The sequence below is a fragment of the Papilio machaon genome, chromosome 8 (assembly GCF_912999745.1).
Source record: "Papilio machaon chromosome 8, ilPapMach1.1, whole genome shotgun sequence".
Classification (NCBI taxonomy): Eukaryota; Metazoa; Arthropoda; class Insecta; order Lepidoptera; family Papilionidae; genus Papilio; species Papilio machaon.
The window spans coordinates 821945-966123 of NC_059993.1; the positions used below are offsets into that span (position 1 = coordinate 821945).

At 33.4% G+C, this 144179-nt stretch overlaps 2 protein-coding genes and 1 non-coding gene across 4 annotated transcripts in view; 2 read left to right on the forward strand and 1 right to left on the reverse strand.

The window, feature by feature from the left end:
* Positions 1 to 9570: 9570 nt before the first annotated feature.
* LOC106707765 lies at positions 9571 to 68118 on the forward strand. The gene is made up of 5 exons (XM_045679039.1): positions 9571 to 10797; positions 12430 to 13843; positions 62273 to 62809; positions 62934 to 63084; positions 68103 to 68118. The coding sequence occupies exons 1-5, from the start codon at positions 9679 to 9681 to the stop codon at positions 68116 to 68118; spliced, it is 3237 nt and encodes a 1078-aa protein (XP_045534995.1). The 5' UTR covers positions 9571 to 9678.
* A 5335-nt stretch (positions 68119 to 73453) lies between these two features.
* Trnah-gug lies at positions 73454 to 73525 on the reverse strand. Its single transcript has one exon. It is a non-coding gene; the product is annotated as a tRNA-His (tRNA).
* A 21431-nt stretch (positions 73526 to 94956) lies between these two features.
* The window catches only part of LOC106716195 (centaurin-gamma-1A), a 55407-nt gene continuing 6184 nt past the window's right edge, over positions 94957 to 144179 (forward strand). Inside the window, exons 1-8 of one of the 2 annotated variants that reach the window (XM_045678978.1) lie at positions 94957 to 95555; positions 122045 to 122191; positions 122997 to 123082; positions 138681 to 138822; positions 138938 to 139072; positions 139784 to 139908; positions 142926 to 143453; positions 143780 to 143945. In XM_045678978.1, coding sequence (XP_045534934.1) covers positions 95399 to 95555; positions 122045 to 122191; positions 122997 to 123082; positions 138681 to 138822; positions 138938 to 139072; positions 139784 to 139908; positions 142926 to 143453; positions 143780 to 143945 — 1486 coding nt within the window. In that variant the 5' untranslated portion in view covers positions 94957 to 95398. Of the gene's footprint in view, positions 95556 to 122044; positions 122192 to 122996; positions 123083 to 138680; positions 138823 to 138937; positions 139073 to 139295; positions 139658 to 139783; positions 139909 to 142925; positions 143454 to 143779; positions 143946 to 144179 lie in introns of those variants that run through there. The other variant, XM_045678979.1, reaches the window with a different exon arrangement.

A 144179-nucleotide genomic window follows, 5' to 3' on the forward strand; every position in this document is an offset into this window, starting at 1 on the left:
ATCAAGAGATCATTAACAATCATTAAAATTTTGTTTAATGCATGTTGTCCCGCATTGTACCTGCTTTTGAATTGAATTCGCACAATAAACATTTTACTACTTCATTACTAATATGCTAAATGGTCGGATGTTAAGCGGCTCATATATAATCAGGTATATTGTAAAGTGCTGTATTGCTGAAATAACTCTGTTAATATACTAAGCTAGTAATATGTAAATCTTGTAAGCTTTACATATTACTAGCTTTAGTTACTACTTTCTTCTGCCATTTAGATGATATTTACTGTATAGTTGAAAAATATTTTCTTCTTAAATCTTAAAGAAATTTAAATTCCGATATTCAAAATTGAACTAAATTGTCAAACGAGAAATAAAAAGATTTAGCAATTTTATTGCAAAATTATTTTATAAGAATCAAGAGCAATTTCGCATAATCTGATCATGATGTCAAAAGACTGGCTAAACATTCGATATTAAAAATGGCGGCATTTTTATGTTCTCGTGAAAAGGGAACCCAGGGAACTCGATCTACTCAATTACGCGTTAAATGTAACTTGCGAGCGCCGAAATGCAGTGTAGGGGACGTTCCCCCTCTTACGTTTATACGGTCCAGAGGGAAATTTTATGATCTTCAATGCGCCAGGAATATATTAAATGTTTCTTTTAGAGGTACTTGAGATCTTTATCATGTATAAGTTTCATAGAAATAAAAATAGTTGTGCGTTACTAAAGTTAGGAGCCAAACGAGAAACATCCTTTACTAGCTATTAATAAATAAAATAATTACTAATACTACAAGACATATATTCTTCACCTATCAAAGTCTTTAACTAAAGAACCTAATAGATTCACTCATAAAATAGATTACTAAATTTAGCAGGTGGTAAGGGGATATAATTGAAGAGGTAATAAACGTAGCGTAGACGCTAATGGCAGTCCATTAGTAGAGGACGTGCGGCCAGTAATGGCGAGGTGGACCACGCTAACAGCCTAGATAATATAAATTATGAAAATGTATACGAAGACATATGCCGTACGTATTATGTTAAGATGTAATGTATAATTGTTTTCCATCAGTGGTAGAGACCGTATCAGTATTACCACGACCACACAGAAGACCGGCATGAAATAGAAATATTTCCGCATTTTAACTGACAAATTTGGATGCAGAAGGACAAATTGTAGTCAGTTTTCTCATCCTGTTCTAACAAGGAAAGAAGAGGAAGTGTATGTAATGGGGAGAGGACGTTTAGGAAGATGAAATCTCTATCTGTACGTCCTCTTCACTGTCCATTAAAGGTAGCCAGCGGTCACTTCGCTAATTTAGCCAATTTAAGTGGCTACTTGGTCGATAGCCTTCTTCTAAGATACAAAAATATATCTATCCTTTGTATTAGTATACATACTCAGTATATCTGTGTAATAGTGAAATTTAAAATTTCCAATAGAGGTTGGATTCACTTTATGAAATGAACAATTAAATTTACTGTGGTCACGACAATATCGTATTGTTTGTATTTGTGGCTTTTGTTTGTGAACATGGGAATTGAAGTCAATTTATTTGATTAATTAATTAAGTTAATTTATTTAACGTCCAAAAATGATAAAATTTCTAGTGATTTTTAAAAGTAAATCAAAATTAACTACAACAAATTTGAATGTAACAAATGAAAAACACTTTAAATTTACGAAAAACAAAGTATTAAATACAAAATAAAATAATAAAATACCAGTTGTAAATAGTGTTTCAAAACAGGTATGAACAAATTTTAACGCTTCAATTTTCCAAATGTGTAGAAACTTTTGCAGTAACGTACATTGATACGCCGACAAACAAAAACAACAAAGGTTTGTTTGAGTTGGTATTAGCATGCAAATGTGTCAGAATTTACTTTGGGAGACGTTTTTACAAAACACTGAGAAAATATGGTTTTATATTTCATTGGAATCCAACGTTTACCTCAATTTGTTTATAATAATTGTAGTACGCTATTATAACGGAGGAGTTACAATTGTCTTGTAGGAATAAATAGAAATAAGATTACGTACATTTGACTCTAGGGTAATAAATATTGACAGTGTAATGACTATTGTATGTGTAGAGTATTACTTAATTCTCTCACCGTCGTTTATTAATGTTTACTTAATCAGTCCCACACTTCATATATTTATCATACATACACTAAATCTATACTGAGGTACTAAAGAGTTTAATACTTCATATCAACTGATGATTACTGGTTACTTATAAAAGTTTATTAAGAAGATATTATTTTTAAAATTCCAATGAGTAGATGTCGCTCTCTTCTGTAGTATTTATGGTCTGATTGACGTAGTTATTTGTTAGGTCAGCTCCGAATAAAGTGATATTAAAAAAACCTAGGCAGTTTTCCTTCGGTAGCTTCCTCAGTATGTTAAAGGTAATCATCATAGAGGTTGATGTGATTCATCAAACTCCATAGCAAATAATTTATCATAAATTACGTTAGTAAAGCTATAAGAGTTCTTGAATTGGATCATTGTGGATGCTGTATAGTAGTGTTCCATTACGCTTTCAAGTTACGTCGATTGCGAACCCGCGCTGAGAGTTACTCGATGAATAAAGGACATTATTGGCTTATCGACAAACATCACCTTATACAGAATAGTTTGTATGTAAAAATAAACAGTATTAAGTTTTGTAATCAGTAACCGTCATACGTATTGCGGTAATTTCCGTCCATTGTTTCTTGTTGAAATTAACTGCATATTAACAATAATGTGCAGGTTTTAAATATATGTTAAGTTATCAAATAAACTAACGCTTTAATACTTATATTATATCTATTACGACTTACTGTTAGTTTCTGAGACTAAAATCTCTGTATAAAATAAACTGATTGTATTTCTTTTTAGCCGACTTCAAAAAGAAGGAGGTTATCAATTCGACTGTATTTTTTTTTTATGTGTGTTACCGCGAAACTCCGCCCCTGGTGGTCCGATTTTGATGAAAAATATTTTAATCGAAAGGAAGTGCTTGCAGGTGGGTCCCATTTTTTTGTTTTTTTTTTAAATAACTAGAAGACTAGTAGATTTTGAATATAGCTTCAAAATTTGTTGCGAAAATTAGGGACATTTTTGCTTTCAGCGCTTACGTAGGCTAAACTATAGGACCTACATAAAAATGATGTATGGCGAATTGTAGCTCTTTAAATGTGTTAAATAAAAGTCAGCGATAGCATATATCTATCTTTTATAGTTTTCTCACAATAACCATTTTTTTCTTCAGAAACATCAATTAAATTCATGCCCTATTTCCGACACTATTATTCGAGTTCAGTATTAACCCTTATGTAAATAAACATGTTCATTATCAAGAGAATTTAATGTAGATTATATTTGCAATTGAAACTATATCATTCTGTCTAATAGTTAAGGAGATATCGTAAGAATAAAATTACGCGGAAACGAAAAATGCTACACGAAAAGCACAATTTTGCTTTCTGGGCTTACGTAGGTCAAACTATATGACTTACATAAAAATAAGTATGGAGTAATTATAGATCCTTAAATTTGCTAAATAAAAGTCTTCGGTGGCATATATCTATCATCTATGGATGTCTCACAAAAACCATGTTATTGTGAACAAACTTCGATTAAAATGCACACGAAAAACAGCGTCGTAAGCTTACGGCGCTATTATATTACATTCGATATGAATCCTTATCCAAATAAATATGTTTGATGGCTAGAGTATTAAATGCAAATTACATTAGCCTTTAAACTATGTAATTCTGATCAATAGTTTGGGAGATATTAAATAATTAAAAACTACGCGCATTCGAAAAATGCTAGTGCGGCGCGCGGCTGGACAAAATTAAAGGCACGCTGCGATGAATTAGTTCGTTAATTTTCAATTTGTATACCGATTTTGATAATTATTTCATTGTTTAAAGGATAAGTGGTTATCTGCTGCATTCTAAATTAGTTTTTGAATTGAAGTACACACATATCAAATAGGAAAGTCCTTTTCTTTATTTGTCTTATTTATGTCTTTATACGAGTATTAAGAAAAGTATTGTATTAAGAAAATTTGTAATTGAACTTCAAATTCACTAAAAATTGTGAAATAAAACAAAAATTTTAAGAAAAAAAATAGCCGACTTCAAAAAAAAACAATCTCAAACAAAATGCACTCAAAAGTAACCTAAAAAAACCAATTTCAAACAAAATGCACTCAAAAGTAACCTAAAAAAACCAATTTCAAACAAAATACACTCAAAAGTAACATAAAAAAACAATTTTAAACAAAATGCATTCAAAAGTACCATAAAAACAATCTCAAACAAAATGCACTAAAAAGAAACAAAATAATGACATGAAAACTTCTTTCTTTCTTTCTTCTCTCTTTCAAAAACCCTCTAAACTCTAAAGAAAGTTCTCTTCTTTGTTGTAACATGTCTATATTGTATAATTATTGTTATTTTGGAGTCGGTTTCGGCCTAAGTAGGGACATAAACGTAAGTATGTCTCATACATCTCAAATATAAAATGTATAATATTATATTTACTTCGGCCGACACCGACTGCAAAATAACAATAATTATACAATATAGACATGTTACAACAAAGAAGAGAACTTTCTTTAGAGTTTAGAGGGTTTTTGAAAGAGAGAAGAAAGAAAGAAAGAAGTTTTCATGTCATTATTTTGTTTCTTTTTAGTGCATTTTGTTTGAGATTGTTTTTATGGTACTTTTGAATGCATTTTGTTTAAAATTGTTTTTTTTTATGTTACTTTTGAGTGTATTTTGTTTGAAATTGGTTTTTTTAGGTTACTTTTGAGTGCATTTTGTTTGAAATTGGTTTTTTGTCAGAAATATGTTTTATACGAGGATTTTTGTCTCAGAAACCAACGACTATTAAAACAAATTATCAAACGCGTTTATAACGCTCTTGAATTATCAGTTTATGTTTTCCATTGTATTAGTAAATCATTGATTATGTTGGTGTCAATTGGGGACGCGTGCGGGCATTCAATTACAAAAGCAATTATAACTCAGTATACCTAGGCGTCTGTCGTTGACGTGCTCATTCGCTGCGTGTTTTGATGTGAACTAACCATTATCGAAGGGTCCGTTCACACAGACCAAGTCGGATAGCAAAGCAGATTTTTATCGCGAATAAAATTGAGCTTTATTCGTTTGAAACAAGGTTTAATTTTACTTTACACGTCCTTTTTACGCTTGCACTATTGAGGTAAAGATGTGTAAAATACAAATAAACCTTGTTTCCTACGTATAAAGCTCAATATTATTTGTGACCTAAATCTGTTCTACTCTCAGCCCAGGTCTGTGTCGGACCCTAACTGAATAGAGACAGTTATAGGCATACAGATGCAAAAATATATCTGAGTTTTTGAACAAACATTATGCTCTTTTATTACTAATAACCTGTTTATAATTTTTATAGTTAACTGCTGTCATCCGTGACTTCTTCCGCGGGGAATTTAAAAAAAAAACTTAAATAGTAGCCTATGTATTCTTCCAGACTATCTTCTACGTCTACATCGAGCGGATAACAATATGCAATAATAATTTTTGGCATCGTAATTTCAATGTATAGATAGCATTTAATAGTTTCTTTTATTCCGTATGCTGAACTGTTTTGACATGGGCATACTATTTTTGATGTCTTTATTTATTCAGTAGTCACAAATAACACATTTGCAGGCTCTTACGTATACTCCTTTTCATACGAAATAATTTTCCATCCTTCCATTTCGACCGTTTTGCATAAATATTAAACAGAACTTTAAATATAGTACTTTATCGTATGTTTTGTTACATTATTTTAAGCTAATTAATTAAGTGCTAAAGGGTAAACCTTCACATTGAAAGGTTACCTAGGAGCGGTGCGGTTCACCTGTCTGCGGCAATGTGGTCCCGCCTTTAAACTGCCTGCACTCGTATAATGAATCCGCCGCATTTAGTGTACAAAATGTCCTGTCGTAAAGGTTTATTATAATGAGAGCATGTGTTTAGGGGCTTAATGTTAATTACTTAGTATATCGGTTTATGTGAGCCTCGGATTTGTAATGTCTACTCCAACAATCAATGTACATCGTTAAAACGTTAATACAATTATCCGTTCGTTGTGCGTATACTCGTATATGACCCATACGAGGAACAGTTACATCGCTTAAGGTTTTTCATAAGAGATCTGTTTTCGTCAGATATAGTCACTTGATTCGCTATAAAATGAATATTTTTTCGTATTCTTTAATTGAAATCTTGATGCTATAGGTTACTAATATTATAAATGCGAATGTTTGGATGTATGTATATTCAGAACGGCTCAACGGATCTTGATGAAATTTGGCATAGACGTTGAGCCATAGTCTGGAAAAACACGTGGGCTACTAATAAAGTTTTTTTTTAATTAAGCGCGGAGTCGCGGGCGACTGCTAGTAAAATATAAACAAGTAAGACAATGTTTTTGCAGGAGTATCTGGGATACAGAAATAATAATAATTTAAATTACCTGACTGCTGCATCTGACAGGCCCCTAAAGTAAAGGGCACCCTATTACAGCAAGTTTACAAAGAAGGGGTCGAACTTACATAAATTAACATTAAATCAAAGTAAAATTAATACCAGTAATTATTATTTTATTGTTACATTAAATCTCTTTTAAATTATATTCAACCAATTTTGGCATATTTATAGCATGCAAGTATTTTTTTCGTCATAGAAGTTTTAATTTCATTGTAGAGTGAAAACTGGGCATTCTCAGAAACACACATATTTAAATTCTTTTAAAGTAATTTAAAGATATGAAAAATATATGGTGATTTCATGTACATTTAGTATTTTTATTCAAATCGCAAAATGAGAAAAGTTTGAAAACGGACTTTCTTTTCAGACAAGTTAATGGAATCCACTTTTTTTTATCTTCTAAGTATATTTCAATTAAAATTAAAAAGAAAAAAGCAGTGCTTTCAATAAAAGCAAAATCTTTTAAGCTATGAACTTATTTCAGAAGCGTCAAAACAAAGAGAGAATTAATGTATCGAAAAGGAAATCGCGAGTTAACAGCGCCATCTGTCGAGCACGCCAATTGTTTTCCTTGCCTAAGTTATTTGCACTCAAACTAAAACCGCTTTGTTCCTAGTTTAGTTCTCTTGTATACTCTTCAAAATTGATCCACACTACACTGCTAGTCGTGACTAGAATTGAATAACAAGCAAGGCTTAACTTTAATGACATCTGCTACTCTTTAGCGATTACATTGAAATGTACTATTTGTATTATAAAGCTAAAATTATTAGGGGTATTCCAGATTGTATACTAAATAGGAATTAGAATAGTTTCATACATACATAGTTTCAACTTCATAATTTTAAAGAAAAACTCGTGAAAAACAAGGTTTTATTATGTTATTGTTAATTAAAAAATCTTAAAAATAGAATAAAAATAGAACGTCAAGACGGTTAAAAACTTGAGCCCAACCTCGATAAGATTGTGTCGTTTCATTACGAAGTTTCTATGTCCACTTTTCAGCTTCATCATCAGATCAACACTGTGTCATCTTAATATTGCATTGTAACACGATTTACACATGTATACAAAATTTCAGCTCAATCAGTAACCGATAAGTGGATCAAATTTAATTTGCAAGATTTCATGACAAACATCGAAACAGGTGGAACTAAATAAAAGCTTGTAAAAAAAAATATTTGACAAGTCTTTAAATACTTGAACGATCATATCTTACATAAAGGTTAAACGAACTTAACAGTTAAGTCAAGCAAAACTACTGTAAACATTTTTAAATCAAACTCGCCCACAGAGTTTTAGCGAGAGTCTAGCTGAGGCTGTTCAAATACTTGGCCAAGTAATCACATTACGCCAGAGACGGGACCGGAGATTGCCTCGACACGATGTTTGCTGAGTGATCGTCGTACAAATGTTATTGTGTGTGAATTACATTTCATTTGTTTATAAATATTCGAGCACAACTTGTAAAGACGCCTTTAATATATACAGTAAAATATGTACATTACAAATACACCTAGTTAAGGCTCTAGTTTATTTACGCTATAAATATGTAAGATGATTCTAACACAATACAATGGTATTTTTTGCAAGCTGAGAGCTATACTCGACCAGTCATGATATCATACCGTGTTAGGATATTCCATGCTAAACAGAGCAAAGCCAAACCACAATATTTCTAGCTTAGCCATGCCAAAAATTGTTATTATTCCCTTAGAATCGCCAAAGACATCTTTAAACTTTCAAAATTATTAAATGTAATTTCTATAACACAATGAAATTGATAATTCTGAATAGAATATTGTATTCGTATCTAAGTGTAAGTCGTACAAGGACTAAGTCTTGCGGGAACACTAGAGTCTGGCTAATGGAGAAGCGATTACGCGAGCAAAGCCTTTGATACTGTTCGCTGCTCCGTTGTTGGTCTTAGGAAACTAGTCGGCGACTGAATAAATATTACTAAGCGTTTATAGACTGAAGTTACTCGTTTTTGGTGTTCATCAAAATCTTAGTCTAGGTTTTAAACTTCTTGTTTGCTACAAATAATGCAGTTTGAACAGCAACGGCAATGAACAGGCGGCGCAATGCTTGTGACGTTAAGGTAATAGGATTAGTTTTGTGATTTACTGCTTTTCGTTTTAAACTTTATAATTAAAGGAATGAAAGAACATTTCTATTAACTTTTTCCGTATTTGTATCAAAATTTTAAGTTTTAAATGCATTGTTAATAAATCATAATTTTGTCGAATAACCTTACCTAATCTAATTCACAGAAAACTAATTGTTTATTAAAAGCATTTTAACTTCAAAACTACCATTTCAAAGAAATCTACATAAATAGGTATACTGCAAATGTAGCATTTTTTTAATATTTCTTTTGTTTTGTACTTCTATTGTTTCTTATTTCGTGAAAATCGATGTAAACGCTACGTACGACTATGTACGAAAGTACCTTTGTGTTCGAGGATAGCGTGAAAATGACGAATTTGCGGGTGCACATGAGTACAATAGACTCTGAGTTTGAGACACAATGGACATGTGGTGCACAAAACCGTTGCAGCGTTTAGTGACCATTGGTCATTGCGGCAAAACGAATCTAACATCACAATATGCTTCAAATTATACTTGGATTCTGTCATAAATTTTGCTAAGTTAAGATTATTTTACAGTCATATAATTAATGTAACCTTTATATAAATATCTTTTAAATTTGCTATTAAATCAAACAAGGGTAACAAATGTATAAAAAAATGCTGAAGTTTTTGAATACCTGAATGTAGTTCCATTTATTTGAATAGTAAGAAGTTTTGTTTGTAAAATCAGGTCATATCTTAAATAGCAACGTTGTATGCACATCATGAATTCAGAGGCCGGCTCACAACAGTGAGGGACCTTTTCATTAAGCGGTCTTTATACCTATGCCCCGTCGGGAATCCACTAATGATTCTCTTTTTCTTTGGATAATGCTATTTGAAAGGGATTGGTGCTATCACAGTAGACGGTTCGTTATATATCGCAGTGGAAAATTGATGTGTACACACTGGTTGTCATGACAACCATTCAATAAACAAGATGTAAATAGTAAAAAGTGTCTCTTATTTACGCTTCAGAAATAAACATATAACTGGCGACGAGGATAAAAATTATGTCTTTCTTGGGAAGTATACCAAGTTTTGACTACAAAACTACCGAGTGGTCAATTTTCAAGTCAAGATTGTCGCAATTTTTAAAGATAAATAAGATTGAAGATGGTGACAAAGGCGGAGTTCTCCTTACACACGTAACGGACGAAACTTATCGGTTGATTCGGAACCTATCTTACCCGCAAGAGGTCGAATCACTAAGTTATTCTGAACTCGTTTTATTACTCGACGGGCATTTCAAGCCGAAGGTATGTACATTTGCCGATAAGGCGAATTTTTACGAAGCGACAAGAAGTCCAGGCGAATCATTAGGAGACTGGGCGGCGCGACTAAGAGGTCTCGCAAGCTATTGCGACTTCGGCGCCGCTCTGGAAACGGTATTAAGAGATCGTTTCGTCCTCGGTCTGGGCTCGGGGCCCGAACGCGACAGGCTGTTCGAACAGAGCCCGACCGCATTGACGCTCACACGGGCTATTGAACTGGCGGAGCAGGCTGCGTGCGCGAGGCAAGCGAAACTAAGGTGCAGCAGCGAAGCAATGCTCACCAAAGAAGAGCCTATATATCAACTAGGACAACAAGATCACTGCAGACGGAGCGGTAACGGCCGTCGGGTCGGCGCTAGTACGTCGGGGTCATGCGGCGCAGCACCGCGCCGTGATCTGCGATGGGAAACTTCTTGCTGTGCGGTGTGCGGGATGAAAAGTCATCATAGCGATAAGTGTCGGTACAGACATTACACTTGTCAAAAATGCGGGAAGAAGGGTCATCTAAAGAAAGTTTGTGGTAATGACAGAAACAGAGGGTTTTATCATGTCGACTCGGATTATGACGGGCAGGGAACGGAGAATGAGGAGTGCCAGAGCTTCCAGAACTTTAATATGAGGTATGTTACTGATAAACCTTATATGATTGATGTAATGGTCGGTGATCAGGAATTGACAATGGAACTCGATTCAGGTTCTGGTAGATCTGTAATTTCGGATTTTTTATATCGTAGTAAATTTGTAAACTATTCTCTAGAAAGAAGTACACTAAGAATGTGCTTATACGATGGCCGTAAAATTTGCCCGTTAGGTTATTTCAATGCTGTGGTAACATATAACAATTTACAAAAAGTTATAAGAATTTTTGTCGTTAAAAATGGAGGTCCACCGATACTAGGTAGGGATTTTATGTCTGTTTTTCATCTTAGTATAACCTGTGACTTAAAACATTTTGACAACGATACAGAATTATGTAAATTATTAGAAAAGTATCCAGACTTATGGTGCGATGAACTGGGTGCCTTTAATAAGTTTAAGATAAAATTACAACTTAAAGAAAATTCAATTCCAAAGTTTTTTAAGCCACGGACTGTGCCTTTTGCCCTAAAGGACAAAGTCGAACAGGAATTAAATCGGTTAGTAAAAACAGGTGTTCTCGTGCCCATCGATCGTTCACAATATGCTACTCCTATAGTGCCCGTGCTAAAGAGCGACGGCCGTGTTAAAATTGCAGGCGATTTCTCTGTTACACTTAATAAAGATCTCGTTATAGAAAAATACCCTATGCCTCGTATCGAAGAGGTTTTTGCTAAGATAGGTGGAGGCGATAGATATAGCAAAATTGATTTAAAAAATGCGTATAATCAATTTGTGTTAGACGATTCGTCTCAGGAATTAACAACAATTAATACACACAAGGGGTTGTTTAAATACACTAGGCTTGTGTACGGTTTATCCAACGCGCCTGCTATTTTTCAAAAGAGCATGGAGACCTTGCTATCGGGAATAGACGGAGTCAGCATTTGGCTCGATGATGTTTGTATAACGGGACCCGATAAAAGATCTCACTTAAAACGTTTAAGCGAAGTGCTCGGTAGGCTAAGTAGCGCAGGTTTACGCCTTCAAAAGGAAAAGTGCGAGTTTTTTCAAACGAGTGTGAAGTATCTGGGGTACGTCATAAGCAAGGAAGGCTTGCAAACTAGTCCAGATAAAGTTAAGGCTATTCTCAACGCACCGGATCCTACTAACGTTACAGAAGTTAAAAGATTTTTAGGCTTAGTGAATTACTACAGGAATTTCATTCCAAACGCATCGTCATTAATGAGCCCTTTACACGAATTGCTTCGTAAAGATGTTAAATGGCAGTGGGGTGATCGACAGCGGCGCTGTATTGCGGCTGTGAGACAGGAGCTGGCGTCGGAACGCGTGCTGGCTCATTTCGAGCCCGCCGCACAGCTAGTACTATCGGTGGACGCGAGCCCCGCCGGCTTGGGCGCCGTTCTTGCGCAGCGCACATCGCGAGGTGAGGAACGTCCCATCGCGTATGCATCCCGGTCACTCACGGCAAGTGAACGTAATTACAGCCAGATACAAAAGGAAGCAACGGCTATTATTTTTGGGGTAAAACGTTTTCATCAGTATCTGTATGGTCGGGACGATCCGTTTATTTTAAAAACCGACCACAGACCCTTGGTGTCTATTTTTAATAGCGCGACGGGTATACCAGTGACTACGGCTCTTAGACTTCAAAGATACGCGATAATTTTATCGGCTTACAATTATAAGGTACAGTACGTATCGAGTGACAACAACACCGCCGCGGATTATTTTTCACGCGCACCGCTACCATGTAAAGACGCCGAGTCCGGCACCGAACGGAATATAGACGCCTACTATGCAATCAATTTTCTAGATGAATCTACCCCGGCCGTCTCCGCGGGTGACATCGGCAAAATGACGGCACGCGATGCGACTCTTCAGACAGTCATTAGATATATGATGATTGGATGGCCGCGTAAGGTTAATTGTGAAGCGATTTTGCCGTACTTTCTTTGCAAGTCTGACCTGCAGTTTGAGAACGGATGTTTATTTAGAGGACATCGAATAGTTATACCGACTGATTTGCGGAATAAAATGTTAAGTGAATTGCACGACTCGCATTTAGGAATTATTAAAAGTAAAAACAACGCTCGTAGTCGGATGTGGTGGCCCGGTATCGACCGGGACATTGAACGTTGGATCGGGTCTTGCGAGGCATGCGCTAGCGTACGCGCCGCACCGCCACGCGCGCCACCCGCGCCCTGGCCCGCCGACGCGGCGCCATGGCAACGAGTGCATATAGACTATATGACCGTAGGATCAAGGGTATACTTGGTGGTGGTGGATTCGCACAGTAAATGGTTAGATTGTTTGTATATGAATAATGGAACTTCATCTTCGGCTCTAATTGCGAAATTAAAATACCTCTTTTCAAATTTTGGTATTCCTAACGTTTTAGTGTCCGATAATGATGTTAAAATAAATTCAACTGAGTTTAAAACATTTTGCAATGCTAATGGTATTAAACATATGACGTCGCCCATATATCATCCGCCGAGTAATGGCCAGGCGGAAACCTCGGTACGAACGTGTAAAAAAATGTTAAGATGCATTATGAAGGAAAATATTCCTGTTCATAAAATTGATGAAATTTTATTGGGCTACCTATTTAACTATAGAAACACTGTACATTGTACCACCGGTGAAACACCTGCCAAGTTAATGTTCGGTAGAAACTTGCGATCTCGATTAGACTTAGTGTTACCTTGCAATAAAAATTACAATGGTAGTGAGCAGACGCCCATTTCAAGAAGTTTTGAAATCGGAAATAAGGTTTGGATCCGTTGGTATAGTGGACGCAATGATGCGTGGCGATTAGGTACGATAAAGAATAAAATAGGCCATAGAATGTACGAAATTAAGATGAAAGATTTAGATCTAACTTGTATTAGGCACGTTGATCAGATCAGGAGGTATACCGGGTGTGATCTGAACTCCGGGATGAGCACACAGTGCTATCAAGACTACGGTCCGCCGGTGTTAGTGACTGCAGGCGATCATTTTACCCCACCACGACAACATTCGTTGCCAGCTGAGGCTGATCCACCAAGCGTGCCGACCGATCATCAACAAGCACCGCCAGGGTTGAGTGTTAGCGGCGGTACCGTAGGAGAGAGTGAGGCTAGAGTTGATGAACAGCAGGTTGTAGAGGAAAGGGATTTTCGAGTAAGTGATCGGCCGGAGCAGCAGGTTGCAGCTGTCGGGTCATCTAACCTGCCTTGTGTTGTTGAAGGGCGGGCGCGGGAGATAAATACTGTGGAGGCGGGCGCTGAGGTCGCGCCTGTGGAAGGGCCCACTCAACTCTGTGCACGCCCGAAGCGAAAGCCACGTATAGATTATAAGAAGTATTTTTAATGTTATTTGTTTTTGGGTTTCTTTGTAAGTTTTGTTATTTTTTATTATTTGTTAATTTGTTTGTAATAGTGTGGAGGAGTGATGTGTACACACTGGTTGTCATGACAACCATTCAATAAACAAGATGTAAATAGTAAAAAGTGTCTCTTATTTACGCTTCAGAAATAAACATATAAAAAATACATTTAACTTTAGAGAACTCATATAATATCCACAGTTGAAGTATTACAATATTATTCTTATACAACTAGCTGTCACCCGCGATTCCGTCCGCATCGTATTAAAAAAAACATAATAAGTGTCCTATTTGTTCTTCCAGACTTTGATCTACATTTACAAATTTCATCCAGATTCGTTGCGCCGTTCCGGAGATAGCTTCACACAAACATCCATCCATCCATCCATCAAAACATTCACATTTATAATATTAGTAAGATAAATCTTAATAAAACAAAAAAAAAACAGTCGAATATTTTCCATCTAAATTGACATTTATCGTAGCTACTAAAACACTTTAACTTTTCTTCCTTATTTCATTATGACTTTCCGAGATGTAATTGAAGAAAAACACTCGCTACGCGACGTTTTTCTAAATTAGTTCTAGCTCACTTATACGACTGTACCTGGTTATCGAATCCACCTGAATTATATTATGAAGAGGAAAGTTTTTTTAAGTATCGAGTAAACTTGAAAACTACGGAACCTTTCATTTTTTAAATAAAATTTTTCACCTGTAAGATGTCTAAGAGGCACCTATTGGCACAGAAATAGGAACTTAAATTTACATATTTTAACAATCCTTATTAACACTAACGAATAAACAATTATGTGTGTCTTTAGAAGATTTAATTCTCTAGTTTTCTCAAAGCTGGTCTGTCCAAATGCTTACGAACAGAGCGCCTGTCTCTACAAGACCACGAGTTCAGCGAGATGTCGACATCGTGTCATGTGCCGCTGACATGTGGCTTTTAGATGACAGGCATTGTTAAATTATACACATAATAAAGTGTTTAATTTAAAATATATTGAGTTAATTTCGATTTTGACATTTTTTCCACAATCTACAAAAAAATGAAACAATTTTAAAATACATCAAATTTTATTACGCATCCCTTACATAAATAAAAAATACCAGAACTTTTACTAGGATATAATAAAGTCGGAATGCTTTAACATGATGAATAAATAATTTCAATACTCGCATAACAGTGGGCGTGCGGGGGGTGTGCGGGGCGCAGGGGAGACGATATAAATCGCACAAATGGAATACGTAATGCGGACCCGCTGTGGAAGCGGATTTGTTTTTGCAAGCGCCAGGTAATTTGATCAAACCTACCTACACGCCTCATTGCATTCAAACAAATATATTTTGTTTCTAGCCGCGACTTTGTCCGCGCGAAAATAAAAAATAAAACTTACTTAATAGCTAACGTATTTTTCAGACTTTATTCTACATCTGTGTCAAATTTCGTCAAAATCCGTTAAGCTGTTCCGGAGATACCTTCTAACAAACATCCATCATCCATCCGTCCATCCATCCATCCATCCATTCATCCATCCATTCATCCATCCATTCATCCATCCATTCATCCATCCATCCATCCATCCATCCATCCATCCATCCATCCATCCATCCATCCATTCATCCATCCATTTATCCATCCATCCATCCATTCGCCTAAACTTTCGCATTTATAATATTATGCACTATTTAACTCTGCGTACGGCCGTAAGTTATAAAATGTTTGATTTCCAATTTCTAAGCAATTTTTTTTTTTCTATTGTTGAATTTGCCACACTCAGATTGAAGTTCGTCACTAATTGTGTTCCTTAGTATAGATTTAGTACAAGAAATCGATACTTAAGGTCTAATTAAGTAACTACTAAACTATGTGATTTAATTTTTACTGCCACGGGCTCAGGTGTTCAAGTAAAAACTTTATGTATTTCAAATCCCTCTGTGCACTCTCGTAACTAAAAGCTAGCGACAAATTAACTGGCATCAGATATAGCAGGGAGAAAACGCGTTCATTCCCGCGGGACTTACCCGACCGATGTGCTGCATACAGTTGTTTCGGTCTTTTCATCTTAGGTAACTTTTGCAATTTTACAATTAGAGCTCTACAATTAAAAGTTTTGTTGTTTTTCTAGAAAACTAGTAAGTATTTGAACTCAAAGACTTAATTTACAATTTAAAAAGTAATCAACAAAGTATTTGACATAGGAACGATTGTCTGTTTTATATTCACAACACTTGCTGACTCAACTAGAGTCAGACGTGTTTAATTAGCGCCATCTAACAGTACATTTGCGCAATCTACGGTTAATTTGCATTCAAATTATTTTACAGACTCGGAGCTGTTAATACGCGAACACCCTGTCCCCCAACCCAGGGTTAATTTGTCGCAGAAATAACTAATTATCCGTCAGACGTCATAGTAAATGATCTTGCACTGAGCACATTGACCTATCAATTTGCAAATCTAACTATCGTGCAATTTAATATTTCAAGTAAATACAATAAAATGTAATATGAATACTACTAAAAATTAAATCAAAGTAACACGAACAAAAATGTATCAAAAATGTGATAGTCAGTCGTCTCGTTTTTAGGTTTATTAATTAAGTTATATTCATTTATCTTAATAAAGACTTTAATACGTTTAGAACCAAGTGTGTGATCAGACGATGTTCGTTGCTTTCTTGTATCAACAAATAACATAAAATTATCTTTTGCTAAGATATAGTAATTTATCCTTAGTACTCATAGTCGCGTTTGCATTTTTATAAATATCCTACATTTCTCTTTTCATTATTTTTTACATGAAGCATCCTGATATTAATATCGGAAAGCTGAATGCGAGCTAATATCAGAGAGCCATTCATCCGCTCCGCATCTCACTCAAATGTCCTACGCTCTACCAACCTTTTTTGTTCGAAATAAAAGTTTTGATGCTTTTCTATAAAGTATGAGGCAACTGTGGGCCTAGTGCGAATATTTCTGATATTGGGTATCGTATCGTTATCAACAAAATTAGTATAAAAATGTATGCAGCGCCCGTAAAGTACACAAAACACACTAATTTTGACGTTTACGATACGAAGGCGATCATCACTAATATTCGTGCTAGGCTCCTGACTATTATGAAATATTATCTATACCCAAATATGTAAAATGCTTGTATGGAAACTAAAAGAATTGCTGATTAAAGGTTAAATATTTTTGATTATTTTCGTTTTATTTCTTAGAGCATAAAATGAAACGAGTTTTTTTTTCAAATACGGTTACAAGCCTTTGTTGTAAATTATTTAAAATTAATGCGATATCTTAATGTTCTAATACAATAAAATTCAATCATAATGTCAGTATTAACGGTCATGCTAACATTAATTCCATTCTACGGAACCAATCTACTTTATATTTCAACAGCATTTTATTGGCTTAGCAAATTACAGTCCGATAGCGGACGGGCTTGTTTACATTTCATTTCGTGAAATGAGAGTTTAAATAGATTTTTTTTTATGTTTACGAGGAAAAATTAAGGAGAAATTGTTTAATTTGATTTTTTACAACTTTTTTTTTTTTAACAATGGGTATGACAAATAAATTACTATCTCTGTTATTTTCAAAGAGAGTAAGAGGGAGAACAATGTTTTTAAGTACCTAAAAGTGTAGCAACAGATTCCCACGAAATAGACCAACTACATGGAAATTATCATATGGAATATTTCACGAATGAAATATGATATATCAAATATGGCTTCATTCAAGTGGAGAGTTTTGATGATACCATCGTAACTTGTCAGTGGTTGCCCAGTGGTTTGTGATACTTGACACCAAACTACCGGGCACTGAGAACACATTTTGTCTTCGAATTCTTAGTACCTCTTAAATAAAAACGCAAAGAATTTTCAACTCTTTCTATCCTTCTGTCGTTAAAACAAGTGAAAGACGAGATAGTCTTTTGGTAAATCTCTAAATTTTTGTTTCTGGTTGTATCTTTTCTACTTATTTCGGGTACACTTCAGCGATGATATGATAGAGTCTGATAGAGTCCTAATTTCTTTCTTCCCTTCCACAGTCTTTTGTTCCAAAACAAAATGTTATACCAGTTTTTATGAGATTAATATTATGTAAATTACTCTTTTGATTATGTATTTTTTTCTATAAACATAACGCTTTTTCATAACAAAACAGCAAGACAGAAAAATATATTTTGAAATTCTTTTCGAAACAAATAGATGGCATAGATATCCAACATAGTCTGGAAGAACACATAGGCTACTAATTTTTTTTTTAATCCGCGCGGATTGAATCGCTGGCGACGGCTAGTCTTTCATAAAATAGAGGTTTTTTATTTGTTTCGGCAATGAAAACTCACATACCTTTTTAAGTCATGTACCAATCTAATTTAGATTCTCTTTGGTTAACAATTTTCTTTTCACTGGCTGGAATTCGTAATTAAAAATAGTTACCCTTTAAAAATGGAACAGTACTTTATTTAAATGTTGTGCAAAGCGAAGAGCACTTAGTACAGTTCATCAGTTTTACAGTATAAATAAAAGGATGCGCCGAGTGCTTTTTGATGATGTATGCGTACCTTGCAAAAATCAACAGTATTTTATAAGCCATGTTTTGATACCCTGGTAACTAGACAGGTTGGTGCCCTTACTTATTCTTGATTGCAACTATTTGTATGAAGAAAATTATCTAGATTTTATTAAATATATTTGCTGGTTATAGTAATTTTTGCTTATTTAAGACTAAGTCATTGAACTCCAAACTAACCCAACCAAAAGTTATATAGGTAAAAAACAGCATATTTTGTCCCTTGTTAACCCTAATTGTTAAGATATAAAATTAAAAAGTTAAAAGTCTAATTATTCACAGCAAACTGTAAGATAATTCATATTAACATTCAATAAGCCAAATTGATCTACATCCGCAGAGCTTTTAAACTTAAGTTAGAATTCACAAATACGCTCTTCTGCGACTGTCGACAACTTTAATGCTTTTGTGGAGATAAACTAAAACTGTCCAAAAAATATATAGTCGGGAAAGCAATCGTTTTTCTATCCAAATAATGAGGCAAATAATATACAAGAAAGACTTTTAATGTTATTTGTAATTTTACCTAATACAATTGTACATTGTATCCTAAGTAAGGTTGGCGTCAGGCAGCCGGCCAGCCGTAAAAAATTAAGCCAAATCTTTAAGTTTTATTAAACCTTGTGTGCGGACCCCACGTTAGTGGGAAAAGGCCAAGGAGATGATGATGACAATTGTAAATTATCCCGCTCATTCGCTCTGAAAAAAATAGAGATTACAAGTATGTTTTCTTCAAGGAGTTTTTAATAGAAAGAATATTTAACTAAGTACTCCACAAATATGTAGAACGAATATTTTATTTATACTCTACTACCTTCCAATTTTTTCTTAAAGGAATATACATTTTCATGTAATTCAAATCTCCGTTTAATATCAGAAAGTAATATTGGAGTGAAGGGTTGGAGTAGGATTCAATCATAACGCTATCCGACCAATTTGTGACACTAAATACAATATGTTGTTTACGTCTCATTTAACAATATTGTTTTATGTTGGTTAATTATTTATTCCTTGGCTTAGATTCCTTAAAGGCCGGCAACGCATCTGCGATTCTTCTGGCGTTGCGGATGTCCATGGGCGTCGGATCAAATAATTCTCGGTCCGTTGCTCGTTTGCCCCCTTCTCCTATAAAAAAAAAAAAAAAGATTAAGAAGTTATTAATTCCCTTGGCTACAATAGACTAATTACGATCATACCGGAATATGTTACGCAAGTGTAGCCGTTTTATATAAGTAAATAATATCTTATGTGGGTTTGAACAAATTAATCTTCAGATTACACTTTGGCAGCCAAATCTTGCATGAATTTGTTTGTTAAAATTGTATTAGTTTAGAATGTTATATAAACCTAATGATCAATTAAAATAGATCACTAGCTGTTGCCCGCGACTCCGTCCGCGCGCAGTTACAAAAAACTTATTAGGGGTATGAAAAAAAGATGTTGGCCGATTTTCAGACCTACTAAATATGCTCACAAAATTTCATGAGAATCGGTCAAGCCTTTTCCGAGGAGTTTAACCACAAACACCGCGACACGAGAATTTTATATATAAGATTAGGTTTATAGTTCACTATTTGACAATTAAATTTATCTTCCTAAACTCTATTAAAAAGTAAAAATTATACCTGAATAAAATTCCAAATAAAGAAAGTTTCATACAATGCAACTGCTAAAGTTTTAATTGAATACTGAACTTGTGACCTGGATATCTCTGTGCAATATCGAATGACTGTTCCAGACGCTTGGTGTTTGCTACAAACATCCACAATCATCAAACACGTCTCAAATACCGAACACAAACAGGCATCCCCACATTTGTTGAATAGTTAGATTTGTGTAGTAATACTACAGCGTCCATCACAAGCACAAACACCAAACACCAAACAAAAACAGGCAAACACCGAACAAAAACTTCATTCAGTTCATGTTTGTTGTTTGGTGTTTGTCGTTGTTTGCCAAGCGTGCGTAGCGAGTTGAAGATATTGGTACACAAATAAATGCCAAACGCTAACCTTTTGTTTTCTAATGTCGATTGTACCGACCTAGTTTAAAGCGTAAATAGGCCATAACTGTTTAATCTTTTCACTACAAGACTAGTATTTGATAACTTAACTACAAAGAAAATAAAATTACAAAACGCCTGAGATGTTCTGGATGCCTTAATAATTCCTTTCTTATAAGGAAAGAATTGGAAGGGCGAGGATTCTTTTTCTGTACGTCCCCTTCTCTGCGGTCAATTAGAGGTAGGCAACGCATTTAAAATTGCTGATATCTATGGGCAGCGGACGCTTTATTTCGGGGAATTCAGGTGGCCGAAGTTCGTTCGCCACCTTATGATATTAAAAAAGATTTGATCCAAACTCTCAATAAAATTGCCGTTAATTAAGCTTAATTAAACGTTCCTTTTTCAGATTCTTATGTTACACTTCCCACTGATTTTTTTTTTGTTTTCAGGTATAATTTTCACCTACAAATGCCATTTCTCGTGAGTAAATTAATGAAAAAAAACTCTTATTTTTACTTCTTGTACATGAAAATAAATTAAAACCAGTCCTTAATAATAAATTAATACTCAGTAATTCAATACTCAAAAATTTTATTTCTATAAATAGAACACGTCTAAATTTTACTTATATCTATTCTATTTTCTACTTTAAGATTAACATAATAAAGATAATTTTTCCTAGGCAAGCATAAAACCAACCAATGAAATCGAGCAAAGATGTCGCCTTATGCGTAAGTGATGTAAACTGCTCCTCTCTCTGTCCCCTCACAACCATTAGCGTTGTACAGGTAAATACTAAAGCTATAAACTAGCCTTTGATTACATTTGTCGTCCGCTGAATCAATTAGATTTCGAACCGTACTTCCATTCAGTCTAGATGAATAAAGTTCTAAACAGTATGACACTATAATTGTAATTTAACACTGTCTTCGGAAACTTACAAAATATTTTTAGCACTAAAGTTCGCCTGTTAAAAAAATCTTAATTAGTAGTCTATGTGTTCTTTCAGACTGTGTTCTATATCTATACCAAATTTCATCGAGATCCATGAAGCCGTTTTGGAGATTCATTCTATCAAACATCCATCTAAACATTCGCATTTATCATTTTAGTAAGATAACTACTACTGATGCTAACTACCACTACCAATACTAACTACCTAGATACTACCTAGATAACTACCAATGATAACTTTCCCAAACAATATAAAATAAGTTTTATTGCCTTATATTGGACTCTAACATGAAGAAGATAAATAAATTAAAAAGTAATAGGTTGGCAACTAAGTGATTGCGGATATTTTATAAAAAATCAAAGACTATTTTTTCATGGAACTAAATAACTTTATTTTGTAATGTATTACCCATTTTCATCAATGACCTTTTGACACCTTTCAGGCAGCATCATAATCCCACGTTCATAAAACTTCTGGTTTTTATTAGCAAAAAACTGAATTAGGTACGATTTGACTTCATCATCACTTTTGAAATTTTAACCATTCCAGGAGTTTTGTAAAGATCGAAACAAAAAGTAATCCGATGGTGCAAGGTCAGGACTATATGGTGGATGTGACAAAACATCCCAACCAAGCTCCAATAATTTTTGCCGAGTAACCAAAGATGTGTGTGGCCTTGCATTGTCATGATGGAATACAACACTTTTTCGATTTGCCAAGACGGGCCGCTTTTCTTCAACTGCATTGTTTAATTTCGTTAGTTGTTCAATGTAGAGGAACCCATGTATCGATTTTTTGAACATAGCCAAGTTGTTTTAAGTGATTTTCAATGCATGTATGTGATATATGATGCTTCTCTGCAATCTCACGTGTTGAACTGTGACGATCCGAATCGATTATTGCTTTGATTAGGGCGTCATCAACTTCAACTGGACGATCAGCACTTTATCATCTTTGAGTGAAAAATCACCAGAACGAAATTTGGCAAGTCAATTTTAACACTGCCGTTCTTTTAAGGCTTCGTCACCATAAACAGCACATAACTTTTTGTGAGCTTGCAATTCGTTTTTCCCCTTGCGGAAATAAAAAAGCAAAATATGACTAAATGTTCCTGTTGATTTTCCATTTTTCAATGAAGACCAAGCGAAAACTACGCAACCGATCAAAAAACTTTTTTTACTGATTGACTTTGCCAACTATTAAATAACAAAATTTGTTTTACATTTGTACTACGTCTACAAACCTAAAAATTCAACTTAAGCCATGTATGAGTGAAATCCGCAATTACTTAGTTGCCAACCCAATATTTAAATAAAGATTCGGTTTTAAATAATTTACCTAATAACGGATTATTTAACAGACAATTAAAAGACCTTGGACTAACGGAAAACTATAAAGTAACTAATGTGGGTTAATATTTTAGTACCAAATAGCAGTCGCGTGCCACAAGCGATCCCAAATTACTCGGAATAATCGAACTCTACTGAATACATTTTCTAGTTCGGTTTTGTTGGAATAATTCCATTGTTCTAAAAACCGTATTGGTTTTACGCACGATATTTATTTTTAGTATACAGTACAATAACTAAATTATTGTATTGTATATATTATTGTAACACAATACAATACAACACAATCTTTGTTATCACATTTGATGACCACTATTGAATAAAAGTTCTCTAATAAACCGTAATGTCAGTGGGGAAAATTTAACAATTTTATCTAAGGTTGGTACTCATAAATTTATAGTCATCTCTATTTTTGCAAATAGAGTGGGAGAGGTGACACTATATTTTGAGAAGTGTTTCGACATTGTGAATCCATTGATAATAATCACTATTCTCAAGGTTCGTTCACCTAATGTTCATTTGTAAACCACACGTAGTAACACTGTCATGTAAGTAACAAACTCGCATTAATATTAACAATCCGCTAACATTCCGGTCCGGACCCTCGTCACATCACTAATAAGTACCAACTTTGCTTATTATAACGCGGGAACATCACTCATTATGATTATAAACATTTACACCCTTATGTTAACTGTATAACCAAATTTTAAACTGTTTGAATTTAGTGATGGAAAATATGGGAGGGATTATGGATAAAAAGGAAAAGTTAGAGATAATTGCAATTAAGATTGATAGTACCAAAAACCAATCAAGTAGCATTCATATTATAATGTAAAAAATTAACAAAAAATATAGACCATAGTGCACAGATTCGTGTCGGGCTTTATATCCTCTTGCAACTTAATGCTTGACCATTTTGTAAATTAAAAAAAAAGAGATGTCCTCCTAAATGTCACACTGTGACACTGGCTGGTTTCTTTAGTACTTTACTAGTTATTTTTTCCTCTCCAATCGTTAACTATATCGGGGCAACAACCTTCGAACCTTGACTCATATAGCTGACATATCGATGTGAACGGACGCGTATACATCCCCGCTATAAATGTTGCAAGGCTTAGCTGCATGTGATCCAATTACTAACACCCACTGACAAGGCTCTCTAGCGAAAATAAATTTAAACTATCGTACGAATCTGATCTTGTGCATATTATTTGGTTAATTTGTGCTTATTTACATACATTGACCCTTGTAGAGAGAACCCTATTATTGGAAATATAAAGTTTTCTTACACTAAGCTTTTGTTGGTTATGACTGCGCCAGTTGATTATTTAATAAAATCATAGTTGGTTGAAGTGGTTTATATTTATGATTATTTTGCAATTAAAAGTTTAATTTTGTGGACCAAAGTTTAATTTATCTAGGAGCGATGTAAGTCCGTAAAGTTTATTCAAGTTGGCAGCAAACAACATAGCTCGTTTTCAGACTCACGTCTGTCTCCAGCTTCAGACTTAGTTTGTCCTCTAAAGCCTTTGATTTCTTATATCTCACTTCATACTTACACTGTTTAAACAGTTTTATTTTAATCAAACTAATATTATAAATGCGAATGTTTAGATGGACAGACGTATGGATGTTTGTTTGAAGGTATCTCCGGAATGGCCCCACGGATCTTTATGAAATTTTGCACTTTCCTCGATTTTTTGGCAATTTGGAATTTTTTTAATTCCACGCAAACGGAATCACGGGCTACAGCTAGTCACATATATATTTTTTAAATTCTATTCTACACATTTATAATCTCAATATACATTATTCTGATAACATACATCTTAATTGTAAACACTTTGAAGTCTTAACCTGTTAAGAGAGGCGAGGGACTAATATTGTACAATCCAGAGTACAGTAGGGAACATAAACTAAGCAGTAACTTGTGTTATGAATGTATAACAGACGCTTTGCAATGCAAATGGAGTCGCGCGAGTGTCGGTTAAAGGGTTTACTATTCAATGCTCAATTAACACTCGCTTCTAGCGGATTTAATTTACTCTCATACATACCTACTAACAGAACTGTAATATAATACAACCGGCACTCCTGTTTTTATCATCATCATCAGCTCACTATACGTCCCCACTGAGGGGCTCGGAGCTTAGCCCAAGTTAGAGGTGATTAGGCCATAGTCAACCACGCTGGCCCAGTGCGGGTTGGTTGACTTCACACATATCATTGAATTTCTTCTCAGATATGTGCAGGTTGCATCACGATGTTTTCCTGCACCGTAAGAACGTCGGATAAATGTACATATTTAAATTGAAAATACATTGGTACATGGTAGGATTCGAGCCAAGGTCCTGCAGATTGCAAGTCAAGTGCTTAACCCCTGAGCCACTAACGCAAATAGATTTTTTTTATAGTTGGTGTCAAACAAAAAGTGTTTGAAATAGGTTTCCAATACTAACAGAAAGCAATATCCACCAATCCAAAAGCAAGCCACCGTTGGTGATTTTCCTAGACCAATTAGAAACGTTACAACATTGAATTTATGTATTCTACGATTGTGTTCTGTTTTACCTAAAATATATTTAAAAACCCATCTACATTTTCGTAGTAAATATAAAAGCTTCGAAATATAATCAAAACATATGAATGAAGCCAAAATTGTTTCGGTATAATAAAAATAAACTAGACACAGGCATGGAATCGTAAAACCTGATCCAAATGTAACAAGGGTGGACAACCTCAGTATGACGGAAGGATAAATATTACCCAAGCGCTCCCTTGCCTGTACAAATCTTTTAGTTACGACACGAAATTTGCGGCGAAATGTACATGTATTTGGTTAGAAAATTTTATTATCTACTCGTCTTTTACGATCGCAGTAGGTAGGCTTTTTTACTGTCATTTTTGAATTAATTTAAATGTTTATGTATTGTAAAACAACTGCTACAAAATCACTACGAGAACCTGAATAGAAATTATGACAGTTTATGGTTGTTCAAGATAAGATGACACGAAGAGAACGGCTAAACTCATCACAGCACAGATCCTTAATATTTGTACGTACACCATCCAGTTATAATTTAAATAATTCTTATATAATACTAGGTTATGCTCGCGACTCCGTCCGCGCGGAATGAAAAAAAAATTAGTAGCCTATGTGTTCTTCCAGACTATGTTCTACATTTTTTTCCAAATTTCATCAAGATCCTCTCAGTCGTTCCGCATATACTTTCAAACAAACATCCATCCTTCTAAACATTCGCATTTATAATATTAATAAGATTATTTAGTAATATATTATTAAAAAAAATTGTCGTTATGGTTTGCTACGAAGGAAAAAGTATGTATTTGTTAATCTTCAAAGTATTAGTTCTTTTCTAACAGCTATAAATTCACTTCAAACTGCCAATAAAGTGTTGTACTTTAAACTTTTAAAATTTGTTTCATATTTCATAACGTAACAAACAGCATGATTTTACAACGAACGTGGTGAAATTTTTCACCTATTAAGTACACATATACGCCAATCTCAATGCAATGAAGTATTTATAAACATTTTACAAGTTAATTAATATAGAAAACAAATAATTATTTCTCATTTTAGTATTCAGTTTAATTTAAAATTGTATCTATATATATAAAAGAAAGTTGTGTTAGTTACACCATATATAACTCAAGAACGGCTGAATCGATTTGACTGAAAATTGGTGGGCAGGTAGCTTAGAACCAGGAAACGGACATAGGAAAATTTTTACCCCGTTTTCTATTTTTTATTCCGCGCGGACGGAGTCGCGGGTAAAAGCTAGTCTTAAAATAAAATTACTGAGTTTCTACTGTACTAACGAAGGTTAACTAGGTACCTAACTAGATTAAATGCATTCGTGGTCGTCGTTCCAACGTATGAATGACTGTGACCTTGGATAGTTATAATTATGCCAATCTATTTTCCGTTACCATTTAACCTTAGTTTAAGATTACTTTATAGAAATTTATTTAGCCGTCTACGGCCAAAACTAATCTGACCGTTTAGATCGATCTGAAGAATGCTTATAATTTTATTACGAGAGGGAAAACAAATGGGTCGATCTTAAGATACGTAGATCGGTTAAATTTCAAGCAAAAAAAAAGTAAAAACTCAACTTACAATACCTCGATTTATTGTTTTTTGCCGAAAGTCTATTTTGGACTATTAGCCTATCTTCTAACTGTACATATTACGTTATTACTGTTTTAGTTTGCTAGTTATAGGCTCGACTAGATACACTTGACAGATTGGAATGTGTTAGGTAAGTTTTAATGACAAGTTCTTACATTTTTACTATCATTTGTAGGTATAGCAAGCCTCACGATGTTCATGATTGCTGTTGTAGATCTAGACCAAGGTACGAATAGTAATAGCCTATAAGAAATATACGAGTACGACGTCTCTTTTTAGACTGTTTTTTTTACATTAATCGTTATATATTCAGATTTTTTGTGAATGACCTTCACTGTTTATATTAAAGAGGCATTTACTGTTACATCGCGCTTAAGGTGAGACACTTAAACCCCGACAGATACTCAGGATAGAGAGTAAGGACTTATTTATTTTCGACTCATCATTCTTGCTCACTCTATACAATAATACATCTATGGTCTATGCGCGTAGAGCGTCATTACCTACACAAAAATATCTTCAAGCTCTGCTGACGCTTTGCTGAATGGAGTTCCTTTTTTGCAATCGGAGGGGAAATCTTCGAAAGATACCCTAACTTATGTGGGGTTTGACCCACTAAAATCGCCTCGGTGACCAGCCTAAAGTGCAATTTTAAGAGGGTTCCGGGATCTCTGAGGAACGCACCGGAAAAGTACCAAAGGAGTACCTTACTAGGTACCTACATTACTGAAGTCTGTCGGTGTAAAAAATCTAAACACCACTAAAATAACAAACAATTCACTATAAATACGCTTACAATAGCCAATAACACGCTTATTAACACTAACAAGCCTCATACACAGGAGTATGATAATAAAGGTTATACGTACTTCGTTTGACTTGCCATTTAAGTTGTATTGTATGGACCGGACCTATTGTTCTTGAAATACGTCAGAAATTATGGACTTAAACTTTACCCAGAAGGGGCGAATTCGCGCCGATTCTCTGGCGCATATTATGCCCGACCATTGCATCTAGAAGGCGTGTACCAACGCGCGAGGAATTGAGTACGAATTAAGTCAGTACGAAAAATCGGAAAGCTTGAGTTATTACTTTAATTTTATAATAATATATTTTTGTTCGAATTTTCAGTATTGGAAACCCGAGATAAATCTATTTTTACTATGAGACAGGATTTATTGAAAGGTAGTGTGCAATAAATAAGGCTTTATCCTTTGAGCAGTCTACTTTAAAATGAATTCTCACGCACTACTTCCTAATCGTCACAGCACATTTATAAATAACTTATAAGGCTTTGAGAACTTCCTACATTATGAAAAACAAGAGAAAAACATCGTATATAACAATATATAGTGGGTCTAGCACGTCATTGTCAATTATGTTAAAATTAGTATGAGATATTTGGTGTACTTTACGCCCGATAGGGGGCGCTGCAAAAATATTAATACAAATTTTATTGATGACGATACGATGGCGATTGACACAAATATTCATGCTAGTCCTAACAGTACTTTTACCATCAGTATAGGGTACGTTTTTCAAACTGGAAGACATAAGAAGTTTTATTTTTAAAACCTTACAGAACATTTTATTTTACCCCTTTTTACATCTTTCCAGCATAGAATACTAAAATAAATAATTAAAGATACATTTGGCATCATTTTATTGGAATTCCAGTATATTTGGGGGTCCAATAAATTCGTAATAGGAGTAAAGGTGTCAACAATAAACATTCATTGAAACTCGTTGCAAATTAAAGTGCGTGGCAGGAAGCTAACGGCTTAGGGCACCGCACCGATGCGTTCACAATACTGACCGTACACGTAAAGCTCGTGCTTTGAATATTAAAAGCTTTATCACCCAGCATACTTATATTACTAATTGTATAATAACTTATTCCACTGATTTGTATTCTTACAGATTTCTTCTTTGATCTTGTATTATTTTTTTTCAATAAAATATCGTTGTCGATGCTTAATAAAAGAAAGATATAAAAATAACAAACATTAAAGCTACTACTACTAGACTAAACTATAGGTATTTGTTTTAAATGTGGCAAGTTTACCATATTTATGTAAGTGTAATTGAGGAGCGTCGGAACTAAAACCGATGATACATTTTTAATTTTTTTTATGTTGCCAATTGGTTGTGAACCATTAAGTTGGTCATATTTTTACAATTTTCCACAAAAAAAAAAACAACAATGTGATTTATCGGTTTTTGTTCCGACACTCGTTAATAGTAAATTGTTTTTCAATACTGTTTCTTTTAAAATTGCTTTAAAATATGTGTCGAGCACAGAGTATGTTACACATGTTAAATCTCACGAAATATTGATTAATGACTCAAGCGTATAAAGTATACTGTATTCATAAAACTAAAATATACATAATTAAAAATGAAAGTGATACTGGTTCCCATGACGGCCGTTAGCGACAACACTTTCACTGAATGCCAGCTTAGAAAAACCGTGAATAACAATTGAAAATCAAAATATCGCAGTTGTGTTAAAGCTGGTTTCCTCGACGGCCAACGAACACGCACTAGAGACCTGTCCGATGAATTGACAATTACATAGGTACATTAGTGATGTCTGCATTGCTGCGGACGACTAGTGAGTACGCTACTACTGTTTTCACCATTCGTTCCATGGGTCGGTCTACTTCTATAGAATCGGGTACCATGGAAATCTACCTTTAAATAACCTTGGTTACTTACCGGTAATGAACCATGTAATTGCAATTGGAGAAGAATAGCGCTTTTTTGCTCAACATTGTCAGGCTTTAGTTGGCATTAACTACCTAAAGTGACAATGTACCAAACTATACTTAAGATTATTGCCTAAAAACAGATGCACATCAATTGACATTAATAATAATTATAAAACTGATGTGATACTAGATGTTTGTTGCATGCTGACGTGGGAATAACCTTACTAAAAATACGAGTAAGACAACAACAGTAATCAAAGGAAATTAAAATTCTTTAGGTACTTAATACAAAGCAACGAAACTACTTTAAAACTAATTGCTTTATATGACAAAGCTACCCGTTGGTTTTTGATACCAAAATCTCTGTATAAAACATATCGTCATCCCTGTCATAATCTTTGACAAAACAGAGATAACATTTTCAACTGAGATTTTAGTCTCAGAAACCCACGGTAAGTACGTATGTGTAGTTTAAACAATGACTAACAGCCAAATATGTTCATCCTACACGTAATTATCCCGCCACATCCCACGGGACGATTAGATCACTCGATAATGACTCAAACGAGAAGATCAGACTGGAGTGGGCAGCGACGGAAATCAATTCTACGTTAATTTTGCAATAACACACACGTTGGATTCTATTTTAAAATAATCGACTGCAATCAATATCTTTATACAGCCCTTTAGTATAAATATATTATACTAAATATACACTAAGAATTTCTCTTAACGAGCACTTAACGATTCTGAGTACGCTTTTAAATCACACTGTAAAATATCATTGACGTTACGATTGTTTTAAAAACATATTGTTGTCTCTGTATATTTGTTTATCAAACTAGTTTATGACCGCTACTTCGTTCGGAAAAAAAACATAATTAGTTTCGTTGCCTTTGTGTTCTTTGATACTATATTCTGCATTTATAATACGTTAAGTCGTTCTGAACTTACCTTCTAACAAACATGCATTCAAATTTTCGCATTTATTATATTAATAATATTATTTTGAGTATCTTTCAACATTATTATAATAATTCAGACACAAATTGTGTTCGGCAGGAACAATTAACTGCTTTAGTTTGGACAGCGATCATTAATCTTCATTTGTGAACAATAACTTACAAACTTCATATATTTAGTTGCCCAAAGTATTCCGAACATACAAAGCAATGCTTTCTAACTGTTTATTTTAAATACAGCAATGAAGACGTTGCTTGGCCTAAAAATTACTGATAGGGGTATATATTTATTTAAATTTGATGTTGGACCGTTTGTAGGATTTGTGTTAATTACTAGAAATGTATCTGACGATAACTGGTTTTAATTAAATTATTTAAATAGCCAGCATTCGACCACTTGACATAACTAAGGCTCTACGTACACAAGGCAACGTTAATCTTCGAAACAAAAAAATTTTAGTTGCTAAGCGACTTACGAAATATAATGTCAGAGGTTCATACACAGGCACGCGTCGCAGACATTTTTTTCTTTATTTATTTTTTATAAGAGAAGGGGGAAAACGAGCAGCGGGAACACCAAGGTGTTCATCGACGCCCATGGACATCTGCAATACCAGAGGAATCGCAGATGCGTCGCCGGCCTTTATTTGACCAAACCAGTTCCTCTGTTTGTCAAGATTGTTTTAAGAAAATTCGCTGCAATTTTCAAGATAGCGGAGCAAATCTGTACAGTTGCATTTAGTCGCTATGTCTCTACTGACCGAATTGACAAGTCGCGTCAAAGATTCAACGTTGTATGTACGGAGTGCAACGCGATACTCGAGACGCGGATTCAATATTAGTTTTAAAGATTTACACTGATTTGTGTACGAAGGGACTAAAGTAAAGAAGTGGCCGTTTCTCTAAACATCTACAAGTAGAAAATATTCAGTTTTAATCGTTTTTTAAATGTTTTCTTCCGATGAACTAATTTTTTCATCAGATTTATGTGTATTTATGGATAATAAATGCAAAATATTTAAATTAATGCAAAGAACATTTAAAAGTATACATATCAGTAGCTCCGTTTGTAAAGCATTAAGTAAAAGCTGAATGATTAACATACACGACTTTATTATGAAAGAACACGCTAACTTGTGCGCTGTTTACAAATTTTATGATTATAGTTCTATGCATACTTAATGTTGCTCGCAATGTCTGACAAGACTCAGCTCAAAACACAATTTTAAATTGATCATAAAGGGTAGACATGCGTTTGCAACTAATGAAGAGCCGCTATTAAGTTTGAATCTTTTAATACTACGGCTGTCAATTATTAGTCTTACATGTTGTATATTTCACATCGTTTTCAGGTTGAAGTCGTTGTTGTGATACAAGACAATATTTTTGACGTCTCTTAGGACTGTGGATTGAAGTCGTTTTTTTCGTAATGTTTATCCTTATCGCGCGTTGTGAAAGGGGGCTAGACGGAAATAATTCTTACGAAAAGTTGTCACGACACTTTTTGCTACATCACCATGGCAACGACGTGACAATATATAACGAAAATTCATAGAAATAAAATGTACTTCTTGTGAAGACTTAAGTTTTTTATGCATAGAATAAACATTAGTTCCTTCACTAATTAATTGAAAGGAACTTCGTTCCATCCGGGTGTCCCTTGACACCTCTCAAGTTTTTTAGTTTTGTATACGCTTGTTTATTAAGCATGTGAAATAATAAAATCCGAAACATTTTATTTTTATATATAACATTTAATTCCCACTCAATATCATAAAACAAATTGGTCTTGGCTAAGTCGCGTGGGAGTTTTGTTCATCAATAACCCACACAGAACATATATTGCGATTTAATACGATCGTGAATAAAACATTGCACAATACAATTACTAAGGCATGCTCGGTATTAACGAAAGTGTCAGAAAACGTATCATACACAATGCCTTGGTTCCCATGGATATTGTTCAACGTAAGTTAAACATCTTGGAAAAAGTAAGAAAGTGAAATTAAAAGTAGAGAAATGTTATTGTATTGTTTGAATACGCTCCAGTTCCATAGTTTGTTGGTAACATTTAAAATTAAAAGATATCCCCAAGACCGACACGTTTCGATTATCAAAAATTATTGAAATACTGTCAACAAACAAAAAAGACAACAAAAAAGTTCCCAAAATTAAAAAAGCAGTCTATAATATGCTCGCTTGCATCAGCTACCTTCCCATTAAAATCCTGTCAAAATTGATCCAGCCTTTTTGGAGATTACCCGGAACAAAAACGGCCTTGCTCACATATATACATACAGACAAGAAAATAAAAACATGGTTTTTGTTACCAGCAGTGCAAATAAATCATATTTTTTTCGATATTACATACAGATACTGTAATTTTATTAATATAAATCTGGATTCTAATATAACCATAAAATATTGTCGTCTCGTCCACTCTCTTAAAAAGTGAGAGATAAGTACCTACTGTACGTAAAAGAAAATTTATACATTTACCGAGGCTTCGACAAACTCGTTAGCAAGGGGTTAACTCAGTACTATGTTGACAGTTCGTTTGTATGTGTTGGTATGTACGTATGTAGTACATGTATATAATGTGTTAATTGCTCATGCAAGTCACTTGCCACTTGATTAACAATTGTTGAAAGGACATTAACATATGTATATGGCAAGTATTATATATAGGAATAACATACTTTATGTAGTTAGATGATTAAAGGTGGCACTTGATTCACTTAAATGGCGAAACGACCACTGCCAATAGATATCCGTAATTTTAGATGCGTTGCCCACCTTTAATCAACGAAGAAGCGGACGCACTGAAAAAGAATATTTCCCCTTACTATTCGTCCCCTCCTACGACAAATCCCTATTTCATTCCCATCATTTCCTGATAAGAAAAGGGTGGGAAGGGAACGTAGACTAAAATTAGGTTTCCACCACGCACACATCAGACTAAACGCGGATTTGCTTCCACTTTACGTCTGTCTTCACTGTGAAAATATTATTCTACATTATGTATCACAAATATAATTTTGCTTGATGAATGTATCATCAGTTGGTAGCGGACGCGGGGAACTAAAAAGGATACAACATCCCGTCTGCAATAGATTATTTTGCAACTCGATTTGGCGCGATTACTCATTTAAATCGCTTCATTATGTTATTGCAGTGAAAAAAATATTAACTATCACTTTATTTAAATTTTTTGATCGACTTGATTCTTGTGAAACGTTGCATAAACTTCTCATTGCAATTACGTCATAAAAATAATAAAAATTATTAACGCGTTAAGCGGATTTGTAAGATAGATTGTATTATGTTTCCCATACAAGTAATGACTCCACAACGAAATAGACTCAGTTCTATGAAGTTTACGCTTTTGTTCTACGAAGACGAAGTCGAGGTAACAGTTTACTATATTCATACGACATTATACACATGCACGGAGATGAAAACCGATTTAAATATAACAAACGGAAGCTGCGACCATCTGGAACATTCACAGGGCGCCAAAGGACATGTTTAACACGTGCACTGCTCACTTATAAAAGAGTATATACGGTTAAATCAGATACACGCAAAAATGTTATTAATGTACTTGTCTTAAGATTTATTTTCGCATGTTTATTTTGTTTAAGTTTTATGATTGTGCATTTTCAGTTTTTAAATTGAAAAGAGTATTAATAACTAAATTTTATATAATCTTATGAAGCTTGTTCCTTTTTAAAAGAATTAATACATAGATAGTTAAATATTTAAACCTGATTATATAATAAAATACATTTAGTTTTATAATTAGCTCTTAAACAAGTTAATTAATACTAGATAATTAATATGTAGGATCGTTTTGTCTAAATATTGTATTGAATAATTACCTCTATTGTAGAGTTTGCGGCAATTTGTGTGGGCAATTAGGCTGTGTACACACGGGCATGTCGGCATTGCAATCTCTCTAATTGCCGATAATGTGCAGCGCTAATCTCCACAGGTACGATAGGCTCACTACATACATTTGTAGAGTTAATTATCAACTATATAGACTAGCAATACATGCTTTGACACACTACAGTTAATTTCAGTATTACAAGTTATAATATAATGATATAAAATAGTCAGTGATTACCCTTATGAGGTTATCTAGTGTAAGAACTTACGAGTGAGATATGTACAAAATATGCGATAAAAAAGACAATTGTCAAAAGACAAAAAAAAAATTAAAGCGAAGAAGGCGTAGAATCTGAAATCACAGGAAAAAGGTCTGTATGAGTAATCTATGAAAGGTAATTCAAAATATACATATTCGAGATAATGTATTTAGGGCCAAAATATCTCTGAATCAAATTTTATTGTATACAAAATCCTCTTCTATCATTCAAATAACTCTTACCCGATACTTGTAAGGAACAATAGAGGTTCCTGCTTCAATACCGGTGTACCAAACAATGCGTCCTGTAAAAGGAAAACGCAGCTAATTGCATTCAATGCGTGTATGAAGCATATAGAGACCAACAAACTAAACCCTATTGTTAATCATTTTTACGTAGACATATGGTTTGGTATTGGATTTATTATGCGTCAATTACTCACTGATTTGTTGTATTCATTTGAACATGCGGTTTATATTTAGAAAAAGATTGAACATGCAAAATATAGTAGAAAAATCTTGGTTACGCTGATATCTTCCATAAATTTACTTTGAAAGAGGATAATACTGGCAAAATACAAACTTGTAATTCTACTGAAAAAAAAAAAAACTTATTTCTGTCCCTTTTTTTTGATAAAATTTGACACAGATGTAGAACATAGTCTGGAAAAACGCATAGGTTACTTATAATATCTTATTTTTTTAACTCAACGCGAACGCAGCCGCGGGCGACTGCTGGTGTATCATATTAATTACATGCTAGGCAGATCCTACTTAGTTTGAAATTGCATCAGTTATTTTAGTAAAGGGACAGTTATCTGACGTTTGAAAGCCAGAAGTGCGATCTGGCGCCTGTTAGAACATGTCCGCCTACTACGCCGAGTGGGTAGTTGTTTAATTGCTATTAAATCATGATTTATGGATCTAGTGACATATCTGTAAACTGGACTGTACCGGATTGAACTAGATTCTATAAGTATCGCTGGCTTAATTTAAACGCAAGTTTACACTGTCAAAACATAAAAAAGAAAATATTTTTGTTAATAGGACAAATACGCACGAGTCTATAGTGATAAATTCCGCTCTTTTTGTATCTTTTTTTTTTAAATAGAACAATGGACGTACCAGAGAAAAAAAAACTTGAGAGGTGTTAAGAGACACCCGGATGGAACGAAGTTCCTTTCGATTAATTAGTGAAGGAACCAATGTTTATTCTATGAATAAAAAACAAGTCTTCACAAGAAGTACATTTTATTTCTATGAATTTTCGTTATATATTGTCACGTCGTTGCCATGGTGAAGTAGCGCTCATTCGTCGTTAACATACTTACTATAGCAAAAAGTGTCGTGACAACTTTTCGTAAGAATTTTTTCCGTCTAGCCCCCTTTCACAACGCGCGATTAAGAACTTCGTTCCAACATTAGAATAAATAGATGCTAATGAACAAAGCAATTTTTACTAAATTAAATAATGAGCTTGTTTTACATCTTTGTAATAAGAATTTGGATCATTAAGAAAATAAATTTAATGTTTATTTTTATCAGGATAATGATATTTAATTTATATAAGTGACTTCTAAAAGTGACGTTAAATTCAAAGATTCTCAGATAAACAATGGTATTGTCATAAAAGCTTTGTTCAACTGAATGAGATTGGTATTGAACGTTCTTTGATGTTGTTCAAAAGAATTTTGTCAATGCTAAAGTAAGCGTAAATAATTTTGTCAAAGTATTTTTACGGTGATTAAATTGATCGTAACATGTCGCAGATTTTGCGATTTTTAAAGACGAAACTCTGTTGGTTTTATATCTATTTTACCTGTTAGAAAATAGTAATATTTTCTAACAAAAAAAAAAAAGGTCAAAACTTGCTTCGATCATGTCAATCTAAAAAGGAATTGCTATGGTATTCATATAAATGCATTCCATACCTCGAATTGTAGGAGAAATTGATTATAGGGTCGAGACTCACGAATGGAACAAGACGAACGGACAGACGGACAATGCAAGAACTACTAAAGTAACAAGGAAATATCAAATATAGCGAAATATAGATAGTAATCTATATATATAAAAGAAAGTCGTGTTAGTTACACTATTTATAACTCAAGAACGGCTGAATCGATTTGACTGAAAATTGGTGGGCAGATAGCTTAGAACCAGGCAACGGACGTAGGATAATTTTTACCCCGTTTTTATTTTTTATTCCGTGCGGACGGAGTCGCGGGTAAAAGCTAGTTTTGTATATTTGTGATGTTTTCTTTTCCAAACTGTTAGTTAAGTTCCGAGACAATTATTCGTTCTAACTACGACATTATCTTAATATAATTAAATAATAACCAGTGTATGTTCTTAGCGAACGGACTTGAAACATGTCCTTTGACCATGTAACATTGCTTCAAGGTCACTAAAAGGACAATTCTCGAAGATAGATAATTTCATTTTATAATTTAATGGAATTGCCAACTAAGTTATTTGGCATGTATTTAAATGATAAGAAGTTTAGTATCTTAGCTAATAGCAGAACAGTCTCGAACTTATCACAGAGCGAACTTTACAAGGACAATAAAGTAGTTAAAACCCGCTTTCTACAAAGCAGAAGAGCCGCGCGACTCAGATTCAGCGTGACGTTATATTTAGAGCAGACACGAGTGGGTAAGGTACTTAAAATTGTGACTCGCGACCAGAGTCGCAAGGCTAGTCGCGCTAGTGTATGAGGCCTTTAATTTGCAGGCGCAGTTGAGTCAAGCGCTCGGTATTCAGGCTACTTACAACAAATTATCTAATTGGAGACGAGCCAGATTAGATTCGCTCGAACTAACATGTGACGTAACATTTTAAATGGTCTGTTATAATAAACTTAATTGGTTAAATAGAGAAGATCGTTAACATTCCTATTGTCCAAGACTCATAGACTTTGCAAATTACACATGTAGAGATATTAAATTGGAAAAACTTTTGCTTGTTATAGTGAGAATCCATTCTCTTAGATATTGTCATCTCTGTTAAGATTTGCGATTCCTCTGGTATTGCAGATGTCCATGGGCGTCGATGAACACCTTGGTGTTCCCGCTGCTCGTTTGCCCCCTTTTCTTATAAAAAAAAAAAAAAAATTTTTCAACTATGAAAACCTTAACAGAGTTGTGTGAGATAAATAAATATATATATAGACCGAATTGTCAGTGAGCGTGACTGTACACGTAGGTACATTTCTGCTGCAGTTCACGATGTGTGAAATTGCCCGTCCCGTTGTGACGGGACATTGTTCATAACGGTACGCTCTGTGAAAAGGTCGAATAAAAGGTTTTTTTTTTTCAAAATCAAGTGTCATTTCAAAAATAATTGCTATAGACCGACAAAGTTGTCTAACCCGTTGGGCAGAAGTCATAACAAATAATGACAGCTCACAAGCGCCCCCTGTCAATGTCATAAAAGTGTCACATCCTTGTCGTACTGTAGCTGTCATGTTTGTTTCTTTTATGCCATTCTCCATGCCTATAAGTTTTATATACTTTCTGACAGAATAACCTCGACAGCAGCGCCATCCTTACTTGCTCAGATAATCTTGTTCCAACAAAGTCTAAAAACACTAAATAAACTATAGAGGATTGGAGGGTATGATTTTGCGGGCATGTACATAAGTATGTTATTACATATGTGGATTTGTTAATCAACATGTTTGTCAAAATGTTCACATATTAAAACAACATGTTATATTAACAGTAATTAGCTCTCTTGTACGTTTGGACGTTGATGTTTTTCCAATAATTAAACCTACACGCGTTGGAATTACTGTAATATTCCACCAATCAATCAGCTGGGTAACATTTGTGTATTTACAAAAACGTATTCACATTAAGTAATTAAAATTAATTCCGTAATAAAATCGTGTCGAATGTGCTACGGCATTAATTTTAATTCCATTAGTTGTCAGTGTAATACATATCAAATTTCACTTAAGCACTGAGGAACTAAACTTAAATTTGGTTGGTTCAATTTGACAAACATTAAAGGTAACTTTACTGAATCTTACTAATATTATAAATGCGAATGTTTAGATGGATGGATCTTTTAAGAAGGTATGCAAAACGGCACAACGGATCTAAATGACATTTGGCATAGATATAGAACACAGTCTAGAAGAACACATAGGCTATCTATAAAGTTTTTTTTAACGGAGTCGCGGGCGACAGCTAGTTATTTAATAAATTGTATCTTGCTTATTCTTATTCAATTTTCAAAACTCAGTTCGGAAAGAAAGACATGAAACGAATTATACGAATACAGTAAAAAATGCGGAACTATACAATATTATATTTTTAATATCTACTTTATCGCTTAGAAAATAAAGTTTATTTTTCAACAAAGAGTAAACAGTACAAAGGTTTTCTTTAAATATTTCAATTGTTACCCATGTTTGAGACGTCGCTCGGGGCGTAAGTAATGCGAAATGCTTGGAAGGGTAGAATATCCTTTACCGTTATCACTCGTAAATGTTGCTCAGGTAAATGGAAATCTAAGATGCGAGACGTACGTGTTCACAAATTTGTCTTACTTTCTATACTTAGGGGGTGATAATCGAATAAACACGTTATCTAAGTTGTGAGCACAGATTTTTTGTTGTTTGACTTTCGTTAAATTTCGACTACCCGACTAATTTTAAAGTCTATGGTTTTTTAAATTTTAATTCAATTAATCGATGGCTACAAAGTTAAAAATCATAACTCGTTATTTAGTCTGTAAAACTTACGATTATGTTCTTAGTTACACCATCGAGATGTGGTAAACGCTAAGTGATTTTAAACTACTCAAGTTTTTTCGAAAACACTGAACAAAAATCACAATAATAATACAAATATTCCACTAAAATTTCCAAGAAACCACAATTTATATAACTAATTACATCAAACGCTAATCTTACTAATATTATAAATGCGAATGTTTAGATGGATGGATGTTTGTTTGAAGGTATCTACTGAACAGGTCAACACGGATCTTGATGAAATTTGGCACATGTATATGACATAGTCTGGTAGAACACATAGGTTACTTATTACATTTTTTTAAATCGACGCGGACGGAATCGTGCGCAATAGCTAATACACTATATAGCTTAAAAATTCTGAATGTTAGTAACAAAGGATTGCTAATTAATACCTAGGGGAGGTAAGATTCAATTTCATTGTTACTAGTCAATTATTGCGAACATTGCGTCTCTACAAAACCTTTTTGTTGCTATGCCAGACGCAGACCATTTGAAAAACAAAAGAATCGCTGTCGTTTTTTTTTTTGTTCGTGAAAAGTATTTTTGTGATTTATCTTTGCAGTTTTCTTTTATACTAAGCTATTGAAATTGTTAAATTCTTTGCTTAACAGGTAATTATTTGTAGATAGCTCCGTAAATTCTAGTCTTTCTGTTTATATGCTGAAACATAATAGATGTTCCTGTAGCTCAAAGTCTTTTATGTAATATTTAATTTTAACCAATGTTGAAGATTTCAATTACTTCACCTGCGTAAATAAAAATAAAGTATCAAATAAACCGCTACGAAATTAAATGTAATAACAGTAAAAAGGTCGTGGCAATTATTTAACCGTGTTCGGTTAACGTGCCGTGACGTGTGAGCACTTGGAAACAGACGCCACGACTGCACGGACTTTAAAATTTAACTTTATGCCTAAATAAAACTTAAGCGGGAAAACTTTTTTATTGCGCTCTACCACGGTCCATAAAGTATTTAATTTTAAATAATAATTCTTATGATAAAATCAAAAATAAAATATTAAACGCTTCTTTATCCCTTTATTATTCTAAAATTAGTAAAGACAAAAAAAAAGCGGCACGTAACATATCTTGCATAACCTCTTTCAAATCAGGACAAATTAATGTCGTTATTCACTTTGTTACAATTCAACGTGAACGGTATTATTCAATAAAAATGAATCTTTTGAAGTAATGTTCAAGTCCTCAGATTCCACAAGCGCAGTATTCGCTCAATTAACGTCATCGGCAGAGCGGCATTGTTCAACAAGCATGCTCTACAATTGTACTGCAATAAAACAGTATTGTTACATACTGGTTTTCTTTTTACTTTATGCTGTGTTGAACTTTTATATTATCCGCTTTTATGATTCAAAAATATGCTTCGATAAAAAACCAACATATTATGTTCGTCGTCGAATTTCTGAAATCCGTTAAAAATTAATGTTATTGTTGTCACAGACCATTCATTGGTCTAAAATTAAATTAGATGTTTGGCGGGCTGCAGACAAAAAAAAATATTTTTTGGTCAAAAAAACGGATTCTTAAATATCAAATTTTTATCCAACAGATATATAGTCAATTGCTTTAACCAATAATTTCAAGTTTAATATATTTTACAACTTTTAACATATGTGAATTTGTAATATACTATGTTATGTGCTTTATACCACGTGAATTACAGACTAAAAACATTTTTAAACATTCCAAGCACCTCACCACTAGCTGAGTTAATTCATTTTAATTTAGATGAATGTCGAGCTCTCCAAGCATGCATTACTCAGGTTTTGCCCGCGGGAGCTGTTTGCTACCGGACCTGAAGTTCATGAATAGGGACACAATTCTACTTCGCTTCTGTTTCGAAATGTAATGAAAGCGTCGTATAGCTTTATAAGTCGACAACCGCTTTTAGAATGATACAGTAGCGGCATTACCATAAGTCCAGGTGCGACCGTCCAGGGCGCCGGGCATAAGGTGACGCTGCATGCGCCAGATTTGGATATAAAGGGGTTCCTGCGGTGCCCCCTTTGATACCATATCTTTAGAAGATTTCCCCTGAATACCAAAAAAAGCTGGCGCCGCAAAAATCTCGCCCAGGGCGCCGTAAATGCTAAAACCTGCCCTGGAATGATGTGACATTAACATTTTTTGTTTAATAAAAATGTTCAAAATTTTACTAAATTAAATTTATTTATTGCCAATCTAACGATATATAAAAGACAATAATATGATAAACAATCGGTCGTAGAAAAACCAGCAATTTTTTTTGATACATTCTTCGAATTTTTTAACAGTTTTAATAATGAAAATTTCTAACATCGCTGAAAAATGTTTTCTAATTTTGTGCCAAATGTCCTTCAATCGTAAAATATATTTATGTGCACTCGTAAACATTGTGGTCTTTGTATTCATACTTCGCGGCTGAAGTGTCAGAATTTAATGGAAGCTTTGACACAGCGACAAATTTTTATTTGTTTATTTTTTTTTATGTGCCACAATCTTACTTTTGAAGCTAATGTAATTATAAGAGGTGCTTTTTGGCTATCTGCCAATCCTACATACGTATAGTTTATTTAAAATTTATTTTTGTGTAAAAATCTCGTTGATGTCACCACTATGTGACATTTGTCCTCGGCGGTATTTCCAAACCAGTACGACTTAGGGTCTTTCAAGAAGCGAGCGTATCACCATCTCAAAGGCCGGCAACGCATTTGCGATTCCTCTGGTATTGCAGATGTCCATGGGCGTCGATGAACACCTTGGTGTTCCCGCTGCTCGTTTGCCCCCTTTTCTTATATAAAAAAAAAATTAAATATTTAGCTTCGACTCGATTTGAAATTATTTCATACAAATAAATAAACTTTTGTCTATGTGTCTATGGTACTAGCGTAAAAGCATAGTTTGAAGCGTCACTTAAATTGATCGTCAGTCCCACGCTCTAGATCCCTTTGGGCCGAGACTAAATTTAAAAACAACATTAATACAGAGTGAGGCCGAACAATTCGTATTAGTTATGCCTGGCCTGATGTCCCTTGTCAACAAACAGTAAATACAAAAGAGCTTATTTACACGTTGCTTGTCATTCAAAATTAAATCTTGCTGCAACTATGTTAAGGTCTAAAATAATTTATATTATTTAAGAGATACACTCAATACTACTGTATTAATTTTACTATGTTACACTGCGGATGTTAATACAAAAAATTACATAAAAATTTAGAAGAATTGCGTAAGATCAATTAGATTTACGTCTACAAATATTTAAACAAAAAGCTTAACTAACTGCGCTTCATCCTTTATCAAATTCATTTTTAATCCTCAGTTTTTCCCAAAAAAAATTTACAATTTTATAATTTTTTATATATCTGCAATTAATAATTTCCATTTGAAATTGCTCCACGAAGTCATCTAAAGTTAGCAGACTATGTTACAGATGCTAATTCAAGTTTAATTTCTCTGTTTGCAGATCACTTTGCATCCATGAATACTAACTAGTACTTCTAATCTTATAATTTTCATCTCGTCACTTGTGATAAATCTTATATATAAAATTCTCATGTCACGGGGTTCGAACTTGAACTCCTCCGGACCTAAACGGCTTGACCGATTCTCATGAATTTTGTGAGCATATTCAGTAGGTTTGAGAATCAGCCAACATCTATTTTTCATACCCCCCCCATTTTTTTTTTTAACTGCGCGCGGACGGAGTCGCGGGCGACAGCTAGTAGATTATATTAGTTTAAACAATTCAATTTCTTTACAACAGATGAAAATGAAAAAATGAAAATGAAAATCTTTATTTTTGCACACTAAGTTTACAATATTCAATGTTGCCTTGGCTCCTTAACTAGTGAAAACTGTATTTAAGGAGCAAAGGACTTCCCTTATGTGAAATTACATTGTTCTTAGTGAAAATTATAGATTTAATTAATTCAAACAATAATTTAGAATAAACAATCAAAAATCTCTATTTTCCTTTCCCATGTTTATTGTTATTATTACTAATTTTGTTGCGTGGGTGTTTAAGTGTGTGTGTATGCATAAGTGTGTTTCTGAATGTGGCTGGTGTGTATGTGTGTGTGTATGTGTGTGTGTGTGTGTGCGTGTGTGTGTGTGTGTGTGTGCGTGCGTGTGTGTGTGCGTGCGAGTGTGTGTGTATGCTGTGTGGGTGTATTGCGTGTGATATATCTATAAGTGCATGTTGCTGTAATAATCTAGACATGAAATTGAAACAAATTTTCACAGGTATTGTAATCCATATCGTTCAACCATTCCTTAGTAATTTTTCCTAAATGGTATGCTTTCAGGTTTCTAATATTGAATTTTTTATCTAGAATATTATATAAGTAGGGAGCAAGGAAATTAAAATGTTTTGTAGCAAGTGTACTTTTAACAGCTGGCAAATTAAATCTATGAATTCTCTTGCTTTTTGTAGTTGTTTTACTAGTTTTATTGTTATGGAGAGCCTTGACGCACTCAAATATGAATGTTTTGCGAATACTCAATATCTTATGTTTCCTGTAAAGGTCGTCAGTGGGATGTTTGAGAGGCAGTTTGAACATAACCTTAAGAAGAGCTCGTTGGGCACGTTCTGCTTCTAGAATATAAGTTTTCGAAGCACCACCCCAAGAGCATACGCAGTAGTTAATTAGACACTGGCAAAGAGCTTTGTAAGTTTTAGTTAGAAGATCATAGTCGGCAACCGCTCGTAGTTTTCTGAATATAAAAATAAGTCTTCTGATACGCTTAGCCACTGTATTTACATGATGTTTCCAGTTAAGATTTTCATCTAGCGTGACACCAAGATACTTAAATGTGCTTGTGCGTTCAATTTTTGAGCATACACAATCCTGACTTGGAGATGGCTGTCTGTTACAAGGAGCTTCGTGTATTGTGATAGAAAAGTTGTTTGGTGGTTTTGATCGCGATGTTTTATAAAATGGTACATATTTAGTTTTCGAGGTGTTGAGAGTGAGTAGGTTTTTTTCTAGCCAGCCTGTAACAGTAGCCAGACCCTTTTCTGCAGCATCCTGAACAGTTTCCCATGAACTATCATGAAAAAGAATGACGGTGTCATCTGCAAACATTAGTAAGTCCGCTTTTTGGAGGCTCATTCCACATAAATCATTTATATAAATAAGGAACAGGGTAGGCCCGAGTGTACTGCCTTGCGGGATACCGTAGGAAGCACTAGCGGAGTCGCTGATCACAGATCCGACTCTTACTTTCTGTTTTCTATTTGACAGATAGTCACTGAACCATGATAAGACTGTTCCTCTTATTCCATAGTTTTCAAGCTTCGCCAGTAGGACCTTCACAGAAACAGTGTCAAACGCTTTCTGGAGATCTAAAAAGACTCCTATACATTTGTCTCCATTTTCCAGATAGTCAGTAATTTTTTGAGTTATTAGGAGGACAGCATCATTGGTTGATCGGCTTTTCCTAAAGCCAAATTGATTATTTGCTAGGAAGTTGTTTCTCTCCATGTAGGATATTAGTCTTTTGTTTACCACCTTCTCCATAATTTTTGATAGTGTAGACAACAAGGATATAGGCCGATAGTTGGATGGATTTAGCTTGTCGCCTGTTTTATGTATTGGGACTATCACTGATTCTTTAAATGTTTCTGGAAATTGTCCGGTTTGAAAGCTAATATTTATTAGATGTGATATAGGTTTGCAGAGGATCTGATTGTATTTCTTAAGAAATGCTGATGTAATTTTGTCCCATCCCGGGGATGAGCGTAATTTTAGTTTATCGATAATGAGTCGTATTTCTTCTGTGTCGGTTAAAAACAGTGACATTGATTTTAAAGGGTTCCCTGTCTTGGCTTCTTTGGCTAGTGATATTTCTGTTTTGTCTAAAATGTTTAAAGTTTTATCTGCCAATATTTTGCCAACGTTAGCAAAGTAAGAATTAACTATATTCAATGACTCTTTTGCCGTTTTTTCAATATTAAGTAAATCCAATGTAGTATTCTTAGGTTGTTGCATGTCACATACTTCTTTAATTATTTTCCATAATTCCTTACTATTTTTACTATTCGTTTTTAATTCTTCTTCATAGTATTTGTTTTTAAGATGTTTTGTTATGTTATTGCAAATGTTTCTATAATGTTTATAATATTTACTTGCTTCTTCATCATTTGGCGATTTTTTTAGTTGTTTATGTAGTTTGTCCCTTTTTCTTAACGATTTTATGACACTGGGAGAGATCCATGGCTTTAGTGGCTTATTTCTTTTAGATATCTTAATAGTTCTAGAATTAGATTTAATGATATTATGTAAAATATTAGTTAAATTATCTGCCGCTTCATTTGCATTGTTTATTAAAAAGTAATGATCCCAACATATTTTATTTAAATCTTCCGTTATTTTTTCATAATCCATTATAATTCTTTCGTAACTATTTTGTGTTTTATGTATTTTAGTTTTATTTACATATAAAAGAATTGGTGAGTGGTCTGTAAATTCATCGAACACAGCTGTTTTGACTATATTTTGATCGAAACCTTTTAATATAAAATGATCTAAACAAGAGTTTTTTCTGGTCGGCTTATCTATACACTGTTTGTACCCTAAGGAAGCTAGCATATTTAGATAGTCTGAGCTTGGGCCCTTTATTCTATTCGGCATTATATCTAAATTGATGTCGCCAGTAAGAATGACTGTGTTAGTTGTAATTACTTTTAGAATATCGTATAAGGAATCAATATACATTTTCGGGTTATGGAAACTTGGTGGCCTATACGAACAAACAACGGTAGCTTCATTACCAATTTTGAGCAGTAAGAAATTACCCTCACGCGCATTCGGTTCATAAATAGTACTGTTTAAATTATTCTTAGCATACACAATCACTCCATCATTTTGGTTAAACATATTCTTAGTCCTATATCCTGTGTAATTTTCAATATTTGGCGGTATGGTATTTTCATCTAGCCAACACTCTGTGAGGACTATAACATCTATTTCAATTTTCAGTTGCGATATAAATACAAGAAACTGGTCAAAATTATGATTAACACTTCTTATATTTACGGTCAGTATGCATAGAGAATTTGGTTCTCGCCGTTTGCATCGCAGAATGGTAGTGCATAGCGAGGGATCGGTTATTCTAATACACTCAGCATCTGACAAATTGTCGAGATCATTTGTTAAAGACTCATCCTGCGTATTGAATTTTATTACTAAAAACGTGTTGTATCCTATTCAGCTGGATAAAAAACTGAGTTCCCAGTTTTTTAAAATACGGTTTAAGTCTATTCAAAATGCTATAGTTAAGCTTCCAGTTACATAATGTGGCAATTTTAGTATTTGAATGTATGCGATAAAAATAAGAAGTAATGTGTGGAGGTCTCATGATTGAGCAGTTGTAGTAAGGTGTGTGATTGAAATGTATTCGTCTGACATAAAAGTGATTTTCTTTGTGTTTAATTTGTGCATGTGTAAGATAGGTGTAAGTATTAAGTGAGAGAATAAATTCATATAATAATACCCGGGAAAAAAAATTGTAAATAGAGATGAATACATTTTTTATACTTATATAATAGTTTTGTAAGATATTTCTAAAGCTTTGTAATAGTCACTTCTGCTGCCTAAGTTTGAAGATATCACCTTCTGAATCAATACGGCAGAGCGGGGACCCTTCTTCCTTTCTTAAGTAGACCTTTCCGTGTGTTGTCCAGCAAAACTTATATTTTTCGTGACCAGCCAATTCTCGTGCTAAGAAGAATAAGCGCTTACTTTTAGAAGATAGGTTTTCTGAGCAGTATATAGGAATCTTAGGCCCTTGTATCCTTAAATGTTCGGTGTTCAGTTTGTTGTTGCTATTTTCTTTGTTGAACTTTTTTATGTGTTGTAATAGGGACTCTTTATTTTTAACTGTACCAAACTCAACAATCACTGTCGGGGTAGAAGTTTTGTTATTGTTTCTAAATATATCTTTCACGTCAGACATTTGTGGCGGTAGTTTGATAGCTTTATAGATGTCGTTCAAGGTATCTAATAAATTTTGTTTGGTCTCACCGTTCCTTTTAGGTAAATTTCTGATTTCCACGCTCGTAGCGCGGCTTTGCTGTTCTAATTTATCAATTTTGTTTTCTAATGAAAGTATATATTTTTTATCTTCTCTTCTTGCTTCCTCCATTTGCTTCATTTTTGTTAATATTTCATCGTATTTATGTGCTGTAAAGTCAACTGATTCCTGCAATTTGACATTTTGTTCTTTTATTTCGCTCACAGTAGACTGCAACTCCTTGAGTATATCCATGATAGTGGTTCTAAAATCATCAAGTTCTGATTGTTCTGCCGATCGGTCTCTTTTTCGTTTAACTCTCTGCATGGTTTTAGTAGTTATAGTTTCAGGATTATGCGTTACACTTATAGACGGGTCGGACTGACTATGTGTCTGCAACGGGTGCACATCTAGTGTGGCAACATTTGGCGATTTAGGTGGCGTCCTCTTGAGTGGCATTATTAGTATTCCTTATATTAAGATCAATCGACGTGAGTGAATATTTTGTTTAATTTTTATTTAGATCAGCCTGTATGCGTGGAATAAGGGCTTGAACTTTTATTGTAAAATGTAAACAAAGGGAATGCCAAATGTGCAGTGATTACTTTTTTCTTAGAAAGTATATTTATCAATAGTAGTATGTGTTTATTGCAAACATTGTAATGTTGACAACTGTTGAACTCGGCGGAATATAAGATTTAGTGCAGGGTATTAGTGAAAACCGTTGATGTTTACTCTCAGTCACATTAATGTTTTCAATTCATAAAAATACAGTTTAAAGATGCTGTATTAATGTAATAGTCACTATATATCGCACTTACTTTTCTTGTATTTTTAGTTCACTTCACTTCAACGTAATTTCACATCAATTAAATTAAATGTTTACACTGGTGTTTGCTTGCAATATTAGAGCTTGACTGACACATCTACTCGTCACTGCACTCGCGCGGGAAGTGATGATAGATAAGAATACAAATGGTGATTTCTTATATATAAATCAATTTTAAAACATACAATATGAAATGCATACTTATTTATTAAGCTAAAATATTCCAAACTTTCGTTCTTCGAACATTAATATAATTAGTAAAGAAAAGCTCCATATTTATAAAAGTTTTATATTAAATAAGTTGTAAATTACAGTCTAATTTGGATAAGCGAGAAACTCGAGTAAGAAAGAAACCTCTATAAGCGAGTAAAATATTGCGGTGAACTCTCGCTCATCCAGGTATCATTATAATCAAATTCTAATAAATATTTTTTTAATATATGTATGCACATATCGTGTTAAAGCTTTTATAAAATCTGTTGATTTAATTAGATTTCTATGAAATTAGATTCATGGCGTCTTTGATTTACTCTTTGTAATTAGCAAGCGAGCAAACTTCAAAGACGTTAGTGCAATAACATCAGTAATTAAACAACCAGCCTTCGCTCGCTCTCACTCGATGCACACAATGGATTTTAGTACGCGGTAAGATGCAAAATCTTACAAATTGTTACACTATGAAACTTTATTAAATAGTTGTAACAAATACCATTGGACTAGATCTAAGAAATAACATTTAATTAACAATCCTTTCATACATCTCTGCGCCTCGGGGGGCGGGGAGGGGGGGGGGGGGTTCGCAGTAGTTATGTAGGGTAGTAGTTCTCTTTCAGATGGGAAGCATGTCCACTAAACCCCTCCTCCTCCAACGCATGGTGACGGGACCACGGGCACGCTTTCGCTTTCGTCCGCGAAATGCAAGTAACCTAACCTAACCTTTATTAGTAGCCTATGTGTTCTTTCAGGCAATGTTCTACATCTATACCAAATTTCAGCGTGATTCATACAGCCATTCTGAAGATACCTCGTAAGAAACATCCATTCATACATACAAACATTCGCATTTGTAATAGTAGTAAGATTTGTGTTTCTATCTATAAAACGTTACCTGCAATTCTAGGATACTTAGTACGTTTACTTTTAGAATCCTTGCAATATCAGTAAGTTGAATGACATGCTCGTCTGAGCGAACTAATATCGCAGGAATTCCATTCAGCCACTCCGCTAACGTTCACTCTTGAGCGCTCACAACGTTTACGTTCAGAAACTTTTCATGTTTAAAAGTTTTTACGTTTATTTTGTTTGTACATAACATCTATTTTGTATATTTTATTAAAATATTTCTCTTTTACATAATATACTGCCCCATCTACTAACTGTGTGACTGTGGTCACTAAGTATAGATTTGTTATACCATTATATATGTACACTAAGCGCTTCCCTTACCGACGTAAGAGGTTTATTTTTCTTGTTTATTATATTTTTTATAAATCATCGATAACAAAAAATATTGAATGACTTTGCTAATCAAATTATCTCTAATAATTCCGAAGACCCATCTTATATTAATTGAATCATCGTTATGAAAATTTCTGAAGCCACAAAATTCGTAAAGAAAAAGTTTCTAGAATAATTCAAATTATCAATTTTATAACAGAAGTCGTAGAAAATATTTTGTGTAAGAAAATCTGGAGCCTTTACAGCGGAATTTGTTAGTAAATTAAACAAGAACTTAAATGGTTTTTTCCAAATTATTTGAATTAAAAATTCTTTCTGGAAAAGAATAAATTCTGATGATATTATATTTTTGTGTGGAATTGTTTAACAATATAAAAAACAACAAACAAGAAATAAAAAAAAAAACAACCAAGTACGAGTCGGATTCGCGCACCGAGGGTTCTGCACAAACTTAAACGCATGCAAGTAAAATTTACAGTTTTTACAATTTTTCCTTTAATTGTGCTATAAGACGTTACTTCGTACTAAATTTTAAGATTCTGAGTTCACTTTAAGTATCTTGATCTTTTGTTCTTTTAATTGCGTTAGCTTAGAAGTTCACCATTAAGAAATTTTAAGTGTTTAAAATTTGCACGAATATGTCTTTAAATAAATAAATTACATAAGCGCGTTTCCTACTCAACTCATGAGGTAAAACTAAGCTTTCAAAACTTTGTAACCGTGGCTGGAGATATTAATCGCTGTCCCCTACCCTACCCGGTCCCCTACCGCTGCGAGCAGACCAGCTGTGCAGATGCTCTCGTGGACATTTTCAATTTTCTCATTCCGGTAACAATGACTTGCACTTAACGTTAGCGTATAGACTATAGACTATTAGAAAAAGGTTTCTATTTTCTTGCGTGAAAATATGTGAAGAGAATGAATGTGAATTTTCGTTTGTAATTTTTTCTTTATTGTTATTTAAAAAAATATATATTTTGATGAAAGGAAAGGAAAAAAAAGTTAGCGTTCACGTTATGAAATCGAACCTCGATTTATAACTATTTATATGGTCTGTAGCAACTTCTTAGTAATATTATAAATACGAACGTTTGGATGGATGGATGGATGTTTGCTTGATTATATCTTCAGAACGTCTCAACGAATCTCGATGTTTAGCATAGATGTAGATCGTAGTCTGAAAGAACACATAGGCTACTTATTATTATTTTTTTAAATCCGCGCGAATGGAGTCGCAGGCGGAAGCTAGTTAAAAATTAAAAAACTAACTCAAAACCAGAATATAGATATTTTTTACACTTTAGGTTTTGCAGGTTATAAATTTGATCGAAGTTTTAAAGGTCAAAATAAGATATTTCTCACGCTTTAAGATATTTATAGGTCTTAACCTCTTAACATTTAGTTACTTAAAGTTAGCACGAACTTAGTTCATTCATATCCTTTGAATAGCGAGGCATTATACTGCTGAAGTGCATGTTAATGGTACGTTGTGTCGTCAAGGGAATATTTTAAAACGCGTTTTACCTAAATAACGTGTGGTTGTAAAAATTATGCTGATGAAGTTTAGACCTAGTTTAGATTAAGGTTACATCTTGTCTTAACGTTTTAACTAAGACTAGACCACGACCTCTCCTAATGTTAATCCTGTCGGAAGATGGAAAGCTGTAGGTTAGTAAATTCGTCACAACTGTCGAAGATCTTAAATTATATTTTAACCACTGACACGGGCAATTTGTTGTAATCCTTTGCTGTATACAATGTCACCGTAGATGTCCACTGTCGTAACACTAAGGCCCTTCGTACACAAGGCTATGTAAATCTTCGAAAACCGGTGATTTTAATCGCTAAGCATTACGTAATATAATATCATAAGCGTCGCCGACATTTTGTTTTGTCGTTCAGTCAGTCGCATGGTCGTGAGAAAAGCTGCTGCGATTTTCAAGATGGCAAATCTACTCAGTTGGTATTTTGTGAATTCCTGTCAGCCATGTATTCGCGATGGCTGTACCGACTAAGACAACACGCGTCGACCATTCAATAGTGTGTGTACGGAGCACGCGCTACGCGTAACTACACAAGTACACTATTTTAATCTCGAAGATTTACATTTAATTGTGTTCAAAAGGCCTTATACAAAAACATGTTGATATCCCTCTCTTTCTGTATGAAAAAACGAAAAAAAAAATGTGTTTTCATTCTTGTTTTTGGTAGCAAAAATTCACTATAAAATAGCATTTTCGTTTAATAAAGAATGAATCTTGCTTTGAGATTGATGTGTGTGATTTATTTTTTAATAACAATAAAATTTATATTAATTGGACAGACGATGTAGCAGAGAAAATGAAAATTTATGAACATATTTCACTATAAAAGCATGGACGCGGCAAGTTTTAATTACTTGGGAAAATTAATTTGTTCGTCTCAACACAGCGCCCGAAAATTGTTCCAAACTGCAGTTGTTTTTTTATTACGAAAACTTTTAAATGTTTGTAAATAAAACCGTAATTGCGTAATTAAAAATGTTTTCTGTATAAAAAGAAACAATAATATTCATTTAAAGTGACAGCACATATTGAAGCCTAAATAAATCTTGCATAGTTAATATTTTTATTTAAATACTAGCTGTAGCCCGCGACTCCGTCTGCGCGGAATTAAAAATAAACTGTATTAGTAGCCTATGTGTTCTTCCACACTATGCTCTACATATATGTCAAATTTCATCAAGATTCGTTAAGCCGTTCCGAAGATACCTTCAAACAAACATCTATCTAAACATTCGCATTTATAATATTAGTAAGATTTATTAATTAATGATATATTTAATATGTTTCAGATGCTTTCATGTCTAAAAATGAAGTACACCTATCTATTTCCAACGTAATATTTACTTTGTCCTAAAAATTTTGACACAAAATAGATCGTCCAATCTCAATTTCGATAAACCTTCAATAACAACAAAGCGAGCGCGCCGAGAAATTGATGGAAATGTGAGAGCATCAGCGTTGAATGAATTGTAAGTAGATTTTTGGACCGTATTACGCAGGGTTGGGACAAGAAATTTTATAAAATATAATTTTCATTGTATATTTAGTTTTTATTCACTTTCCTTGGTTTTTAAACAGCAGATGTTGGGAAGATTTTTGGAACGAAGTTCCTTATCGCGCGTTGTGAAAGGAGGGCTTGACGGAAAAAATTCTTACGAAAAGTTGTCACGACACTTTTTGCAAAGTAACCATGGCAACGACGTGACAATATATAACAAAAATTCATAGAAATAAAATGTACTTCTTGTGAAGACTTAAGTTTTTTATTCATAGAATAAACATTGGTTCCTTCACTAATTAATCGAAAGGAACTTCGTTCCATCCGGGTGTCCCTTGACACCTCTCAAGTTTTTTTATTTTGTTTTTTTTTATTAGGGATTGGTGTTGATGGCCAGAGGCTTAGGGATTGGTACTACCACTGCCACGGAAACGTATACAATCTCCATTATTTAATTGGGATTTTTTTTAAATACCATCGAATTGTTTTAAAATTTAAGCACTGATAACGTAATTAAGTTTATCTTTTCTTGTAATAAGACTTTAATGAATACCCTTAGCACGTAGACAGAACAATTTATCCGGTGGAATAGTTAGACCCTTATGTATAAACATAATACAGGATGATTGCTTTCAACCCCAAGGTAGGTTTGCGCTTAGTCATTCCCAGACGTAGGGGTGGCAGAAGAAAAGATGTCCCTTAATTTGTAAGTAGTGAAGGGGAACTAAATCCCTCTTACAAACTACGCAATGGATGTCAACACCATTTCTTACTTCTGTAACATAAACATGTGTTTTGTCTGTTTTGTATTGTTGTTTGATATTTTCGTTTTGCATAAGCCAAATAAAATGAAAGGCATTTAGTATTGTTTTTATATGGAATTCAAGGATGTTTCCTTCAATAATATGTAAATATTATCCTATACTAGCTTTTACCCGCGACTCCGCGCGGAATAAAAAATAGAAAACGGGGTAAAAATTATCCTATGTCCGTTTCCTGGTTCTAAGCTACCTGCCCACCAATTTTTAGTCAAATCGATTCAGCCGTTCTTGAGTTATAAACAGTGTAACTAACACGACTTTCTTTTATGTATATAGATGTTTGATTAACCTTGGGTTTTTGAGACCAAAATCCCCGTTTAAAACATATTGTTATGTTTTATACAGGGATTTTGGTCTCAGAAACCAACGAGAAGTTAATAGAACAAAACATACATTACTAAAAAGTATCTCAAAACTCCTGAAGGTTTTTCGATATACTTTTTTTTTAAAGTGTGGATGATTTATATTAATTAAATTATTTCCTCATCTATCAACATGCCCTTTTATTTATAAAATAAACCTTAAATATAATATTCGTAATACCTTAAGCCTTAGTTCCACTAAAGACAGTAATTTATAGTAATTTAAGCCCTTTTGCTTACAAGCTTTAGGAGGGTTTCCTAATCTACAATGAGTAATTTAAGGGTCATGTCAAATGCAATATTTTAGAATACACGAAAGTAAACCCTTATTCAGCTTTTTAGAAATAGGTTTTGTTCATGGTTTTACGTATTCTTTTTTCTCTAAATTTGCAGCGCTTTATAACAATCATAGGTACGGCAGAAAAAAACATTGGGATTTAATATATTGGTATGTCAAAACAGTTTATTGTAAACATATTTTAGATGGCACAAATATAAAATTCATTGTATCTAAAAAGTTCTTTATAGCGCCGTTCATTCGAATAAGCTCTCAAAATTCAACTGAATGTCACGATCATTTCTTTTTTATTCGTACGGCGAGCTATTGCATTTTGTATTTGTAAATTTAGTAAATAGAATTGCTAAAAATTTAGGACTTTTCGGTCGAAATATAAAAGAATATTTTTAGAAACTTCATTGTACGTCGAAAATATTGACAATATGTTGAATTTTATTTAGTAGTCGAAAGGAAAATGTTAAATATTTTACTAATATTTAAAATGTGAATGTATGAATGGATGTTTGTTAGAACTTATTTCTAGAACGGCTGAATTTTTCTTGCTCTAATTTGTATAATATAGTCTGGAAGAACACATAGGCTACTAATTAAGTTTTGTCTTTTAATTCCGCGCGGAAAGAGTCGCTGACCACAGCTAGTAGTATGTCATAAACTCCGATCTATTTTACTATATGTACTGTGAATATTTTCTGTCCGACTGTCCGATTCTCCTCTATCCTTTTCTACAATAAAAAGGCAAAATTCTTAGTGGCCAGCATGCCACCTCTTTGGTAGAACGCAAACTCCTTGTCTACCAGAGATGGGATGCACAATTCTTCACTCAACTCTGGTGTGTACTCATTAATATTTTTTTTTTGTTTCAGGTACGATCTAATCGAGAGTATCCCATCATTTCATGAATAAATCTACAAATTCAACTACAACTACACTAAAGGGCGACTTAGCGACTCGAAGGACAGCAGTTGTACTATGCTAGCCACTTATTAAATTATCACTAATACTAATATGATATATGGAGGTTAAAGGTCAAGTCACGTTGGTTAGTTATAGAGCAATATTAAGGAAAATATAGTCACGTTCCTCCAGATAATATAACTATAGGATAGCTTTTCTTTTTCTTATCGCTTCGCTGCTAATGTCTTTGGTTTGACCATGTATAAAGTTTATTTTGAAAAATAGACTAATTTTAGAAATTAGGGATACGATATCGAATTAGTATTTCTTAAGGGTAATGTGGACACTATACATTTGTGTCGTTGAATAGGCAGCTATTTGTGTACTATTTTAATTGTTTGACAAAGCCAAGATCGATGAAAAATTCAATACCAAAATAAAAAAAAATATGTCTACTTCATCAAATATTCACTGGATTGGATTATTTACAGAAAACGATCAGTTAACTACATCATGACATCACTCTGTCAACTCTACTTTTATTATTCATTGTGAGATTGTACTGTACTCACAGAGTGAAACATTTCCCACGTCGTCATAACTACCTACTCATATACGAAGCTTTTCAGCAAACGTAACTAATTTAAAATAATCGATACCTGTTAGCATTGTTTCTGCCGCTAATAGATGGCGCTATGGCGAGACTTTGTTGAATTAAAACGCGATGTTTAAAGTCATGTCTCCCCACATTTATACTTTCCGCAGGCAGTAGATGTTTTTTAGTGTGATGTGGTTGTCCTTTGCGTATTTCGTTGCGGTTGTCGTATTGTTTCCTTTGTATAAAAATTGTTCGTTGCGTTGGTACAAAAAAAATACTTACCATCGATGTAGTGACGCAACTAATTTACATGTATAGAAAAGAATAACCCGATATAAGGGAAAGAATACTACTCATTCAATTTATGTTTAATCGAATAAATGGTGAACACTATATCACGCACGATGTCCCGACAGACAAAGTACACCGATCTCTGCACGCGGTGCTCACAATAAATCTTGTTCGGAAATCCCTCCATATTTCCTATTTGCTTATGCTCTAAGTGATTTATGTTTGAAGAAAAAATATGAATAAAAAGTTGAAACTTTTTTGTATACCCTTTCTTATTACGCCTAATATCACGATAATATGTGAAAGACAAATTTTCAACATTTAAAAATCCGCTATATTTAAACCTGTAATAAAGGGTAAAAACAAACAGGGTCTCGAAGCCTACCCTTAGTAAGAAGTGACTAGGCCATAGTCGACCACGCAGGCCAAGTGCCGGTTGGTTGACTTCACACATATCTTTGAATTTTCGCAGATATGTGCAGTGCATCACGATGTTTTCCTTCAAAGTAAAAACGTCGGTTAGATATATCAACAGAAATATAATTACAGCCCATATATTTTGCATCCCTGATTACATTTATAGATCACCGCTAAATGTGCTCTTCTAACAGTTGCCTAGTTGTGATACAATATTGTAACATGCAGTAGAATATGCTACAAATTATTGTAACATTCAAAGTTGCTCGGCAAAGTTAGTATACAAGCGCATCAATACCTGCGTGTGTATAAAACATTATATCGATTGTGGATTGGCTACTCAGAATCGTCTAGACAGAGCAATAGGATGCTATTTATCTAGAAATTAGAACTTCATAAATTGTTATTGAGATTTGTTCGATTGTGATAAATAACATCAAAAGAAATCTTATTAATATTATAAATGCTAATGTTTAAATAGATGGATGGATGAATGTTTGTTAGAAGGTATCTCCAGAACTGCTAAACAGATCTTGATGAAATTTGCCATAGATGTGGAACATGGTCTGGAAGAAGACTTAGGCTACTAATTAAGTTTTTTCAACTCCGCGCGGACGGAGTCGCGGGCGACAGCTAGGTTAGTATAAATTGCAGTATAACTGTAAACTTTGCGTCCGTTTTGTATAAAACATCCTTAACTCACGTAGCAAAATAAACAAGACGTGCTACAACGTCGTCGCGCACGGCTACACGTCGACGCCGAACACCGACACTACGCCGTCACTATACCGACGCTACGCCGACACTACACCGACACTTTGCGATGCTAATACCGACACGTACCAAACTTTGTTATTGTTCACACAGGCTACATTACAACTGAAGTTGTTTAAACGACCGCATGAAAGATTAAACTGACCAAAAATGTTTATGAATTTCTGTTTTAATTATTTCTAAGTTGCTTTAACTGCACTCAGATTCGTTGAATTTATTTAGTTGTCACTTAGTGGAAGTTTCTTATGCTTAATTTTGTGGGGTAAGTACCTTACCTAAATATGTTGTCAAGTAAGTCTTAAATGCCAATTTTATATTATTGAAATCAATGTTTTTAACACATTATTTCAGCATATAGTGATATTCACCACAATCATATTATGTGTTTATTCGCTGTAGAGTTTTAATAAAAGCTGGCGTTATTATGGCGATGTGCGAACGCAACAGTTGCGAATAGCGTTGCCAGGCGTCCAGATAAAGCCGGACATAGGTAGGCTTTTTGATTGCGTGTCCGACCAAAATAATCGGTTTTCCGGCTTTTGTTAGGCTTTTTACATTTCCCAAACGAAAGAGTACCTATTAATACTGAGACAAAATTCTAAATAATACAGGATGTCCGATCTTTCTACCCAAATGTCCGGCCAAACTGGCTGGTCTGTCCGGCTAGTAGGTTGGTACCTGGCAACCCTAGTTGCGCACAATCGATTGTACCGCAAATATATTGTGCTAACATTTAATGTACTGAATACAAATTGAAACGCTTCATTAGTAAATATATTCATTAATACGGTGATATATTTACCTTTGTGTTCTATTTAATGAGAACACAAGCTCAAAACGAGAAGCACACAGACATTATGATTTGTTTTTAAATAAAGAATTAAAATTAGAAACAAAAAAAAATTAATAAAAAAAACCGACTTCATAAAAAAAGAATCTCAAACAAAATGCACTAAAAAGTAACATACTAATAATGTCATGAAAACCCTCTGAACTCTAAAGAAAGTTCTCTTCTTTTTTGTAACATGTCTATATTGTATAATAATTGTTATTTCGCAATCTACTTATTATAAAAGATTATAAAAAAAAAAAATGGGACCCATCTGCAAGCACTACCTTTTGATTGATTTATTTTTTATCAAAATCAGAGCACCAGGGCCGGAGAATCGCGGTAACTAACACACATAAAAAAAATACAATCAAATTGATAACCTCCTTCTTTTTGAAGTCTGCTAAAAATTAAAAACCTTACAGACACATAGAAAAAAGAATATAATATAAAAAATAAAAATAATTATAGTAAATACAATATTTTTCTATGTGTAAATTTAATATCAGTAAAAAATATTTTCAGCTGATCTGTTCCACGTCTAGTTTTACAAATTTAATTTACTGACATTATGCTAGGACACGTTTGAAATTTTATTTTTATTTTAGAATAGCGTTTGAGTGAATTTATTATTCAACAGACGTGATGATAAACAGCTTCAACTCAGAAAATAATAGTGCAATATTTTTGATAGCGTAGGGTTTAAATGATAATGAAATAAAAAAAGATAAAAAATTAAAAAAAGATAATGAAATAGGTTGTTTTGTAAAGATATGGTCGTATAAATACAAAATTAAATACATAAAGGTTAAAATTATATATATATATATATATATATATATATATATATATATATATATATATATATATATATATATATATATATATATATATTTACCTGTGAATCCATTAGTTGAGTCCCCTCGTGAGAAGGCGTCTGATCTCATAATCCCAACGAATGTGAGCCCGTATTATTAATGATGAAGCATTTAGCGTTAAGAAAATGTGGCAGTAAGGCTTTTCTGTAAACTTAACCTAACTATATTTATAGTCGAATTCAATGAAAATTATGAATTTATTTGATGATACAAACATCATGTTTTTACCGTGGATTTCTGAGACCGAAATCTCCATTAAAACATATTATTATGTCTGTTTTGTCAATGAATGACAAGGATGACGATATATTGTATATAGATATTTTGGTCTCAAAAATCCACGGTTATTAAGTCTGTTATTATAAGCCTTATTAAGGTACGTTTAGATTAGTTTTATACAATTTGTAATTTATATTTAACTAGCTTTTACCCGCGACTCCGTCCGCGCGGAATTAAAAATAGAAAACGGGGTAAAAATTATCCTATGTCCGTTTCCTGGTTCTAAGCTACCTGCCCAACAATTTTCAGTCAAATCGATTCAGCCATTCTTGAGTTATAAATAGTGTAACTAACACGACTTTCTTTTATATATATAAAGATTTATTTGAATTATAATACTGAATACAACAATCCACAACCGTTTGGTTTCATGTCGTTTTATATTATCCATGATATTCAAGAAATACTATTTGTACACAATACTTGTGTTAAAATAGTGTTATGCATATTAAGCAGTAATCAAAGGAAATTCTGAAGAAAAATTCGCGTTGCATTTGAAGGAAAAGGATAAAGGAGAAGCGAAAGAGGAAGGCAAGGAACGTCAAAAGCGACTGTAACGATGGTGTAGTTAAGCGCTCATTAGGACAGGCACTACACGCGAGATGTAAAGCTCATGAAACGTGATAAAGTAGTAGAAAAACGCTGGTTCTAAAAACAACATTTCAAAACTGATTATAACCAGAAAGAATATTTTAGAATACTGACATGAAAGTATTGCAAAGGAAATAGACAACTATAGTCCCTGATAGACTTAATTAAGAGTTACCATGCCCGGCCATAACACTTTTACCGCACTCAGAGTAGTTAAATGGTCACTAAGGGAGACCTTTAAGGGAGAGAGAAAAAATGTCATAAAATTTGTTTATTTCCGTTTTTATGCTTATATTTCAGCTTTATGCGGTTTTTCATTTACACTTTTCATACGAATGACACAATTTCTCGCCCTCCAAGTCATACACTGCTCCGCTACGAAATACAAACTAAATGTAAAATGTTTGATGTAACACATATCTGATATCAAACAGTTCTGATATTCTTGAATTTGTTCCAAGTTTAATAAGTAGTTTATGTTTTATCTCTTAAAAATACTCATAACGTTTTCGGTTTGTCTACCACTCATTCGCACGGGCGCTTTTATAACGCGCGTTAAAAAAGCGTTCAAATAGAACAAATCCATTTCCAAGTATATGTTCTTATAGCAGCGCTTTTAAGACACGACGCGTTGCATTTAGAGCTCTGAATGAAAGCAACAAGAGCGATTTTAAAGCGTTGGTCGCAACGTCGAGTTTTGACGCGGTTTAAAAAACGCCCGTGCTTAGATTTTCATTAAAAAAATCCATATAATGTTAAACTAAACATTCTTAGTATATCGTTAGGGATTATTTCAAAGCTTTTGTATAATATATGACAGATAAAGACAACATTAAATTATTCCAGGTTTAAATAAACAACACTTCTGTTGGCTGGTAAAAAAATAAGTTGAAACTTTATTACGTAACAATGTTCTGTAGCATTCAGTTTTTAATCTATTCATTGTCACGTGCGGGCGTCGGACATCGTTTTGCGGGATTTCCCTTACATATACAAAATGAAGTTTTATTTTTATTCGCTGCCATTCGATTGCGACCACTTATGCTCGATGGTTTTTGATAGAAGTAGATTATTTTGATTGGATTTTTATTTTATAGGGTTTTCGGTTATTAATACTGTTTTTATAAGCAATTTGTTAACTTTGTAAACAACGTTTAACAAAACATTTCGATGGGTACCGGGAATAAAGCCGCAATCGTAAAAATGAAACTGTTCAGGAAAAAATATTTAATGAAATTATGGAATAACTATAAAACCACTGAATATCTTAAAATAAATTATATGTCACCTTGTTCGTTATTTTTTGCCTAAAGTACTGTTGCAGTTACAAGATTGTATATTTTATCCAAATAGGAAAAAATCGGTAAAGATCATATTGCTACAATTTATGTCGAAAGGTTGTTCCCACAATAGTCACTTACAGCTTTGTTCCACGAAAAAAAAAATGAATGTTGATACAGTAATAATATGTTACAGCTTTTTTCAGTGTATTATAGGATACACGATGGATACAGTAACCATAGTTTGTGTTCTTATTCCTTGAACTTGATGAGCGTTTTGTGGACGGTATTCATATTTTACTGTATATTCATCGTTGTATGTTTTTTTTTAATCTTTTATCTTTGCGTGAATATCTTATTTTTATTGACAGTGCTTTTATTATTATTATTTTTTTACTAGAAATATAAGAATGGATCATTTAAAGTGGTAGAAAAAAGAGCATTATGTTATTATTAAACAATCTTTTATTGAATCAAAGCAGCATAATTAAAATGACAAATTCGTGACTTTATAAGACTTTTTTACTTATATTATCCATGAAAATTAAGAATTCCTAATAAAAAAGGTACTTATGCTTAACTTTAAAACTTGTGCTATTTAAATTAAATTATTTTATAAAATGTACCTACTCTAATTATAATAAACTAAGACTAGTTTATTAGGAACTGTAGGAAATAAACTCATCTAAACCAACATTCGTATTATCTTAACATAATAAAAAAATTGGGTACCAAAATATTTAAAGCAAAATCACGTCTAAAGACTTGACTCCTGTAGCGGATCCTGTACCTCAGCAGCTTCGTGGGTTCCACATGCCAAAGATTTATAGAAATCGTGATAATATTGTGGAATATCATGACTGTTACAAAGACTCAGTAGATCAGAGTACAGAGCTTTCGACACAGGAACCGGTTCGTTGTAAGCTCCTTGTAATTCAGGAAGAGTTGCAGATTCAGCTGTAGAATACGTAGAAACAACGTCTAAACGTGTAAATTTCTCTAAAATGTCACCATTATGTTTTACTCGTATTTCGGTGTTAATAAATATATATATTATCAGCGACATTTAAGTATATGTCATTTACTAAGAAAGCCATCGCAACTGCTAAGGCACAGGCACAAGATAAATTATATGAATCCCTGAACAGCCCGCCGGGACAAAAACGCCTGTTCCGTATAGCAAGAGAGAGAGAAAGGAATGCAAGAGATGTAAACCACATCAAGTGTATTAAAGACGATGAAGGAAATGTATTGGCGGATGATAATGATATTAAACAGCGTTGGAAGGATTATTTTGAAAAATTGATGAACGAAGAGAATATTTGGAGCGGAGTGTTGGAAAAAGTGCCGGTTAATATTGGTATGGTGAAAGAGATTAGCGTGGATGAAGTAAAGAAAGCTGTGCAAGGTATGAAGAACGGAAAAGCAGTTGGGCCGGATGGAATACCAGTGGAATTATGGAAGCTCCTAAAGGCGGACGGATTGGTGTGGCTGACTCCATTCTTCAACAAGTTGTTACAGGAAGAGGTGATTCCAGATCAGTGGTGTAGAAGTTCGCTGGTGCCAATTTTTAAAAACAAGGGTGATGTACAAATCTGTAACAACTATAGAGTAAGGAGTGCCTGGGAAATACCTGCAGCTTATTCGTGCTATGTATTGTCGAGCCAATACACACATCCAGTCCGCTGTTGGCGATAGTGACAGGTTTGGTGTCTCGGTAGGCCTACATCAGGGTTCGGCTTTAAGTCCGTATCTCTTCCTCCTGGTAATGGATGCGCTAACATCAGACATACAGGAGGAAGCACCCTGGTGTATGCTTTATGCTGATGACATCGTGCTTGTCGGGGAGGATGAATGCGAGGTGCAGAGCAGGTTGGAAAAATGGCGAGATAAATTGGAGAGAGCTGGTCTTAAAATCAGCAGAACCAAAACTGAACATTTGTTCTGCGATTTTGGTGGTCCGACCAGCTTTTCTCCAAACGCTTTAAATGGTGTTGACCTACCAACCTGCTCCGATTTTAAGTACCTCGGTTCACTCGTCCAATACGATGGTGGTGTTGACCGGGATGTGAAAAGCCGAATAAATGCAGGTTGGATGAAATGGCGACAGGTCACCGGTGTGACTTGTGATCCAAGAATGCCACCCAAGCTTAAGGGACAGATCTACAAGTCAATCGTAAGACCTGTCTTATTGTACGGACCTGAATATTGGGCCACCAAGGTTTCGGATGAAAGAAGATTGCATGTAGCTGAGATGCGTATGCTAAGATGGATGTGTGGTGTGACAAGAAAAGATAAAGTTAAGAATGTGCATATCAGAGGAAGTTTGAAAGTAGCGCCAGTTATCGAGAAATTGAGGAGCAGAAGGTTAGCGTGGTTTGGACATGTTATGCGGAGGGATGATAATCATATAAATAAAAAAGTAATGAGATTGAATGTGGATGGCTATAAAGGTAGAGGAAGACCAAAGAAAGTATGGATGGATTGTGTGAAAGAGGATATGCGTAAGAAGGGGGTAAATTCAGATATGACGTCTGATAGAGATGTATGGAGGAGTAGTACATACTGTGCCGACCCTCCATAGGGATAAGGGCAGGTTGATGATGATGATGATTTAAGTACATGTCATTTGTAAAATATCAGAAAACAAAAATTTTGACACAGGTACATTAATTCGAATCATGAACAGATGACTATAAAATTGTAAAATAATTATTGTAGATTATTATCTTCAGTAATACAAATAAAATAACTACAGTTTGGTAGTCTTGTGCGTGATTTAATATTTGCTGCCATTGAGTAACGACTCAACGATAGTTTAGTAGGTACAGCAATGTTTAGTGCGAATCTGTTAACATCAAAGTAGGTACAGTAATGTATAGTGCGTTTAATGTTTACATGTTTTATTCCCTGGAAGAAAGCCGTAATTACAATTGCTGGTCTAAAATTGAAACAAAAATTTCACTTTCAACATAACCGTATTGTTCCAGTAATATTTTTCTAAACGTTTACCAGGAACAAACAATTAATGTACAAAGTGATTTTTCTATTTTTGTCATTTTTCATCAGAATTAAGTAAAAAAAATATATAAGGTGTATTTAGGTCCGTAGATACCGAATCTGACTTAACCCGAAGACTGTCGCAATATCCATTGCGACATTATTCCAACTACCCATCGATTTTTTCTTTTTTTATCACAGAACCTTTCTCTCAAACTTAAGTTCTTATAAACCTAAATAGTATAAATTATTTGTACGATTTACTACATATATTTTTGAGTAGCGGAACCCACTAATATTAGGGTTCCTTTATAAATCAGATCTCAACACAGTTGAACGAAATCGGCTTAGAATCCTTTGATCGAAGCGATATAATCCGATTACAGTTGGTTAAAGGTACATCTTTAACTTGGCTAACTTAAGTTATGGTAAATCGACTGTACATGATTTGTTTACGACAAGGCTTAAAGAGTTTATGTCATATAAACAAATAATAAGTTGTAAGTTTTATAAAACTTTCAGTTTACAAAATTTACAAAAGGTGGTTAAAGTTACACCGCCATATAATATGTACAAAAATATTTTGATATGCCTCTTGTTTTCTTTAAAAAACACTCATAATGATATGATTTTCAATTATTGTAGGAGTGGCCAACCTTGTTAATAAACATACGGTGGGTTTATGAGAGCAAAATCTTCGTTTGAAACATGTCGTTATTTATGTTTTGTCAAAGGTTATGACATGGATGACGATATGTTTTATGCAGAAACTTAGATCTCAGAAATCCACGGTTAGTGGTTGTTAATGTTAAGGTGTGGGCACGGTCTTGAAATTTTAGACACGCATAAAGCTATTCATGACAGTTGCTAGCTCCCGCGTTCTCGTTTGACCCCACGCCTACGTATAAGGTATGAACAAGCAGTTAGCGACGATTTCTGAGACCAAAATCTCTGTATAAATCGTCAAACCTATCATTATCTTTGACAAAATAGAGATAACAGTAAGTTTTAAGCGAGGATTTTCGTCTAAGAAACCTAAGATGGTAACTAAATCTAGTGACGTCAAATTATAGTAAAAAAAAGCATCTCACAATACATACCATAAGTTCCTATCTGGTATGAATTTGACAATAAAGGCATCGTCGTCTTTATGAAGATAAAATGGGGTTATCCTTTGACTCAAAGTGAATACTCAGTATAAATAACACAAAGGCATTTTTATCATTCGTTTGATATTTTACGAATTCCCAATGTTTGATAATTTAAGATTTGTTTCCTTTATTAAAGGAATTATTCTGGTTATCCTCTGGGATATTAAGAACAAAATCTTAACAATTTTGCTTATTTCTTTTACCAAATTATAAACATTTTAGATTAATATATGTCCATGTTGATTTAATTTTTCAGTCTATTTAAATCTTACAAAAGTTATAAATGCGAATGTATGGATGGATGGATGTTTATTAGAAGGTATCACCAGAAGGGTTCAACGAATCTTCATGAAATTTGGCATTGGTGTAAATCATAGTTTGGAAGAGCACCTATTCTACTTTTTTATTTTTTTTTATATCCGCGCGGACGGAATTGTGGGCGACAGCTAGTGTACAATATAATTCTAAAGCCAGTAAGTTCTCTATTCTTACTTAGAAGGTTGTATCAAAGTTAGTGTTAATAAGTTTGTTGTAATAAACCTAATATACCTAAGGTATTTTGTAAATTAGTTTAACTTTCATGAATCTCTCAACAACTTACATAAACGTACGCTTCCACTTACTATTGTTCAGTTAAGCAATCAGTTTTTTTCAATTTTATTTAATATTTTCCTAATTACTGAGAGTAAAATTTCGTTAGTTGCTATAAGTAACAGAAGGGAGTACAAAGGGAATTCAACTGGCGGGGCATTACCTTTAATCCCCTTTCAGACGTCGCCCCGAAATCTGCCCCATCCCACGTCCCTCCCCCGGGCAGGACGAATGTTTACCTCGTCGGGGAGCGCAATCTCATTGTTTTATTACGACCATACTCTCGAGATGGGACGGTGCCATTTAATAATTTAACAAAAATGAAAACTTGCTTCTATTATAATTTTTTATTCTCATTTATGCTTCAAAGAATATTAGAGCGTTTTTTCATCTATCAAATGGAATAATTTAAGTTATTATAATGTGATAATATTTAAGCTTAAGCTCGCTGATATTAAAGCTTGCCGTACACGAACCGAAATTTGCAGTCGATATTGTTTGAATTGAATTATCTTAAGGAACTACTGCTTCCCATCCTATATGCTTTTTACTATTATTATAAATGCGAATGCTTGGATGGATGGATGGATGTATGTTTGTTTGAAGGTATCTCCGGAACGACTCAAAGGATCTTGATGAAATTTGGCACAGATGTAGAACTACTACGACTAATTAAATTTTGTATTTAATTCCGCACGGACGTAGTCGCGGGCAACAGCTAGTAGACAGAATATTCATTTAAAATACTTACACTAAGGGGCTGTTTGAGTAAGTACAAAATAAATCTAAATGCGGAAACAAGTACATAATTTATAATAATAGTTTTGAAAGACAGAATAAAGATGGCGTTTATTTGCTATCCTTACAAAGTTAACTCGACTATTGTTTACCGTATTACAGTGTTTAAATCCTGACCGTACGCAAAGTTGCATAGTAAAGGCAAACTCAATAAATCTCAGTGCAAGCGCTAACAAGCACTTCATCAATCATTCGCTAACCGATGCTGTGCTGGAATTGAAAATGTACAACTTCTGACGCCGAGTGAATTATATCATGGAAATTCACATGTAATTAAAAACTAAACTAGAGACTAACCACTAACTTTCCTACTTAAGTTTACTATACCATGTTTTTCTAACAAATGGTATACGTAGGTAAAGATAAAAGCTTGCTATTACCGAATTGTATAGAACTAGCTGTCGTCCGCGACTTCGTCCGCGCGAAATTAAAAAAAAAAACATACAAAGTATCTTCTGTGTTCTTCCAGACTATCGTTCTAAATCTGCGGCAAATTTCATCAGGATCTGTTTAGTCGTTCCGGAGATTCCTTTTAACAAACATCAATTTAATCAGGTTTAATCAAGCATACTAATTGCTGTACTCACGGTCGTTTAATTGATACCTCAACAGTCCCTTAGCACAGTTATTTCTCATACTAATTCTATAATACATGTCTCCATTTCAGATCATTGTATAATTCTTATCGTTGGTTTCTGAGATCAAAATACCTATAGAAAACATATTGCAATCTCTGTTTTGTCAAAGATGATGACTATATGTTTTTTACAGGGATTTGGTCTCTTGGAAACCAATGATTAGTGCGTCAGAATTCTTGTCTAACCTATCGTAGGCTTGCAAATATTATTTCACTAGATTATTAGAATTATTTTCAGAACTATCTGGCAACATGTTATAACGTTTTAATACATAATTACCTCGGTGCGTTCCTACAGGCTCGTTGTGTTACGGACCGCGTAAGATTGCCTTACAGAATTACATTTTCATGGACTCGTAGAATTTCGTAATTTCCCAAGCAATTTTCGTTGATAGCATTTTTAGCTTCGGAATACGATTTGGAATCGGATTGGTTTAGTGGAATCGTATTAATACGTATTAAACATATTTTCCAATGCGATGTTTTACGATTACTTGTATTATTTACTTTTATTTTATAACAGCAGTTTCCCGCGATTTTCTCTGCGAGGAATTAAAAAACAATCTTATAATACAAAGGCCTATGTCAACCGGTATCTTCCCAACAGTGAAAGAATTTTTCCAATCAGTTCAGTAGTTTGGAGCCTATTAAATGCAAACAAAAAAACAAATCTTGTAATGTAGTAATGAGTATGTTTTTGTTTTCTTGTGTAGTTTCCTTCACTCCTAACTATTCTAATACTGTTTTATACCATGTGTTGCCATCTAACTATGTTTCTTGTTAAATCACTGAGCTAGATCCTCACTATACAGGCTGCGCCTAGTGCGATTATCCTGGATAATTCACTGTATTTTTGGATGTCAATAAATTATTTTTCATTTTCAATCTTTTCCCTTTATAAAAATAGTATAAATCTGAAGAAAAACCTATCTTATTACAGATACTTGTAATATGTTCTAGGAATTGTATAAAAAAATACAGGTCACATGCCCATGATGGCAATTTAAAAAGCAATCAAGCTAAACTAGCGCCGAGAGCGAAGCGCTGCAGCGATTGATGGTGTATCCCGTATCTCACTCTGCTAAATGACTGTCCTATTGCTCCATAGAGTATTACAGCTGATGGAGCTACTAACAAGAAAAAAAAACTTGAGAGGTGTCAAGGGACACCCGGATGGAACGAAGTTCCTTTCAATTAATTAGTGAAGGAACCAATGTTTATTCTATGAATAAAAAACTTAAGTCTTCACAAGAAGTACAGTTTATTTCTATGAATTTTCGATATATATTGTCACGTCGTTGCCATGGTGAAGTAGCGCTCATTCGTCGTTAACATACTTACTATAGCAAAAAGTGTCGTGACCACTTTTCGTAAGAATTTTTTCCGTCTAGCCCCCTTTCCCAACGCGCGATAAGGAACTTCGTTCAAATATTACTAGCAAAATTACTCTCGCTGTTTACATAAAAATATCAGATTTAATATCAAAATAACACTAATTAGTCATCCATTTTCATCTAAATTATAACCTAAATTACAAAGTTAAAAACTTTTTTTAATAATAGAGGGGCAATTTCATTAAAAATTAAATTTTTCAAGTTTTATGTATTTCTGTTTTCCTTCAACAGGCTTTAAATGGATATTTTTAAACCGAATATTGCGACTAGAATAAAATATTTACATTCTAAGTTCTTAACAATAAATCCTATTAAAATGAAATAATAAAAAGGTAAAAAATACTTTAAAGATAACGCTTCCCTTTAATAGTATAATCTTTCATCGTTATTTACTCTTTCAATATTGTTTTGAAGATATAAAGTTGCGAAAGAAATATCCGATAAAATTTATTGAAGACCGTAACGAACGGACTGATAACGGAATCCATTAAAGCAAAACGAACCCATTTTATAATTATTATAACGATTTATTGAAGAACATATACATAATCATTAATCTCATTTCATTTGCGTCATTATTGTCGTATATTTCAAAGTGTATATGTCGGATGAGCACCGCCCGAAGTGTTTGAGAAACACACAACGTCAGTGGTGGTAGCACCACTGACATCATTTTTAGCATTGCTCATCCTTAAATGAAACGCAGCCTTTGATGAATATCCTTATATTCCTCAGCAGAGTTTTTGCCTCCTTAAAGAGCTCTGAACACTCCGGCGGTCGTACTGAGACTGACTCTGTGCCGCCGGAACATTCTTATTTATACCCTCATGAGACTTGAGTTGTTGTTGACTTGAGTTGACTCATGAGATCTAAAAATTACAATAAATGAAGTTTTAATCAATTAATCGATTGTAAGAACGTATTTACAAGAGTTATTTAATTAATTTCAACAGTGAGATATTTTTATAAGATGGTCACGCCGATACGGCCATGCTGACAGGCGGTGCGCGCTCTGCACCAGCCTCGTAGAAACCTGTTTGTTCACCTGTAATCATTGAAGAGTATTTCTCTGAGTTTCGCTATCTGTAAGCAACTTGTCACTAATCAGTAACCTATTGTTAATCAACAGTGTATGTTGCGAATTAATTACTAAACAAACAATCATGAACGTTATGAGTATGAATGTTCTGAACATTGGTCTCGTAGATTTTTCATAGATGTCTCGGAGGGTCTCGTAGAGTGTCGTAGATTCTCGGAGGGTCTCGTAGAGTGTCGTAGATTCTCGTAGGGTCTCGTAGAGTCTCGTAGAGTCTCGTAGGGTCTCGTAGGGTCTCGTAGGGTCTCGTAGGGTCTCGTAGGGTCTCGTAGGGTCTCGTAGGGTCTCGTAGATATCTCGGAGGGTCTTTATGGTAGTAGTTTAATAGTAATAAAATGTGTACTTACATTTTGATAATCAGCATACGTATTTCTCGAGAGGTTGATGGAAGAGGTTGATTTGAAACAGTATCACCTTCTTGGGTTAATTCATTCTGGGTTGATTCATTCTCCGCCGATACGGTCAACTGTTCTCCCATTTAAAAGTGGTCACCATCCAATCATCTACCCACATTTTGGCGCGTCCTTTCAACAGGCTACACACCTTCATCCGGATGTCTAAATCATTAAGGTTATAAGCTTTGATTACCTGATCTATGTGCTGGCACCACTCTCGTACACCGACGTTTGTATCCGGATCAAACGATGGGAGGTAGATATCATTGATCTTGACTTTTGTTTCTGCGGGTGGAGCGCCGTTCGGACAACTTCTGCATCATCTCCATCATCGCTGAGAATTTTGTTCTACTTCATTAGGCGGCGGATGAGCTACCGAAGTGAATTCGTGGGCTGAAAGCTCTTGTAATCCCACTTCTGATGTCGGATGAGCACCGCCCGAAGTGTTTGAGAAACACACAACGTCAGTGGTGGTAGCACCACTGACATCATTTTTAGCATTGCTCATCCTTAAATGAAACGCAGCCTTTGATGAATATCCTTATATTCCTCAGCAGAGTTTTTGCCTCCTTAAAGAGCTCTGAACACTCCGGCGGTCGTACTGAGACTGACTCTGTGCCGCCGGAACATTCTTATTTATACCCTCATGAGACTTGAGTTGTTGTTGACTTGAGTTGACTCATGAGATCTAAAAATTACAATAAATGAAGTTTTAATCAATTAATCGATTGTAAGAACGTATTTACAAGAGTTATTTAATTAATTTCAACAGTGAGATATTTTTATAAGATGGTCACGCCGATATATATGTATTATTGAAAATTACATTTATAATTAAGACTAGCTTTTACCCGCGACTCCGTCCGCGCGGAATAAAAAATAGAAAACGGGGTAAAAATTATCCTATGTCCGTTTCCTGGTTGTAAGCTACCTGCCCACCAATTTTCAGTCAAATCGATTCAGCCGTTCTTGAGTTATAAATAGTGTAACTAACACAACTCCCTTATATATATGTAGATTTACTTTAACTTTAAGGTAATACAACAAAATAAGACAAGTCTTATCCCAGTGGCATTTGATTTAAAAAAATATCTTGGATTATGTGTTCTTGTGCGACGAAAAGTTCGTTGGCAACCAATTATTTTCGTTAACAAATAACAATTCAGTTCACATTTTGTCTAACTAAATTATTTTAACGTAATATCTCAGCAGAAGTATACAAAGTAAAATGATAGCAATTTAAGTTGTTATAATATAAATTGTTGTACTTCATCAGAAACTGGGAAAGCTTTTACCGGCGGCCACATTCTGCAAATATGTTGCAATAAATCCGCCTCAGTAAAGAGGTTTTAGTGAAATGAAGTCAACCCGCGGTGACTCCTCCCCTTCCCCTGCTGGAGGTTTTTACGACCTGCACGAACATTACCTGGTTATGACGTCATCATCAAAATGAAATATAAAATGACAGCATTAACCAACATACTGTTACTCTCAGAATCGTTTAATAGTTACCTAAACCGTGTCAGGTCATCCTAGACGACACAGTGGTGACTTCGTCACTAGCCATGATGACCCAGTGCGGGTTACTTGACTTCACTAAAATCTTTGAATTTCTTTCATCCATCCATCCAAATTTTTGAATAAACAAAAGACAGAGGCCCTTCGAAATTAACATAGTAATTTAGTTATCACAGTATCAGATAACAATATGTTTTACATTGACTGTTTGGGTAGTGAAAACTCACAGTTATACAAATTATTAAAACAAAACACTACAGCAGCATCAAAAAATCATGGATCTACTGTAGAAAACCATTCAATCGTGCAACGAACATAAAGCATTCGACATTTCATATGAAAGATTGAGACGCGTTCGAAAATATAGCAGAAAAGTTCTCTTCTGCCAATCTGAGCTTTTGACGTTGCATTCATTCGAATATGCTCAACTTTTCACTAGGGATTTATTTTTCCATTTCACGAATAATGCGCGAGATTTTAAAATACTTTCGACTATAGAAGCACACGCTTACAATTCGTCGGTATTTTCTAAAAATGACCTTAAAATCTGTCGTTTTATATATATTTTTATTAACGACGTGAATATAAAAAATGTGAGTATGTTAGCTAGACTTTTTTAGACTTAAATAAGTATTTTTCATTGGCAGAATACTAAGTATACCTTTATATTAATTAATGTTTTTATTTTAAAAATATATAACCTAAAAATTTTACCAACGTTTACTTTACTCCTTTGAAGGTTAATTTAGGTTTTGCAATTTAGATAAGGGTTCTGAAAGTGATCCTAAAATAATATTCTTATTACTTACGTCATTACTATTTCATGACAAGCTTCGTTCGGCCAGTCCTCCCTCCCTTTCCCCCTTTCTCCACAACGGTGCGTAAAATTCAATGCATAATTGATCCCTCTGTCCTTACCTACAAGAATTGCGTGGAGTGCTTGTGTAACGAAAATTACCTACGTCCACAGATAAAAAATTAATGCATTTTTATTATGTCCGACATCTTACTGATTGATGATGGACTGGATTTCTTACACTTTTTTCTTGGATTGACAGTCGAACTTAAATACGTTATTTTTTCGTAAAAGATTTCGCAATTGAGGCTTTTTTATTGTATCATTTCGATTGACAATGACAAAACAAAGTATGGAACTGATTGTATGTGTATTTTTCTAGATTTTAGCAAGGACAAACTTTCCAGATTTCTTTACAAACTATTATTATAACGAGCTCCATCTATTATGTCGACTACTGACTATTATTAGTTTTCGACGAATTGGTGCAAAGCGCCATCTGTGTATAAATGTCAGTAACAACATACGCTTAGTTTGAAACTAAGTACGTGATGTTCTCGCTTGTTCCACTAGATGGCGGTTGTCAGACTTAATTTGATTTTTTAATTCTTATGAATTTAGATTTATCGCATAAGTACTAAGTAGGGGTAGGCTTATAATTAAATAAAAGAAAGTGAATATTAAAAAAAAAAAGTTCTGTGGCATCAAAATAATTTATACAAGCGTTAATATTGATGTAAATAGTATAATTTAGTTTAGTATAATTTTTAAAAAGATAAATAAAAATGATTTGTCAAACAAAATAAGAATAGCAAAATTGATTTTCCAAAAAAAATTAAGCTCCGCCGCGACAGTGTTGGTGCACTGCCGTGACCAGGATTCGAACCTGGGTTACTACGGCCACAACGTAGGGTCCTAACCACTAGACGATCACGGCTATCGGAGCGTTGGAACTTGATTCGAAATACTTGAATAAATTTTACTTAATCCGTTAAAAATCTATTGTATTTTTTAATACATAGTTTTATTTTAACGCAAGTTTCCTCCATCTAAAGACCATAAAACATACTGGTATCTCTGTTATTCACTAAGAAAGATGAAAACATATTTTTGTATGTTTATTTCTGCAGAGGAGACACTAAGATACATTGAGCCGGTTCGTATACATCTTGATGCATTCAAAACGTCTTGTTTATGTCACGCTCTAATCCAATTTCTCATCTAAAGCGAGATAATGAACGGACCGGTTCTGTTGTCGGTTCTTTTGTACTCAACCTTTTCTGTACAGAGAAGTTTCGCACACGTTACATTGATGTAATAATAATTTCGTTTTATGAATTTTATAACATTTTTTATTTAAATAAAAGAGTTAGTTTTTTTAGATTGTATAAAAAAGAGTTGAGGATTGTACAATTTTTCTATTTCCAAATGTTAATGTAAGTTACTCTTCGTTACATTTTGTACCATATTAAAATTACTGATAACAAGAAAGAAAAGAAACATGTAACTATGTTAAATGTAACATTACACGTGATAACTGATGTAAAACCTTTGTTAAAGAAAGAAAGAAAGAAAAAACATTTATTGCCACACAAAAAAAAGAAAATCAAAAAAGAAAAAAACACACACATAAATACAGGCACAAAGTTAACGATGTCTATGATTCGTATTATAAATCCGTAGACTTACTAATGTTACGACCCATTCGGCGAATAGAGTAACATCTTGCAATGGATCCCATAAGAGGTGTAACTTTTTTCTTTTGATGGGTCATATTATTTAGATCATTGGTCTTATGCGTTGGAGGAACAGAGGGGTTTAGTGGGTATGCTTCCCATCCGGAAGAGAATCCCACATAACTACCGCGTCCCTGGCCGCGAGCATGCAAAAAGCATTCCCCCCTGAAAAAAAATATCATTGGTCTTAATCCGGAAGAACTCATTTTGCCTGCAGCGTCTTGGTATTTCAAAAGTCTTTTAACAATACAAAGATATGTGTTGAAATCTTTTACGCGTCACAAAATACGTGTATACAGTTGTGCCTGAAGCAAACCGATAGAAATTATGCAGGATTAGCGCATTCACTTCCTTGTATGCTTTATAATGTTAAACATTGAAGGTAAGAATTCCTTCGGGCAAAGGTAAATCAAATTTTTAATAACGTCATTATGTACCACTGCTTGAGGAATACAAGGTCCCATTTTAATCATTGCTTTTAGTTAAAACTCAAAGGTTTCTATATAAAACTTATCGTAGATTTCTGAAACCAAAATCCTGATTTAAAACATATTATTATCTCTGTTTTGTCAAAGATAACTAAGTGGTCAAAAATTTAAGTTAAACTCAATACCGGTTTAACATTTTCAAATTACTTAAAATACCGTGAATAATGTAAACACGTAAAGTAAACTTTGAAAGTGAAAATAAATGGAATCGTGAGATGGTAATTCATTCTACGGACATCAATTTTGGTAGACAAACATCTTCAGAATCGAGAAGTAAGAACTTACGTAATACGAGTAATCCTTACTAATATTATAAATGCGAAAGTAACTCTGTCTGTCTGTCTGTCTGTCTGTCTGTCTGTCTGTCTGTCTGTCTCGCTTTCACGCAAAAACTACTGAACCGATTTAAATGAAATTTTGTACACAGATATTCTAGAGCCTGAGGATGGACATAGGCTACATTTTAACGCGAAAAAGGGGTTGTAAGGGGTTGAAAGTGGGGGTGAAAGTTTGTATGGAATTATCGTCATTTTTACAGGTAGAAGATTGAAACTTATTTTCAAGGCTAATTTGTAAAAGATAAATATGAAATTAAATTTTTGGAAAAAAATTACCCCCAAGGGTGCTAAATAACAATAGGGGATGAAATTTTGTTTGGCAATATATTCGGTTTTGTTGAATGTTTTCTTTAATATGTTTTGCTATTACCCTTACCAATATTTAGTCTAGAGCCTGAGGAAGGACATAGGGCACATTTTAACGCAAAAAAGGGTTTGCAAGGGGTTGAACGTGGGGGTGAAAGTTTGTATGGAATAATCGTCATTTTTACAGTTGGAAGCTTGAAACTTATTTTTGAGGTTGCTAATTCTATATAAATAAATATGAAATTAAATTTTTGTAAAAAATGTACCCCCAAGGGTGCTAAATAACAATAGGGGATGAAATTTTGATTGGCAATATGCTCGGTTTTGGTGAATGTTTTGTTTAATATGTTTTTCTGTTATCCTTGCCAATATTTAGTCTAGAGCCTGAGGAAAGACGTAGGCTACATGTTAACGCGAAAAGGGGGTTGTAAGGGGTTGAAAGAGGGGGTGGAAAATTGTATGGAAGTATCGCCTTCTTTTACAGTTAGAAGCTTGAAACTTATTTTTGAGGCTGCTAATTTGATATAAAGAAATTAATATTCAATATTTGAAAAAAGTTTACTCTTAAGGGTGCAAAATAACAATTAGGGATGAAATTTTGTTTGGGAATATTTTAGATTTTGTTGAATGTTTTGTTCAATATGTTTTGCTGTTACCGTTACAAATATTTAGTTTAGATCCCGAGAAAGGATAAAGACTACTTTACAACGCGAAAAAGGGTTTGTAAGGGGTTGAAAGTTAGGGTGGAAAGTTGTATGAAAGTATCGTCATTTTTACAGTTAGAAGCTTGAAACTTATTTTTGAGGTTGCTAATTCTATATAAATAAATAGGAAATTAAATTTTTGTAAAAAATTTGCCCCCAAGAGTGCTAAATAACAATAGGGGATGAAAGTTTGTTAGGCAATATGTAAGGTTTTGGTGAATGTTTTGTTTAATATGTTTTGATGTTACCTTTACCAATATTTAGTCTAGAGCCTGAGGAAGTACAAAGCCTACTTTTTAACGCGAAAAAAGGGTTATAAGAGGCTGAAAGTGAGGGTGGAAATTTGTATGGAAGTATCGTCATTTTTACAGTTAGAAGCTTTAAACTTATTTTTTAGGCTGCTGATTTGATATAAATAAATATGACATTTGAAATTTGTAAAAGTTTTACCCTCAAGGTTGCAATGTAACAAAACGGAATAGGGGATGAAAGTTTGTATGGGAAGATGTTTATGTGAATATTTTGTAAGTTTAATATTTTTTGGCATTTTTTATAAGTTTAAGTAAAAAAACAACAACAACATAATTCTCGACCCGTAACCCAGAGGGGTAGGCAGAGACCCAGGACCTACATTTGGCGCGGTCCGGGCACACCTCTTTCTATTTTCTTCTACATACATCAAAGCATAGCACGTTGGTTAAATAAAATAATTAGCTCAAAAAAAATGCTACCCAAAATAGAATTTCACGCGGACGAAGTCGCGGGCACAGCTAGTATGTTAATAAAATGCATGTCGAACATTCTTTAACACTTTCAAATGCAATAAAGACTAATTGGAAACCGAAACAGATTTCGATAAGACTAGCTTGTAAGCTTGTTCTACGCATATATGTACGAATAAGTCTGTAAAAGTAGTTGCAGTATTTCTTCTTAACTTATTAAAATAAAGCATTTTTCATCTTATTGAATGAAAGCTTATAAATTTAACAAAAATGTAAAACTTTTATGATGAGGTTTTTTATTATTATAAACTACACACAAAATATCTTTATCCCCATGAAAATGTTAAAAAAAATTGCCTTCAGACCGTTTCGTGAGTTTATACGAATTACAAAAAAGACCTTACTCAAATATTTATGAAAGCTGTTACATATTTTTCTTCGTCTTTGAATACAATTGAATTAATCCGCCCCTAGTTTATCTTTGCGATTTACTCTGTTTTTTTTTTCAATGCTTACAATTTTATAGTTGCGCTTACAATATCAACCTTAACACAAAAGAATAAAGTATAATTTAAATTGACTGTATATATCAAAGAATGGTGTATAAGGAAACCATAACACTCGTATTTTTTGATAAATTTTGTGGTTTTCAATTGTCTATGCTCTTCAGAATTCAATTGCAAAATATTTCTAATGTGTATTTGGAATGTTACAACAGGGATAAAAATAAAAAATATTGACAAAAATATTTTAACGAATTCTTTATTGTTTAAATATTTGGTTTTCTTATGTTATTTATGACGCCAAGTAATCTAATATTATAAATGCGAATGTTTAGATGGATGTATGTTTGTTTGAAGGTATCTCCAGAACGGCTCAACGGATCTTCATGAAATTTGGCACGGTTATAGAACATTGTCTGGAAAAACGCATAGGCTACTTATAAAGTATTTTTTAATGCCGCGCGAATAGTTGCGGGCGACAGCTAGATCTTTTCATAATGATTTGAAAATCCACTGGTATATTTTACTTCTCTAATAAAATGTCGCTGCATAAACTTAAAAAAAAAACATGCTTATTTTCAAAAAGATGTTAAAGCTAAAAAGTTATAAAAGATATAAATATTGAAATACGATAAACATGTTCACTTTACTTTTAGGTACATGCATTGGATGTTTGTTAGAAGGTATGTCCAGAAGTGCCCTACGGATCTAGATGAAATTTGCCATAGATATAGAACTAGTTCTGAAAGAACCCAAAAGCTATTTTTTAGAGACGGAGTCACAGTCACGAGCGACAGCTAAGTTATAAAATAATGCAGTAAACACATTAACGATGTTATTTATATCGTATAAGCCATCAAAAAAACCTTGTTGCAATTCGATATCGTCGTGCGATCGCTATCAAAGCTGGGATATTACGGTTTCTCTTTCAATTCGCAATGCATTCACTCCGCGAATTTCACCTTGAACATGATTGACAGACGTCAGTTTGTATCAAAACTTATTCTCACATTGTCGAAGATAAGGGTGCGTCCCCAACATTACCCCGGAGTGACTTGTATCGCAACAATTGCGTTAATATCTATGGTGGAAACGTTTATCTAATAATTTAATACCCGTAAAATTTAATAAAATAAGATTTAACTCTTTAAAAGATTAAAAATTACATTTTAGTTTTTATCACTTGACCATAATTCGTTAATAGTGTAGCCCTAGCAGTAGCCCGCGACTTCGTCCGTGCGGAATTAAAAAATCTATATCTATATTATAAAAGAAAGTCGTGTTAGTTACACCATTTATAACTCAAGAACGGCTGAATCGATTTGACTGAAAATTAGTGGGCAGGTAGCTTAGAACCAGGAAACGGACATAGGATAATTTTTACCCCGTTTTCTTTTTTTTTATTCCGCGCGGACGGAGTCGCGGGAAAAAGCTAGTGTATATATATAAAAGAAAGTCGTGTTAGTTACACCATTTATAACTCAAGAACGGCTGAATCGATTTGACTGAAAATTGGTGGGCAGGTAGCTTAGAACCAGGAAACGGACATAGGATAATTTTTACCGCGTTTTCTATTTTTTAATCCGCGCGGACGGAGTCGCGGGTAAAAGCTAGTCTAGTAATAAATGTATGTAGCCTATATCACCCAGAGATAGTTAAGCTTACCCACCATAAAGTAATTTTTCAAATAGATTCAGTAGTTACAGAGTCTAATCAATATAATAGTTGTCGCCCGCAATTCTATCCGCGCGATTAAAAAAAAAAACTTTATTAGTAGCCTATTTGTTCTTCCTGACTATGTTCTACATCTGTGCCAAATTTCATCAAGATCCGTTAAGCAGTTCCAGAGATACCTTCAAACAAACATCCATCCATCTAAACATTCAGATTTATAATATTAGTAAGACTCAACTTTTTATGTTATTGTATGTGGCATGTCGGGTTCAGCTACTACGAGTATGTTATACGATTTTATTCCACGTTAAAAGTATTCCAAGTAGAAGTCTTCTTTCGGTTTGAATTTTTTCTAACAAAGCGGTAGAATTCATAAGAAACGAACGATTGTGTTTCTCATGAATTCTTCCGTTCCGTTTTATTGTTACTTCTAATATTTTTATTACCAACCAGAACCAGTCCGGCAACACGGAAGCGCACTCAGTCTCACGGCGATTATTCCAGTTTTAGTATAAAAATCGTTGCATTTGAGACGTGCACGACTCGAAACATCTGTCAAGTCCAGACGTCCTTTGTTGTATTGCAACTACTATTTTGTTATTTTTAAAATGACTCTTTTTCTTATTAAATTATTTTACACTAGCTCTCGCCCGCGACTCCGTCCGTGCGGAATTAAAAAAAAAACTTTATTAGTAGCCTATGTATTCTTCCAGACTATACTCTACCTCAATACCAAATTTCATCAAGATTCGTTCCGAAGATACCTTCAAGCAAACATCCATCCATCAATACATCTAAACATTCGCATTTATAATATTAGTAAGAAGTAAGACATGGGTGGAAGTTTCTAGTACTGTATGTGTTACAAACTTTCTCTACAACACTCTTAATAATCTTACGTAGAATTAATGTTAATCTATATGTTATTTTATGTTTATATTGTGTTGTCAACATATAAACTTGAGCATTTTGCGAGAATCGTTGTAGATACTATTTCTGAACTATTAGTAATAAAAAAGAGCTTCTTTTTGAAACTCGTTGACATTTTCCTTCTAAAATTTGTTTAAACAAATTATATAATTTTGTATTTTATTCATATTATTAATCCTCGATACAAAAAAACTTTTGCCTTTATTTTAATCTAAGATTTTTCTAAGATGTTTTAAAAAGGGCGAATACTATTTCGTGTATTGAAAAAGTCTTTCATTTGACCGTATTGTACGAAATCGTAGCAATCGCCACCGGACCCATCGTAATTCAATTTGCGTGATTTACGAACTCCAAATAGTCTTGTGGCGATCATAAATTTGTCTAGCGCTTTTGATGTAGCAATGCGGTCAAAAGATTTGTAGACTCTTACTCTATTGTACGAATTCGGACAACGCAAAGCAAGCTCTATGATTTATTTGCTTTCTTTTATTGTTACTTTTCGAGTACATTCTCCATGTCTGAAATTTTATTTGCCTCTTTCAAAGTTATGTAGCAAATTTTTATTACTTAGTATCGTTAAAGGTAAATTTCTAGTTGAGTTATTATATAATCTTTTATTTAGTTTCTCCTGTCCCGATGTTTATCATGCATACATGTGTAAATCACGTGACAATGCAATATTATGATTGCATTGTGCTGATCTGATGATAGAGCTGAAAGATGACCATAAGAACTATGCAATGAAACAATCTCATCGAGTTTTGGGCTCGTTTAAATCGTCTTGACGAGTAATTATTTTTTAATTTTCTGTTTTTTTAATTAACAAGAACATAATGAAAGCTAATTTTCAAAAAGATATTATTCCTTTATTTTTTTTCAACTTATTTAACTTTTCGTCTTCGTTATAGTTATTTTTATTCATTATTCTAAAATGCAATTAAGTATTATTAGGGTTTATATTCTCTGCTTTAACTAAAGTGAGTACATTTTGGTTACATCTTGTAATTTAAAACGCCCTTTTAAATTTGGGTGTGACCCTTTGCAGATATCTTCCAATGGCGTTGGTTTTAACATTACCATTTTCTTCTTGGTTTTTGCACCCCTGTACATTTTGACGGACACATAACGTTGACATGACATCCTCCTCCCTCGACTTACTGGACGCTGGCTGAGGTAGACGGGACAAGCCATCGGCATTGCCATTTTTATCTGTCGATACAAAGACGATGTCGAAGTCGTATGCCGCCAGACGAACAGCATACCTCTGCAGTCGACTAGCCGCCGTTTGTGGTATGCCGTGTTTCGGTCCGAAGATGTATGTGAGTGCCTTGTGATCGCTCCGAAGAGTAAATTTACGTCCAAACAAATATTGATGGTGTCTGCTTACCCCGTAAACTATCGCCAATGCTTCTTTGTCGATCTGGCTGTAGCGCCGCTCCGCATCAGTGAGTGTGCGCGAAGCGCAGCTAACGATTCGCTCGCTGCCGTCGGGCATGCGATGCGCCAGCACGGCGCCCAGACCGTATGCGCTGCTGTCTACGGCGAGTACCAGCGGTAACGTAGGCGAGTAGTGCGCGAGCGCGGGCCCGCTAACCAGCTTCTCTTTAACCGCTTCAAATGCCCGTTCGCAATCCCTATTCCAACACCATTTGCTACCTTTCGCCAATAACTTATACAATGGATTTAACAATGTGCTCATGTTCGGAATGAAGCGCGAATAATAATTAATTAAGCCTAAAGCTGCTCGAAGTTGTGATACATTTTTCGGCACAGGTAAATTTACAATGGCGGATACTTTATTTTTATCTGTATGTACTCCATTTTTATCAATTCTATATCCTAAATATGAAATTTCATCCATAAAAAACTCACATTTTTCAAATTTAATACGTAAACCCGCTTCCTCTAACCGAGACAATACCTCTTTAACATTTTGTAAATGATGCTCTCTGTTGCGCCCGGTGATACATATATCGTCAATAAATGCTACAACACAATCTAATCCGCTTAGAGTTTCCTCAATTAATTTTTGGAACATCTCCGGCAAACATTTTAAACCAAACGGGGCCCTTCGATACACAAAAACACCCATATGTGTTGTTATAGCCGTTAGTGGTTGCGAAGCTTCATCTAACACTACTTGCAGATACGCATTCTTTAAATCCAATTTAGTAAACTGTTCGCCACCACTTAACGCTGCAAACAACTCTTCTGTGCGCGGTAAAGGATAGTGAAAATCTTTTAATAAAGGATTTACTGTAACTTTATAATCTCCACAAATCCTAATTGTTCCATCGCGCTTAATTATAGGTACAATGGGCGTTCCGTAGTCGGACCTATCCACTTTATAAATAATTCCCTCCGCTTGTAAGCGTTCTAACTCGCGCTCGACGGGTGAGCGCAATGCTAACGGCAGTGGACGGGCCTTGCAAAATATCGGCGTTGTATCTTTCAAATGTAATTTAATTTTTGTTTTGAATGTGCCTACCCCGTTACCGAATACGTCAGGAAATTCATTTCGTAAATTTATAAGTAGCGAATCGGCCGGCAGACCTATTTTATTTATATTAATGGCATCTAAATTAAGTTTTCGTAGCCACACACGGCCTAACAGCGGCGGACCGCCGCGCGCGATAACAAACAAAGGTAACTCAGTCGTCCCGCTCCCACTCGTTACTCGCACTGTGACGTAACCGAGCGGAACGATCGCCTCGCCCGTGTACGACTGCAATTTAATATTATGTTTTTCAATAGGTAAATTATAAAAATATTTGTCATAAAAATCTTTTGACACCGCCGAGATTCTGCTGCCCGTATCTATTTCGAAAACCATGTTTATATTTTCTACACGCAATGTACAATGGTAAGGTCCATCCGTAACATTATTACTAACGGATATAATATGATGAAGACAATCACTCGCATCGCTCGCCGAGTCACAACTATCAATATAATTATGAAGTTTCGATCTTCCGCCGTCAGCCCTATAAGCATTTTTTTTACACATTTTGGCCAAGTGACCTATATTGTAACACTTATGACATTTATACGACTTATAGCTACACTTATCTGCCGTGTGGTCGTCCTTGCCGCAGCGCCAGCAACCGGGGCGCCGCGACGGTGTGGCCCCCGTGGCCACGCGATGCAGGCCGCCTGCCTGCTCGAGTCCCGAAGCTCCCGGCGCCGACGCCTGGCCGTCGCCGCCGGCCGCTTCCGCATGCTTCTCAGCTGCTTCCAGCGCAAGCGCCAACTCCACCGCCTTTTTGTAATCCAATGTGGATTCCGCGAACAGACGAGACCGCATCACTTCATTTCGAAGTCCAGAGACGAATTGATCTCTAATATTTTCTTCAAGCGTAGCTCCAAAATTGCAATGCTTCGCTAAGTGCTTTAAATTTTGCAGAAACACGCTTATCGGTTCATTCTCGGTCTGTCGCCTTTGTCTAAACAGGTGCCTTTCGGCTATCTCCGATCTTTTTGGTTCGAGATGATTTCCGACAAGTTCGACCAGAGCTTGGAAAGACTTGGTCTCCGGATGCATGGGCGCACACAGGTCACACATCAGCTCGTACGTGGCCGCTCCGACATGCGTGAGTAGTGTTGCGACGTGTAGATCTTCTCTGATGTCGTTAAGTAAAATGAATTGCTTAACGAGACGAACGTACGCACTCCAGTTGTTACGATCGTTAATATCGTATTCGTGCAACTTTCCGAAAGGCATATTTAACACTATAAACCCGAAATACAAACAAAAAAAAATACTCGTCGCCAGTTGTAATATATGGTGTAAATCAAACGGCGGTTTGCTGGGGACTGATTTATTTTACGAAACCAGAAGGGTAGGTTAATATAACCTACCCACATTTACAATAATACATTACAATTTCGTACATGTTTATTTCTCCGATAAAATTCCTTATCACATGAGAAAAATATTTTTTTCTGTAGTTACTCTTATTTTTTTATTTAACAATTTTGAATCAATTATTAACTGTATTAAAATTATAAAAATTGAACTTGCGTCATAATATTAGGAGGTCCTAATTGTAGATTTAATATGAAAAATTTACTCTCAGAGATAGCTTAATTAACCCTCAAGCGACTAAGTGTCCTGTAGTAGAGTTATGAAGGTCTCACAAAAGAAATTGACATTAACACATTTACATTTCTAATCCTCTTTGTTAAATAATCCTGTGTGAAAACTCATTCTTTATTTGTGCTAATATTTTTTTTTTGTTATATTATTAAAAACCCATCATAGACTGACAGAAACTTTTATGAACAATACCATCTTATTATAGTTACGTCATGTCATGTCAAAAGTACTGATGTTCTTATTATTGTCTAACAATTGCTGTCTAATCTCTTCCTTCAGTCACATGAAGGGTGTCTGTTACCACCAAATTGTAAACTCCGACAGTTTTTAAAATACTAAGGAAATATGAATCGAATTTTAAGCAACTTGTTAATTATTTAATAAATAACTTAATTTGTAAAACTGTGAAGTGATATTTTGATACATTATTCCAGTTTAAAATATTAACTGCAAGCTAAGTTAAAAAATATAAATTTGCGGTTAGCGTAAAAAAATATTTTTTTTTTGTTTGAAATGAATTATTACGCCAAATTATGAAATAACTTATTTACTTACGATGTTAAATATAGGTCGATTAGAAACTGACGAAATGTCCAATTTGACGATAACACGTCTTCCTTTATTCTCGAGTCAAAACACGTCGTTCCCAATTACTGAGAAAGCTTGAATTTATAATGTGCACTGACAATTGCGTATTATTAATTTGGAATTCTACTACCGTGACACTTGTAATGTTATCTCTGTTATTTTCAAAGTCAATGAAAGAGATAACGATATGTTTCATAATAGTGCTGCGACACTCGAAACCCACGGCTGGGGTGTGTTACCTTAGCAACAAGGTGTATTTTTATGCTGTGCAAATAGGATTAGCTTTTAAATACATTTTAATTGGGCCCTTGGTGTGCAACGTGTCTTGACGTGGTTACTACGGTTGTTAGCGTTTTGGATTATTTAAGGGTGCTTTTTCAAGGGCATATTTTTATTGCAGCATTTTATTATTCCCATTTTTTGTAATGATGCTCAATTAGAACCATGTACTATGGTTTAAAAAAATATAGTCAAACAGATCTTTTTGAAGTCGGCTAAAAAGCTAAAGTGTTCTCTAAGTGTTTTTAAATGTAATTCTTATAAAATTCTTTGTGTATTTATTCGTCGCTATTTTTAATGTTTATTTTACTGCAACGTCATTGATAAACTCAACATCTTTTTGTGATCTATTTAAACTAAAATTTTTGCAGTCTCATTTACTTTTAGACATAAATCAAAATGCACTCTTTTCTTAAGTATCATAAAAGAGCTTGGTAGTGCATTTTCGTGCTCTATTTCTTTTTATTTTTAAGAACACATTACGCTCTGGAACAATTTACTGGCAACATTTGGTGACGTCATTAATCTTAGTTTCGCAAGTCATGACGATATCAACTATGGACTAGCTACTAGAATTTATTATTTTGTAGGTACTAAAATTTAAGACTTCGTTCGTTTCCTGAAATATTTCCAGGAATAACAAAATTGGAATTAGATGTTTATTTTCGCAATTAACAGCTCTAGATTTGATCTATGGGAGAGAAAATAACTTAGGTATTAGAGCGAAGCACAGCCTAATGATTATAGTGAAGAAAATTTGTATCATCCATTTGCATTAAAGACAAATTTAAAAAAATCTTGTTTTTTTTTCTAAAACAAAAAATCTACTGATTTTATTTTAGACAATTTGAAATATACATAATACATATATATAGATCTTTTTATCGAACAAGATTTATCCACAAATATTTATGGTCACCCTTCAATCTACGAACACGTCAGCGAAATCGCGACGAATGGAGCAAAAGCGACGTGATTGAGTCTCCATTATTTGTACCGACATGGCTTTCAATGCAAGTCGTCTCTTGTGAAAAACGAGATGATGATGGTGAAGAAATTATGATAAACGAGTAGGTTTTTTTAAAATAATTATAAACGACATCTACACACTCTTGGTCCGTACTTGCACAGTCTTTATTACACATTTTGTTACTCTATTTTGCACTGTCTTTTATTATTTCGCCTATTTAATTTAAAAAAAAAAAAAACTAACGTTAAAATAGTCTATGTCACCCGGGGAGATAGTGTAGCTTCCCAACAGTGTAAGAATTTTTTAAATCGGTTCCATAGTTTCCGAGCCATTGATTCAAATAATTGGTCTTTATAATATTAGTATTTTTTTTTTTCAATTGGCAGCGCGAAGCGAAGCCTTATTTAAAACAATAACTCAATATTTTATATACATAAGAGCGAATGACTCCGCGACTTTAGCTTGTATCTAATTAATTTATGTGCAGTGTGGCCGCACGTTATCTTGCCCTTGACATAGCGAGATATTAGCCGTACACACGGTTCGCTACCAACAAGTGCAGCAATTTAATATTTCTTTTGTTGAAATTTTTGAACAGTTTTTTAATGATTAAACGCAATCACACTCAAATTTATAAGAAAATATTTAATTTATAATGATGTGAACTAGTCACATTTGTAAGATACAGTTGCAACAGAAAAAAAAAACATAGCATTAAATAAGCTTTTTTCTTTGTAAATAAGAAATGCCATTTTAAAATACAATTAAAGATATACTCAAAATAATACTTCACTAATATATGCTAAATTCTCACTAGCTAATATTATATGTACTAAAACAGCTCCAAATAATTAAAATCATATGTGATGGCTAATTATAAAAATTACGCATATAAGTTTATCGTACACACTATACGAGCAAATAGAGTTGCGTGTTAGAATCGGGATTGCGGGGGTGCGGCCAGACTGCCGACAACGCCTCCCTAATTGGACAGGGTGTAGGGGTTCGAAGGTCAACTACTCTTTCTATGGCCAGTGATTTTACTGCGACAAATATTAATAAGTCAATGTAATGTTAAATGACCATAGAGTCGGTAGGATTAATGCCAGAAAAAATAGACCTATCTCTCTGGAGATGTGACTTTGCGACGAATGGGTCGAAATTATATACAATGCTTAACACCTTCAATGCCACCGACTTGCCTGATATTTGTTTGACTTGACATTTTGTTTTTATGTGACGTCCACCTACTAGCAGTTAAAAGCGAGTTAAGTATAAGTATGCGTATAAGTATGCGTTCATAAGAGACATAAAAATCGTAGCGTCACGGAACGTGTTAAGATTTATATACAGCTGTATTGTGTGACAATTTTCTAATAGTTGTCGAGTTGTCTACCAAACTTCAGTAAAGTTAATATTTCCTAACAGACCCTTGAGATTAAAATTACTAAATTACTACCACTTGATTTCTTCATTCGTTCTTTTGAAACTTTTACGTAATTAGAAGTCAACCGTAAAATGGTTTTGTACGAGCATTAAAAAGTATTCTACGTGACTACGATCAAGCCATTTCTATTTCATTTCTAATAAAATAGAAACTATTTCAAATTGTAACTTTCAAAATGTGGAAATACTATTGCACTACACAAAAAGCATCCTTGAAGTAAGTTTCGTTTAAAGGATGGATGGATGTTTGTAAGAAGGTATCTCCGAAACGGCTCAACGGATCTTGATGAAATGTGTCACAGATGTTGAACATAGTCTGAAAGAACATATAGGCTACTTATTATTTTTTTTATAGCGACATGTCGTTGGTACATAAAAAAAAAACAAATGTTTGCTGTACATACATTTACATTTAAAAATATTAAATAGTATAAAGATTTTGGATTACAAATTATTCTATTATGTTAACATCTCCATAACTTAAGTCCTTATATGCGTAAAATATCTTTTAATGTGTTCAAAGGTATATTTACACCTATAAACAAGTACTAAGGGTCTGAGGCGAGATCAGCCAAGCGTAATATGGAGTGTGATGTCCACGCGTGAAACTCACAAACGCATCACATCTCTCTCTACAGTTATCGATTCTGTGTTTTTTTTCACGAAACTTGTGTCTTTATGCTTTAACCCTTACTTTTTTCAACTTTTATTATCTGGAAACGTCGTCTGAGCCAAAGTTTTATCAAAATCTATCTAGGAATTTTTATTTAAAATAGATGACAGTAGAATAAGTACGTAAATTAAACAAAATCTTCGATGTAAATTTGAAGTAGCATCGAAAGAGACAAGAGACGTATATAAACTCTGTCTACCCATGCATTTACTGGGATCAGTTAATAATGTTTTTACATTAAATTTCAAATGAATGTAACACATTTAGTTCCCTACATTTCTCCAAAATCACTGAGTGTAAATGATTAATATCTAAGTTAAATCTGATAAAGCAATCCATCAGATCAATAATAGATTCAGTCTCAGCTGCACTGAGCTTATTTATTCGCACCCCAATCAAAGAGGGAAGCGCCCTCTATACTGCCCCTCCGCAAACAGCACGTGCTACTATAATCGTAATTTGCCACTGGCGAAACACGCGTACAAAAATATATTTTCATCGCTATAATTTTTGTTAAAAAAACAGAGATAGCGATATGTTTTCGTATAGCAGTAGAAAGTCATTGTAACAGAAAATACAACTAACTACTACATGATCAAAACCTTAAACAAGTCAAATTTGCTTGGTAATTTACTTAGAAGGATAAATGCGGCACATTACTCGGTTAGTAGCTTAGTCAAGTAAATTATATTACGCTCGACCGCGACTTCGTTGGCGCAAAATTTAAAAAAGTAAGCCTAAAATATGCTCGTGTTTATGAGCTACCTTCCCGAAACTCCGTCAAAGTCCCGTCAAAATTAGTCCCACCGTTTCAGTGGCTACCCGGAAGAAACGCACCCTTACGAACGGATAGACATAACACGTACGCACGTGTACGAAATATGTGATTTTTTTTCTTGATATAAAATACAGACACTCCAATTTTTTTTTAGTATGTATGGATTCTAACATCTTGTTCTCGAATTCTACGATTGACAGGAGTAGGTCATTCACCTGACAGCGTTACGTTACCCATAACAAAGTGATGAAGTGCAGAATTTTGTATAAGAAGCACGAAGACTGACGTAACAACCTGCTTTAAAACGTTACGTCTTGCGTCTGCGGTAGTTTTTACACACATAAATATAAGAGCATTGGTTACTGTTCAATTGTTTATTTGTTTAAATCTTATGTTCTACTAAAATTACTTATGTCATAGCACATATGTCCTTCTAATATAGACACTATTACATTAACCTTGAAATATGCGATAGGATTCGTGAACAGTAATCTGCCTTTGACGTCATCCATTCACTAGTAAGAGGCAAACACAATGAGCTGACGATCCATATCATTAACCCACACTATTGTCAAAGTAACTGAAGCGCAGTACATACTTATAGGGAATAATTACGTGACTAGCTTGCCTTATACAAAGCGAAATGAACGGCCCCAAATTAGGGCACAAGTCACTCATTTATTGATACCTAATGTGCAACCGTCTACGGTTGTTAGGATAGCAATATTGTAAAGAGCATGCACGCAAATTAATGCGCTTGTTGTAAAGTTACTAAACTACAGCCTCTTCCTCCTACTATTACTACTACTAAAACAAGTAAAGAACTTGCATGAACAATCTGTATTAAACAAATTAGAATCAATAACAAAAATGACTTTTAATTGGTTTTTGAAACCAAAATATATCGTCATCCCTGTAATTATTATTTTATCTTTGACAATATTTTTTAAACGGAGATTTTAGTCTCAGAAATCCACAGTTAATTTTATAGTACGCATCTGTTTTCTACATGATTGTGAATGTAACTAACTTGGGGTAGGCTCTGAGCACCTCAGTGGGGACGTATAGTGAGCTGACGATGATGAAACAAAAACATTTAATATCAACGTATTTATACCAACGTATTATTTTGTTAACAGGTAAATCAACGCGACTTCCTAAACTGCAGAGTCAGGTGACAATGACACCGATAGAGAAAGTGGAAAAATTTCCGTTACAAAACGCGACGCTACTAAATGTCTCTTTATTAAGTTATATAAAGTTTTTGCGATGTTGAGTATAAAATACAATACGCAGTTAAATTTACTTATGTAATTGCACAGTAGAAATCTTAATTGTCACTTTCATCTCGACCGTTTAATTGATAAGGAGAAAATATTGTAATTGTAGTGTTTTACGAAACTCCATTGTTGCCTTTAAATAGGCTCTTAATTTTAATATCTGCTATTTCTGTCCTCTTATTAATAAAATAATATTAGCTAATTCTATGTATACCTACGAAATATAACCTCCAAATATAGTGAAATTCACAAAATAAATTTTTCATTTGTGACCTGAGAGGTATGAAAATTATTTGTTAATTATGAATGGAAGAGATACAAAAAAAACTAATCGACAATCGAAATTGAATGTCAAGTGTTCGTAATCCATAGATACTCGTAAATGACAATTACTACGTCTTTTTGTATTATTCACGTAGGTCGAATGCTTCGTGAGAAATCTCACCGTAATAACTTTAATCAAATTAAAGATCGACAACACGCCCGATCGATTCCGCGCATCACATCAATAAATAAGTCGACATAATCGATTGAGAGTGCTCACTCGTGTCTAACGCAAGGCGGTGATCGTAAATCGCGATCGGTTTTGGCTCGTAAAGAAATCGGGCCCTTCTGTCGTGTCAGGCATTGTGCTGACATATTTATTGGCTTCGAAGATCCCGTTCAATTGTGCAACGTGCAATGGCAACCGAATTGCCTCATACGGTACGTTGCTTATGATCTATTAACAAGTTGGGTCCGAATTATTCCCTTGTGGTAGTCCTGTAGCGTTCTTCGGCTGTTTAAGAATAGGCGAGTAAACTGTTAACTCAGTAACAAACTACGCCAATTGCAACAATGCACTGATAAAATAATTTATATCTAAAGTTAGGATCACATTGTCTGACAGCTATGATAATGGTTCTAATAAAAAAAAATTGTATTCCACGAATAGTTTAAAAAACTCAGATAAGAACTATTTTCGAAGATAGTACGATTTTAGATGCCACAAAAATAGCATCTAAAAGTAGAACTTTCATTCCGAATGTCGCATTAATTCCCGAAATAGGCCTCGAGAGTTATTTCTGCCGTAGCTACGAAATAGGTCACAGCCCTGTTCCGAGGCGGAATCACAATGCATATTGTGTGACTTCACTTGCATACAATATGAATTATTAATCTCTAATTAATTCTACAATTAGTAAAAAATGTTACCATTTCCAAGTAAGTTTCAGATGTATCTAGACAAAAAAATGCGTGAAAATAGACGTCTTTTTTGTTATTAATGCATAAAAGTACATTTTTAGGTTAAGTTTTTTTTTAAATGGCGCTTACTCATACACGATTTGCTCATTGCAATGATGCAAGTGATTAACTGGCTTATAAATTATCGCATATGTATATTTAGAGATGATGTCATTTTATAGAAACATATGCAGTTTTGTTTATTCTTTAGTATAACATTTTATCATCGACTGATCTATACATTTAATGATTAAGATCTTCGGAATTGTTGTATTTAACTCATTAAAAGTTTTCTTAGAGGTTTTCTCATTATATTACTTAATGTTTAATATTATAAATGCGAATGTTTAGATGGATGGATGGATGTTTGTTTGAAAGTATTTCCGGAACAACTTAATAGATTTTGAAGAAGTTTGGAACAGAAGTAAAAGATAGTCTAGAAGAACACATACTTATTAAGTTTTTAATTGCCGCGCGATCAGAGTCGCAAACGACAGCTGGTAGCTTATACATTTAAGTAATTTTATGTACAATTTTAGAAAGAAAAAAACTATTTGGAGTATTGAAAATCTAAAACCAAAATAATTTTAAAGCAGTATAAAAATATATGGTTATGTTTTTCATTGTTTTTTATAGACATAAAATAGGAAACTTAAATAATGATGATAAATTATTTATCACCTAACAATGAATCGTTAATATACTTGTGAAAATATTTAATAGCAACATTTTCAAAGCACAACTTTATAAAATCTTAATGTTGTCGTAAAATGTTTTACAGCGACCATTCATCTAGCGCAGTCATAAAATCTTCTATAGCTTTGTTGGTAATCATCTGACCACTTTTTTATTCGAGTTTGATGGATGTTTAGCTTTAAGTGTTAAAAGAAGTTCATTGTTCACCATTTAATGTACTTCTCTAGCTGGTTAATGATTGTAACTAGTAGGATTCCTCTGTCGAAATACTTTTATTGAAACATATTGCCTTTGTTTTTTTTCCTTTCAAAGAGTGTGACAAAGATGTTAATAGTTTTTTAACATGTCGATTGACAATGGAAATTCTCAGTAAGAACTGATTTCATCGATGCACTTTCTAAGGTATAAGAAGCTAATCTAAGAATTTCCTCTAGTAATAAGTATACTTGAAGATGCAATATTTCTTGACATTATGTACTTCGATTTAAGCTTCTGGTATTTCAAAAGAGACAAAATATCCCATTGCTACTTACCATTGTTTCTCTGTACTTTGCTAAATAATTATAGATGTCTGTGGTTTTCCACAAGGAACTATTCTAGGTCCTATGTTATTAAAGTTATTTGTCATGACCCTTTTATACTTTGATATAATGTAATATCGTAAGGTAATAAATTTGTTAATGCGTTGGTGGACATCGGCGTAGGCAACAGGTACCGACGGCGCCTGGTGATTTGTTTTTGATTTATTAGAGTTGCGTAGGAGAAAGTTGCTGCTTGATGTTTCCGCTCGGACTGTATCTATTGGTACCTTTAGTAATGTGTGTATGGGACAATATTGTTGGGTGGTCCCTATCTTAGTAACACTCTATCTTAGTAACATGTTGTAAATTGTCATGGGTAGGCGTGTTACTTCAAGCAATCGATCTCTGCCTGATATATCTTTATTATTTGGAGCCCTCTTAAATCTAACAACTAGGCATTTACTTAACCTTATAGGAAGTATGATTTACTTAAATGCTCTTTAATTGTCGTGATGTTTTATATTGGTTCAAATTAAATAATGACCAAACTCATTTGACTATTGAATAAATTATACGTTTTTAAGTAAATAATCTTAATACAATACAAATTAAAATACAATATAGGAACAACTAAACGTTGGTTTCTAAGACGAAGATCTCTATATAAAACATATCGCCATCTCTGTCATTATATTTGACAAAATAGAGATAACAATGTGTTTTAAACGGAGATTTTGGTCTCAGAAACCCACGATATCTAATCTAAGTCGTGTATTAAAAGAATAACAAGAGTAGGATAAAATATCGTTGACGTCTTGAGGTTTGTGGACAGAGCGTGGACAACCGGTCCTTTGCCTGCACTAGGTATGGTCGTGGGCGACGACGACAGACCCAAAATAGCCGGGGAGAATTATTATACCATAATTGTCGCGTGGGATTGATTTTATCGGATCATGAAGACGTGTCTGGAGTGTACGAAGAACGTGTTCTTATTTTAAAGTATACATGATTTATACTAGTAATTGTTAATAGTCATTATCATTGGATATAAATGCCTTAAATCAACAACAATGTATTGTTTCTTAATCGAGCGCATTCCAACGGAGTGTTTCTTCTTAATTATGTTTCGTAAATTCTATATTTTTCACAATTGACTTCGTTTATACTGTGAGTGGCATGTTATCGCTCTGTTATTTAAAATTTGTATAGTTAATAGAATAATATCTGAGCAGACTGGATTTAAATTGATGCATAAATACACGGAAATGCTAAGAAGTATACTTCGTTTAATATATCTTGACCCGTGAAGATGGTATTGATTGTATTACCGAGTTCTTTTTTAAGTTTGTATTATGACTGGGAGACGGGTCTCATTTGACTGGTCAGTGTAATGCCAGTCGCAGTATCGTGCTTGAAGTTGCGATCTATGATAAGAATTTGCACGATTCTTGTTATTGTTGTAAAATGTAGCGCTACAGCGCTTTAGGCTTTATATCTGTATAATTCTGCGAATAAAAATAAATAAGGTTATTTCAAAAATTAAATTCCAACTCTCTAATTTCCAGTATTTTTTTTATTACAAATAAGGACTTGTTTGTCCGTCTTGCCTAACATTTTTAATATCTTGTTCTAGACTACATAGTTTAGGTTTCTAGTAGTCGTAAACTTCGTGTTGCAACAGTAGGTACCTACCAACTTATTGCTAAATGCTTAAACATTATAGAGAAAGCGTTAAATATCATACGGCGGACAATTTTGCTAGTCTTATGTAAGGAAATGCTCATGACTTGTCAACTTTTTTGAAGATTAATATATTATATGAAGAAGTATTATCATTTTATTTTTAAAGCAGTTTACGCTTTATCAACCTCAATGAATTAAACCTACATCATTACGTAGCGCAAGTACTGTAATATTATCAATATTTCACGCACCTAATTAACATTGTTGAATTGAACAGATTCAATTCAATGGAACGAAGCAATTACAGCAATTTGTTAGGTTATTAAGCTACAGCGTAGACAGCAACTAAGCACTCCGCACATAAATTAATTTATTAACAGGCAGTGACATGCCGCTCCATCATATGGAATGAATCTTCAGCACGTTTCAGAGATGCGGTTAATTTCAACGTGAAGTTCATACGACTACTTTGGCTGCGAGAAATTTTTAAACTTAGCTTCAGTCGTACATCGTGTTTAAAAGATTTACAAACACTAAGTTGAATTAAGCTGATCATGAATTACTTCATTGTGGAACAATTTTTTAATTACATTGCAGCAAATAATAGGTCAATTATCATTGTGCTAACCTCGTTAGCGATCGTCAATAAAGCGGTAAATCTTCGACCTCGCGGTAATGCTCGCCATCAGAAAATTCTGATAACAGGCTTAGTATCGTTGCGTTGCGCCAGGTGGAGTCACTGCGCCGCACGCGATATCTACGCCAGTTCGCCAGTTCTTCGCCAGACGCGTCCGTGGGTGGATGTGTTGCGAGCGCACGCAGTAACCGAACTTGCTTCGGACCATATCGGCAACTGGAAATTGATCAGTTCCTTGCGAGGTGACAGGATAGCGATCGCGTGTTTAGAATAGTGATGTATCGGAAACAATAGATCTGGTTTTCGACGGCTTGGGAATTGGACACAAAAATGTGCACAGTGTCGCGAATTTTATAGATTCGTGTGACCTTGTGCTGTTGATGTTAAACAGTGTAGTTTCCACAGGTGCGACATTTACTCTTTGTTTCCGAGTGTTATCAGTAGAACTTGTTTTTATTACTTTGGAAAACGTCTTGATGTGGGAATTGTAGTACTTTGTGTTTGGGGACAATGTTCTAATTGGCAAAGGACTGCGACAATGCTAGCTGTGAAGAACTTTTTTATGCCGGAGAAGCGGGTGGACTCCCCCCGTTTCTCCCGCATGCCCGAAGCTCTCATGAGGTCGATCCGGCGACGCTCGCTGAGGGTCAAGAGGACTAAATCACTGGTGCTCGTCAATGAGAAACGGAAGTCCGGTGAGTGGTAGTGTATTGGTTTTCATTTCATTATTTTTACAAATATGGAAAACTCGTTAAAAATACAATCTATTGCGTATTGTTTTGAAATGATTAGATTATTGTTTCAAATTCAAATAATGTTAATTCTAATCGCATGTATAGTCCAGTCATTTAAGCTTAAATTAGGTAAGAATCTCGGAATTCGAGATACCCAGCTGTAAGTCTGTAAATACTTGTATATTGACACCCTAAATGTTGTCTCAAAACCTACATATGGTAGGGTGTAAGCAACTATTAAATTTCAAGGTCAAAGGTCCCAAAAATCGGTTTCTCGCGCTTTCTTTGGAAATATCTCATTTCCTATGGGTTTTTTGCTATTTGTATTTCTTATCAATATTGTAGAATACAAAATTCTCTACAAGTTTTGTTTAAAAAAAAATTTTATACGGTGAATCGTTTTCGAGATAGAGGGCGGAGAGCGCGCGGTCACAGCATCACTTCATCCTCCGGTCGAATACGCGCCACATAGTTGATGAACTATCATTAAATCAATTATTATAAATATTTGTCAAATTAATTAATTACTAACAAATTTGGATGAACTAGCTGCAGCATTTAAGGAAGAAAATTGTTCGGCCCAGAAATTATTACAGAGTGGAAGTCAAACCTTATTGGCAGTCTATAATGTTCCGAAATCTGTGAAAAGTCTCGATCATCTTCGTTACATGCATTACGTCAAGTCAACAAAACTTAATAAACCTGTGCAGCTTTCAAATATTCCACCAACAAGTGCAGCTGCTCATCAACATTTCAACCGTGTATATTATTAAGTTCAAACTTGGTTAGGACATGATTTGGAACCCCAGATATGGGGTTGGGCAATACGAAAAGATTTTCTCGAGCCTATCATGACAATTTTACCACCTGCTCCAGAAGATTTGCTAAATACAATTTTCTGCAACTGCAAGAGTGGTTGTGGTTCGCGATGCGGATGCAAGAAAGCGGGCTTGCAATGCTCTTTAACTTGGTAACTTGGTAATGGGCAAGCTTGTCTCAATGTTCTACGATATCAGAGCGACATTAACGAAGATGGAACCTTTAACCCAGAAATCATGGAAGAACTTGAGACAAATGTCGTTGAAGACGATAATGAAGACCAGTTTGAAATTTACCAGCAGCCAGAAGACGACGATGAAGAGGAAGAAGATGATTAAAATTATAAATTGTAGTTTTTGTACCCTTAATTTATTTTTTTTACTTTCAATAAAAATTAATGTATTCAATGATATTTTTAATAAAAAGATTAATTCATAATTTATTTGTTTTTTTCATCATGTAAGAAGATATTAATATTAAGTAGGCTAAAATTCAAATATAATTCCTATATTTTCATTAACAATTCTGCAATTACATGGGCAGGTAAGTGTTGTTAAATAAATTAATACTGAATAAAAAGTGGATAAGTTAGGAAAAAAATGATAAAGTATAATATAATAGTTGATAAAAAATTGACAAATATTTATAATCATTGATTTAGCGATAGTTCAACAAGTATATGGCGCTTTTCGACCGGAGGCTGAAGTGATGCTGTGACCGCGCGCTCTCCGCCCTCTATCTCGAAAACGATTCACCGTATAAAATTTTTTTTTAAACAAAACTTGTAGAGAATTTTGTATTCTACAATATTGATAAGAAATACAAATAGCAAAAAACCCATAGGAAATGAGATATTTCCAAAGAAAGCGCGAGAAACCGATTTTTGGGACCTTTGACCTTGAAATTTAATGGTTGCTTACACCCTACCATATGTAGGTTTTGAGACAACTTTTAGGGTGTCAATATACAAGTATTTACAGACTTACAGCTGGGTATCTCGAATTCCGAGGTGAACTTACTAAAATGACTGGACTAGTAATGCATTTTTAATAATCTAAAGACGACATAGTTTTAAATTGCGTCAATTCGTCAGGGACTAAGTTCGTTTAAAGTAAATAAGCGGCTACAGTTTCCATTAAATTCAGAAACTATTTAAGTAAATTGACCTGAAACAAAATACATAAATACTGGTTTAACTTAAACCACGTAGGAAAATTTAGAAAGAAAATTCAACGCTAAAGTAAGTTTTCTTCAATTATGTAATCTTCATTAAAAAGTTTAAGTTTAAACCGAAAAATAGTATTACCTATTGAGAAAGTAGGATACGATAATATTGATCCTCTTTCGATCAATGCCTCAGAATAATTACAACAAATTTCTTATCATACGATGTTCTAGTTCATAGTCTGGTGCATTACATTATGACGCAATAATTGTATTACTAAGACTTCATATAATTAAAATTTACTACCATACTTCATACTATTAAAAATTGCTTAGATGTTTGTTACAATAAAATGAAGTGGTTAAAAGGATTTTAAATAAATTTGGTATATATGTAGAACGCTATCTGAAAAAAAAACATAGACTACTTAAAAATTTTTTGTTAATTTCGCGCGAACAAATCGCGGGCAAAAGCTAGTGTTGCTATGTTTAAACCAAGGTACTTTTGCATAATGAATAGTATTATTTTCTAAGCATATATCTTTATAATTCAAATTATTATAATTTAACTAAATTGACAACATTTACAGTGATGTAATTTTATCATTATATATTTTTTTACATTAATCATAGTCTCATTTTAAGCAATTTCCACAAAATCTTAAAGTATTTTATATCTTGACTTTTTTATAAATTTGTGTATTGGTGGAAACCGAATTTATAGTTTGGTAGTTTACGAACATCAAATTGAGAAAGACTTTGTTTTATAAAACGAATTTATATTGAAGTCTTGTTGCCCTATAAAGGAGATGTAAACGAATTACGTCAACGTATAAACACTGTAATGGCAATACCAGTCAATGTTTTTGTATTATAAGATTCAAACATTATACCGGCTCGTTATTTACAAGGTTATGTCTTCGCAAGACCTTGGCCTACTGCATGCATTTACCTCCCTTTTACGCCCCCAAATACGATTTCGCACAGCCGATACTTAAAATTTTGTTTAGTGTAGCGGCTCATCCGAAATTACGAGCCTCCTTAAAGTTTGAATGGCACTATACAGTTTTGGTTTTTGTCGGCCTCCAACTCGTGTCCGAAGTAATTGATTATCGACTTGATAATGATATGAACGAGTTTTATCATTTCGTTCGTTAATTTTATGTTTTACTCTACCAATGAAGAAAAAATCAAATTGTTACGTGTGTATTTTGTATAATCTTGTTCAAAAAGTGGATTAGGTTATTTGATATATTTAAAATGCATAGTATTATTGTAATAAAGAGAAAATGTTTTATTAAATAACAATTAGGTTGTAGAGAAATTCATATAAAAATCCATACTATTACGTCAAAAACGCTAATCATGTGATACGCTTACGCGTAAAGAATGTTCCTTTATTTACATACTAGCTGTCGCCCTCAACTACGTCCATGCGGGATTTAAAAAAAGACTTATTTAGTAGCCTATGTGATCTTCCAGACTATTAGTAAGATTGGTTATACATACGCCAAATATATGCATTGAACGTTTGCTTTTCATATCATATCAGTAATCGCCTATATTAATAAATAGCAAAATTAAATTAGCAAAATAACAAATATATACAAGAAACTTGTCAATAAAGACATTTTATATACATTTTTTTATTATCTATGTCAACGTATTTTATTGAAGTCGCTAGTGAATAAGTTACAAGTGAAAATCGATTAGTTTCATGGAAGCGATTAAATCTCTATTACAAGTGCTAGTTATTAGAAATCTTAGTGATTGATACATAATTCATAGTGTGCTCCTGCAATATACGAGAATTGTTGTTAATATCATTTTTTATTTACAAAAATATTACTAAATAACATTACAAAATATGTATTTGTAGTGTTACAGTTAACAGAGTTTCTTGATAAATTAATTTGAGGTAATATTTACTAGCTATCGCCTGCGACTCAGTCCGCGCGGAATTAAAAAATAACTTGATAAGTAACCTATGTGTCATTCAGACTAAGCTCTACATTTGTGCCAAATTTCATCAAGATCCGTTGAGCTGTTCCAGAGATCAAACAAGCATTCATCCATCCATCTACATTTTCGCATTTATAATGTTAGTAAGATTAAACAGAGATTAAAGGACTAGGAGGACTACTTATTAAATTTATTTCAAGTAGAAAATTCTCGACTGAATTTAAACAAAATTTTCTTTCTCTATTGTCATGTTTTACTACTGACCAATAACTTTTACAACTTTTTGTAATCTGTGGTTACAGCTAACAGTAAAAATTACCTACTTCTTAGTTACCATTGTGTCGTAGAATGTCGTGAATATGTTTGATATCAATTGGCTAATGATATAGTCAACATCAAATAGACCGACAAAATGTGTTTAGATAAATACATACTTGTATACTAATGTGTGTACGTGTCTTACAGATAGTCATAGTTATGTTAATGCGTTCCGATTTACTATTGTTATGTTTAAACAAACATATAATTTGGTATTTGTTCTTGAACACATTATATATTCAACATAGTTATAGTATGAGATAAATAAATACATGCTTAACTATAACATAAATAATTATTTTATATTTTAAATCTGTCATCTAAAGACAACATTCTTATTTTAGGTTATCTGTGGATTTTAGCAGTAACAATTGTCCTACAACTGTCATCGGATAGAGACATTTTGTTCGAAATATTTTTTCACTTATTAAGAACGCATCACTCGTATCTGGATGAAATTTTCCACGGATACAGAACATAGTGTGGAACAAAACATTGGTTATTAAGTTTTTTTCCGCGTTTAATTCCGCGCGGACGGAGTTGTGGGCGACAGCTAGTATATCATATTTATATCGTAAAGTGTACAAGAGTTTCTTATGAAAATTTCCTATGGGAACAATGGTTGCCGGGACGGGGATAAATATTTAAAATGTGAAATAATAAACTATGCAAGTAACACGTGTGACCCATAAAGAGTCGCTTTCACGAGACAAAGCGTTCGCTTGCTTCAGTTAAAATGCACTTACTAATATTCCCTTACTACGAAATAATGAGATATATTATAATGAATAACTTATATTCAAACATATTGTTATCTCTATATTTTTCAAAGAGAATCGGAGGGATAAAAACTTATGGTTATTTTTATTAATTTTTTTTCGCTGAAACGGCTTCATCGATTTTCACAAGTGTCATATCAATTGAGCCTTTTAGTTAGACAGTTTTTATTTTTTAATCGTACTAATAATATACGAGTAAATGCGAATGTTTAAATGGATGGATGGATGTTTGAAGGTATTTCCAGAACGGCTTAATGGATCTCGATGTAATTTGGCATAGATATAGATCATAGTCTGTAAGAACACATAGGTTACTTATTATGTTTTATTTTATTCCGCGCGTACAGAGTCGACAGCTAGTTTACGAGTACAAGTAATTATTCAAGCGCTACCAACTTTTACAATTTAATTATATTCAGATTCTGTTTCTGTTACATTGAATATGTATGAGCAAGTACGATGATTGACTGCTGCAGACTATAAATGGGCAGGACTCCGTTGTAATCGTATCGTAAAAAACGGTCAAGCGCCCTCGCAACCGTATAAACATTTTTTTAATTGCCCCCTAATGCACCTGGTTTGTCGCGTGCCTGACTCAAATGTCACATTTTACGTTACAATTGACCAACGTAACTAGAACTATCATTCCTGATTATTTGTAATTAATCACGTTTCATTGTAAACTGGATAATCTTACTTCCCTCGTCAAATGACCAGTATAACAATACCTCTTATTCTCAAGTACACTTAAGGCTACGCGTGTTTTGTTAAGATTGTTTCGTACAGCCCTAATTAGGGTGGTTTCTAAAGGTCGTTTATAAAAATCAATTAAGTAATTTGACTGTACAAGGAAATTGAATAGTTTAATCTCACCCTTATCCAAGTTCATTTCGTTTAAATGATTGTAAATTATAGCACTTGACCACATTTAACTTACAGTTTTCTCATTAATTAAAAAGACGGTTATTATTCATTCAAATTCCACAATGTTTTTTTTGAAACAGGTTTCTGAACACCTTAAAAGATAATTACAGAAAAAAATATATTAAGTAAGGTTAGGTTAGTCTTCGTTTTTTACACTGTTGGAAATTTTTTAAATTTCCTCTAAGACTTATACAATTTTTTCTGTAGTACCTACACTATACTAGTCTTAAAGTTGATTTAACAAACTCTCATATCATAAATAAAGAAATTACAGTTTTTTGCATTGAAATTCACATTAAAGTAGCTTCTTATAAAGCTAAATTATATTCATGACTTCTAAATTCCTAAAGCAAGTCACGTGGTCTCTAACTATTCCAACGTCGCGACGTTATCGTGGCGTTCTATTTTTAAAAACAGTTTTTTTTTAATAGCGAACATTAAATATTTTTTATTGGCCACTCGAATCGATCTCGAATAACGGAGGTGAAGCGTGCGCGGTTTATTTTTACAATGTTATCGATTCAGGCTGGTGGCTGAATGCTTGTTTATTCCATCGCTTTAATGGCTGTTAAAAAAGCATTCCTATACCGTTCATTATTTAGAAATACTGATATTTATTGTTATTATAAATTTGTAAATTATTTTTATTTCCGCATAGTTCTAAAATTTGTATTCTAAATTTGAAAAATAGAAATAACGGGTGATAATACTCCGTATCTTAAAAAAAAAAACACTGAGATTACAGCTCTAAGAAAAAAAAAAGAATTTTTGAAACTTTTCGTAAGTAAAATTTAACGTAAGAACACTATCAATTTACTAAATCATATGAGAGCTAACCTAACCTAGATCCATGACCTAGTCAACCCGCCTACTGCATGCCCGCACAATACCTTGTTGGACTGCCTCCAAGCAGTTAATCCAGATGCACATTGATATTATATGAAGCCTATTATAATATGAATAACTTTCATTTTACAGGTTTTGGCTACATTAAGTAATAATTTTCTTAATACTTCCCTTGGTACAATGAAAAATAACCCCAAAGTAAGGCATAATACTTTACTACACACTATCAGTTGCCCGTGACTTCGTCCTCGCGGAATTGAAAAAAATCTAGTAATAAGCATAGTCTATGATACACGGGGATAGTGTAACATTCAAACAGTGAAACATTTTTTTTAAATCGTTTCAGTAGTTTCAGAGGCAATACAATGCAAACAAGCAATCAATCAAATCTTTTCTCTTTATATTATTAGTTTAGACTAAGAGCTTTGAGCTAAGAGCTTAAAGACTAAGAGATTTGTAATTTTGATCTAATGTGTCTTCAATAGTGCGTTAATTAATTCAATAGGTTGGTAATCGGTGGCCTATTTACATGGCCACTGAAGTGACCCAGTCATGAGCGGCAATTGGATGCAGGGCATTCGTAACACATGACGTACGAAAGAAACAACATCTATTAATTAAACGTTAATGATTACTGATGGAGCATAAATAATATCTGACGAGTTCAAATATCGATTTTAGAAAATCGATTATTCACATTAGTTTGGAAATCTTATTAATTGTTTAGAAATTCATAAGGAATTTTCAAATTCTTTTAAGATTTTACACGTTTCTATACAATTTAATGACAATGTTCTCTCAATTATGTACTAACTGGTAGAACAATAATTTCCTAATTTAAAAAGAAATCCTTGGTCTTTGTTTTATAATTTGTATTCATTATTTTATTTGTCCATTGACTGAGGTACCAGGATTTCATAACTTACAGTTTCATCAAACACATGTTCACAATTAAACTTATTCACTGTATTTGAAGTGGCTCGTTTTATATTCGTCTGATTCACGGCTATTTATAAGTAACATCGCGAATTTCGGACGGACACAATTAACCGCTTTAACCTTCTGCAAAAAAGTCATCGAGTCAAGTGATACATATTTAAAATCCCCCACCATCTTGATACTATATTTGGATTTTTATTAAACATGGTGAGAATAAATATCATGATTTTTTTGTACCAATATGTCTGATGTATTTAACATGTGTCTTAAATAAAAATGCGTTTATTAGGTCTAAAGTCTTGATAAACTAAAATCAGTTCCGAACCATATTTATCATACACATACCAGAAATTAGACTTATAAAATCCTATAATTATTGAGTATGTCCTGTTTACATCATCATCAGCTTACTATACGTCCCCTGAGGGGTCGGAGCCTACCCTCAGTTAGAGGTGACTAGGCTATAGTCAACCACGCTGGCAGAGTGCGGATGGTTGACTTCACACATATCATTGAATTTCACGACGTTTTCCTACACCGTAAGAATGTCGGATAAATGTACATATGTTAATCGAAAAACACATTGGTACATGGCGGAATTCGAACCCAGGACCTGCAGGTTACAAATCAAGTGCTTAACCCCTGAGCTACCGACGCTCTTCTGTTTACATCATTCAAAGTAATGCAGCAACAACACATAACCCAGGACTTCCGTTTGGCGCGGTTCTGACACACCTCTCTCGTTTCAAAGTAAGTAATAAGGCTATTATACCATCTAGCGCAATCGTAGCTCTGCAATTTATCATAGCCATTTTAAAAGATATCATGTTACCGTAAAATAATAAAACTCATTCCATCAGATGGAATGAAATCTTTACAGCTATAGCGGTACTCGTTACAGTAATAAGTTTCCGTAGCCTTTAACAACCGTTGAACATAAAAATATCTATAAAGAGCACGTCCATGATATTTCCTAGCTATGAACGCGCCTATTACGTGAGCTCCGACGAAAATTGCGAAAGTTTCGTGCGGCTCTCCGGTCATAATAAATTCATTTAATGTTTGCCCAGTGTTAGCGTTGCAAGTGTTGAGTGATAGCGATTTATTGCAACTTACCGTCTTCTTAAGTCAGAAACATATTTCTTGCATTAAATAGACCAAGATATGTTTATGCACAGGTTTTAGCAGTGAAAACTCATTAGGATTCTGTTGAAATCTCTTGAGTAGACAAAGGCAGAACTACATTATACATAAATGTTTCGAAATGAATAAGTACTTAACGTTTATTTGAACGAATTAAAGATTAAGTATACCTTTAAAATGTTGCGACGAAAAAGTTTTTTTACATCTCTTGCATTATTTCTTGTGAATATTAAAGTTAAATATACTAGTCTTTACGTAGATGAAGTATAAAAAAATCATATGACAGTCGTAAAATCGCGTCCGCTATTTCTTATGAATTATTACAGCAACAAATCGTTTGAAGTTCCAACAATTTATCGGAGGTCACGGGGATAAGCTTATGTTATTGAAAAGGTTTCGCAGGATGTATTGCGGTCGGCTTCACTCTCCTTCGGGATCACACTCCCGGGATCAGTTTTCGGGGGTCAATTGGGAGCGACATGTTATTTATAAACGTAGATTCGTAGTAAGGTGAGCTTGTTGGAAATAAACGAGACTAAAGTTGTTTCGGATGGTTTGTTTATGTTGTAGGAAGGTTATTTTATTAGGATACCTACAATATAGAGTTCGCTGTACAATTTATTTAAGCCTTACTTTTATATGTATATAAATATTTTGCTAAATCGGGTCAATATAGACTTATAACAATGGGTAGCGTACTTTATTGTTAGTCCAACCTATCATTTACACACATTTTTTTTAATTTAAAAGACAAAAATAAGGTGCTTTTGTCTTGATGAGAACGCAACGTAATCTAGGTAAAACAATTTTATTTTTCTGAGAAATTCTGAGTATGGTTGTAAATAACTTTTTCAGAATTTCACTCCGAGCTTCTCACTTTGTAGGCAAAGTACAATTACGTCACAAACATAACTCGTGCTTACAGACTACAGACTTCTTGCAGCTATCTTCACGTTACAAAGGAAAACTTAATTATCAGAAAACCTTGCTTACTAATTAAGTAATTCTTTGTGCTTTCACGTTTTATCTAAAACAATATGAAAATTAAATTTGAGACCCTTTCTTCTTAGCTCTGCAGTCTTTTTAGATCTCGACTTAGTCGTGTAATAGCTGCTTTAGTATTTTTTTAATTCATTCCACTAGCTTCGTTATTTTTCATAAATATCACTATCGTACATATTGATCATCTAAATTCCTGTGGATGAATAATAAAAAGATTTGCAAAAGGTCAGTTCAAAACAATCACCTGATTCGACACGACAATACGTCTTTGAGTAAGGCCGTGCCTGATGTAATTCTATGCAACAGAATAGCTGACCTAATAGACCGGCTAGAGCAGCGATTACGAGGTACATTGACTTGTTACACTGCCTTTTCTGCTTATGTAAATGTACTTATGTTATTGTACTGTCACGCGAGCGCAGATTTACATCTGGTTTTAAATCTTTGAATATTTTTGTTCAAGTCATACAAGTTCTATACTTCAGAAATAAATAATAAAATATATGAATACCTTAAAAACATTCTATGTTCTGTATGTCACGTACTTGACGTGTATTTATTCCTATTAATTCTGTCGATTTTCCTAGTGATCTGTACTGGACTGTAATATAACTACTATAACTGTCAGATTTCCGGTGATAATTAAATGAAATAGCTGTCGCTGAATCTACGTCCGCAGGGAATTAAAAAAAAAACATAATAAGTAGCCTATTTGATCTTCCAGACTACGTTCTACATCTATAGCTTCATCTGTATTTGTTAAGCCGTTCTGCAGATACCTTCTAACAAACAACCATCCATCTAAACATTCGCATCTATACATATAAAAGAAAGTCGTGTTAGTTACACTATTTATAACCAGGAAACGGACATAGGATAATTTTTACCCCGTTTTCTATTTTTTATTCCGCGCGGACGGAGTCGCGGGTTAAAGCTAGTTTATAATATTAGTAAGATAAGTAAGATTGAATTTTAAATTACTCAGTTTGATAAAGGACTCAGTTACGATTCAGTTTGCACACGGTCAGTGTGCATTTCATTAATGAGTTCGTGTGGTCGTATGTAAATACAGCATTCAGTACATCTTCCTAGTGTTGCCATCGCGGACGTGTTCACAGCATAATTGAATTTTAAATCCACATTCGTATACGTTTTATTTTGTTTCCGCAAATTGAATTTACAATTTAAATGTCTTTCATTTTTAAGTCTATTTTAAATGCATTTTTTTTTCTCTGTAGCATATGTCTTCATTGATTTCTTATATGTCTTTCTTGATAAGGTAGAACTAGTTATTTCATATTAATAGTATTTTTCTGTCTGTCTAGATTTTAATAAACGATTTGTTCAAAGAAAAACGCACGTGAACGAATATTCCACTAAACATAGTTACGATAACAACTATAAAAACAATTCAAATTACTGTACACTTTAACTGTCAACACACAAGTATAAAAAATGTTGTCATCCTTCTCATTTGCTTAGAAAAAATAGAGATATAAATATGTTTTATTACATGTGTTACAGCAGTGTAAACCCGCACTTAGCTTATCTATGTACAATTGCGTCGTGCAGATTGCTATTCGATTTAAAAAAATAAATGAGTCACGGAGTCATGCAACGTACGACATTGACTTGACTTTTAAAGCAGGTACAGTATTTAATAAAATCAATAGGTCGTCTGATTTTAATTTATAAACGGCGCTTATAAATATCCAAACAACATTTATATATTCATTTAAGAAAAGAAGTAGGTACAGATTCCACAGTATCTTAAATCGATCTTTTGCAAGTTGTGTGATGCAAAAAGTTATTAAAAGCCACGGTTTTGATATTTACAATATTGCTGTAAAGTAAATTTCAAATGATATCGCAATAAATTCGAAATTCAAGCTGCAGAACATTTTCAAGGCTTAGTCTAGTTTTATAAAAAAAACTATATTTTAAAAAGCCTTACCCAAATGCTGTATTTTAAAAAAAAAAGAAAATTAGCGTGTAAGGTTTAAAAGAATCTAAAACCCGACCCAAATGCAAGCAAACAATGCGTTGAAATTAAGGCGAAATAAAGCTTTGCATTCAAAAGTATCCTTATAATTGTTTATTACGTAGAATAGGAAATGAGGAACGGCGTTCCATTTTCGAATAAATTCTATTGCTGGCTGCAAAATGAAAACCTCGTTTGAAAATGGAACGCGCCATCTCAACGAGCTGCTATACAAAAAAAATTTTTTTTTTTATCTGGCGACAAAAGCATTTTTATAAGAATATGGAGCTCACCTTAACTTAATTTAAACCATAAACTTAAACACACTTCAAGTATGCAAAATGCTGCTACCATTTAAAGATTGTTCTTCTTGTTTTTAAATATTTCGGCCAAATATAATATAATGAAATACTTTATCAGGACATGCTTTCATACAAAAGAACAAAAACAATGTGAAAAAATTAACGAATGTAGATATGTTATTGGACGAAAACTTAATATTTTCCACATATTTACGTTACTAAATTATACAGGACAGCTTGGGGCTGGAAGCTAATGGCTTACGTTTGATGAGGGTGCAGGGGATGCCTGACCTATTTGTCTGTTGCCTTGACCGTCAACAATATGCTCTCGTTAAAACCCTAACAAATGGGATGGAAGAAAATCAACGCGAAGCAGAGAACTTTTTATAGCTTAGATAAATTGAAATAAAACTTTTTTTACGGTGAAGAATAATTAATTTAAAGTTTAAAACGATACAAAGAGAAAAGATTAATTACAAAGAAAAGTTTATAAGAGAGGAGTAAATTAGATCTGAAAGTGTAAAAAAAATCATACTGCGTTAAAGTTCCTATGTTTTTTTTGAATTGCGACGATTTAATGTAAATTAATCTATTACTAACTAGCTTTTACCCGCGACTCCGTCCGCGCGGAATAAAAAAAATTATAGAAAATGGGGTAAAAATTATCCTATGTCCGTTTCCTGGTTCTAAGCTACATGCCCACCAATTTTCAGTCAAATCGATTCAGTCGTTCTTGAGTTATAAATGGTGTAACTAACACTACTTTCTTTTATATATATAGATATAAATTTGAGTAACTACAAACTTAAAGTACAGCCTTTATATATCTTGAGTTACTATAGCATCAATAAAACACAAAGTCATGTTGTTATAAAATGATTTAATCATAACCTATATGAAATAATCGATTTTAAACATTACAACCACAACAGTTTGTCTTATATAACGTTATGTACGAGAACATCGGCCGACAATTTAAAAATAAATAAAACGTGGGACGGATGCTGCAAAATATTGGTGAAGGAAGTCAAACAGGGTTGCGAGAATTTACGAATAAAGAATAAAAATCTTTATCAAATATTTAAGGTGAAGTAAAAGAGACAAAATTGCACGCGGCGTATCTACTTTTAACAACATTGGTTTTATTAATATACCTATTATCGTTTATGACGGTTGTTAGCCTTTCTATAGACAAAATGAGAAGAAATAGAGCTAAGAGTTGTATAGAGCTTGTGTAATCTGTTTGCCTTAAGGAAATAGCAATAAAAAATAACATACACTTTTTTGTTGACTGTACCAAAATTTCTTTAATATAATTAAATTTTGCGGAATCTTACGTCAACATAGTTTCTTTAGCAACAAACAATATTCCTGGAAATAAACGAAGATCGACATAAAAGAATTATTTAATAATTCCATCATTAAATAACATTGCATGTACTTTCTTTGCTTTGTAAAAAGATGAAAGAATCTCGAAGTCCACTTGTGCTCATCTTTACCAACTTGGACAGTTCCTTATGTGGAACAATTCTATTAATAAGAGGAACCAGAACTGACCGCACCGAATATGGCAACCCTGGATCGCGCGTGATATCGACCCACAGAGTGGTAACACCGCTCCGAGACTGCAATTACATAGTAATGGGCGTGCAATGAACCGTTTATTATCGATATCCGTATTTATGGTTGTAAAATATATCGATATATTCGTAATTTTATTCGATTCGGTATCTCGTAATGCGCTTTCACTTGAAATTGGTTAAATGTAGAATCGTAAAAGTTAAAATATCAAAATAAATAGCACATTCAGTTGTTCTCTTTCCTAAATAGGGGCGGTGCATCAATTATTTAAAAAGCAATCAATTTTGAAAATTGAAAATTACAACTACATCTTTTGGCTTTAAAAATTTATTCTACGCCATTATTTTCTATACGCCCGCTCCCTAAGATCATTTGTGAAAGCTTTATTTGATTGTTACATTTTGTGTACTGTGTAGGTACTAATAATGATTCAAATAAATTTAATACTGTGTAAGTCGGTTATCAAAATGATTAATATACTGTTTATCATTTTGATAAATATGAATTCAGCGTTAAATCATTTTTATGTCTTGAACTTGACATAATCATTAAATGATAACCAGTTGATTAGTCAATGATCAATCATTTATTTATTTTCCTCTTCCGTAACGACTGGTAATTAGGCTATGATCACATACCAACTTTTTTTATCATTAAATCAATTCGTTTACTTTCACTTCAGCGATCAGTGTAGAAGAAAATAATTTCCTAACCTACTTGTTATTCATATTACTATGAAGTTTATACTTCTATTTCTGAACGTGGTAAAACATTAGAATAGCGAAGTTTGCTTGCAGTTTTGCAGGTAAATAAATTATCAAATTACGCAAAAGGTAAATGACCAGTCAGTTTTTTAAATAAATAATACATCGCCATCTTGTGATAATGTCAATGATATTTTATCAGTTAAATGTCTGATAAAAAAACATTGTTATCACATTATTTTGGATTTTTCAAGATTATGTTAATGCCTAAAATATGAAACATACTTAGAAAAGAAAGTATATTGAATAAGAATTTTGCAAAATCAAGTTCTAGGAAATCTCGATTTATTAATATCGATAAACTACACAATACATCACTAGTACACTTTCGTTCTTGTAATAATTATTTTCCTGCTTCAATCGTGAAAGGGTTAACCATTTAATATGTCTTACTTATATTATAAATGCGAACATTTAGATGGATGGATGGATGGATAGATAGATGTTTGTTAGAATGTAATGGAGATAACGTCTCAACAGTTATCGATGAATTTAGCATAGATGTAGATCATCTAGTCTAGAAGAACACATAAGCTACTTAATAAGTTTTTTTATACCGCGTTGACGGAGTCACGGGCGACATTTAGTTACAATATAAATAAAATTTTTATTAGAAAAAAAAAATCGATAATATCTGAAATTTGAATACCAGTACAATTTGTTAGTTCATCAGATCTAATTTTTCCTTGAATCTGTCATCCTATTGTATTAATTTTATATCAATAATATCCCAGCTTCAGTATGTCAGTAACGTAAACATTAATAAATTAGTATCTAATTGTTTTCCTATCCTACTGTTTGTTTTCATATCTTGTAGCTACGTAAACAAAATAATCTGTGGCAAATATCTATACACATTGTTTCGTACAGCAGGTAAATATGTTTGAGATGTAATTGTATATAACAATATAATTTTTATGTGAGTTTATTTCCATGACGAGAACAATGGTTATACGTAAATAAAAATTTCAAGTTGAAGAGTCGACTGCCAAGGAATATTGAAAATGTGATATCATTTCAGATACAGTGATGTCATCTATTCATATCTTGATATGCAGCAATTTAAACCTAAGATAGCTAAAATGAGATGAACCTGTCATATATATGATCAAAGAATGAGAATTCGTTTGTCATAGAGCTTCGAATCTACTTCAATAACCTGTCACCTTAAAGCCTTTAATTTAGTGCCTATGTTACTTTGGTTTAGTTTATTATTGTTGTGATTGAAAAATGACATTTCAACGAAATTAATAGAATATCAACGTCCTCGCTGTACTTACACTTCGCCGTTTGTTCTATGTCAAAATTATATATTAAAAATAGAACTTAAGGTAATCAATGTATTGATTGAATTCAAAAATAGTTTACGAGTGTTTTGTGGCAGGCGCACGTGGCTTTACGCCGACTGCGCAGGAAACGGAAGTCGGTGTTTGGCGTAGATTTCGATCGGCAGGCTCGGGACACGCGTCGGCTTCACGCTTCGATACACACGGAGTCGACAGAACCATTGAATTATGCTTGTAAAAATATTTAAATGGTATTAAAGACTAATTGTCGCGTTCAGATTAACTTAATGATTACCTAAAACCCTTGTGTACACTTCACATACTATGTGTACGTTTTATTTCAGATCAATGTAGACTTGAAAAATCCATTAGCGTTTATTTAACTACTCCGAGTGCGGCTGTTAGAGCTGCAGATGCTATTCTTGAAATAAAACAGATAGAGTATGCAAAGAAGAAGAATTTTTTTTTAACCTCTGGTTCCTCACGTCAAAACCAAAAAAGAAGTATCCATTTCATTTGCGTCAATTTACTTTGTTGCAATTTTTCAACGTCATTGGCTTTTTATATTAACTATTAGGGTCTATTTCAAAATGTCTAAACCAAGTGCTGGTTAACTAACAAATAAATTACTGACACACTAACTTTTTGTCAAAATAGTTCAAAATAAAATATAATAAAATAGTTTTGAGAAAATTTACACGAAAAAAATTTTTTTTTATCAACTGAGAAACTTCAAAATGTTTTTCAAGCTTTTTTTATGTGTAAGTATTTTTATCTACATTTAAAAAAATAAATTGTACATTATTTATCGCTTAGTTAATCATTTATCAATAAAAAAAATAATAATGTACAATTTATTTTTTTAAATGTAGATAAAAATACTTACACAAAAAAAAGCTTGAAAAACATTTTGAAGTTTCTCAGTTGATAAAAAAAAATTTTTTTCGTGTAAATTTTCTCAAAACTGATAGATTAAATTGAAATTTTTCGATTATTTAATCAAAAACTCTTAAAATCGGTATACATGAAAGTTTGATGATGAATATCTTTTGAACGCTTAATTTAATCGCCAAAACATTTGATACCATTTTTATAGAGCAGTTAATTTGCTACAAAAATTTCTATTGCGCATTCAATAATAGCCATTTCTTGTCGAGTTATAAAATTCATAAACAAAAGTGACATTTGACTTAAAATAATCAATCTTAAATCTTCAATATTAGTGAAATGGTGAGGTTTACGGAAAAAACATAAGATACCTTTTTTGTAGAGCATTAAATTTCCTACAAAATTCTTAAAAAAAATTTTTCTGTACGACCAATTAATGATGAGGAATGAATTTTTTTCTATTGGACTGAGAAAAAAATGAAAAACTGCGACGCGGAGGATCTTCCTATTAAAATTAAGAGTTCATATTTGGTGAGAATTTTTTTAAGGTGCCTAGTAACCCATTTTTCCGTATTAATTGTAAAAAAAAAAATAGTTGATTTTTTTGACCCACCCTAATACATATATCAATGAATTCAGATGATTCAGAACTTTAAACTATATAATGCAATACTGTACAGTTCACAAATCTTGAAAAATAACCGCCCCGACAAGCTGAATCATGTCAAAAACAGCATTTATTTTTAACCACCTAATAAATGCAAGCTTTCTCAGAATGTCGGTTAAGTGAAAACTTTTGTCGACACTAATTGCATTACCGCAACCATTTCGCGACTACGCCTCACAATAAATCATTCAAATTAGCCAAACAACTAATAAAAAGGAGTCAAAACACATCGTTATAGCGTGCGAAATCCCCACGGCTACATTTAAAAAGCACATGTGGGCGTTTCCATGGTAACCGACAATTAAAGACTTAATAATGATCCGTCAAACCGAGTTTCGCGTATCACAGAACATGCAATTATGATTAAAATTATTCAAGAGCGAGACGGTAACATGAAAAGAAGTGATAGTGTTGTACCAATCTTTCGATATGTCGATAAAATTTAAAAATAATTCTTGTCAAAAGTATTGCAGTACAACACTAATAGTTATAAAAAAATAATACTAAATAGTTATCTTAATGGCTTCTTATACTTTTATGCTAACAAATTTGTACATTTTTATCAATATTGTTGACAATAAACAGTTTTTATGACTTTACTTGAACTCATTTCATTCAATAAATTGATAAAAGTTGAAGTTGCATTATCGAAGTATGCTAACAATTACTTAGTATTGAAACGTGCTAATTAGAAAGTAATTATTTATTTGTTATGTACCGTCTTATCTAAATGAATAATGACACGATTACCTACAAAAGTAAACAATAGATTCAATGAACGTTCTAAATAAACACAAGTTATCTGCAGATTTATCTCAAGATATGCACCATTTATGTTTGTCTCGTTCTAGTTTTTGATTTATCTATCGGCCGAATTTCCAGATTGATAATATAAAGTTACATTGTATGCAATTTAATAATAAACAACATCATTTATATCTTTAAAATGTATTTGTTAAAAAATCTTTGTAACTTTATAACAATATGATACAAGTAACTTTTGAAATATTATCCATTAGTAAACAATTCGATAAGTTTATGCAACATCGATATTGAAAAATACATATCGATGTCAAAAAAACATCCCATCACTAGCCAAGATTAGGGGTTTGGTTTTGTATTGTCGTGCAAAGATTCCGTAATCTATTCAAGGAGGGTTCGCACAAAGGACTCTCAGAAGGAATGGCAGATGGTTTGCAGGTACGAGTAAATCAGAGCACAAAATGTTGGCTCCCGACAGATGCTAATAGAACAATGTAACCGACGGACTGAGACGACATTGTTCGATTTAATTAAATTATACCACTCGGATATCGATGTTATGGTTATTTGATTGAGTTCTACAGTGACAAAAGATTAATCAAAGTTTTTTTTTTAATTTGAAGTAGATAGTGAATGATAACTTGTTCTAAACGTTACTGAGTTTAGTATTGAGTTGATTGAGATATATTTTCAACAGTACATTAGTTTTATTAAATCTATTTTTGAGTTTCTGCAGTTGAAAAATTCGCAGAAAAACATAGCCACTTTTTAGTCTACTGGCAAAAGCAAGGATAACAAGCGTTATGGATGTTACAACAATCGCCTTCGTATCGTTCTCATCAATTATGTCAAAATTAGTACGAGATTTTTGGTGTACTTTACGTCCGATGGGGGGCGCTGCACAAATTTTAATACAAATTTTGTCGATTATTACAAATATTGGTGCTAATTCCACTGATCAAAAGACAAAATAATTATATAACATCGTGGTTACTTCATAAAATATGAATAGCCGACATAAAACTATAGCGTTTCATATTGCTAATATGGGGAATTGTTATACTAACGGTTGTTTATTGAATTTCGTGTAAAAAAATCAGTAAAATCTAACTACTTAAAGTCTACTTTAAATACTAGATCTCTACAAAACTCCTAGACTAGTTAGTAGCTCAATTATTCCTTTACTTCAATTCTCCGTTTAACTGAGTCTTCAAAGTTTTTGCTCAACTAAAAGCAATCACGACAAATAAAACTTTCTTAGCTCGTCCTCTTTTTTGCCTAAAGCGATTCAAAACTCTGACAGTGGGGGAAATTCCGTTTTACAATTTGCTTTAACTGGTAAATTTAATTGTATAGAAAGTTTGATGTACCGACTTACGAATGAAGAGGGAAGAAAAAGAAAAAGCTTAAAAACTCTTTTGTTATCTTTTAAGACAGTATTTGATAAAGTAATATTTCTGTATCTGTAGTTAATTTTGTATACCAATTAGAGATTGTTTTTATTCATCTTTTTTCATGAAGATGTCATGTTTATTGAATACTTATCCAAAGTAAAAACTAGAAATATAAATTAATACGTAGTAGTTAGTTCCATTTCGTAAAGAGGTTGTGTTGTCACCAAACCTCTCCAGTAAGGTAACAAGTTTGAATTCAAAATTCTCAAGAGCCTCTTACTAAGAATTTAATTTATCAAGTCTTTGCAATTCCAACTTCAACTGGTGTATGATTTGTAAAACCTATTGTAATACAGTTGTGCGAAAGTCTGGGGACATTAATTTCTTACCCTGGTGAATTTCCAGTGTCATTTTACTAATAATGCAATTAGGTCGAAGTCGTCATAGCAACATACATTATGTCCTAAATAATAGCTCTTATGGTGACATTTTGCTGTACCATATTTTAAGTGGGAAGAGAATTAAATTCTTTGACTGTACTCTTTCAAACAAGATCGCGCCCCAAACGTCTGTCTTATTTCACGCTTGACGATGCATTACGCAAAACACGACTAGTTTTTATGCAACCCCTTTTTTCTGTTAACTCAGATATGCGAACTTGTATATTGGACATTTTGAATTCCACCATGTTTGTTAAAACTGTACTGTAAATAGCTCTGATACAATACGTAATACAAATACCTTAGAGCAATACTTTAAAATAGTAGTCATAAGAATATTTTTTTAAGAATTTAAGTATGAATTTGTATTAGAAAATGATGATGCGTTTGACTTAATTCTTTTCATCATCATCATCATCAACCTGCCCTTATCCCTATGGAGGGTCGGCACAGTATGTACTACTCCTCCATACATCTCTATCAGCCGTCATATCTGAATTAACCCCCTTCTTACGCATATCCTCTTTCACACAATCCATCCATACTTTCTTTGGTCTTCCTCTACCTTTATAGCCATCCACATTCAATCTCATTACTTTTTTGTTTATATGAATATATGATTAATTCTTTGACTTAATTCTTTTAAAATACAAATAATATGTTTTTCTGTATTTATTTTTTTATATCATAAGGTGGCAAACGAGCATACGGCCACCTATATACGCCTAAATCTAGGCCTCCACGCACGCACACTTATCAATCGAAACGTAGAATTGCTTCCACTTCACGCCTGTCTTCTGTGTGATCGTCGCACCGGTCGACCCGGCCTATTCATGCACTCAACAAATATTGTTGTGCGGCATCTACCACTGTTTCTACTGCTTATTGTTTCACTGCAAGCTCTGACAACTATACTTTTCCTGGCATTCTTTATAACAGAAAACTTCCATCCTCTGTTTTTGATTCATATGTAGACTGACGTTTTCTTTCTTGAATCATAAAAATTATACGAAGGTATGCCTCATTTCATTTCAATTTTTATTCTACGAAATACAGAATACATAACGCCGAGTTTACCTGCGAGCAAATATTACATGTTCCTACGAACAGATGTAATTCCTTCTCTAATTAAACTTTGCAGGGAGATGTTTAAATTGCGATGCACCGTTTACTCCGACTTGCCTGCGGACGTAAAGCTTGTAGCTCATAGCCGCGAAAGCGATGCGAATTTTAATACATATGGCACACCGAGCCACGAAAAGAAAGAAATGTAAAATTTGGTTCAAACCTTATTGTGCTTCACGAAGTGATTCTTTCTACAGAACGGTTGTCCGGAACGAACTGAAATCAATTACCAATTTCATAGAAATCTTCGCTTCGCTTTCGTTTAGTTTTTGCGACTGTGTGTTACTGGCGTAAAAGTCAATCGACTTGTGACTTGTTACAGCAATTTGACTTACTCTAGTGGAATAATTACTACGACTAGTTCACGACAAATCTATATCTTCACCTATGTTTTGAACTGATGTTAAAATTGCTAGAAAAGATACCTTCTTAGTGCTCCTCTGTAGTGCTCTCGACTACTGTTTAATTATCAACATTTTATATACTTCACGACAAACTTATATTCACTCTTATTACCAAGCTAATTTACGAATGTCAGTTTGTTGAGAATATGTTAAGTTATTTTTGCTCGAAAACAGCTGAATAACATTACCAATTTCTCTAACTTAAGCTAATCTTTTCGTAATATTAAAGACCTTTCTTAAGACCCTAAAACTAGACTATAAAAACATCATAAAATCAGTCCCTTCAACTTAAAATATAATATAATAAATTATTCCTAGGAAAAAATAACCTCGCTGTACATGCGATGAAATTACTTCAGTGTATAGCTTGTCGTAAAAACCCTATATGGTCCCACACAACGGAAACTTCCCACATCTGGCTAGTATGGGAGTAGGAAATGCGTCCATTTCGCGCCCGGAGTAACATCCGTCGTACGTCCGGCGGCGCAAATGTTAGAAAAAGTCATCGACTTACGTAACGCTTAGCGCAAGGAATCCTTACAAGAATGCCCTTTGCTGGAAATTATATTAATTAGTATTAATATTACGAAGAAGGACATCTGTCAGATTCCACTACCGAAATACAACGACAAAAACATATTGTTCTCTCTGTTTCTACAAGGACAATGAAAGGGATAACAATATGATTTAATAAAGGTCGTACTTTTTTATTTCTATCACATTCAACATTTTAGAAGACATCATGCGGTGTTTCGAGTACGTCTTAAATCTTTATAATAAGCAATAAATTCAGTTTGATGTAGAATCAGTTCCTGTCTATCCTTTTATTTAAAGGAGGTATTCCATTGCGTACGTCGCGACAGATGTCTGACCTACATTAGATGTCCATTGATGTTGCACGCTTCGCCTCACAATTTATTGCATTCAATAGAATCATTTGTCCGGACCGACCGATGTTCCTTGTCTTATATTAGTTTAACTACAAACGGACGTTCGCTTATAGTTATTTAAAAAATCTATTGTGTTTTCTTAACCAAATCTTAGTTCATCAGTATTGTACTGTACTGAATAGTTGACACTTTTGCAAATTCTTTATTTGACTTTAGTACGATCTTCCCTTCACTTTATGTACTCCTTCGTTGCTATGAAAGTTTATTACTTACTTATGTTCTAACTCAAATCACATTTCATTGAAATGAGTAGGAAATAAAGGTCTTCGACTGCTTAAAAAAAACACCTCACGTGCATTTACAGATTCAAAATCTTACAATCCTACCTAAGAGTTACCTGTTTGCAATTACGACCAAAGGATTAACCGTATTTAGGGGTTCCAAAGACACGATTCCCGCAGTAAATTATCTATATGGTCAACAAACTAGCAATAAATCAAATGTATATCTTGGGGTCCTATTGACCTCAGCGCTAATCGTCCGCCCAGTCCTTGGGGCCCTACGAAAAGGTACTTATTTACGACGCTCGTAAAAGTGTGAAATGACTATTTAAACGTGCTGTTAGCATAATGCGGGGTCTGAATGGACACTTCACTTAAAGGGTTAATCATTAAGGGTTGCAGAGAAATTTCATAGGGTATTTACTAATCTCTGATTCATGATTTTTGCAAAATAACGTAGTTTTAAGTTTTTGTACTTAAGACGTAATTCACTGAATAATACATGAAATTAATTTAGTAATAAATAACCCCTTAATATTTTATTTCAACAAAAGAGAATCTTACTAATATATATTATAAATGCTAAAGTTTAGATGGATATTATGTGTGTTAGAAAGTATATCCGGAAGAATACATAGGCTACAAATTTTTTTATAATTCCGTGGAAGGACTCACGGGAGACAGCTAGTATTTTATAAACCAATTGTAGACTTGACCGTCTCTATATACATTTAGCAATGTTTTTTTCTAAGCACTGTTTATAGTGAAGGCTTTAAAATAATGCTTTGCTAAGGTTATTCCGAGGCTGTGTCGCTTACCACACGAGGTCACAGCATTGTTTCTGTCTATTGAATGGATTCGGTCGAATGACCAATAAATAAAAATAAAATTACGGTGACCGTGAAAATGGAGTATGTTTTCGAAATGCATTGTTTTAACAACTCATAGTGAAAGTGGGAAGCTAATTTAATTCTATGACTTTATATTTGGAATTCTATAAAAAATGTATGAAGAAAAATTAAACAAAAAAAAAAAACTGAGTCCATACTGAATATTTTTGATTACACATTTTTTTAAAATCATCGTATAATTAAGATTAAGTCATAATGTTCGGTTATCGATCTTGCAAATCTCTCAATAGCAGTCATCTGCATATCAAACTTTATATATTACTAATATGATTAATGCGAAATTTTAGATGGATGGATGTAGCGTTGCCAGGCGTCCGGATAAAGCCTGACATAGGTAGGCTTTTTGATTGAGTGTCCGGCCAAAATAAACGGTGTCCGAGTTGTCCGGCTTTTGTTAGGCTTTTTACATTTCCAAAACGAGAGTGTACCTATTAATACTGAGACAAAATTCTAAATAATATAGGGTGTCCGACCTTTCTACCCACATGTACAGCCAAACTGGCTGGTCTATCCGGCTAGTAGGTTTGGCGACCTGGCAACCCTAGATGGATGTATGTATGTTTAGAAGGTCACTCCGGAACGGCTCGACGGATCTTTATAAAATTTGGCACAGATGTAGAACATAGTCTGGAAGAACACGTATGCTACTTATTAAGTTTTTTTTAATTCGAGTCGCGGGTGACATCTAGTCATCTAGTCTAGTTAATGGGTTCCTTGGATATAAATTGGTCATTTAGCGAAACAAAACATGTCATTACCAGTTGAGAAAACGTGCGCGGTTAAATCTCTACGTCACGTTTTTACATTGTTATAACAATAATAATAACTTTATATATTTGTATGGTAAAGATTATTCTTTACCATACAAATATATAAGAAACGTTTATACGTTTCTTCTTATTTAAGTAAAATATCCGGCATTTGACATGTTTTATAGCTTGTGGCTTCCTTCTACATTACACCGTTGAGTGGTAAAAGATTATTTGCTTACAAATAAGTAGCTAAAAACTGGATAGTATTGTATATATAGTATTTGTAGTATTATATATTTATATAGTACCTATACTAGCTGTCGCCCGAGACTCGCGCAGTTAAAAAAAAATGAAAAATAGATGTTGGCCGATTCTCAGACCTACTGAATATGCTCACAAAATTTCATGAGAATCGGTCAAGCCGTTTCGGAGGAGTACGGGAACGAAAACTGTGACACGAGAATTTTATATATTAGATTATATATAGTACTGTATATATTATTTCTAAAATATTATCCTAATTGGATGCAGTTCAACAAAGTTAAAGTCAGGTTAACTTAGCTCAACTTTTACTTAGTAGTAACGGAAATCGTCGAGTTTTCGATTTCAAACATAGCGATGACCTTGCTTTTTTTAAAACTATGATAACCGTAGTTATGAAAAAATAAAAATTTTAATTAACCAAGTTACTTGTCGTGCAATATTGAGTAACTGGCGTCTGCGCATACTACAGGCTGTGCGTGCGACAGTCGGTTATTCGTCCCGCTAGCATTGCTACTGTGAAGCGTAACTAGGATTGTTTGTGGCCACGAAACTCGAGTATGTCTCGAAACTCCAAGTCACCTTGTAGTTAATATATTTTTACAAGAACACGTCAACATGTACATATTGTTTTGTATATAGCAAAAAAAATTGATATAACAAAGTACTTTGACCTTTAAATACCTGTACTAGAGGTCTCGTAATTTACGCATTATTTTGGTGTTACGCATAAATTCCTACAAATAATAGTATCTTAAAGATATTTTACTTAGTTCTATTATTTTATAGCCTCGATTTCCACTGTGACAATCTTGACGTACAGCAAGCTTTGCGTTACGCAATGCAACGCGTTCTTTATAAAATTGCTGTTTAACATTCCGCGTTCTGCCTCATTTCATACTGGACTCGATTCCGCTACTGTTTTGTTCTTTATAATCGATTTTTTATAAAAACTGCCTCATTCTTGAAAACTACAAAATATCAAAATCGGATTTACATAGTTGTGTAAAGTTTTTTGTACTAAGTTTTTTTTTATTGTATTAAGTTAAATATAAGTAAGTAGACGGCTTAAGTTACTTAAATAAAATCATTCATCAATGTAGGCTTATTCAAATCTTTGGCCAAAGTCCTTCGTGTAAATTAAATAAAAGGTAATGTTTTCTCAGATTTAACTGATTAAATCATTATAAAAAGTCAAGAGAAATACCACTAATCTTACTAAATACTGTCCTGGTGAACTTTAATTACTTATTAAATAAAATAATAATTAAAGATATTTTGAACGTAGTAGCGGTAGTAAAATACATACATATAATATGTTTGCTTCACGTCATCTGTCGTGTTGACGTCATAGTTAATGCGACAGTTTATCTAAACACAATATTGCGGCATAGATTATTTACAGAAATGTCAACAGGAAGGATGTTTTATTAAACTTTATTTATTGTTTTATATTTGATCCCTGATAGAAACTACAAGTCCGTTTTGCAATACTTTGAGGAAGTACTCTAGTGAAAGTTGTTTGTGAGTTATTTTATATGCAGAGACTCTTCGTTTCCTATATTGAAATAAACTACATTTTTCCTTTTCACAAAGAGTTAAATGGATATATTCGCCTTCATCAAATTATTTAATTTTAATTTTATTTCATTGAGTACTAATTTAACTATTTCGATCACCTGCTGCCATCTATACTATCTTTGAATAAAAATTACATCAAGTGTTACGGACATTTTGTCAACAGATGGCGCTCATAGTTTTTAGTTTTTTAAATGACAAAAATAATATTTTGTTTCTCCAAGAATTTTGGACGTAGTTATGTATTGTAAATTATAATTCTAAATAAATATATTTCCTCTTTGCAGATTCGTTCGTCAACAGTCAAGAATGGACAGCATCAAGAGGTGTTACAGAGCTGCGAGTGGGTGTATTAGGTTCTCCTGACAGTGGGAAATCAGCTCTGGTACATCGTTATCTGACTGGGGCTTATATGCAAGAAGAAAGTCCAGAAGGTATGATTTTGTATTTTTTTTTACTCATAAATTCTCTTTAGATAGTGTGTAAGTTTAGTAATATTATGATTTTTGTTATGCGTTTACTTCAATCTTTAGGCTTTCTTTTATTCAGAAATGTTACAAACTGATAATTTTACTGAAAAGCGCCATCTATTATAATTGATGGTAACTGTATTCAGGACACTTCGTATTATAATTTTGGCTCTGGACGTTAGATGGCGTTGTAAAATATTTCCCTTTATATATTTTACTAGCGACCCGCCCCGGCTTCGCACGGGTGCAATGCAAAATATACCTACTACAGAATAAATGCACAATTTATTTAAGGTACTTAAATGGATAAGGATTAATGCTGTATTGTTTAAAATCACTTCGTAAAAGAATAAAAATGGTTATGCTGGGTTATCCCTAAGAGATAGACATATACCATCGCGGACTTTTTTGTTGAACTTTTTAAGGTGAACAACACTGTAGTACATTATTTTGGTCTATCTCGTAGGGTTCAGCCAGCGTTTGCAATATAAGCGCAAAAAAACGTGCTTATTTACGACATCACATTAGAAAACTTTAAATTTATCAGTGTTTCTCTACTATATTATGCATTTATTATACATACAAACCTTCCTTAAGAATCACTCTATCTATTAAAAAAAACCGCGTCAAAATCCGTTGCGTAGTTTTAAAGATCTAAGCATACATACGGACATACAGCGAAAGCGACTTTGTTTTATACTATGTATATTGAAAACAAAATCGAAATCATAGATGTCGCAACAAGTCATATATATATTTTATTTCTTAGGTGGTCGTTTCAAAAAAGAAGTAATAATCGACGGTCACAGTTACCTCCTGCTTATAAGAGATGAAGGTGGACCACCAGAGATGCAGGTAAGATGTTTTACAAATAGGAGTACAGTATTATTTTTATTATCAGAAATACCTTAACAAAAAAATATCATTAACATTGCAGATTGTAATATAATGTTAGATATAAACCAATACTTAAACGTACCAAAATTTCAAAAACATTGGTCAAAGAAAATTGAAGCTTTTCCTACAAACAGCTTTAAAGTTTATCTGTTAAGTATTCCAGTTCGCCAACTGTAGTACTTCGAAACTCGTTAAATTGACTTTAGCGTTATCTAAGTTGTATCCCAGATGGTTTGTTATTTGTATAGCCTTATTTTTAAAAAAAGTTTCAAAATTCTGCACAAACGTAACAGTGGTTTGAGTGAAAAATAATGTTAGTACAACTAATAAATGACGAACTCTTAGATTTCGCAGAATTCCATACTAAAGGCCCTTTGATTTAATTTCACAAAGAAGTCGGCAAAGCTATGTTGACGTGACGCGTTTCAATGGAAACAGCGTCAATAGGATGCGCCTATCGATTTGCGTTGTAAAAGGGGAAACTCCAACTTTTAAAACCCTCTGCGGGTTATTCGCCGCGGCTTCTACATGCGACCTGCCGCGAAACAACTATCAGGCTTGCCAATTTAACTGTAGTGTCAAAGCATTTGAACTTTCTCTAAAAAAAAAGTAGCTATTGACTTCTATTTTTGATATGCTAAAATGCCCTAAAATAAAGGATCAAGTAAATTCATCGAGTGCTGCTTTTCCTGCGTGTTCGGTGGATTTTTTATAATGTCACATTTTGAATGTCGATGGGCATCGGATCAATTAAGATTAGGCGATCCGCTGCTTTTTTTACCCTATTATACTATGTAAAAAATACCGTCATCCTTTTTTTTTTAAATTTGTACACATAAAAATGTTCGAACTAACCCTAGTAAAATTATATGAAATTTTTGAATCAAAGATAGCAAACGTCATTTTATGAAGTTCGAAGGACGTATCAAGTTCGAAGGGCGTTGTCTGTTGCTACGGCGTCGCCCTCTGGAGTGCGCTCCATTCAACTATCAATATAAAAGAATTTTTACGATTTATCGGGTTTTCGAACCTTAACAAATGAAGTGTTTCGTCTACATGTAGGAGCGGTAAATGACATTTCGATGGCTCCTACGTATGTAATCGTATCTCTCAATTTTGGCATTTGCACCTTGTTGTATATATATTTTTTTTAATTAATTTGATAAATACTTCTTTGTTACTTTTAAAGTATTTTAAGAAAGAAGAATTGTAGATTTAGGTTGTCTTTCGTATGTTCATGTTGTGTCGTTATTAAGCGTATTATTTTTTTATGTTTTGTTTGGCAAAATTTGTGTTTTAAACTAACTATCATTTACGTAGGATCCTTCGATTTATTTAAGGGTCGTTCAATAAAGAAAATTAACAATATTACCCGACTTTTAATTAAGGACCGACAAGGCTATCTGAACCGGTGGGCAAAAGTTAAACTAAATCATCACAGGTCACTAGTGGCCCCTAAAAAAAAAAAAATATCACAAGATCCGCTTTGTACAGTAGCTATCATGTCGTTTTATTCTTTTTTGACATTATCTATGTTTAAATAGATTTTATATACACTGAAAGAACCAACCTCAATAGAACCTTCCTCACCGGTTTAGATAGCCTTATTTGACTGTAATAGTGGCAAACCAATATTTTTATAACTACTGTTTAGTTAATTTTCACCACTTCAGCAGTAGACTTTGGTAAGGGGTAATAATATCCCAGTATAGTCACAATAATTCCCGCCGATATTTTGTGTAATGCGAGACTGTTAGCGCTACGAAACTTTATGACAATTATTTTAGGAATGACTCGCAGTGGAAACCCATGTTAAACTCCCTAGCAACCTAAGTTGTCGAACAATACCCGATGTTTACAATGGGGAGGTCGGGGTTCGATTACATGTTTAATTAAAGCACGATCGCTATCGACATCTGTTGGCTGTTTGCACAAACCTTCGAATTTACTTTGTATCGATTTCAAACTTGATCAAAGTTTATTAACGCTAGATTGAGAGAATTTCTCTTAGTAATATATAATAATATTTTGCGGGACCTTAACTTAGACCTATTTGTATGGTTTAAGTTTTTTTTATATATTGAAAAAGTTAGCGCTTGACCACGATCCCACCCGATGAGTTGATGATGTGGTCTAAAGATGGTACGCGCTAGCTTTGTAGATGCCTATTCACTCTACTCTTGAAGACCCCCACATCGTACTTGTACGGAAAAACGGATTTCAGCTTTATGTCTGAACGTCCGATGGTAGAATGTTATCAATAACTTTAATTTCCTCACATCATTTTCTCTCCTTTTCTGTATTCTCCCCTGGAACTACACAACTTAAACACGTGCTCTAAAAATTCGCGTTGTTTTAAATTTTCATCTTTTCAAAAAGCAATAAACGTAACCGCTTTTCCGACCAATTGACCGTGTGATTGTGACACGCGGCGGGAGGTAGAGACGACAGGGGCGGCGGCGGCAAGAGGGTTAAGGCATGTTCCCGGGAAAATGCTCACAAGAATTTCCGCCGTATTTTCTACTTTGCCCTCCTTTGATGTCTAAATTAAAAATGTAACAGACGCTTATTGTTATCATTTTTAACAGTTTTTCTTCTATTTTTTTTACTTGAACATTTTCTATGTGAATTAAATTTTCTTTTTTTAACTAGTTTTATATCAATAACGGTATTGTTATCTGTCTGCCACTGATAAGTTTAGTGGTTACACAAACATTCGCTTATTACAGATTTCTCATACTAAGGTCTAAGTCGCCGCCTAATTTTTGGGGCAATTAATTTTCTAACGATCCATTCAAATGATTAGCTGATTTCTAGACCAAAATCTTCGTTTAAAACATAAAGTCGTTTCTTTTTTGGTCCCGTTTTAGAAAACTGGGATCTTAATCTCAGAAACTCATGGTTAATATATTAATTATCGTTCAATAACCTACAAGTACAATTATCACATGAAAATTTTCAATATATTTACAAATAATTTTCCACCCAAAAACAACATTACTCATAAAAGCATCGCAATTTTGTACATATTACCCTTATCGATAACTCGTAAAAATTTATATATTTTTATTCTAACACACATAGGTTGTAAAAAGGACCACGAATAGCATCTTTGCACGTCTTAAGGGAGGTTTATTAAGGGCACGTTTTGAGGCTTTCAGCCCTTTGCGACACGACGACCCACATTACTGCAAAAAAAGGTATCTCGCCCTGTGAATTTTTGATCATCCTGTGAATAAAGGTGGTCTGGATATTACGTTAGGAAATTACATTTTGGAGGAAATATTCACGTATCCTAAACATTTTATTTTATACGAATTTACAAACAAAATAATTTAATTTCTTAATACATTGATGCGAAAAGAATGGAATAATCCACATAGTTTAATTTTCAATCGACATTTGAACAGATTAAAATCCATTTAAAAAATGATAATATTAAAAAAGATATTTTATACTTGATAGTTGTTTTAGTAAGTACTCTGACAAAGTACAAATTAGAAAGTATTAATTGTCTTTTTAACAAACTTATCCAAATATAAGTCTACAAAAATTTTGTATGTATCTATACTATGATGCCATTCTCATGACATGTGAAGTTCGTACTCTCTACCATGTGACGCCCCGAGTCTTTGAACTTTGCCATTCTAAGCCATACCTTAGCTAAATTGTTTTTTTTTTTCTCTTTATTTTTATAGGGACTTTGGTTCATATGAACATGTCAGTCCCATAGGAAACAACTTACAATATCATTACAAATACATTTACAAGAAAATAACAAAAACAAAAAAAAAAGAGCAAATAATGATAAGAAAAAGTATTTACAATTTTATAAGGCCTAAATTGTTTTTGATTTATCCATGTTAATATCAATTAGTTCCTGGGATTTAGGAAAAAAATTACAGGAAAAGAAGCTTGTTTTTTTTTACTAAAACAAATGAGCCCGATTGTGCCTCTTTGTCATGTCGTGGACTCCTGTCAGTCCAGCAATAATATATGAAAAGGATAATTAATAGTCTAAAAGGTAACACACTTATCGTCGGTTTCTGAGACTAAAATTCCTGAAAAACCATATCCCAACTCATTATCTTTTACAAATCCGAGATGTTGTATATAGGGATGGTCTCAAAAACCAACGATTAGTAAGAAAGGATATATAGTTAAATATAAATATGAACTTTAATAACGTTCGATCATTAGACTTTGTACAGAAATGAAGCTGATTTGAGTACTTATTACGGTGTGAAATATTGATGAGCTCTGTCGACCCTCACTGCGGCGCCACTATAAGAATATTTAATACACAAACGAGCGTCCACACTAATACGTCAAAGAGTATTAAATCTGAATCTTTTTACAATATTAAAAATACGTAAATAGTAAAAATCTGTCACATAATTAAGAACAGACAGGGTAATAGCAACATTGTAATTTAGAAAATAGTTTAAAAATGCAGAAAAACTATTAAGAGTCACAACTAGAAATGGCTAGAACTAAAAAGAAGTTAGAAATAAAATTATTTTTACACACAACTTGGTCTAGGCATTAAAGTTATCAAAATGTTTCATTTAGGTCGCTACTCTTTGACCGGTCAATCGTCACAGACGATAACTGTCAAAGACCTAACATTAGAAAGGGAATTCTATAGCTTTGTGACGTGATTGTATCTTTGTACAAATAATTACTTTAATGCACCCTGTAAATTATGAACACAATCCATCAATCATTTATAGGTTAAGTGGACGTAATGTCTATTCTAATCGTATAGACGAAAGGTTGTTAATACCTAATGAAAATTCAAAACAGAACACGTTTAAAAACATTGTCTGTGTTATACCAAAGCCTCGTATATTAGATGTTTTGTTTATGAACTAGTTGTCGCCCGCAATTCTGTCCGCGAGGAATTTAAAAAAAAATGTAATAAGTGGCCTATGTGTTTTTACAGACTATGCTGTACATCTATGCCAAAATTCATCAAGATCCGTTGAGCCGTTCTGGAGATACCTTCCAACAATCATCCATCTATACATTCGCATTTATAATATTAGTAATATGTTAAAATGTGTGAATCAGTGAAATTTGAAACAAAGGCATAACTAGGCATTAAAATAATCAATCGGCCTTCTTTTATTTTAAGGTGAGTATAGACTAGAGCATATACTTGTAACAGAACAACTACTTCTATTGTATCACCCTTACACGAACCAGACGTGCTTTATAGATAATATTATACCATTCGTAAGAACGTTACATTACATAGAAATGCTTGATAAAATGCTGTAATGTATATTAACCTTTACAGTATTATATTGCTATTTTAACTAACCTCGAATAAAAATGAGGGATTGCAAAAAACGTTACATTGTAATTGGTCGATGTAAAAATTATAAACATGCAGACGCGTTCAAATTTAATTTTAAACATTTAGTAAAACGTAGCAATATTATTGACTTGTATTAGTTATTGGACTATTATAATATTGACAGTACAATATTGTAAATTCAAGACAATATTAATATTGTAAATTCTTAGATAAGATTTACTATAGTCTACATTTTACTTTACTTTATTCGGACTAATGTGGCGGACTAATTTAATTAATTAATGCGTAGTTAGTAGCGCCACAAACAATATTAAAGCTTAAAAAAAATATTTAATTGGATCACAGATCATTGCCTTGTTTCAAAGAAGCGATGGTATATCTTACAACAATCGGTCACGAAATGTTGCGAAACGAGAAATTTGCTAAACTATGGGAAAACGTTTGGAAATCCGTTATTTAAAAACTTTAGTACTCTCCCACGATGGATCATTTAAAATATTCCTTTGCCTAAAGCACTGAGTTTTTTTTAAATTATCAATGACTTATATAACTGACAATAATGTTCTGATTGATGATATTTTTGTTAAAAAACACAAAGTTTTTTTTTTAATTTCGCGGTCATTGTCTGTTTATTATGAAACTTAATCTATTGATTTAAAAATTTAATCGCTTTAATAAGATTGCTTAAATAAAACAAAAATCTAAAACTTTTTAAATCTACATAGTTTAACCTCTTTAGACGAGACACTGGCCACTGAACTTTCGTAAAGGTCTTTCTAAATTAAACCTTTTAAAAAGGTTTAGGGTTCACCATTCATAAGTTAAAAAAAAATAAACGTTATCTATAAGTTTTAGCAAAAAATTAATTTATACCGAAAAGTACCTTAACGTAATCAACAACTGTCGCCTGTATTATTTAGTGATATTGATCTATGATTCTAACAACATTTAAATATGAACCTTAATGTCTAAACATTAAAATGTAAAATGATTTGCTTGAAACAACCCTTCATAGTGTATTTAACTCGTGCCGACTGTATGGCGCCAATCGCCAACAATGTTATTTTACTTTTTTATTTACATGTTTCCACTGTATTTTCTTTTATGGAAAATTCCGAAATATATCAGAGTATTAAAAAGTAATATATAATTTTTATAATACCCAGCTCGATAGAAAGCGATTATTTATCTATTTAATATGGGTAATTAAAGCGGGAGAGAGTAACTTTAATGCGGTTACTATGTAAAGCCTATTTAGGAATAAACAAAGAAAGTAACGCAGAGAGAAGCATCTCGGACTGTCATATTTCGTGTGTTACTTCTTGTAATATGTTTTTTGAAATTGACAAAGGGCGCTGGTCAGCTATTGGATTTTATGGTCTCCGGGTCTAATAAGTATTTAGATTAGTGAAGACCAATTTAATTCTTCTCTTCAAAACTTCATACTATGTGTATGTATATGGCATTGTTTTCACTGTATGTCTGTCGCTTTACATAACAAAGGCTGGAGCCGTTGCTGTGGAACAAACGAGTAATATCCTTTAAAAGGAGACGATTGAAAACGGAAAGTCTTTCTTTCTTTTTTTCATTTAAAACGCAAAGCTTTGTTTGAACCGCAATGGTAGAATCGTTGAATGAGACAGTAAGGACCTTAACACACGTGAAGCTGTACTATATTTTAAAACCAACACCAAACGCCTTTCGACGATCATATGAACGATACGATCTATATTATTACATTGATGTTAAAAAAACTAACATGTTGCCACTTTACAAGAACAACGTGATATTTTTTAAACCACAACTTTAAGGGGAGGGCAATTTTTAATATTGAAATGTTGATAAATTATAAAATATTGATAATTTTACTTTATTAATTAATGTGTAAAATTAATTTATCAACGCTTAAATGTTTGAAATTGCTCTCCTGTAAAGTTGTGGTTTTAAAAATATCACGTTATTGTAAAGAGGCGATGTGATTCAGATGAAAGTACAACGCTGAGAAGAATGGTAGTTATTACAAAAAACCATCATAAATTAATTCAGAATAAACTTTTATAGGTTAAATATATTGATTGTTAGATTCAGCTTGGATCTGTATCAGCGCTGACCGGGTCGTGCGGATCAATACTGATAGCATTTGATAAGATCCCATCAGAACGTACTACCCTGGTAACTGCTATCTCTAATCTCCATGTATATTAAGTTTGTGCTGACTTTTTGAATATTTATTACCTATTTTTTATTATTATATCAACTACATTGTTACGGCAGATTACATAAAATGGAAGAAAATTAAGACACACTTGTTATATTAACTTATGTTATTTATTGAATAAAAAATCTGTATATAATAACATATATAATTATGTAATAAATACAAGTGTATTTTGTTAAATGCCTGGTCACAAAACCTAAGCTAAACAATTGTAACACGTATTAATATTGTCATATGTATTAAACGTGTAAATACATAATTATGTTACTAGCGTGTGTCCAACATAAGATGTAAATTAAATTTTAAAAGCTTTTAGGTGAGCTTTTAGCGTTGGAGCGTTTGGCTTTGTTAATAAATTCATACAGCCTTCATGAACACGACGTTGCAAATTTACTTGACAAGTTAGTTGGTAAAACTCTTTTGGTTCGTTCTTAAAACAACTTTTCAAATTGTATAAACGTATATTTTCGTAGAAGTTTAATTTGAAAACTTTTTATAAGTATTTTGATTTCAATGGTATTTTTTGAATAATTTAAAGTAATAATAATTCTATCAGTCCTCTCGTATATAAGAAATTTTATGTACAAAATATCTTATAGCAAAATTTTTAAGCTGTTTACTGTAGCAATATTCGCAAACAGCACAAGTGTTGCCAACGTCCAAGTTTGCGCGGGAATTTATGAATAATTCCAAAGCAGACGCTGTCCTCTCATATTGAATATTACGATAAATTATTTTAATAAGATTTCTATTAAAATTTTCCTATTTGTTTTCTATCAAAATATTTTTTTTTCCACAATTTTTTTCTTTATATATTTTTGAACGATATTATTCAATTTTCCTTCAGTAGCTATTAAATTTAAAAATATTAATTACGTTTTAAAATAGGAGATTTTTCTTTAATCTTTCTATGTTTTTTTTTTCCTTTATTAAAACCACAGTAATTACTACTGACGAAAATTGTCGACCATTATAGAGAAGTAAAATAAAAAGCAAAAGAAAGATATAAATTACGTACATATAATAACAAAGATAATCTAACAATTATGAATAATTTACTTTAAAATGAAAACCCTAAAAATTATAAATTATCGACTTCTGGCTAAAATAAATAATTAATTATAATTTCTCAAGAAAACCTAATAAATAATTAAATAAAACAATAAGGATAATTGTAATAAAGATAAGATATATGTTACCAAAGCATATTTTTTTTTTAAATAATTTATCTTTCATAAGAATATGAGATGACGTAGCATAGTTGAGGTTTATTTTCAAATGACAGCCGTTATTTTTGTTCGCATACGCAAAGGTCACGCCCGTATCGCTTCATCTGTAATAGTCTAGTGTGGAACCAAAAGTGGAATAAAATGAATTCCGTAGGTTGTTTCTTGTATTTTATTAATATTATTTAAATTATTGTAATAGTTTAAGCATTAGAAATAAGTGACGTCTAGCATTTCGTTACATGAGCGAGATAGATAGATACCTACTTACCTAACATAGAGTAAGGTGTGCAGAGGATTGTGAGTTTTATTTTTTTATTTTGTAGAATTTCTTTCTATATGAATCTTCATAATATTTGTACATATTTGTAATGGTGATGAATGATCATAAACTTTTGTAACTGGAACCCTAAAAAGTTAGTGGGACTGTATTATTTAGTTACAAAGTCCCGTCGGTGAAGGTCAAATATTTGAACACATAATGAAGTTTGAATGCGGAGTTCATCTTTCGAATAAAGATCGTGTTCCGAATTCAAATAAAGAAATTCGCAGCTCCTTGCTAACGAGCTTCATTTTTTTGTCTTCTTTTTCGAATTTATATAAATTTTTTATTCGTAGGCACACTAATTTTATATCTTCAAGAACATCTTACTAATATTGTAAATGCGAATGTATAGATGGATGTATGTTTGTTTGAAGGTATCTCCGGAACGGCTCAACGGATCTTGATGAAATTTGGCACAGATGTAGAACATCGCAGGCGACAGCTAGTATTGAATAATAACGACTACATATATTTTTTTAATTGCCTACATATTATAAAGCTTCATATCATATCGGTCAAGAAATACTAGCAATGATTACCTTTCTGCCACTTCAACATGTTTATTCTTTGAATAATACCTAAATATTGATTTAAAGTGTAATGATTTAAAATAACACGATAACATATTTTGCAATTACTGATACTGATGTTATATAAAATTGCAAGGAACGAACAATAATGTAAGCTAATATATAGATAAAATATAGTTAAAGTACAATAGAATAAGGCTCGCTTTAAAATTTTAAATTGATTAATATTATAAATGCGAATGTTTGGATGGATAGATGGATGTGTGTTAGAAGGTATCTGCAAACGGCTCAACGGATCATAGCCTAGAAGAACACATAGGCCACTGATTATTTTTTTTTAGCTAAGTTGAGGAACCCAACTATATATTCATTGATATTTGTTGATATTATATCGTCTTAGAACAAGTTTCTCGGTACATGTATTTTTATTGTCTGTTTGTATTAATACGTTAAGAATTCCAATGGTTCAGTTAAACCTGTTTCTAATAGATATGTATACCTACATACATTTATCATTAGATCTAACACCGCCTTTGGAGAGAAAATCACGAAGCGTTTAAAAAATAAATTAATGAAATTTATTGAAGACCACTTGATCCGATTTTATCGAGTTTAATTAAAAAATATAAATTTTATATATTCGATGTTACAAGTACCTATATAGTATTTTGTTTGTTTCTGAAATTAATACCTTAATATAAAATACTAGCTGTCGCCCGCGATTCCGTCCGCGCGCAGTTAAAAAAAAATGAAAAATAGATGTTGGCCGATTCTCAGACCTACTGAATCTGAATATGCTCACAAAATTTCATGAGAATCGGTCAAGCCGTTTCGGAGGAGTACGGGAACGAAAACTGTGACACGAGAATTTTATATATTAGATATCGTCATCCCTGTCATTATCTTTGACAAAAGAAAGATACCATCAAGTTTTAAGCGGGGATTTTGATCTTAGAAACCCACGGTTACAAGGCTATACTGGTGATATTCATTGGTTATTAAATAACAGTTATAATAAAAATTTTATTTGTACATTTATTTCAATAATAAATACTTCGGTATACAATTCTAAAATTTTCGGTAACATAAATACTCTGTGATATTCATTTATACTACGCACCCTTTCTATCAACACATTATCGACCCCAACAGCCTTGCTTAAAAAGTTTTGTAACTCGATAAAATCGGGTTTCCCATTTCGGATTTTCCCTGATTTGTCCTACTTAGGTAAGAAACGATGTCTAGGGAATTTGTAAAGTACTCGAGCACTTGTTCTTTACTTAGTAAGCGTAATTTTGTTGTATAACTTAACTTCACTTGTTCAGGTTTTTTTGTCGATGTCTATGAACTGAATGTCTTCTTTGGACTATACTTCGGGTGCTAGAGATAAATTATTTCTATTTTATTAAAAACATGTCTAGGTTTCATGATTGGTTTCCAATTGTCTTGCCAATTGCCAATTGATTTTTTAATCTACATATATCACTGTATTTCAGATATTATTTTAAATTAATGTTCTAAAATCACGTTGCAATTTAAAAAGCGCTTGCACGCGGGAAATATATTTTCTTGTTGGTTTTCTAGTAATTATCTGTCACTATATGTATAGAATATGGATATATTTTGACTTCTGTTTTAAAATCATTCATTCTTTGCAAATAATTACCGCTCGTAAATTACATTCGGTCTATGTGTCCTCACTCAAATTTTTCCCTAATTTGGGGTAAATCAGACACTATGTTTTCGTATTTTACATAATCATATTATTGTATAAAACTCCTGATTATAATATTGATGAGCTTTAACGCTGTAACATTATTACTTCGGCTGCTGTTTTTAAGAAAATTAACTCATAAAGTTCCCTTGACATCTTGCAAAAAATTGTTTGAAAAACATTCTACCGTTATACTCCTGGGTATAAGGTTTAAAACTATGCAACAGGGAATATTCCTGGTGCAAATAATTTTTATACATTCTCACCAACTCAGTCGGCCGGAGACAATTTAATTAGAATTGGGATCTTTAATTAGACCGTAATTACGCACTTCGTTTTATTTTCAGCCGTCCCTGGAGGAATTTGTTAGCTTGTCTTATTTAACTCGTAATACTTCATACTATGATTTTCCTTTTCTTTAATTATTAGTCAGAAGAATTAACATATATTATGCCAATAGACATTCAGATCTGTATATGTTTTCTACATGCTGCTAATAATGACCCTATAACTGACAAATATGATTTGTTAGCGAAATTCTATTAAAACTATCGATAAGTTAAACAACTAAATAACTACGCACGTACATGTACGTTATTTTGCCTTAGTGGCTAAATACTATTGTCGCAATAATACATTTGTTTTAACGTCGCTAGTATCACGTTTCGGTGTTGAGTTACCTATTCAAGTAGTATTCTCAACCCTGTTCATGTTGGTTAAAAAAACAACTGTAGTGAACAAAACAAGTAACAGTATAGATAACTCGAGTTCTTTTGTTCGGCTCGCACCCTAGCCTTGCGGGGGCTTGAAAACCTGTTCTCGATTACTTATAACCAGACAACAAAAGTATCGAATTGTTCTCGTCGATGTGCTCAAGCTATCGTGAGGACGTACACGTTAAAAAAGAATGTGAGCTGGTATAAGTACTTTCCTCTAAGCCTGTCATAAGGTGATTGGAATATTTCTAATGATTTGTGATCCTAAAAATAATTATTATATTAGATCTGGGATTTGATTTACTTTTATACTTATTGCAATTTTATCATTTTTGATAAGAAGTGAAGAGTCATCTGAAGCTTAGGAAATCTGTAAATATTTTGTAAATTCTCCGTAATACAAAAAAAAAAATCTTCTTTCTATAGCCAAAACAATACTTCGAACAAGAAAACAATAGCACAATGCACCGGAACAGTTAGCAAATTATATGCGAACAAATAAAAGTTTATTTTGGGAACAATACTCCGAGGAGGTAACGAGAGGAATGGCGCGGAACAATGACGGAATAATTGAGAGCGCGCTAGCTGACGTCGTGCCGCACGCCGCACGCACGCAGCGGGCGCTTCCTCTGCACAACGGCCACACCAGTCTCTAGTTATTACTGCAATTATTCAAATCGTACGCTTCGATCAACAGTTTCACTATGTAATAAACTAAAATTAACTCAAAGCAATCACTAGTAGAGAATGAAAGATTTCTGCTACTAATAAAGATGTCTAGACCAAATTACAAATTTTTATTTCTGCAATATACATACTACGGCCTATTGTCATATAAAATGGTTTGGTTTTCGAGATAAACTGATCTGTCACTTATTTTACACCTTCGAATTACTGAATAACTGCACTTTCATCGAAGTCCATATCACTTGAGAAATCCATACAAGATACAAGTGATAAACAATTTTATGTGAACTTAATGCTTTCGTGGAAACACCTTCGGTGAGCAGAAACGGGCAATGAATGTTTGCTACTTAGGTATCGTGTGTCTAAAATCGGTCATAATAAAAGTTACGACGAATGTCAAGACTACGACGTGTTGCACGCAAAATTTCATAGTTCAATTATTTCCTAGTAAATTCGTTACCTAACTCTTGCCATTGATTTGAACAATGTTCAATTCGCTGCGTTTAGTTTATTAATACTTAATGTTTCTATTATAAAGTAAATCTATTAGGTAATATGAAAATATCCTTATCAAGATTTTTCTGTTTATAAACGGAAGTTATTATATATTATATAATAATATAACACATTAAGTTATCAAGTGAAATAAACTCAGTCAATAAAATGATGAATTTGATGTTTGTCTCAGAAGAATGTAGATAAATTACTACGTATTTCAGTTTAATCTTGCGTATATAAAGATAAATAATTCCTATCAGTTCTCAGGTTTTCATGGATCTTATCAGGATTCACTAGAAATATATCTTGTAGTATTTTTTGACAATTGATAAAAATGTATCTTACTACTTATCTAATACGAAATAGATCCATCGAATATTAAGATTGTCTCAGAAGTATATCTGATTTGTCTTTCAACTTTTTTAAATCATAGGTTTTTGGAATAGTTAGTACCATATTTTAACATCGACCATTCCCTGTATGATAAGGAACGATTATATATTAGAAGTGATTTTTGTATTGTTGGTTAATCTTGTAATACATTTATATTTTATCATTAAGTCAACGGTTTCTAATCATTGCACATTGTTAGATTATAATTATAGGTGAATGATAATTTGTAATGATTTAAAATGACGTCATGTTATTATTTGATTTACTAATATCAGTAACCAATAAACAGTTTAAATAAAAGTGTACACGAGTTTATCTTTTTATCGATCTTTGGATATTAGTGTCACTGTTGTAGACTATGGCATTTCATAGGAGGCAAAAACTCAACATAATGTCAATAGGTCATGGTTTAAACGTTGATCTAAATATATAGTTAAATGTGTGATAATTTTTACTTTTTTGCATAATATGTGGGATTTTGAAATACGAATATGCTGCTTAATTGTCATTGCAAAAGTCATATAAAGAGTTAAAACTCTTTGTGAATCGATTGCATAGTTCCAGGAGTAGTTAGAGATATCTCCTATACCAATATTCAACCACTTTATTACATGTGCATTTGTAGTATATGTTGAATTGCAAGGTTCGGGAATAAATGCATCCAGTAAACCCGTCTCATTCACAAGCGTATGTTCAGTTTGTGCGAGTGAAATGGAAACGCCGAAGGTTTCGCGCTATCAGGCCGAGCCGCCCGCCCGCCCAGTCGCCTTCAGCGCTCTGCCCTACACACTACCCTACATGATTTATTCTTTATTCGAATTTTTGAAACATTTTTCAGTTAATAGTATTTAAAAATTGATCTATTATATTTCATACATGTAAAATGTTGATATCGACTGGTAAGCATGAAATTTTATTGTTTTATTGTATAATGTTATGAATAAAATTTGTTCTTTTTTTGTTTTCTGTGGTGATAATAAAGCGTTAAATTGTGGACGTGTAAATGAACTGAAAAATAAAGTAGAATTAATTATTTTTATCAAGATAGATGTGTTACGTATGATAAGAGTGTATGTGATATTATTCAAAATTTAATATATTACACGTTTTTGAAAATCAAAAAAAAAGTCATGCTTTGTTCTAATATCTGTCTTTTAATTTTTTTAATATCATGGTATCTGATAAGAAGTAAACATTGTAAACCAAAAATCTTTTTTTCATCAGTGAATATATCCTAAAATTAAAAATATGCTTGACACCTAATATCCTTAAATAATATGTATTTTTTTTTTTCAATATGTATTCTTTAATTAAAATAGTTGAAGGTGCTTATTACTATAGTAGGTATCTTTATTTAAGTCAATACTCAAAATTTTGTGAATAGCCTGGATTAACTTAATTGGAAGATGAGTATGTACATAAAGTTTAGTATTATTAATAAGACTTGCAAATTTAAATACTTTAGTTTTTCCGAAGAGCACCACGTGTAATATTCTCCCGAGTGACACGTCTCGTCGCTATACTCAATTGTTCTTCGGAATAAAAGGGTGACACCCTCCTACGCACAGACCATTCAAGTGGAATCTGAGTTATTCATACACTTTGTCGGCTATCAGCTTGCGTTAATTTATTTTCGTTAGAAGAAAATTCTTGCGAAAACGTGCGATATTTTGCCTTAGGATTGTTTTAGATATTTTATTTTGCTAATTTTCTGACACAATATTAATCATGTTACTGGTCATATGTAATGTATGTAACGTAACCCCTTAACATACCCCTACGTTTGCACAAACCACCCCTCGTAATTATTAGCGACAAAACTAGGGTGCGCGTTTTTCTTGTGCGAATATTTTCTATAAGTTTTTTTTACTAGAACTTGTAATTTAAAGGAATAACTTTTATAAAGTTGTTTTTTATTTGTTACAGTTTACAGCCTGGGTGGACGCAGTGATCTTCGTATTTAGTCTGGAAAACGAAATCAGTTACAAAACAGTTTCGACGTACTTCAATAAAATGTCACACTACAGGAATTCAGCTGAAATTCCAATAATATTGGTCGGAACTCAAGGCAAGTGTGCTTACAAGTTTTATTGCAATCGGCTGTAGTTTTTATTGAATTAAAAATTCTTAATTTCATTGTATCTCAGGTTACGGTTCTATCAAATCATCACTTACCATTCCAGATGCCATAAGTGAAAGTAGTCCACGTGTAGTAGACGATAACCGAGCTCGTAAGTTGACGAACGAACTGCGGAGATGTTCTTACTACGAAACGTGCGCGACGTACGGCTTAAATGTCGAACGAGTGTTTCAAGATGGTAAGTTTGATATATTAAATAAAATATCTTAAATAACTTGATTCAAAAATATATCTCTTATATAAATCTAGAATTATATTTATATTGTAAACAATTAAATTATTATTATTATAATATATATATTGTAAATTTGCAAAAACTAGCTATTCTGATTAGTTTTTATCCTAATTCATCACAAAATGGTTCAATTACGTGATATACTTTCCGGCGATTACAAATTGTTTCGCGTGCGTACAAAGATAGCTTGCCTTGCATGATGATATCGCCCGGCCGGCGTGGGGAGGATCGAGCACTCGCAGTGGCAACACCGACCCGCGGCGGCGCGGTTGTTTCGTTCGTTTTCGTTCACTGTTCACTCGCGCTATTGTTTACATTTTTGACATAGACGCGTCGTTAAACCGGACTGTGGATTGTCGCGTTTAAATTTTTTGCAATAACACCGTGAATTTCTGAATGGAGATATGGATAAGACGCTCATATTTAAATCAAACTTGTCGCCGATATCGAGCCTGAGGCGCCGCAGTTCGTGCTACAACATCCAGAGAGCTGAGGAGCGCGACCGTCGAAAATCTGCTAAATTTGAATGTGCGTGAATTTCACCGTTCGAGTTCGTGTTTCGAATTAAAAATAGTGATTGTATAGAATTGTATTGCTTTTGTAATGGGGGCATTTATATGCTTGCGGTGATTTAGAGTGTTCTATTACTTTTAGCTTGTCAGAAGATCGTGGGGACGAGGCTGTCGGCCTCCTCGCAGTGCCTGGCGGGCTCCAGGCCGGTCACGCCGCAGCCTCTTGCCAACTCACCCAGCCATAATCATTCTTCATTTTTGTACAAAGTGAGTTATTATTATTTTTTTCTAATGAAATAAATGCACAACTATATAAGACTGGACTGTTTAAAAATATTTGTAATATTGAAATTTTTCATGATATTGTTACTTTCATGATAAAAATTAGAGGTAATGAAATTAATGCAGTTACCCAAAAAAATATTTGCAACTATTAAAATAGGTATGATTGTGTGCTCCCTTATAAACAGCATAAAACACTAGTTATGGCATAATTGTATGCATAAAGTATTTTAGCAGAGAATATAATTTTCGTGAATTCCAACATTTGTTGGAACAATTTCTCTGCATAGCTGTTATCAGCAATGGCAGGAACTTAATTGACCTGAATTGCAGGTTCCTGCTTCAGTCCTACACATTTAAGTCAAATTATTTAATGAATGTGTATTCTAAATGGTGTAAATTTAATCTTATATGTGTCATGAAACTGAAGAGAGACTATGACAAATTTCAACAAAAGTCACACCTGTATATATATATATATATATATATATATATATATATATATATATATATATGTTTACAAATCTTACTAATTGTAAAAATGTTAATTATTAGATGGATGGATGTTAGAAGGTATCTTCAAAACCGTTGAAATTTGGTAAAGATGTAGTACACAGTCTGGAAGAACACAAAGGCTACCATTTCAGTTTTTTTTTATTTCGCTTGGAAAGAGTCGTGGTTGAAGGCTAGTTAATGACTATCACAAAGTCATGTTACAACGTTGACCACTTGAGACAGTCTGCCCTTACTGTGAATTTACATTATTTTAACACATGTATAATTCATATAGTTGTCTTCCTCAAACTGTTTTACATCTAACTTAAAAGCTTAATGAAATATTAAACAATGATTATTTATTGTATTAAATCTTCTTCCCTGTCTGTTTGTTTCAAACTGAACAAGTTTGTTCTCTAGTAATCAGGTTCTTGTTTCTATTCTGGCTGTATTTATATTGGAAATTAATCATATTAAAAACTAGAAAAACAAGTAATGATAAGAAAATTCATACTTGTATGTTATATAATATTACTAGCTGTCGCCTGTGACTTTCCAACACAATTTAAAAAATATTTAGTAACCCATGTGTTCTTCTAGGGTATGTTCTACATCTGTGCTAAATTTCATCAAGATCTGTTGAGCCATTCTGAAGATACCTTCAAACAAACATTCATCCCTACATACAACCAAACATTCACATTTAAAATCTATATATATAAAAGAAAGTTGTGTCAGTTACACTATTTATAACTCAAGATTGGTCGAACTGATTTAGCTGAAAATTGATGGATAGGTAGCTTAGAACTAGGAGACGGACATAGGACCTTTTTTTATCTTGTGTGCATTTTTTTTATACAGCGCAGACGGAGTCGCGGGTAAAAGCTAGTATTATATATAGAAAAATAGTTGATTTATTTCCTTAAATAATTTTCGCCTTATTCATAGTTAGGGACCAAATATTGTTAAAGGAAATAAGGTTTGTGATAGTGAAAGTGAATCCTTGTTATTTTTATCACCAACCAGGATGTTGTCTCCAATTTCATTGTATGTATTTAATATGAAATTAATATGAGTTCATGTATCTTTAACCTATTTAATTTAGAAAGAGATAGTCATAGCTATATGTTGAATGTAAGAAAAAAAAGGTAAAACATAGTGTGATATAATTAGTCCAAGGTGTTACTAAAGATAACATGTATTTTCATTGTATATGTATTTTTGGTACACATCAATGTTATTAGAATTTAGTTCAAGGGGGACTGGTTAAAAAAAAATACAGATGTGACATTTATGACTCATTTTATTACGACTATCGTACAATTTAAATATAAAGTCCATTCCTAATTAGGACAAGAATTTTTTTGTAGTAAGAAATATTAAACTGTTAAATCAAATATCACAGGTTAAACAAAAATTTTTTTGAACTTGAATAGAGATTTTCTTTGGTATTTCACCGTTTAAGTAGTGTTAGAGACAAAAATCAACACTGTGCCGGTGTATCGGCTCAGCACTAGACATGTCAAATATCAACGCTTACGCTCACTAGAGCTATCTTGACACTTGGTTTTTTGGTAACTTTAGCGCGCAATTCGCTCGAGATGATCTTGACTAATAATTCTCTAAAAGTAGTATACTGAAGTTATTTAATTTTGATTGTCTATTTACCTTAGACTTGTTAGGTTTTGTTTACTTTATAATAATTCCACATATTTTACATAATAATTGCATTCAATCGGCATTGAAATGACTTGTTGAATAAAACATCGGTCACTATAGATACGGCCCGGTTGGTCACGTTGTCTCCCCTGCCCCCTCCCCCACGGAAATAGATCCTTTTATCTGTCATTGATATTGAATGCAGGTTACTATAATATTGAAGATAGAGTTATAGGAATAGAACTTGTGACGTCATTGGTTCCTATTACATCTCTCGTCTCACATTGTTCATATATTACCTTCATGGGTAATTTTTCAAACCTTTATTATACATATTGCCACTTAGATATGGTAAATTCTGTCAAGTCTTGTAGTTTGTGAAGTAACAAATACCTATGTGATGCCGAAAATTACGTAATAAAGGATTTCCTCACTCTAGACAACAAGTTAGTTCCTGTCTTTAAACAGGACTTACATTTTTAAACATAATTATAACAAGACTTTACATATCTTTGAAGTTTTTGAATTTTGAGTTTCATACTGTTCGTAATGATCCTTCCTAATATTATTTCAAATAAAATTAACCAAACGTAATTGCCTTGTCTTACTTCTTACTAATATTATAAATACGAATGTTTAGATGGATTGATGGATGTTTGTTTGAAGGTACCTCTAGAACGGCTCAATGGATCTTGATGAAATTAGGCACAGATGAAGAACATAGTCTGGAAGAACACAAAGGCTTCTTATTAAGTTTTTTTTTAATTCTGTGCAGACGGAATTTAAAAAAAACATTCAATTATATGTATGACGCTGTTAATTTAAAAATGCATTATTTCTAATTCCAGGATTCGTTACCGCGAGGCCATCACACATTGTCAGCATCATCCCATCATTTACACAGAGGCGCGTCTTCTTTTGACGCGTCATCCAATAGTAGTGGTATTTCTTCCACCCACGTGGTCGAGATCCATAGCACGAATGGCTCGGACACCTCCTCCAGATGGGGCAACTCCCTCGGCAGCCATGGCTCATCATCAGGCCTGGTCTCCATTGCTACAGAGAACAACAACGTCAAGTTCACAGCGCCACACTGCCTGGATAACCTGCAACCCGCGAAAGATCAAAAAGACCTTCTCACACCATCGTCTACTCCAACCACGTCAAGAAAGACGCGGAGAAGATCGAATTTATTCACACCCTCGAAGAAAGGTGATGATAGACTGAAGAATGGGGAGTTAGGATCTGGGAGAGCGATTCCTCTGAAGCAAGGTTACCTGTACAAGAAAAGCAGTAAAGCATTAAATAAGGAATGGAAGAAGAAATATGTGACATTATGTGATGATGGAAGGCTCACATATCATCCTAGTTTACATGTAAGTTGCATTGAATTTAGTATTAGGTTATTTAACTTTTGTATCTATAAGTCAAATCGTGGCTAGAATATCGTTTTTTCAGAACTTTTTAATGGAACTAGGATAAGTCTCAAAATAAATAATACAATTTGTCCAATAAGTATATAGTGGTGTAACACTGGCTACTAACATTAACTAGATTTTTTTTTGTTATTTTGATATTAAAAAATTCTTAAAAATTTAAAAAAAATTAAAAAAAAAAAGCTTTATCTTCAGTGATACTTAGAACTTTCTATTAAAAGACATATTTTAACCCAAATATAATTATACTTTGAATATGTTTGCAGGACTACATGGAGGATGTGAACGGTAAGGAGATATCTCTCCAGTATGTGACGGTGAAGGTGCCGGGCCAGAAACCTCGCGGCTCCAAGTCTGTTATCACCACAGTGCCGGGCTACAATGGGTACACCAGCTTCGATATACATGACAGCATTGGGGGATTGTCACTTGGTATGTTTTCAACCATATATCTATACAATTAATAAAAATTGCAGTGTCTCTATGTAACATTGAAGAAAAAAATCATAGTTTGCGAATATGATTTATTTGTTTTATTTATTACGAAGAACCAATATTTAAAATTAATGTCTGTCCGTCTGCATATTCTTGTTTATTTCTTTGAAACTGCTTGTCCAATTGTGATGTAATTAAGTCAGGAAGGTAGCTAATTAAAGACTATTTTTT

What these genes read in the sequence shown, in the direction of transcription:
- LOC106707765 (XM_045679039.1), top strand. Translation starts at nt 9,679, where the DNA reads ATGTCTTTCTTGGGAAGTATACCAAGTTTTGACTACAAAACTACCGAG. An exon ending in GGAAGGGCCCACTCAACTCT is followed by an intron (nt 13,844 to 62,272) that starts GTGCACGCCCGA and finishes ATATATTATCAG; the next exon opens with CGACATTTAAGTATATGTCA. An exon ending in CAAGGGTGATGTACAAATCT is followed by an intron (nt 62,810 to 62,933) that starts GTAACAACTATA and finishes GTGTCTCGGTAG; the next exon opens with GCCTACATCAGGGTTCGGCT.